Below are 133,618 nucleotides of genomic sequence, written 5' to 3' on the forward strand. Positions count from 1 at the left end.
ATTTGATCCAAAAATGACCAAATTATTGAACTTTTTTAATAAAATGAGTGTTCCGATTCATGATTAGAAAACGTCGTTTTATCCATGTTTTCAGGAAAAACTGAAACATAAACTGCAAAATATGACTCGTCCTGACATTTATTGGCAAATATATATAATGTACGCGGTTCGATTCGTGTGTATTGTATAGTGTGAAGTCCGTGTGGCTTTGTCAGTTTTGAATTACCTGTAGCTGGTGTGATATACGTATATCGTAGTTAACGAATTAAAGTACATTACCGGAACATTCAAATTGGTATCTTTGTGCAGGCCGTGTATCACATGATTTTCATTGGTTCATCAATATGAGTCAACTTTCAATAGTTGATAAAAAATTATAAATCAAGCAGTTCAGTAAATAATCAAATTATTCTTAACAACAAAGAATTCCAGGATATATTAAGTTACGAGCTATTTTTCGGATTCGATACCGATCGATTACTTTTTTTTATCAAAATGTATCGAAAGTGATTTAACTTGACATGGTTTTAGTATTATTTATGGTTGATAATTATTATTTATTGTTAAAAATACGGATTCTAAGAATTTAAATTCTATGTTAAAAAACTGAATGATTTACATATCTAGAATATTCTAAAAAATTATTAGATTATTATTCTCATTAGAAATATGTCCTCGTATTTTTTACTGTAGTAAGAGAGACGAGTGTTTGTGTTTGACTAGCTATTTTTATAAAATACAGAGCTGAATTTTCTGAAATGGCATCGGCCGAGAAAAACAAAGAACAGTGGGAGAAAGTAGGTTTGAGTACATGTACACATATAATCACTGTCGCAGAATTTCGTTAAAATAGAATTATTAAACAAATTAAAACATAATTTCAGTAATATACGGGTGCGCCATCTTCTATGTTGGTATGTCAACATTGAATAACTTTAACATTTGTCAACCATTTTACTTTTTGAAAATTTAGCTCAAAAGCTATTATCCTTCTGCTTTGCTCTGAGAGTTGAAAAAGTCGAAAAAAATTTCCCATTTATTTTCCTTGGCGAGTGGAAGGCTTTAAAGAGTGGTTTAGGGCTCTATATTAGCCCGAAAGTATTTAAATAGCTTAAGTCAAACACAACTTAGATGTTAGTTTTACATTTAAAATGGCAACTTCTGTTAACAGAGGCGAATTTTGCCCCTTGAGGTCCAGGCCTAGGGAGGCAACATTTGAGGGGCCCCAAAAATTTAAAAAGTGCAATTTAGTTTTTCATCAACTGTGAATTTGAAATTTACTATTTTTCTCTCACTATCACAAAGATTCATTAGAAAATACTAAATATTTGCAAATTAGATGTTTAATTTCAATAATGAATGGGGCCTAGCGTTGCATCGAACTTAAATCCGCCACTGTATGTTAAACCAATTTATGTATTAATAATTTTTATCTAGAATTTGTTCTTTATTTATGATTAAGCTCTCTACATAATGGCTACGTTTGGCCGAATTAAGTGTTCGGTTAATTTACTCATCTCTTGCATATATAGACAATTCATTTTTTCTTTAAGTTAGATACATAAGGATGCCGTAGAAAATTAATCGAGCGCTCAGTTCTGCCAAACACAACCAATAGTCTTGTTAAGCAATACTACTCGGTTTGTAGCGCGTTTGCTTTTATGCGCACAATAATAATTTTAATAACGCGCTTAGACTCCCTATTTCTGCTCAACAAGCCCAATATTTTTATAATATTATGGCCAAATATGAAGGTGAAAACCAAACAACGAAAGGAGGCAAATTACTGTTAGTATAATTATTTAGGTAGTTAATTAATTTTACTTATATACAGGGTGCATTTATCGAAAGTATTCAGATTGGTGGCCATTGTGGTCCAGACACAGGTAATAACGCTGAACTATGAAATTCAAAATTTTCCTAATCGTTCTAATTGGTATTTGGTTACATTCGTTTTCAATAACTGATTTTATGTTACTGATTGTAGCCTTCCTTATTCTATAAATATTGTGCTTGAAATGTCCCTACAGAAAAAAAAAAGGAATTTTCTAGACTACTAATACTTTTCGTCAAGTCCTCTTTCTTTTGTGGAGTCGGTAAATCATCAGAATACTCTTTGTACATCTCGTTGAAACTTCACCAGTGTACACATTTTTTTGGGCCACTCTGTATTTATATATTCCTATTTATACTATTTTTTGGATTCAAAATGACTTTTAAAGGAGAATGAATGGTTTTTTTTTTTTTTTGGTGGAGTAAATTTTTTTGTGAGAAAAAATTATTAATCGATGAAACATGACTCTGAATTTCTGAATTTAAAAGAAAACAAGTTTTTCCCATATAAAGGTCGAATTTCTCGAAAACGTGACGTTCTGAACCAATTTTGCACTCAGATTCGTATTCAGCACGTCAAAAACCTTTCAAAAAATAAACTTATTCCTCTGTGACAAATTTTGTGTTGATCAAAGAACACAAAATCTTCACTCTTCAATGACGATTCAGCTGAGTGTATGAAATAATGTATATGAAATACTTAAGAAAACTATATAATAGTATCTTTCTTATACACATTGCTTAATGTATATGTATTGTACATATGTACTCTCTCACATACTGTACGTACGTACTGTAACGAACGGATTATATATAAAATTCGTCAGGTGTTGTGAGAGTACGAGCCCCGAAAATCATTTTTAAAACTTAGTAACCTACAACTTATTTCAGAATTTAAGTACCCAAATGGTCGAATTGGCTTGGAGTGATTAATATTTGATATTTACCTATTTTCGTTGTTATTTGGTGTTCGCCTTCGTGTCTGGGCACATATAAAAAAGTTCTGTGATATGTCAAACACATAATATTCTTAACACTTTCTAATAACTCTGTGATAAAAGAAAATTGTTTTGGTATTACTAAATAAACATTTTTACAAAAAAATTAAATTTTTTAAAGGTTGTATTACAAAGAAATCGAAAAGTTTTTAAGCTTTTCTTTTCAAAAGAGAAAGTTTTTTTCAGAAAGTCTGAGCTGCATTAATAAGATATAATAAGCTGATAGTCCAATTAACCTACGGAAGCGCCATGTTAAATTTATCAGAAAACAAAAAGTGTGTTGATGTAGATGAATACAATACAAAAAAGCTAGCGTTTTTTGTTTTCGGTTTGACAAGTTTCCCAAGCCTTCCTTTCCCAAACTCAAAAAACCTAACAAAAAAATAAGTGTTTTTCGAGGACCATTTTTGGCATTAAAAATTGACAAATTTTACTTTCAATTACATTCACATTGTAGTACAAGTAAAGACAAAGAGCTTGAGCTTTGAAAAGTTGCTCTATAATATTTTCCAGACTAAGAGAATGATTTTACATTTTTCACTAATTCACTTCTAAAATAGTGTAAAGTATCATGGCGTCTTGAATTACATCATAAATTGCCAAACAATCATTTTTGTGTATAAAAATTGTAGGCAATTGTAAGAAAACCTGCTTCTTTCTATTAAAATTTAAACATTAAAAGCGTTTGGCTTGGCGTGACGTGCATTTTTTGATTGGTGTTTGGTGTCACGTGAATGCCTAATTTTACTGGATTTATTTTCTAAAAATTATAATCATCCTTATTTTTTATAAAAAATAATTTGTGTTTGTTTACCTTCATATCATGATTAATCATTAGAAACTCTTATCCATACGATTTATTCTTAGTGGACTCATACGGGTCATTAGCTAATAATTACCTTAAATTAAAATAGGCCTTTTTCACTTTTTTTTTTTAAATGAAAGTAAAAGTCTTGATAAATGGGCTAATTTTTTCCCCGTTTTTTTTTTGGAACCATATGACCGAAAAAACACAATGAAAATCATTAAAATTCAAATTGACGAAAACGATACGGAAACACACGAAGTTACACGAAGGTTGGTTTGACGTCATTTAAAGTTGATAATAATGATATATTAATACGACTGTTGACACTGTTTTATTCTCATTGTTTGCCGGAGCCAAAAAAAACCTTTTAAATTATTTCAAATATTGTGACTTTTTAACAATTTTTTTGACAGTGTTTTTATTGTTAACAATGCGTAATTTTCGAGTTACAGGCTCTACTCAACCTATATTTTCATAAAAAATTAACAAAAAGCATTTCTGTTTTTCATGAAAAAGGTCTATTGATTAAAAAATGAAGAAGTTATTAAGTATTCAAAGACTGTTGCCCGTCTCTTTTTTGAAAAACACAATTCTAAATGCAATCTCATATCAAAATCATATCTCAATCAAAGTGATCCACGGGTTGGTCATGCCTTAAATGGGGTCAAGTTAGCACGGGTCTGCGGTTTTTTGGATAAACCTTTGATTACGTTCCTTCATTCACCCACATAATCAGAAAAGCTCTAACTTCTAATAATATAATATATAATATTCAATTCACGCTAATTATCTACTCCAAATTATGAAAACGTCACCAAAAAATATAAGAATAGCATTTTTTATCATCAAATGATGATAGGTAGCAAGAAATAGCTCCATTTTTTTTGGAATAGATACGTCAAAAATACGAGTGTGAACCAGCCCTTGATGAGTGTGAACCAACCTTTTCAATGCCTATCGACGCTTCTAAATAAAAAGTGACGTCCAATGACGCCGTAATAGAATAAAAGTTAAAAAGTTTGTCCAAAAATTGATACAAAAGGAATTAGGAAGTTTGAGAAATAGAATATATAACGAAAATGGTAAGTAATTCATTTGATGATGTAAATCATTTTTTAATCAATGAGGAAAATATTAAACTTGAAAAACAACCTAAAACAGAACTCATTATTAAAGATGAAATAGTAGAAAATAGCGGTGTTACAATGGAAAATGAACGAATTGAAGAAGTTCAAGAAGATAATTTTACAATGGAACATCGACCAATTAAAAATGAAGTTTTAGAAGACAGTTTTAGAAGACTAGATAGCAGTGATATGGAATCTGAACAAATTCATAAAAATTTGACGATAATCAACTATGAAAATATTAAGCTTGAAAAACAATTAAATACAGAATTTATAACATATCAATCGAAATTTCTCAGAGAAGTGAGTACTTTATATGCTCAATATGATTTTAAATTTCTAATGTTTTTCAGATTCATAATAATAATTTTTTTTATGTAAATAACCATTAATAAATACAAAAAAATATTTATTTATGTAAATGAATATATCTGTAGACATGGTCCTTTGTAACACCAATGCCATCTTAATTTAATGCATTTTTAGGATCACAGAGATTGTGTTCCTTTGCCTCTACAATCCATAGACACAAGCGACTCACGACAGTATCATCGTATGGCTGCCAACCAAGTATACTGTGATATGATCAAATGTTACTAAATTTTTAATTTTAATATTACAGTAGATTCTCGATAAATCGAAAATGCCATTCCCTTCCACTGAATCCCTAAATACGCGGTAACTCGAAATAATTCGAACAAATATTATTTCCCTGTGAGGTATTGATAGTGCATATTTATGCTCTGTAATTCGAATTTCAAAAAGCAGACTTTGTAAGTCGAAGTTAATAAAATATAATGACGTACTACATCTACCCTTAGTCGGGAGAATCTTATATATTTCTCTAGCCACATGGCGATATCTTTTTTATTGTTAGAGATTCGCAGGATTGGTAGGGATTTGTCGATGAAATAAATAACACATCTGTTCTATTCGACTAGTAAAAAGGAATTATGTTTATTCTGGAAAGACCAAATTACATATCCGAGTGTTAACTTTATTGAACCGACAGATGGCACGCATGAAATTTTATTTAGATCCCAACTGTAGACTATCAAATTAACACTTATGCCTTTATCAATTCCATGATTTATCCATTATTTTAAAGCTTATCGAGCTGGCTATTGACGAAAAATAGACTCACGGTCTAAAAAACAGGCTCAAAAAATTATATTAAGATTAATTGTGTTCATTATGTTATTTTTATATCATATTTGTAATGAAATTGGCTATAAATAAAAAAAAAATTACTCATTATATAGCAGTTCTCTAGCCTGTTTTCATCCACGGATAACGCACTGGAAATTTGTCAACGATATGGCAGAAATTATTTATACCACTAGCATCGTTAGTGTCCCTTTTGCACTGAAGTTCATTACACGAAATAAATACAAAAACGAGCATATGAATGAAATATTATATAAATGCGTCATATATTTTATAAATCATAAACTCGAGCCTTACACTCGCTCCATTACCCTGGTGCAAAACGAATATTACTTACATATTATTTGTGAGCCAAGAAGACCAGACAAGGGGAGAGTTAATCTCTGGGTCTCAAGCAATGTATTCGATTATCGGATATTAAAGAAAAAAATTCATTTTCTCGTAAGAACTTCATGCAATTATTATTCATTTTACATAATAACATTGATTTAAGTGCCGTGGATATTCTCTTGAGATATAATCAGCGCCGCCAAATCCAGATATTCGAACTTACAAATATCGGACGTAAATGGACCCACTCGAAACCCAGAATTAACTCTCCTCTGTTCTAGTCTTGTTAGTGTGCTTTGATGGAGTTTAGTATCCCTGTGTAGTTTCCATGTTTCTCATGGCAAAGAGTATAAGCTGCTATGCTATCTTTCAAATTTAAGTTCAATTTAATGGGTTATCACTAGAGGTGTTGAAACTCGTGTACTCTTTTTAACATTGCCAATAACGGGAGCCTCTCCTCTATCTTATACTCTTTGGTTTATGGCTAGTGCTTACCTTATGGAGTATTATCTCTACTCTACACTCCATAGCTTCACTGCTTAACATAACCTGTATTAAATTTTTAAAAGCAAAATTGAATCTTGGATAAATAAGTTTTAGAAATAATATTGAATATTAAAAAGATGGCAAATAATTCATTTTTACTAAAAATAACCATTTATTTATTACTGAAGAAAATGTTACGATAGAAGATGGACGAATTATAAATGGAATACCAGACGAAGGCAGCAATGATAGTGTTGTAAGTGTAAAACATGAACTTTTTGATGAAAATAAACAATTGTACACAAATAATTACGAAAATATTAAACTTGAAAAAGAATTACATACAGAATTAATTATTGAAAATGGAACATTCGATGAAAATGTTGTAATGGAAGTTGGGCGAATTAAAAATGAAATACTAGAAGTAGACAGCAGTGTGAAACATGAACCTGTTCATGAAAATGATAAACATTTGCACCCAATTAATTGTGAAAATATTAAGTGTGAAAAAGAATTACATACAGAACTAATTATTAAAACTGAAATATTGAGTGAAAGTGATTTAGAATTACAACAAGATCATAACGAAAAAAAACCGTTTTCGTGTGATATTTGTAATAGAACATTTAGTCGTGGTCCTCATTTAGTTCAACATAAACGTGTTCACACTGGAGAAAAACCATTTTCTTGTTATATTTGTAATAAAAAATTTAGTCAAAAAGGTTCTTTAATTACACATAAACGGATGCATAGTGAAGCAAAATCATTTTCATGTGATATTTGTAATAGAACATTTAGTCGTGGTCCTCATTTAGTTCAACATAAACGTGTACACACTGGAGAAAAACCATTTTCATGTGATGTTTGTAATAAAAAATTTAGTCAAAAAGGTTCTTTAGTTACACATAAACGGATCCATAGTGATGAAAAACCATTTTCATGTGATATTTGTAATAAAACGTTTAAATATAAGCAAGCTTTAGTTACACACAAACTAATTCATAGAGGAGACAAAACATTTTCATGTAACATCTGTAATAAAACATTTAGTCTTCGTAATAATTTAATTAAACATAAACTAATTCATAGTGGAGAGAAACCATTTTCGTGTGATATTTGTAATAAAACATTTAATCAGAAAAGTAATTTAATTAAACATAAACGGATACATACTGGAGAAAAACCATTTTCATGTGATGTTTGTAATAAAAAATTTAATCAACAAAGTAATTTATTTCAACATAAATGGATTCATCGTCGATAAAAAACATTTTTGTTTGATATTTGTAATAAAAGTATTTCTGTCAAAAAGAATTAATGTAATTTATTTTGATATGAAAACTACGGAAGCCTGAATGACTCACAATCAATTTATGAGAAAGGGGCGCTACACTAGTTTATTTTTTAAATGTGTACTACCCACAAGTATAAAACCAACTTTTAGAAAGCCACTAGTTCACTTTCAAAAAGTGCACTTGTGACTTGTGGTATTATGGAAACGAACCTTGTTGAAGATGTTGGTATTTTTTCATGTGCAGATTTCTAATTAAACGTCATAATAAACACTTAATAATACTTTTAAAGGTTAGAAATTAGAAATGTGCAGATGCAAAAGAAAAACATCAACAATTAAAGCTTTATATTTTTTTAAATAATACTAAGGAACATTTTAAACTAACTGCATAAGACAAATTATAAACATTATCATATTATTATTAAATCCGGGCAAATAATTATTAATAATTCCAGACAGTTTCGGTAGTATCTAATTAAAGGATAATCATCACCTACTGACATCTTCAAAAAAGTTCGTTTCCATAATACCACAAGTCACAAGTGCATTTTTTGAAAGTGAACTAGTGGATTTAAAAAGTTGGTTTTATACTTGTGGGTAGTACACATTTAAAAATAAGCTAATGTAGCGCCACTTCTCATAAATTGATTGTGAGCCATTCAAGCTTCCGTAGAAAGCATATTTGTATAAAAAATGAAAAAAAAAGCCTCCCTTCAGGGACACAACTTTTGGTTGCAAACCATGTTTTTTTATTTCATTATTCAATTTTCAAATTAAAATGAGATTTTTGCAAATAACCGCAAGTTGTATCCATGAGGGGAGACCTTAAATCAACTTTGATAGCAATAGTAATACTGCAACAACATTATGGTGGCTAGTTTATAATTTAAAAGAATGTAACAAAATAAATAAATTTTAATTACGTAAAAGAAAAATTTCCATATTTTTGAATTCCTAAACGAATCTTTTCACTTAACAATAACTTTACATAGTTATTGAAATAAATACCATAATAAATAAAATTTCGAGTATCAGTTTTTATTTCGAGTATCGTGGTATTTATTTCAATAATTATGTTTTAACTCGAAGTCAACAAAAATTCTATAATAATTCTACTCTTTTAAATAAAATCTAGGTTTAGACTCAGCTCTCTATGTGGAATAATTAATCGGTGGGTGCTCAGATAGTAATGTTAATAATGTAGGGAGTGATAGGTTACACCGAGGTAAGGAATTTGGTATAAAGAACATAGGTTCGGCAATATTCGTCTTTGAAGATATTTTCGTAAAAAATTTTGCGGTATCTCACAAGATAGAGCAAAATTTTATATAAAAAAAAATTTTTCAAATCCATAACATGGCTAGCCCAACTTGAATTTGGTGAAAATTAGAAGCTTTTTAGGTGCGTAAACAATAAATTAGGTGCACAAACGATTTAAAAAAAAAAGGTTTGCCAGGAGTTAATAAGCTAGTTCACCCTGTTATTGTGTCCACCCTGTGATCCGACGTTGGAAGTGCTTTTAATGTGGTCGAATTAGTCTGCGGGACTTTTGTCTTTTGCGTTTGTCCTGTGATGGAGTCTACTCTGTTATTCACGGCTTGGTCAAGTCTTTAATGGGGTCGAGTAGTTAGAAAGAGTTTCAGCGTTTTTTGGCCCTTGCGTTCACTCTGTGATGGCATCCACTGATAATGTCATGCAAAAACACAAAAAATGTACATTATTCTTTTGATTTTTGAAACACTCTTTTCTTTTTTTACTTTCTTTTTTTTTTCTGGTTTTGGTGTACCTTATCAATCCTTAAATGATGGACCATTTAATCTGATACACCTTGTATAAAGTATAATTAAATATAAATAAGTAATCACTAACACTAATCAGTATAATAAATAAAATACAATAATTTAATGGTAACGAATTTATAACATTACTTTATTTAATTATAATTGAAACAGTCAGTCCTTCAGCTACCGTGGAAGGTGGATCATACGTCATGGTCCCCCACGCCCACCCTTGAGTCCAGTAGAAGGCCTAATTTTGTCCCTATATATATGAAACGTATCAAGGAATAATGAAATAAGGTTAAGATCCTTAGTGATTGTATTGGAATGAATGTAGGATGATTGAGAATCAAATAAAAATTATTTGTATGGACACTACCCAACCATACTCATGTAACCAGATATCTGCAAAAAAAAAATTGCAGTCAGTAGTGTTTCTTTTGCACCGTGATAGAGATTCAAATCAATTTTGAAGATTATTGAATCAGTAATTAAATTAATTTTTTTATTTATAGCTCCTTTTACTCCTATTTATTAGACTATATACGTTCACTTCGGTGAAAAAGAAACACCAGCGACGCTACAATTTCTGCCATTTCCTTGACAAATTTTGTCAATTCTCTCGTTTAAAAGTCCTTGTGTTGTGTCCATGATGATTTCGTTGATAAGAAAATTTTTATTTCACTCTACATTTCGTGCTATATTAGCACTTCATCGAGCGATCTACAACAAAAATATCAAATATAATATTTAAAAAAATTGTTAAAATTAATTTCTTAACACTATTAAAGATCACATTTGAATTAGGCGCTCATTGATTGAAAATAAAAAAAATAGGCAGCTGCTAACTGCTTCTTTGAATGAAGTGAGGTAGCAAGGAGTCCCAATCTATATGTTTATGGTCAATGATATTTTATTTATTTTTAATATTAAAAAAACATGCTAGATGTCCGTACTCTACGATGTTATTATTATTCCACGAGTTGTAATTCTAATTGAGTTGTATTTTTTCATGTAACCAAGATATGTCAATTTTGTACAGGTGATTTACAAAATATTTTCAATTAAATATTAATAATACTTCCATTTAATTAAAAAATTAATAAACAGTTAATTAATTTACTTATTTAAAATCATTTATAATTTAATAATTATTTTATTTAAAGAAAGTAAACAAAAAAAATAAATTTTGGTTAATGATGTGGCCTTAACAGATTGTTCAATAAATTTCGTTTGTTTTTTAGTTTTTGAACATTTAAGTGTGAAAAAGGTGTGACAAGATGGTTTTAGCCGATTTGGGCAGAAAAATAACCACTGCTTTGCAGTCTTTGAGCAAAGCAACGGTTATTAATGAAGAGGTAACTAATAATTTGTGTACTTAAAATTTATTTTCGTCTTTGAATTTCTTAATAAATTATTACAAAAGCTGTAATTGACTAATGAAATCTATTGTTTTAATTTTAATAATCTGTCAATAAATTCTTCCTGGACGTTTTTGTATCAAACTGCGAAATCTCAATGATAATGAGCTCTTAGACTCTCGGAAAAGAGGAAAATAAATAGATACCAGGTGAAATTTTGGTAGATGTTTGGAAATGTTAATAAAAATAAAATGGAAGTATTTAGGATGATGATATTTACATTCGTATAAGCCGATCTTTAGTAAAAATTCACATATATGGTAAAAAAACATTTATTAATTCGATCCAATTACCTCAATTTGAGATACAGTTTGGCTTCAAAACACAAAATTTTAAATTACTCTGTTAATTTTAGTAAAATTTGAAATTTTTATCATAAATATTTAGGAAATTATTGACATGTATGTCGATTGGGTTTTCTTTGCGTTAAGTTAGTTCCTATTCGCCATAAAAGTTTTAATAAAAGTATTTTTTTATTAAAATTATTGACAATGGCGATTTTTTAAGGGTTTCGACGAAATGATTGTGATTTGTGTCATTCAAATAATGTATCTAAAGTCGAAATCGGTTTAACGACGAAATGTAACAGTCTTACCCGATTTACTATAATAATAATAATAATAATGGGGATAAACCTCCGTTCCTGAGACATACATCTATAATAGAGGCCATCCAAATCATTATTTTTAATCTTTATTTATTTAAACTACATCCGAAAACATACAATTAAATTTTTATGATATGAGGGGAGTTGGTTACTTGGATCTTATCCAAGCGACGAGAGTGTGGTCAATTTACCGATCCATTAATTATAATTGATCAGATATATATATCGAATTTCTTTTTAAGTCGAAAATTCATTAACACGAAATTTTTTGCATTTCTTTTGCGAGTTATCGAGGTTCCACTGTATAAATTTGAATATCGCTTATAACGACCATATTTACTAGTCCCTTCAATGTCATTTTAGCCGGTTTTAAATGTATTTCTAAACATATATCAAATTTTTATATTTCGAAAAATTTCATTCTTTACATATAATTTATTTACATATTATTAATCTAAAAGAACTCATCAAAAGAGCTTCAGAAAATTGTAATGTGGCAAATTTGCTACAATTTTGTTTTTCTAATAAAAATTTTTTTCTTCTAATTGTAACGATTTTCTAGGTTCTAAATGGAATGCTAAAAGAGATATGTTCCGCTTTATTGGAGGCTGATGTAAATATACGTCTTGTGAAAAAATTACGAGAAAATGTTCGATCTGTTATTGATTTCGAGGATATGGCTGGTGGACTCAATAAACGGCGAATGATCCAAAGTGCTGTGTTCAAGGAACTCATTAAAGTATGCATGGCAAATTATTTTAAAATTAAATCATACTTAGTGTTCTGTAACAGAACTTAGGGTGACAATCGACCTGGAAATGTCAGGGAATTTTAAATTCTGAAAAATTCAAGGGATTGGGCATAGGTCAGGGAAAATCATAAAAAATACTGAGTCTCTAGAATTAAATTCCGTAGAGCTAATTCTTCATCGATATATTGGAATGTAGTATACAGTACAGTATACAGTGTGTCGCATTTAAGATGAAGACATCTTCATATTTTCGTTAATTATAGAAATATTGATTTGAAATTCTGCACACTCATACAGGATGAAAGGTCACATTTTTTAAGATACTTTAGGCCACTAATTTTTTAAGATACTTTACCGAAATATGATCTACAACTTTTTCAATTTTGTTTTCTATTTTAGTTAGTTGATCCAGGTGTGAAACCATATCAACCAGTAAAAGGTCGACCAAACGTAATCATGTTTGTTGGTCTACAAGGTTCAGGAAAAACAACAACCTGTACAAAATTAGCATATTATTATCAAAAGAAAAATTGGAAAGCATGTTTAGTTTGTGCTGATACATTTCGTGCTGGCGCTTACGATCAAGTCAAACAGAATTGTACAAAAGCACGTATACCATTTTATGGTAGTTACACGGAAGTAGATCCAGTTGTTATCGCTCAAGATGGTGTTGATATGTTTAAAAAAGAGGGCTTTGAATTTATTATTGTTGATACAAGTGGTCGTCACAAACAAGAGGAATCTTTATTCGAGGAGATGTTGGCAGTTTCTAATGCAATTGTAAGTATCCATACTGTTATAATACTGTCAGTGTTCACTTTATAAAAAGTCAAGGAGTGATGAGGAAGTTAAAACTGCTCGCAGAAAAATTCAGTGAAATTGACGAGCCACTTGGGAAATAATAATAATAATACATAAGATGGATACCGCAAATGAGTCTCTAGCACCTAGACCAAGGAGTCCTCTGTGCCCGCCTTCAGAACAACCTTTCACCCTATAGAATTGTAGCGAAGCCAGACCCTACGAAAAAGCCCACAGCTTCTTGACCGGGATTTCTTCCAGGATTTATGTATCAATCATAGAAAAAAATCAGAAATTTTATACACTTTTTGACGTTGCAGAAAGGTGATCGATCTGTACTCCAAGCAAAAAGGCATTTACTTAAATTCTGAAACGATCAGTTTCTCAACATATTAATTTTTATACCATGTATATATTAAATATATCAAGGTATAATAAATTTAGTCCCAAGTTTGTAACGCTTAAAAATATTGATACTAATATTAATTGAAACTAATATTGTTATTGAAATAAATATCACGATACTCGAAGTAAAAACGAGTATCGTGGTATTTATTTCAATAACTATGTCTCTACTCAAAATCAACAAAAATTCATACTTATATGAAACTAATATTGATTTTGTTTTATTTGTTTAGAAACCTGATAATATTATTTTCGTAATGGACGCAACGATTGGTCAAGCTTGTGAAGCGCAAGCCTTAGCTTTTAAAGATAAAGTAGATATTGGTTCTGTAATTATCACAAAATTGGATGGACATGCAAAAGGTGGTGGTGCTCTCAGTGCGTAAGTATACTTTTAAATGTTTTTCGCCAACAGTTTGCAATTTGAATGCTCGGAAAAATACATTTGTAAAGATATACATACTCGCATTTCCCGTCATTCTCGCTTTACCAACAAAATTAGAGGGGAAACAAAAAAATACAGGCTTTACTTGATTCAGGTACTGGAATAATTTAAAAATATATGTCTAAGAATGCTTTAAGGAATGAACAGTCTGGTACTGTATATGATATTCAGGTTGATTTGGGTACTGAGTTGCTCTAGCGTAAAAAGGGACGAGAAAATTGACGCGCTTGTACGGAAAGAGTCGTTTCAAACAATTTTCTCAGCTGAGAATGTCATTATTACAGCAAGACCACTTGTGACAAGCCCACCTTGTTAAGCTATTTTTATTTTTAGGTGAATAGGTTCTAGGTTAAGGTAGTACGAGCAGCAAGGCAATTTTAGATTTAGAGTTGAAATGATTTGCCTTAAATAGTGCTCAACTTTATTTTTTCAAATGGAATCCTATATTTTTTGCAGGCGGTTCGTATTTTATAGGGGGAAAAAGATAGCTTATATCTAAAAAAAAATTACTACAAATATTTTCCTTGCTTTCTTATGCGAGAACTGTTGTTTTCAAGACGAAATCAGAGAATTTTTTCAAATTTCTTTGTCAATGTATGGTATGCAATATACAACATTTCCGTTGAATATTATTTATCTATGCGATCTAACACCTATAGTACTTTTTTCTATCACTAGATAGAGTCTTTCTTTGCATTAAAGTCGTATAAAGACGTTCTGTATAAAACATTGAGAACTCTGTTTTAAAATAAGTTTACTTTTGTTTTCAGTGTGGCAGCGACACAAAGTCCAATCATCTTTATCGGTACCGGTGAACACATTGACGATTTAGAACCATTCAAAACAAAACCGTTCGTTAGTAAATTGTTAGGTATGGGTGATATTGAAGGTTTAATTGACAAAGTAAATGAATTAAATTTAGATGATAACGAGGAATTATTAGAGAAAATAAAACATGGACAATTTACATTAGGTGATATGTACGAACAATTTCAGAATATTATGAAAATGGGACCTTTCTCACAAATTATGGTTAGTATACATTCTATTTTGTCAATAAAAATACACTTTTGAGCAATATAGCTCCATTAATTAGGTCATATTTCCCTATATTTCTTATGCAATATTTATTGATGTATAGTGTAACCTGGTTAAGTCAGACATCAAGGGACCTGCTTTGCCTCACTTGTAGAGATATTTCACTTACAGTGTTTCAGATATCCAGGTATAAATAAATATCTGTCTCATTTACAGAGGATACCTTCCATTAATAGAAGTCAGAATACAGGTTATTTTAGTTATAGAGGTGCGATTATTAAATAAAATAACGTATTATCAATATCATTGCTGTATAAAAATTATGAATACCGAGCCGTCGGGTGAAATTTTATGCCTTTTCATTAATCATCGGTCCATTTACCCTAACGTTTTTGTTACGAAGTTGCAAAACCCATGTTAGCAAACATTGTTCAAGTTCAGGATATTTTGATAAATGTACACGTTTTAGTTTTCCTTGTCCATCAAAACATTGTGATTGAATTTTATCTTTGTTCTGAATTATTCTACAAAGCGTAGATTTTGGCTCATTAAATTCGACACAGACTTCATCACGTGTCTTCCCACTTTCATAAGCGATATTAACTTACAACTTGATAACAATTTGAGCCTCCGTTTCGGTATTTTTCAAATAACCATCCTTATGATAGCAAAGCAAAACTAAAATTGAAGATCATTAAGGCTCAAGTGCGGAATTTGCAGGTTAATTTTACTTATATTGCTTGTCAATCTTTCTGTTTGTTTCAATAAATATTTGAATCCATATTGAACTAGATCGGAAATCAATCAGTTCCATTTCAAATTCTTCAATTTTCAACCCGTCGAATTAGTACAAGTTCATTTTATCAAATAGAATCACATCGGGGTACATAATAAACTTGACTATTCCCGATAATTCTTTGAACTGAGAAAATCTCCCTGAAAATGTGATAAACTATGCATCATTAGCAATTATGGTCCACGATGTAACTACAATAACAAACGAGCGCACGTTCGTAAGATCACTCGCGTTCGTTCGTTATATAATTCTTCATAGTGAATTTTGTGATCAATGAATTTTCTAAAATATTTGAAATTATCAGTGAATTATAAAGTTATTTTTCCGTGGCCAACCTGAAGAAAATGTATTATATGCTATATTATAATATTAATATTTTTTAGGGTATGATTCCTGGTTTTAGTCAAGATTTTATGACAAAAGGAAGTGAACAAGCTTCCATGGCTGGTTTAAAGAAATTAATGACAATTATGGATAGTATGAATGAAGGTGAATTGAATAATAGAGACGGAGCGAAATTATTTGGTAAACAACCAGGACGTGTGACACGAGTAGCTCAAGGTGCTGGTGTATCTGAAAAAGAAGTCAAAGATCTAGTTACACAGTATACTAAGTTTGCTGCAGTTGTCAAGAAAATGGGTGGAATTAAAGGTAAATAATACTTCAAATTACATACTACTTGTCTGGCATGTGTAAGCGGGAACCATATCGAAACCATGATTTTAAGCGTTGAATAAGTTAACAGTACCCTGTTTATAAGCGCTTTTCAGCTGATATAAACTACAAAACTGTTTTGGAGTGTATTGGATCACTAAAAAATCTGAGTAAACATAACAAAATCATTATTAGTTGAGTGTCCGGACACTCAAAACTTAATGAGATCGTAGAACCTAACAAATTATCCAAAATGAGTGCATGGACTCCGTTAAACGATCTAAAAAATGTCGTGGAGCACCGAAAAACATAATAAAAAGTAAAATAAAGGAATGGGTTATACCGCTCCAACTTCTCTTGGGCCAACATAGCCAAGATCATGGAAAAACAAAAGGTTTATCATGGAAAATGGTTTTTGAGCATTTACAACTGGGGAAGAATGATTGAGGATGCTTATTGGGCATTGTAAACTCAATAAGCATATGTACAAAACCAAACTCACAGGAATATACATTCTGTGTGAATGTGAAAGCCTCTATGTAAAACGACATCATCACTTGGGATGGACTGATTGGGATCACTCCACCCAAGTAAAATAAATGAAGCTTTGAAATACCCTAAAGTTTATGAAAATTGCAGAGCTTTTGGAGCACTTACAATAGATAAAACTGGTACAATCGCACTGTAAAATACGCAGTACAATCTTGTGTACAAATCGTTCAGTTTACATCTAGGCATAGGCGTCTATCACGAGTATGACAGAGTACGTACGTTAAGCAATGCATCTAAGTAAGAGGTATTATAGACGTTATATGAAATTGCAAAGTACAACTCCAAGCGTCTTACAACTAACTTAACGCTTATTGAAGCTTCAACACATGTCTATAACACCTCTTTCTTAGATGCATTGCTTAACGTATGTTTTCTGTCATACTCGTGGTAGGCCTATGCCTAGATGTAAATTGGACACTAGGTATGTAAAATATATATCAAGGTATACTAAGTTTAGACCCAATAGTTTATAACGGTTAAAAACATTGGTGCTAAAAACAAATTTTTGGTATAGGTGTGTATAAAATCACCTAATTATTCCATTTCCGGTTGTCTGCCCGTCTGTCTGCCAACACGATAACTCAAAAATGAAAAGAGATATCAAGCTGAAATTTTTATTGCGTACTCAGCATCAAAAAAGTGAGGTCGAGTTCGTAAATGATCAACATAGGTCAATTGGGTCTTGGGTCCGTAAACCGTTAGAGATTGAACAAAAGTTTAAATATGAAAAATGTTTCTTAAATAAACAAATTTTGTTTGAAATATTTTTTTGTAAACATCACTGTTTAGCCGTGAGGGCGCAAATTAGATCACAACTTTGATGTCCTTGATTTTTTTTTTATATGAAGTTGGATTTAGTCTAAATCCATTCTGTAAATTTGAGAAGGGGTTGCCCAATTAATTAAATGAAAAAATTACTTCCGGCTAGTAGCTAGTCGTGGTCTGAGAAACGGAGGTTAAATTATTATTAGTAAATGACTTCAAAAGTAAGCATATTTAACATTGGTCTTATGCGACAACGGTAGATGGATGATATGTTTTCATAGATTTCTTCAAAACTAGTCGGCGGAAGTTTAAAAAAAAACTATTTAAATTAAAGTTAAAACCTTAATAAATTATTGAAAATAATAAAAATCCCGTTGTGCCCGACTAAGTAAGGGTGTATGAGCACGGCAGTGGGTACACAAATTTAAAAAAAATATATTTCAATTTTGATGGTGAATTATGTTATAACTTGACAACATAAGATGAAAAGTAAGAATAAAACTTCTCGATATTTGGAGTAATTTCAAAATATCGAAAATTGAAAATTTTGTTTAATTATTTAGCTTGCGACATTTCGAAAAGGCAGATATCGAAAAATTTTATTCTTATTTTTCGTCTACATACGTTATAACAAAATTCAACATCAAAGTTGAAAATAAGTTACAAACAAAGTTGAAAAGTTATTATTTTGACCGTTTGTTATGTAATTATCAAAAGATTTTTATTGGGTTTATAATGATTTCCTTCAAATTATTTATTCTAATGATTTTCTTCAAACTGTTCTTAATTTTTATTATCATTGTTTGTAGGTTTATTCAAAGGTGGCGATATGACAAAGAACGTAAACTCTACACAAATGGCAAAATTAAATCAACAAATGGCTAAAATGATGGACCCACGTGTATTACAACAGATGGGCGGTATGTCTGGATTACAAAATATGATGCGACAATTACAAGCTGGCAGTACGGGTGGTTTAGGAAATTTATTAAGTGGATTTAGTGGCAAATAATATTTATATAAATTATACATACTTTGTGTGTTTTAGTTTTTCTTAAAATTGTAAATTTTCCGTGAAATTGTATGTATTAGATGAGAATCACTCTATAAATTATTACGTGATTTTTTAAAACAAAATATTTTCATATTCCTGTTTTCTATTCGTTTCAAATTCAAGATAAATTTTTTTTTATAAATCAATTGTAATTTTCAAATTTTCATCATTTATTTAATATATTGTTAAAAATAAATACAAAACTTTTTTTAAAATATCAAATTTTGTATTTGAATTGATTAATTTTCAGGCATGAAAAAGATATGCAGTGCGATTTCGTATAGTACAGCGACCGAAACAGCGGTTCATGCCGTATTCATTATTCAATGTTAGACAAACACTGACACACTAAAATGGCTGTAACATACGTTATTTTATACAAATCAAGAAATTGCGAAAAGCTTGGTGCTCCTTATTACAAATTCTATCTACGCATGTTAAAAATTTTCCAAATAAGGATAACTAGCTCGACTCGAGAGAAATTCCGTAGTGCGGTACTCGTGGCTAAAATCAAGGTATAGAAATAATACATAAGTGATTCTTTTTATTTATATCTACCCTGTTTTTTCTTAGGCGGTACATTTTTAAACCGTGAGTTATTTTTTCGACATTAGCCAGCACGATAAGGTTTAATATGAGGGGTAAATCATTGAATTTGATAAAGGAATAAGGAAGATTTCGCGAGGACAAGAAACAACAGGCTAGAAAAATAATATAGGATATCAAAAGTTTCGTTTTGCAATAACTTTGAATTTAATAGAGATTTTTGGAAAATTCAAAATACGTTTGGTTCGTAATTAATGTATCTATCCATATTTTTTTTTGAACCTCTAAAATTATGATAACAAAAAATTGTTTAAAAAAAATTGATGCTACGACTTTTGAAAGTGTGGCATTCAAATTCGGAGTCAACGTGTCAAAATACTAACAATAACGCTTGAACAATAAAAGGCACAACATCTCTTTTTTAAATAAAAAATTTTGTTCTATTTCTAACGGTTTACAAGAAGACCTATGTTGCTCATTTACGAACTCGGACCGAACTTTTTACGTCTTGAGCACGCTATAAAAATTTCAGTATGACATCTTTTTACGTTTTTGAGTTATCGTGGCGACAGACAGACAGACAACCGGAAATGGAATCTTTAGATGATTTTATGAACACCTATACCAAAATTTTGTTCTTAGCATCAATATTTTTAAGCATTATAAACTTGGGACTAAACTTAGTATATCTTAATATATTTCATATATTCATGGTAAATCCGCCCGAAATGGAAGAGAAGTTGTTATGTACATGCGTTAGAAGTTATATTTCTTCGGTAATAACAAATATAATAATTTCTAAATAATCTAAACAAATAACTGTAGGAAACTGTAATTTCGATTATATAAGCTTAACTATTGTGCTCATAGATAAAACCTAATCGGTTATCTACTATCCTTGTCCGTTTGTGAATGATATTACGTTGATCGACTAACTTCATGGTGTTAAAAAATTGAAACTAACTTCAACATATAGTTTGCACGTCACCCTGTGTGCGAGCATCACAAAAATTAATTCTCATCATTTTTTTATAACGCTCTAAAAGGAGTACCTATAATTTCAAAAAAATATAACAGCCATCAATAACACGGCTTATCCAGGGTAAAATAGACGTTATTACAATTATGCATTAATGAAAAAATTAAAGAGTTCAAGGGTTATCAACTTTTAAAAAAATCAGTCGAATTTTTCATATAAATTTTCACCTGGACACCAATTCTAATTTAATTAATTACCCATCTAGGATATACTCAATTATTTGACAATATTTTTATGAAAATTGCTTACTTTAAAAATTAAAACATAAAAATTTCTATTTTTGAAAAATTGCGCCGAAAAAATAATTTTAATATTGAATCGAAGTAGGTGTTTAAATTCTAGAAAATTAAAAACAAATGAAAAATGATAACTATTTATTTCCTAACAGTGATAAACGTTTAGTAGATTTTTACATTAAAAAATACTGAATTATATACATTTTAAAATATACATTTATTTTTTTTAATTGTTTTATACATTTTTCCAAGAATATTATAGAAAAGGTAATTAATTTATTTTTTTTTCATAAATTCATATACAGTTAGGGATGTTGTCGGAGAAATTATTAAACCTCGAACAAAAAGCTCTAAAACAGCAAATTTCGTAATTATTAATCGAACATTTTCCTAATAATTAAGTTTTATTAGTAACAAAAATGACAAATCTACAATTAAAGTTGCCACCTCTCCAGATTTGACCTGGAGAGGTGGATTACCAAAATTTGATATCAACATAAATCCTCCAAAGATTTTTTTTGGATTATTTATTTCATATTCAAGTAAATTGAATAGTTCTTTATTTTTAATTATTTGACGAATATTTATTTATATTTTTAATGATATGTACAATAAAATTATTTCAAAAATCATGGTAATATGGAAAAAAGTGTTGCATCTTTGAAATTTGGTACAGTTGTTTTTTTTTTTGTTGTAACAACTTCGTGCTGAAAAATCAACTACTCATAGAGGGGGGTGGGTGGCTTAAACTTTCTTTTTGGGGGGTTAAAAAAACAGGTTTTTACAAATTACAAAAAAACTACGCAGCAAATTTAAAAAAAATTCAAATAGTTGTCAAATATGCCCTAGGGGCCGTTCATAAAATACGTTCGCACAAGGGGGGGGGGGGCAGGAGGTCTAAGACAATGTGACGTTCGCGGCTTATAAAAAAATTTTATTGGAGAATTTCTTTCAGCTATTTTTTTTTCTCATTTTTTGTCATGATAAAAAGCATTCATTTCGAATAAGTAATTTACTTATGTTTATTTTCCATTATAAGCGCTAGCTTTGCAGTGCGACTCTATTATACTGTATCGTTTTGACTTGTTTTTAATGGCGTTGCCAAAGAATACAGATACATAAATAGAATCCCAGTTCTATACACATTTTTCGAACTCGCCATTTGAGTTTGACGATGAAGTGGATGGTAGCTTCGAAGATATAGAAGAAGATGTTACAATACCAATAATAGACATATCGGAATATTTACAGAATCATTGGACTTCTGATAAATAGAAAACACTATTTATTTTTATTATAAAAGAGTTTTGTTAATTTATTTAAATTTTATTTGAAAAAAAAAATTTTTTTTAATATAAAAATTTGTGTACTATTATTCAAAATTTGCTATTTTTAGGGGGAGGGGGGTACTTAGTTTTTGTGACGTAATATTTATAGGAGGGTCACAGAAAGTGTGACGTATTTTATGAACGGCCCCCTAGTAAAAGTTGCCCCGTTTTGGCGCTATACGCTCTTGAAGTTGGAACTTTGAAATCGTATTTCTTCCATAACTATAGAACGGATAACGCAATTTTGAAAAAATTTGGAGTGTTGACACTGTTTTTCATACAAAACAACTTAAGTAATATCAATTCACAGGCGTAAAATGTGGGGTTTTTGGTACCTAAAACCTCTCAAATTTGTACCCCCATGGAGATAAAGGATTTTAAGTACGGAAAACCACACATTTTACGCCTATGAATTGATAGTACTTATAAGGTTGATGTAAGCTGTTTTGTATGAAAAACAGTGTCAACACACCAAATTTTATCAAAATTGATCCAACTTCAAGAGCGTATAGCGCCAAAATGTAGTAACTTACTACGTTTAGCTATATCGACTTATTTTGAGTTAAGCTGTGTGTGGTAAAGCGTTGTAAAGACCTTTTAGTGCACCCTGTATACACACTTAGGCATAATCGAAATCCAGACCATTAGCATTTATTTCTCCTTCATCTTCTGATGTTCTTATATATTTTATTACTATTTCAAAATCATTGATTTTATTTAAGCAATGCGAATTTGAATTTGAATGACTCCTTTCAAACATGGACGGATCTTATACAACGAATAAACTCAGCCGTTCAGGAAGCGGAGAACCTTCTTCAAGTCTTGATGAATATTTTGAAGAAGAAAGCGAAAGTGAATTTTTTGAAGAACAAAGTTCCGAAAGTTTTGGCGAATATTTTCTTGAAGAAGAAGAACAAAGACCAGAGACTGAAGAATTTGAATATCATCCAAGTGAAAATAGTTCCAAAATTTTAGACGAATGTCCAAGTTTTCAAGGACAAATTACTGATTTACATGAAGTTGTCGCTGAATATGATCGAACACATCCTTATAAATTTGTGGTAATTAAACCTCCACCCCCAACTTCGTATTTGGTAGAATTAGCTAAGAAAAATAAAGCACGTATAGATAAATTACCTCCAGAAAAAGAGCGTGACGTTGTACCCCATATGAATACATCACATAGAGATATACGTAGCTTTTCTCGCAAAGCACCGATCAGCCGTTTGCCACGAGAATGGCGTAAAACAATGACCCGACTTCTACCACAATCCTTAACACAAGCTTATCCACAAACCGCATATCTTCTCTATATGGAAATTGATAAACAATATTGGCAAGCAAATGCCCAAATTGCAATTGACCATAAAACTCTGGCATTACCGGGTGAAGTTGTTGCGAAAAAGACAAAAGATTATAGGTTTGAAGGACGTACGGAGAAATATCCTGAATTTGTAAAAATACGTGCCTATATCGAAAGAGAATTGGTTATTTTACGTCCATTATTTCGTAAAGTATTTAAAATGATGTCCGAAAATGTACCAGAATCGCTGGTTGATTTCTCCGAATTTAAAACGAATACAAGATTTACCTTAGAGGATTTATCATTAAGAATTGCAACCACATTATGGATAGAAAAAAACCGTGTAATGAGACCTTATTTAATGGAGGTAAAAAAAGATATCTTACGAACAATTTACAAAGAATTTAAACCAATCACTGCCGAATATATCCGCTATATTCACGTTACCCGAAAATTTATCGAGTTACGTGCAATGGAATTACTGGAACGTACAAACCAAAATTGTCTTGCAGTTTTAAGCAATAAACATCTGATGCCCTATATTAGCTTTTCCTTGAAGTATGATGGAAAATTACATTTGAATCCAAGTCTTTCAGAGGTCACACATTTTTTTCGAAAAATTCTAAAAACAACAGAATCAATATCAATTAGATATCTACCAGAAAATCTCTCAACAAGTTCGAAAAAATTACCAAAACAAACGATACCATCAAGATTTGAGTTAAATTTACCACAATTTATGATTGATTCCGCAAAAGAAAAAGTTGATCAGAATGTTCGAAATATGTTCGAGCCGGTTGTCCAACACATGCAACAGATCGAAACAAACTTTAAAGTATTATTCGATGAAGAAATGGCAAATGAAATGGAAGAATTTCTTAATGAAGATCATACGTTCGAGGAAATTAATGGGAAGATCGAATTTTTTCAAGAATATAAATCGAAAATTAATGAAATGGATTATAATGTATTTTTCGATCTTGGAATTGTCTATCAATATGGTACTATCCAAACATTGCATAAAGCTGTTGATGGTTATTTAAAGAACCTGGTGAAAGTTTTGATTGAGAAAAACGCCGAAATGAATCGACAAATTTATAATGAATATGAGAGTATAAACAAACGTGCGTTAAAAGTTCCGGAAAGTACCGCAGAATTAGTTGAGCTTGGCAAATATATGACCTGGGTCAAACAAGTCTATTTAGCTGAGCTACAAACTCAGATCAAGGACTCTCTACAGCGTATGATCAGGTTAGCTGATCTCACAGAAATCACTCGGGATGAAATTGAATCGTGTTCCGAAACGCTAACTTGGATACGAAAAATTAAACCAATATTAGAGGCACACAATTCGATGTTCGAACAACGAAAAGCTGAACTAGAAGATATATTACATGATACAATCGCTCAATTAGAAAAAAATTTATTTGGATTGACACCATATTTGAAGTTACTTGATGATATGTCGGATGGGAAACGTGCACGACAATATTGTGATACGTTACGTCAGATAACGGTTAAAATACAAGATTATGAGAGGACGGTGAAATGGATCAATCAGGAGGAGGATTTGTTTAACGTGGCACAATCTACTTTCCCTGATTTGGAGGCATTTAAAAATATTATTTATCCATTTTATGATCTGGTATTTTTGATTGCGAAATGGTATCGTAATACTTCGGTATGGTTGGACGGGCCATGGGATAATCTTGTGATTGAGGATGTTGACGAGAAAGTGGAGGATGCATACAAAGGTAAGCTCCAAAAATAATTAAAATCAGAGAAAAGAATTGTTCGATTTTCAGGTCATTAATTTTGAAATAGGATGGGGGGGGGGTATGATTATAAAGTTAAAAAATATTTAACGCGCGTAATATTTGACGCATGTGCAAAACGCGTGAGCAAATCTCTCATTTCGTGACTATAGTTTACGGAACGGTTGCGCGAGCGCTGGCGGGTTAAACGACGAGAACAGAAGTCCGAAAATCTCAGATTTGTTAACATTAAGATAGGTTTTTTTTAAATTTTAGATTTATTTTCACAATATCGTCTGTTGTTTTAAATGGAAGCTACAGACCTTTTGTATTCACAGGGCTCTGGGCTGCAGCCCAAGAAGCCCTTGAGTAGATCCGCACCTGAGGATATGGTTAGTTAAGGTCGTAAAATACAAGTTTTAGACTTCTGTAAATCTCATAAAAATCGAAACTCTTATAGGACACTCCTTGGTCCTGTCTATAGGCTTGTCATAGCTAATTTTCTCTGAATATATTGAACGAACAAAAAAAAGTAAAGTTTGGTACACATACAGCGTGTCACAGTCTCTCTTGGGAAACCGGGAAAACCTGGAATTATTATATCTCGATCAATAATTATTTTGGAAATATAAGGGAAATTGAAGAAGTATGAAGACATATCAGGTAAGGGGCTGTACTTAAATTACTCCCCTAGGCAACAGATTGTAACAAAATATTGAACCACCCTCCCCCTGTTTTGTTACGTAACTTTGTTCTTCTTTGAATTTAAGAGTATTATGGTTAAAAATCTTTAACCATTTAACCAATTTGTGTGTGCTGAGTAATCTTTTAATACTAAAAACGGTCGCAACGCGCTACTTTCAAAATATTAAAAGTTAGCTACTGTCAAGCTAAGCGCGCGAAGTTTAATTGAAAAATTTTTTTTAAAAGCATTTATGAGAAAATTCATCGTAAAATTGTAAAAATAGTTCGAAATTCATCCCTGTTGGGTAAAATTTTCTAATGAGCCATCCAGAAAAACGAATTTTGAATTTTTTAAATTTCTATAGGTTTTCAAAATTTTCAAAAAACATTTCGAACGAAAATTCGCCAACAAATTGTTGAAAAGAATCCACGACGTTTCAAAGGATCTTTGGAAGATAAAGATATTAATAAACAACCGGCCCCATTAAAATTAACACAAACAATGCTGCAAGAATATAAGAATTTTCGCTCAATACAAAATATTATAACAATTATGCGTAATCCAGCATTGTTGCAACGTCATTGGGACCAAATGAGTGAATTGGCTGGACAAGATATGACACCAAACGCTGGTACCACGCTACGGAAAATTGTGGATATGCACCTTGATGAGTTTATGGAAAACTTTGAGATAATCAGTATAGCAGCCACAAAAGAATTAGCTTTGGTTAGGCTATTGGCGAAAATGAAAGCTGAATGGGTTGATGTGTGTTTTAAGACAAATTATTATAAAGACAGTGGTGTTAAAATTTTGACACAATTGGACGATGTACAAGCAATTCTTGATGATCATATCCAAAAAACGTTATCAATGCGTGGTTCCGCATTTGTTAAGCCAATTGAACAAGAGGTTAAAGATTGGTATACAAAAATCGATCGTACGAATAAGGCATTAGATGTTTGGGGTAAAACTCAAATACAATGGTTAGTATTTTTAAGCTATATTTTTTATGGTAAAAGAATTTTGATAAATCTTTTGTTTCGTTTCTTACATCATATAAATAGGGCTGTCTCACTCGTGTAGGTATATGTTAAGAACCGGGGGGAGGGGGTGCAGAAAAATATAGGTACCAATATTGCTTTGGTAACTTTGCCTTTATTTTAATGCCTTAAATTTAATGTCTGCGTTTCCTAATGTTCAAATTAGTAAGTTCTTATGTTCAGTCGTTTCCTTTTGAAGTAGCAGAAGGCGAAAGGTTTTTTTCAAAATTGACCCAAGGCAGATTAAGATGTTTTTGATCATATTAAGCATCTAATTGAAACTAGATTTCAAAACAATTGATTGAGTTAATTGTTGAAATACCCTGTATAGAAAGTGAAAAAATTTTTTTTCATCTTTCCATTTAAACGAAAAATAACCTTTAAAAATTTTAGGATTATCGAGTTGTGCAATACTTGGACCTGTATATGATTTTAGAAAGGCAACAATATTAAAATTTATCCAAATTCATTTACTATAGCCAGGTTTCGAGTTTTTTTCATTTTTATGTATAAATAATCTTTCAACTAGGTGTTATTTGTTACCAATTTTCTCGTCCAAGGATATTGTCAGCCAAATGCCTGAAGAAGGTGCATTATTCAAGGAAGTCGATAGAACATATAAACGATACATGCAAGCGGTTGAACGAGATCCACATGTTTTGGAAATTGCAAGTAGTCCTGGATTATTAGAAGCATTTACCGAATGTCTAAAAATGTTGGATAAAATTAATGAAGGTGTTACTGTTTACTTGGAAAAGAAACGATTATATTTTCCACGATTTTTCTTTTTATCTAATGATGAAATGTTGGAAATATTATCGGAAACAAAAGATCCTACGCGTGTTCAACCACATTTACGTAAATGTTTTGAAGGTAAATAATTTTGTTTTTAAACATTAACGAATTCCAGTATCCTTCTCTGGAGTCCAACTTTTTTGAGGTACACACTTGGCGACCATGGGATGGGTTATTAATGTTATCTAAAACAAAAATCTAAAAAAGTTGCATACAAGTTTGCCCTAAAACAATCTTTTTTGCGGCTTTTTTGAAAAATTTCGAATAAAGGCTGTTTTTTGGAAAAACTATTGATTTCCGCTGACAACTTTAATTAAATGAGAAAGTTAAAGATAATTCAAAAATACGTATTTTGAGCTAAGACTCGACCCTGGATCTTTATCCGTTCTCTAGTTATAAGCAATTGAAGTTTTGAAAGGGGGGGGGGTGATGATAATAATAGTATGAGAAGGTATCACTTTTTATGTGTTATTTATGATTTTATTTACTCAAATTTGTTTTAATTATAGAAACGGGTCTATACCTGTTTATTTTTTAAAATTGATGGACCGCCGCTGACAATTGAGGGCGACCAAAATGAGCCACCTTAGATCAAAGTATGGCTAAATACCTACAGATAAAGATGCAGGGACGAGTCTTAGCTCAAAATACGTATTTTTTAATTATTTTCAAAAACCGATTTTTTTTTTAATTTTCCAAAAACCAGCCAAAAATAATCGTTCCAGGATAAACTTTTGTGCAACTTTTTTAGATTTTTGTTTTTAATAACATTACGGATCCATTATCCATGGTCGAAAAGTGTTTACGTCAAAAAAGCTAATCTCGTTTTTTGGCTGATAGAGAAAAAAGCGATACACAATCATTTCGAGCTATTCATAATTTTTTTCAAGTAGCCTCAGACATTATAGAAAAAAAACATGAAAAATGTATTTTTCATGAAAAATTAGACAAATTTTCAAAATTTCTTTCCAACAACATGGTAATTGTTTGTAAAATTAAGAAAAAAATATAAATAAATTCATTTCTCGTGATAAAACGACTACACACATACCACACACGATAGTCATATACTATAACTATAATAGGTATATGTGTTACTTTGATGGCCCGTAGCTTGAAAACTACTCGTTAAAAAAATTTGTGGCCGAGAGAGTTTTTGATCAGAACGATCCGAAGAACATTGTAGGCGCGGTTTTAAAAAGTTTCACAGAAAGCCATTTTCTTCTATAATCGTGCGGGGTCCTATCCGGTCTCTTGACTTGAACTCTTGCCTATTTAGATTCGATCGCATACTTTTATTTCTATTTATTTTGTAAAAGCAATTTTGTGTTTTAAAGGTATTTATCGATTATTTTTCGATGAAAATCGTGTCATCCATTCAATGTTCAGTCAAGAAGGTGAAAATGTTAAACTTTTGGATCAAATCGATACAGATGCCACAAATGGGGCTGTGGAAAAATGGTTAATCCAAGTTGAATCACAAATGTTACGAAGTATACGAGAGGAAATCCACCGATCCAAAGTTGATTACGAAACAAAATCACGTCCAAAATGGGTAACTAGTTGGGAAGGGCAAGTTGTTTTATGTGTATCACAAATATTTTGGGCCAAAGAAACTGAATATTATTTACGTGCACAAAGTGTTTCCGATTTAGCAGAATATTACGAGGATTTAGTCAAAGCTTTGAACGATATTGTTCGTTTGGTTCGATCACCAGAAATGTCGAATTTAGCTCGAATCACAGTCAAAGCGTTAATTGTTATAGATGTCCATGCGAAAGATGTTATTTATAATATGGTCCAAATGGAAATTGATAATATTATGGATTTCCAATGGTTATCCCAGTTGCGTTACTACTGGGAGAATGATCAAGCTATCGTGAAAGTTGTTAACGCATCTGTTCCATACGCATACGAATATCTAGGTAACAGTGACCGTTTGGTGATAACTCCGTTAACAGATCGTTGCTATCGAACATTAGTATGCGCTTATCAATTACATTTAAATGGAGCACCCGAAGGACCTGCAGGAACTGGTAAAACTGAAACCACAAAAGATTTAGCGAAAGCCCTAGCCGTACAATGTGTGGTGTTTAATTGTTCCGATGGCTTAGATTATAAAGCTATGGGAAAATTCTTTAAAGGTTTAGCATCCTGTGGAGCTTGGGCCTGCTTTGATGAATTTAATCGAATTGAGTTAGAAGTACTCAGTGTTGTTGCTCAACAGATTTTATGTATTATTGTAGCCGTTCGTGCAAATGTGGAAACATTTTTATTCGAAGGTACCGTACTAAAATTAGTGCCCTCGTGCTACGTATGCATTACAATGAACCCAGGTTATGCTGGAAGATCTGAGTTGCCAGATAACTTGAAAGTATTGTTTCGAACAGTCGCTATGATGGTACCAGATTATGCGTTAATTGGGGAAATCTCGTTGTATTCATATGGTTTTGTGGATGCTCGGAAATTATCTGTAAAAATTGTACAAACTTATCGATTATGTTCAGAGCAGTTATCCTCGCAAAATCATTACGATTATGGTATGCGAGCTGTAAAGACAGTTTTATCAGCTGCTGGTAATAACAAATTAGCTTCTCCGGATGAAAATGAAGATATAATTTTACTACGATCAATTACGGATGTCAACCTTCCAAAATTTCTCTCATTCGATGTACCGTTATTCGAAGGTATTATCTCTGACTTGTTCCCTGGTATTGTGCTACCAAAACCTGATTACTCGAAACTAATGACTGCATTCCTAGAAATTTGTGCAAAGAAACATATTCAACCTGTACCAGCATTTTTGGAAAAAATTATCCAAACGTACGAAATGATGATTGTTCGACACGGATTTATGTTAGTTGGGGAACCATTCGGGGGTAAAACAACCTGTTTGCAAGTTTTAGCGGAATCGTTGTCGTGGATGTTTGAAACCGGTTTGGGGGAAAGCATTGTTGAGTACCAAATCATTAACCCCAAATCAATAACCATGGGTCAATTGTATGGACAATTTGATGCGGTCTCATATGAATGGTCTGATGGCGTTGTTGCAACTTGTTATCGAAATTTTGCAATGGATCCAAGTCCCAATCGTAAATGGGTAATTTTTGATGGCCCAGTAGATGCTGTTTGGATCGAAAATATGAATACGGTTTTGGATGATAATAAAAAACTGTGTTTAATGTCAGGTGAAGTAATTGCCATGACAAATGTTATGTCAATGATTTTCGAAGTTATGGACTTAGCACAAGCATCACCGGCCACTGTTTCTCGTTGTGGAATGATTTATTCAGAAGCAGTTAACGTTGGCTGGGAAGCTATCGCACAATCATGGACCGAAACGACCAACCCAATTTGGATCAAAAGTCGTGAAGAATATATAATGACCTGGTTAAGATTTTGGATCCCACCAACGCTTTACTTTGTTCAGAAATATTGTGTAATGTTATCTTTCGCTGGTGAAATAAATTTAGTAAGATCCACGTTGAATTTAATAGAAATGTTGATGAATACAGCAGTTGAACAATTTCCAGAGGGGAATAAGCATTTCAATGGTTGGATTCAGGCGAGCTTAATTACATCGATTTCATGGGGAATTGCTGGAACACTTGATGGACAATCTCGAATTAAATTTGATGAATTTTTTCGAAGTATTTGGACGGGACAACATGAAACACTCAAATTACCGCTTGATGTAAGCATTTCACTTCCTGGAGATGGGTATTATTTAGATTACTTTTACGTGTATCGCATGAAAGGATCTTGGAAGTATTGGCCAGAGGAAGTTAAATCAATGCCAGTCCAAGAATCCAAAAGTTTACAGCAAACTTTAGTTCCAACCCTTGATGTTGCTCGATATTTATTCTTATTGAAATTGCATGTTAAATGGAAAAAGAGACTGTTATTAATCGGTCCAACTGGTACTGGGAAAACATTCTACGTACAAAATTTCATGATGAAAAAACTCAAAATGGATTTATATGAACCTTCCTTTATAACTTTTACCGTACAAATAAGTGCGAATCAAGCTCAAGCACTAGTTATTAGCAAATTAAATAAGTGGAAACGAGGAATATATGGACCGGATAAGGAGAAAGAAGCAGTCATTTTTGTGGATGATATCAACTTGCCGATTAAGGAAATTTATGGGGCACAACCTCCTATCGAATTATTACGTCAATACTTCGATCACGAACACTGGTACGATTTAAAGGATACAACAAAAATATTTTTGCACCAGTTATTGTTTTTGGCTGCAATGGGTCCTGTTGGGGGGAGTCGACAAGATATTTACCATCGATTTTTACGACATTTTAATATTTATTCCATAAATGAGTTCTCGGATGAGAGTTTGTTTAAAATATTTACAAATACACTAATGCAAGGTTTGCGAAAGAACGGATTTGCAACAGATGTCATGATGAGTGTCATGTATATCGTTAACTCTACCGTGGATATCTATAAACAATCGATAGCAACGCTTCGACCTACGCCAGCGAAATCGCATTATATTTTTAATTTAAGAGATTTTGCGCGTGTTATTCAAGGCTGTGCAATGATGCGTAAAGAAACTGCTGGTGATGAGAAATCAGTCTTTGTACGATTATGGGTCCATGAAGTATTACGGGTGTTCTACGATTGTTTGGTGGAAGAAGAGGATCGTAAATGGTTTTTCGAGAGGATTAAGTATAATGTGCGGGAAAATTTTAAAGCAAGCTTCGATGCTATTTTTGAAGCACACGTACCGAAATTCGATAATCAAGTTACGGAGGAGAGCTTAAAAGATTTAATATTTGGTAGGTTGAGTAAACAGAGATTTTGGTCGAGTGCAAATTAAGACATAGCTTAGTGACGTGACGTGTAGCAGTTTTTGTAGATGGCGAACAGCAGGTAACGCAAGTTTATGTGACGCAGATGACGCAGTTTGTACATCATGCCTTTTTATGCAGTAACGACCACGGTGTACACACTTTATCAAATCAGGTATTTTTGTTTTTTTGATATGTTTACAATGTAAAGGCATTGTTAAATCCAAGTTTTCGACCTCATTTCGATCGATGTAATATTGATTTATAAAGAAGATTAAATTTTCAACAATTTGAAGTAAAATCGGTTTTTATAGAACCAATAGTTTTCGCAAATTTCATTTTGTAAACCGTTAGAGGTGAAACAAGTTTAAATATAAAAAATGTTACTTATAAAAAAATAAACAACTTTTTTTTGAAAGATTTTTTCGTAAACATCACTGTTTACCAGCGAAGGCGTCAAAAATTTTCTAGAATTTTTGTTCGTTTTTCCAGAATGTTTCACAGCACCACTAGTTGAAGCTACCTTCAAATTTTCAACACTTATCTTTTATAGTTTTATAGTAAATGGACAGCAAAATTTTATCTAATTTGCGCCTTCACGAGTAAACGAAAAAATGTTTCAAACAAAAGTTGTTTATTTTTTTATAAGGAACTTTTTTTATATTTAAATTTTTGTTCTATCTCTAATAGTTTACAAGATGAACTTTGGCGTAAAATCGTGTAAAATGAAAAAATAGACAATCTTTGAAAAGCTGTATCTCCGAAACTATTGGTTGGTCCTATAAAAACCGGATTTATCTCAAATTGTTGAAAAATTTCCACAATTTATGAGAAAAAAACTGAAATAACCTCGGAGCTTTTCTTATTTTTCGGCATGATCCGATCGTTTGCCGAGGTCGAAAATTTGGATTTAACGTTGCTTTTACATTGCAAACAACATGTTAAAAAGATAAAAATACCTGATTTCATGCAAAGCTCAATGTTTAATTTAATTGACCTACTATCACTATACAGAAAAATATACACAGGCACCATTAATATACTCGGATTACACAGTGGCCGCCATCTACGTAAAACTGCGTTACGTCACTTCACCAAGCTGCCTCTCAATCTGCTGAGCTCGGCCTTAAAATTTCATTTATTTAGGGCGAAATCATTTTTAGGTTATTAGGTTAGGTTAGGTTAGGTTATATTGGCTGTCCACGAAGGACACACTTAGGCTATAGAGCCCTAGGTTATTAGTTGAGGAAATAAAGCATTTGGGATGGGAACATAATAATAAAATTCATATTTTTACGGGACCGGGCGCGTCTTATTTCCTCAATTAAATTAAGTATAAACATGTTTCCATAAAACGAACCCAAACGTACTCGAAAAATGTTTTCGCTCCAAATAATTGTAATTTACTTCATCGTATTACAACTAGAATTACTGAATTAGGTGTATTCTTGGATTTGGATTCACCGCCAGAAGAACGGCGTTACGAGGAAATGCCAGATGTTAAAACATTCTTAAACGTTGCCGAAAACTGTTTAGACGATTATAATAGTTCGCATAAAACGAAAATGATTGTGGTAATATTTCGATATGTGTTGGAACATTTATCGAAAGTATGTCGAATTTTATCATTACCATCTGGAAGCGGATTACTTGTTGGAGTTGGTGGTTCTGGTCGGCAATCAATTACACGTTTGGCAGCGACGATTTGTGGTTTTGGTATATTCCAACCAGAAATTACAAAAAATTATAACTTAAATGAATGGCGTGAGGATATTAAACGAATTTTAAAAACAAGTGGAGGTAATTATTAGAATTTTGTTTAAATCATAAATAGAGGACACTTGGTTAAAAACGAAAAAATGATTTTCACCCAAGGAACGGATGATATAATATAATCCAAGAGCTGGTAACACATTTAGAGCATGGATTTGATCCATCTAGTTATTAAGCTTAAAAGTATCGTCTATGATAGTGAAATAATTAGTCTCACTAGCATCGACAGGTGGCATCAAATTCGTGCTCTAAATATGTCACCAGCTCTTGGAATAGTAATGTAGATAGTACGTTAAAATGGATCTTATTTATTCGAACTAGCTGTGAACTACCCACTTCGCTGGGTAACTTTAATTTTAAATCAGAGATTATTGAGTTATAACGTTCACTTCATATGCCGTAACGTATCCTCCTTTTGTTCACAATTTCGTCCATTTTATTATTTTGAATCGGAACCCTAAGTTTGGGGCAAAAGCCCTAGCTGTATTCTGCCACGCTTCGATGAGGTACAATATGGTTTATATTTTATAAAATTTGATAAACCCCCGATAAAAGATCACTGCCGTGCCTTCGCCCTTTGGCCTGATCTTAGACTTTCGGCCTTTTGTCTGACCTTCGGCCTTTGGGTTTCCATAGTAACGACCCACTACTATATATTAATATAATTATTATATTGTACTAGTTTGATACCGCTAAAAAAAACCGCTTTATAGCCTCTACATCTCTTGATCTCAGTTATCCCCCTTCCATAATACTTGAAGGGATTGTTTTAGGCAGCTAAAATATATGCATAGTTTTCAATTTTTTTAATTGTAAATATGTTGTCATAACTCATTGAGTATATTAGAAAAGGTGCCTCTGAATTGTTTGAAATTTATTATTTTAAATTTTTACAGAAATCTTTAATTTATGGTTCAAAATTATGATCATAGAGCTGCTCCATCTATAATCACCATTTTGAACCATAAATTAAAGATTTCTGTAAAAATTTAAAATAGTAAATGCCAGATTAAATTTAACAAACATCCTTACTTTCATTCCCTTTTTCAACCCCTTACAGCCGTTTTTGTTAGTATTAAAAGTGGCCAGCGTCCTTCTTCAGACTCTAGACTATATCTGCACCAAGTTTCATTTAAATCGGTTAAGTAGTTTAGGCGTGATTCCGTAACAGACAGACAATGTTATTTTCACATTTATAATATTAGTAAGGATTATTGGGTCAAAAATTATATTAAAACACAAAATATTAGTTAAATGTTTTGTTAAAAAATTTATTTTGTTAGGTTTGGGTAAAGATTTAGTCTTTTTGTTCAATGAAGGCCAAATAAAGGAAGAAGCCTTCTTACAAGATATTGACGGCTTATTGAATTCTGGTGAAGTGCCCAATATATATGCCATCGATGAAAAACAGGAAATATTAGAATTAACACGACTTGCAGCTCAAGGTGGTAACCGATCTTTAGATATTAGTGCCCTAGAAGTCTTCTCATTCTTTGCGAACCGTTGCAAAGAAAAATTACATATCATATTATGCTTCAGTCCAATTGGTTCAGCGTTACGAACGCGTCTTCGGTTGTATCCAGCCTTGGTGAATTGTTGCACAATTGATTGGTTCGAAGGATGGCCAGAAGATGCCTTAGAAATGGTTGCAGAACGATATATGACTGGTGTCAATTTACCAGACGATGTTAAACATAATGCCGTTATTATATGCAAAATGTTTCATGTGGATGCTAGAGATTATTCGGATGAATTTTATTTGAATTTTGGACGTAAAACTTATATAACATCGGCATCGTATTTGGATTTAATAAAATCATTTACGACTTTATGTAATTTAAAACAGGAGGAACTTTTATCAAATCGAAATCGTTACATAATTGGTTTAGAACAACTAGCGTTTGCCGCTGAACAGGTAATAATTATAGTACAATAAACGAACCTAGAATTTGTTGATTCTTACGAAAATATTGTTTGCTGGGTGTATTGATTTTTTGCATTGACTTCAGAAAACTATCCTAAAAAAAATCTAACGGAAAGCGGAACATAAGTGGAAGTTTTTAGATTTAATCGCTGCACCATTGGGGGTGCGACGGTTTTAAAAGTTATCTGATTTACTTTACGATATAAACCACTTTCACCCCAATGGCGCGGGGGTTAAAACTAAAAACTTCCGCTTTAAACCAAATAGACCTTTTTTAGGATAATTTTCTGAAGCTAATGCAAAAAAACCGCAAATCAAAACAGCCAGCAAACATTTTCGTCGAAGGTAAAAGTTTCGCGTATTAGGTTAGGTTATATTGGCTGTACACGAAGGACAAACTTAGGCTAAAGAGCCCATTGTGATACCATATATGTATTTTACCAAGTTTCCACTGATAATTTCATTTATCAGCTTCAGAGGCTGAGTGCACCTCCTTCGTGCATCTACCATGCGCTACACCAGCCCATCACAACTATTCCGCTACCCTAAGCATACCGCGGACGGATAATATTTCAATTTATATAAAATTTCAAAATTGCTCCATTGTCTAGATCACATAAATTTGCCCCGGAACGATCTTTTTTGGTGGGTTTTTATGAAAAAAGACGTTTTTTTGGGAAAACTATTGATTTTTTTTTATAACATTAAATGGGAAAGTTGAAGATACGTATTTTGAGCTAAGACTCGACCCATTATCTTTATCAGTTCTCTAGTCATAAGCAATCGATTTTTTGCAATTGACAAGATTTTTTCTCGGAAACGGCAGGGGTGGGGGGATGTATAATAATAGTGTGAGAAGGTAACACCTTTCATGTAGGTACTATTTATGATATTTTTTTCGAATTTGAAAATTGATGGACCACCGCTGAAAATTGAGGGAGTTAGGGACCAAAATGAACCTCCTCAGGCCGAAGTATGACTAAATATCTATAAAATATCAAAAAATCAAATTTTTTATTATCTTGCCTGGCAGTAATTGCAGAATTAACATTTGGGACATTTTTCAAAAATTAATTACAAAAATTAATTGAAATTTCATTTTTAGTTAATAATTCATTTTTTATAAATGCCCAAATTTTGAAAAATGCCCAAATGTTAATTCTGCAATTACTGTCAGGCAAGTAAATAACAAAATTTGAATTTTTGATATTTTGTAAACATTTTGTCTTACTTTGATCTGAGAGGGCTCACTTTTGTCGCAACTTCAAAGTGGCTTAAAATTTCGAAATAATTTTTAGAAATCTTATTCCTTCGATTAATACTTGGGGGAAATATCTGAGAAGATTGTGAAAATATTCGAAACCGATCAGTCAAGCCGTTTCAGAGAAATCTTTCTCACCGACTTTGAAAATGCTGTTTCGAGAAAAACGCGTTTAAAGTTCCAAAGGACGTTTACACTTAGTTAATTTTTGATTTTCGTGCGTTTCTCTTCGTTAATATTTATCGGATCAACTTGAAATTTTCAGAGAATATACTTAAATTTATGTACATTCCAAAAATTGATTCTTTGAAAATCCTAACTGGATATAGCCCCTTACGAAAATCGAATAGCTTTTGCAAGGTATTTAAACAACGAAGTTATTGTTAATACCAAAATTAATCTAGCCATTGGGACGGTTTTAAAATTTGATTTCAGATAACTAGAGTCTAGAGTTCTCATAAAGTATTTTTGATAATTTAATAGGTATTAATCATGCAAAAAGATTTGGAGGAATTCAGGCCAAAATTAGTAGAAATGGCTGCCAATTGTACCGAAATGATGAAAATAATTGAAACTGAAACAGCTCAGGTTGAACAAGCAGGTGCTTTAGTTAAAAAAGATGAAGCGATTGCAAATATTCAAGCGGCAGAAGCTACAGAGCTAAAAAATGAATGTCAAGCTGATTTAGATACAGCTATGCCAATTATGCAGGAGGCTACCGCAGCCTTGGATGTGTTGAATCCGAGTGACATAACAATGTTAAAATCTATGAAAAATCCACCTGAAGTAATAAAAGTCGTTATGGCTGCTATATGCGTGTTAAAAGGTATTCCGCCAGAGAAAATTCCTGATCGATCAACGGGACGAAGAATCTTAGATTATTGGGGTCCAAGTAAACGAATGCTCGGTGATATTCGATTTTTAAATTCAATTAAATATGAATTCGATAAAGATAATATACCTCCAGCAATTATGCAAAAAATTCGAAGTGAATACTTAACGCATCCTCTGCTTACCGAAAAAAATGTGGAAAAAGCTTCACTGGCTGCTGCCACTCTATTTAAATGGATGCTTGCCATTAATCAATATGATATAGTAGCAAAAATAGTTGCTCCAAAAAAGGAGAAATTACAAGAGGCCGAAGAACAATTAAACGCAACAATGGAAATTTTAGTCCAAAAACAAACAATGCTTAAGAATTTAGAGGAGAGATTAGCCGATTTAAATGATCAATTAACAAAAGGTACAGCGGAAATGAAACGGCTAACTGAGGAAGTTCAACATTGTACAAAGAAATTATTTCGAGCTGAGAAACTAATCGGTGGATTAGGTGGAGAAAAAACACGATGGGAACAGGCAGCTGAACAATTATTACAAACTTATAATTCATTGGCAGGTGATATTTTGGTATCATGTGGTATAATCGCATATCTTGCACCATTCACTCTCAATATTCGACAAAAGGCAATCGAAACTTGGTTCGGTTACGTTAAGCAATACAAGCTACCATGCTCTAACAAATTTAGTATACGGGAAGCTTTAGGATCGGATATTAAAATCCAATCGTGGTATATACACGGACTACCAAACGATAGTTTCTCAACAGACAACGCGATTATTATGGATTCCTCGAAACGATGTTCTTTACTAATCGATCCACAACGTCAAGCAAATCGTTGGATCCGTACAATGGAGAAGAAAAATCGGTTATTATGTGTTAAATTCACCGATGGTAATTATATGAAAATAATTGAGCACTGTATCGAATTTGGATTACCGGTTCTAATCGAAAATATTTTAGAGACGTTAGACGCCCCAATTGAACCGATTATAGAACGTAAAACATACTTTCAACATGGTAGCGAATTTATTGCATTGGGAGAACAAGTTTTAAAAGTGCATAAAATGTTTAAATTATATTTAACAACAACATTACGTAATCCTCATTATTTACCCGAAGTTTTTAACATGGTAACGATTATTAATTTTGCGTTAACAATTGAAGGTCTTGAAGATCAATTGTTAGGTATTGTTGTTGCAAAAGAACGTCCTGACTTACAAGAATTACGAGAAAAATTGATTATCGAGAGTGCGGAAAATAAGTCGAAATTAAAAGAGGTTGAAACAAAAATCTTACGTACAATGAGTGAAACCGAAGGGAATATTCTAGACGATCAAACAGCGATTGATATCTTGGATTCATCGAAAAAATTATCTGAGGATATTATTAAAAAACAAATATCCGCTAAAGATACAGAAGAGAAAATCGAATTATCTCGAGCAAATTATAAACCTATGGCGAAACATTCAGCTGTCTTGTATTATACAATCTCTGAACTCCCAAACGTTGATCCCATGTACCAATATTCTTTGGCTTGGTTCATTAATTTATACATGATGTCGATCGCGAATGCTAGCAGATCGAATGATCTAGATAAAAGATTAAAGTTCTTGATAAATACATTTAACTATGATCTCTACCAAAATGTCTGTCGATCGCTATTCGAGAAAGATAAATTATTATATTCATTTATTCTGTACAGTAAAATTATGATCTCGAAAAATAAGATCGATGCAAGATTGTACATGTGGTTCCTTACAGGTGGTTCGAGTTTAAAGGTTGATTACGAGAATCCAGCATCCGAGTGGTTAAATGATACGTCGTGGACTCAATTATGTCAAATAGATGAATTCAGTAGTAGTTTTACAGGATTACGGGAATCATTTCTTCAAAATATTTCAGCATGGCATGACTATTATGATCTAACAAATCCGCAAGATGTGAAATTCCCAGCACCATGGAATGAAAAATTAAATTCATTTGAAAAATTAATATTAATTCGTATTATTCGACCGGATAAAACAATGGTCAGTGTATCGAAATTAGTTGCAATGGAAATGGGAGAAAAATTTGTTACTCCACCTCCGTTCGATATCGCTAAATCGTATGGTGATTCAAGTTCTCAATACCCGTTAATATTTATTTTATCTCCAGGAGTTGATCCAATGTCTTCGTTACAAAATTTCGCGGAAAAAATGGGTTTTGAAAACAAGTTTAAATCAATATCCTTGGGACAAGGACAAGGACCAATTGCTACACAAATGATTGCCGAGGCTCAACGTGAAGAACATTGGGTGTGTTTACAAAATTGTCATTTAGCAGTGTCATGGATGCCAAAGTTAGAAAAAATCGTTGAGAATTTCGATGATTTGAATACACGGGCAGGATTCCGGTTATGGTTAACCAGTTATCCATCGGATAAATTCCCGATTCCTGTTTTACAGTCTGGAGTGAAAATGACAAATGAACCACCACAAGGCTTAACGCAAAATATTCTTAAATCGTTTACAACGGAACCGTTAAAAGAGGAAGAATTTTATGATGGTTGTCCAGAAAACAGTAGAACCTTTCATAAATTACTTTATGGTCTCGCATTTTTTCACGCAATTGTACAAGAAAGACGAACTTATGGATCGATTGGATGGAATATTGCTTATGGATTTAATGAATCTGATTTCCAAATATCTGTCTTACAATTACAGATTTTTATTAATGAGTACCCGGAAGTGCCATATGTGGCGATATCGTATTTGGTTGGGGAATGTAATTATGGTGGACGAGTCACAGATGATTGGGACCGACGATGTTTAAATACAATATTAATTGATTTCCTAAATCCAAAGATTGTTGATGATCCACGATATATGTTTGTAAATGATTTTGGACCGGCATATGGTGTCCCAAAACACACAGAATATTCCAAGATCATTGAGTTTATCGAACAGCTTCCATCTGTACATCCTCCAGAAGTGTTAGGTTTACACATGAATGCTGGTATTCGACGTGATTATAAGGATTCAATGATGTTAATTGATTCGGCAGTTATGGTCCAAGGAAAAGGTGGATCTGAAGGTGGGGGTGGAGAATTTGATATATTAGGGACGATCGTCTTGGATATTTTAAATAAAATACCAAAACCTTTTGATATGGAAATAGCTTATCAGAAATATCCTACACTTTATACGCAATCTATGAACACAGTTCTTTGCCAGGAACTGTTGCGATTTAACAAGTTATTAAATGTAATGCACAAGTCTTTGGTCAATATAAACAAGGCAAATCAAGGTCTAATGGTAATGTCACCTGATTTGGAAGTACTAGCGCATACGCTAGTTTTAGGAAAAATTCCAGCAGCATGGGCTAAAGTATCGTATCCAAGTTTAAAATCATTATCCGGCTATGTAACGGATTTTTGTGAACGTATACAATTCTTACAAAAATGGATTGATAATGGTAAACCAGATAGTTTCTGGTTATCTGGTTTTTATTTTACCCAAGCGTTTTTAACGAGCTCAAAACAGAATTATGCACGAAAGTATAAGATTGCAATAGATCAATTAGTTTACGATTTTGAGGTGTTGGATTCGGATGTTGGTGGAAATCCACCGCCAGATGATGGTGTTCATTGCTATGGATTATTTTTGGAAGGTGCTCGATGGAATACAAATCGTTATTTGGATGAACAAAAACCAAAAGTTTTATATGAGCCGTTACCAGCAGTGTGGCTGTTTCCGATTATGTTAAAAGATTATGATGAGAAGGGCAGATATGTTGCGCCATTGTACAAGACATCTGAACGAAAAGGTGTTTTATCTACGACAGGTCATTCTACCAATTATGTGTTACCATTTTTGTTGGAAACGAAAAAACCAACCACACATTGGGTTAAGCGAAGTGTTGCCTTATTATGCCAATTGGATTAATGTGTAAAGCAAATTTTCGACTTTATTTTTTTGTAATTAATTTATAATTTTGGCTAATGTTTTTTTGACATGCAAAATTCAATTTAGTCTTTAAATATGTAAAACTGTTTTTGAAATATAATTTTTTTATAAGCAATTTTTTTTCTTTATTCTTGTCAAAATATCTTTAGCACAATGAAACTAAATATCTCACGGGAAAAAATTCATGCATCTTTGAAATTTTCCACAGTCGTGTATTAGGATTGTAAAAACTTCGTAAAAAAAATTCGACCTCTCAAGGGAGCGTCTAACCTGTTTGGGCGGGGGGGGGGTGTAGTTGCGGGGGGGGTTAATCATTTTCTTACAAATAAATTTCGATCTCCAATTTCCTAGATCAATTTTTTGTATTTTATAAATACGTATTTCGACTACCAAGTAGTCATCATCAGTATGAATTAGATAATCGTAATTACTCTCTTATTGTGTATATTACTCGTTGCTAATTTGGTGGCGGGCTGTACTTCTGCTAATTTGGTGGTGCTGTCCGCCACCAAATTAGCAACGAGTAACATACACTTGGGGATTTTAATCAGTTTTTTTTACTTTAATATTCGGCATTCACGCAATGCGGTATATTTCCGCTATCATTTGGTTATATTATAGTTGTGTTGGCCAGTTTTTATACCATGGTATATAAAATATTTTAGGTAGGTATACTAAGTTTAGTCCCAAGTATGTAACGCTTAAAAATTTTGATGCTTTGAACAAAATTTTGGTATAGGTGTTCGTAAAATCACCTAATTAGTCCATTTTCGGTTGTCTGTCTGTCTGTCTGTCGTCTGTCATCACGATAATTCAAAAACGAATAGAGATATCAATTAGTTAATTTTTATATCGAGCTCTGGACGTAAAAAGTGTGGTCGAGTTCGTAAATGAGCAACATAGGTGAACTGGGACTGGTATCCGTAGGACCCATTTTGTTAACCATAACCAATTGTTTGTTTTTACTTCTTTTTATTTGAATTTGAATTAGAATCCATCTTATAAGCCGTTAGAGATAGAACAAAAGTTTAAATGTAAAAAATGTTCCTTATACAAAAATAAATAACTTTTGTTTGAAACATTTTTTCGTAAACATCACTGTTTACCCGTGAGATCACAAATTTTTGTCTGTGTAATTTAAGTAAACAACACTCTATTTATGGTATTTCAACAATTAACTCTGTAAATAGTTTATAAAGAATACTTCTTAGATTTAAACTTTTGTTCTATCTCTAACGGTTTACAAGATGTGTCCTACGGACCCAAGACCCAATGTTGCTCATTTACGAACACAACCTCTCCTTTTACGGCCTGAGCCCGCAGTAAAAGTTTAAACTTAATATACATACGGCAGACAGACCGAAAATGGACTAATTAGGTGATTTTATGAACACCTATACCAAAATTTTGTTCGTAGCATCAATATTTTTAAGCATTACAAACTTGGGACTAAACTTAGTATACCTTCATATATTTTATATACATAGTATAAAAACGCAAAATATATATATATATATACGATTTAAAGATGATCCTTAAAAATCCTGATTTTTCGGGAACGTCCTTAAACATACTAACATAAGTTAATTAGACAAGAAAATGTGGGTTTGTTCGAAAGGAATTTGATATGGTTCAAATTTACAAAAAATTTTCAGGAAAATTTAATTTTTATTCATATTTCTTAATTTTGTAAATATACATTTTTGAAATTATAAGTTAAGTAATATACATGACTAGATTATAATTGTGTAATTTTTAATAAACAAATTTCATTTTTATAATTCCATAAATTATTTAGCTTCACAGTTGAGTAATTTTTGCGCTTCCATCTGTAATCAAAAATAAATTTATTAAAATATTAATTGAATTTATATTAGGTTTTTGGTAGTACATACTTATTACAATACATAATTAAAATAATAAAAAATAATTTTATTATTGGTGTATGGCTACAAGTTTTTTTATTTGATCTCAAAATTTGTCGAAAATTTTAAATAGGAGTTCGTAACACATCCTTTTTATCGTTACACGTTGTTTTTGAATTTTTCCAAATTTCTAACCCTTCTAAAACGTTCATAAGCTTCCCTTTCTTACATGTGTGTAAAATTTCATCTTCAAATTTATGGTCATTTAGAATGCAATGGTCTGAAAAAGCTGTTGCATCAATGTTTTTTAGTCGAATAGATGCACTATGTTCCTCTATTCTTTCTTTGAATGCGCGGCCCGATTGCCCCACATCATAACGGGACATTCTGCACTATTAATTTCGTAAATATCTGATTTTTCTTTATCTAAAGTTTTTTGTTTATTATTTACTAATAATTTTGGTAACGTTGTAATAATTTTGCTAGCTTGTTTTTTAAAGTTCCGTATTGATGAAAAAATGGATCCGTTAAAGAATTAATTTAGTGTTTGTCTGATTTTCAATATGCCTATCAAAAGTTGAAATTTGAGACAAATTATATAGTACTTATAGTGTAAATAAACGAATTATGATTAGAGGGAAGGGGGATTGGTACTGTAAATTAGAAATCAATAAAAAACTTTTTTCAATTTACATTAAGGGACATATTAAACGAAAAACTTCGTTATGAGCAATACTAAATAGATTACATCCCTCCTAAATTATTTTTTAAAATTGGGGAAAAATCTAAAGTATATGACCTAGAGCACAGTTTATAGGAAAAATCTAAGCAAAAACTTTAGTTTGTTTTTAACAAATTGTCGTAGCTTCAGACGTCTGTACAATCGAAAGTATTGTTCCTCTGTTAAACTTTTTGAAAATGTAACTTAAAAGTAACTTATTATTTTTATGATCTTAAAAAAGAGCAACAAACGTTAACACCGAGTGTAAGCGTTAGTTTCCATGAAAACCGTCATTACCATTAGTAAATTTTTTTATTTTCTCTAGAAAAAGTGCTATTTAGCGTTTTGAGCGAATTAATAACTGTCAAAGAGAAATTTACACTGACTACAAATTACTGTATCTGCTAATATAATGATCGCGCAGAAGTCTAGCGAGCATTATTCGAAAGCTGAAAAAGTATTCTGTAACGTTCTTATTCCCTCTCTTAGAAAAATGATGGTAGATTTTCTTCAAAAAACAGTAGAGGAGTATGAAGTAATTGGGCACGCATGTAATGGAAGCGTTCACAAAATGAACTTCTTTAATGCTCGTCGTACGAGCTATTTTGAGCGAGTTAATAACTATGTCAAAGAGAACATATACATTTTCACTTAACTACAAATTACTGCATCTGCTGATATAAAGATCGCACAGAGTTCTAACGAGCATCATTCGAAACTAAACGACTAAAACAGTCTTCTCTAATACAAAGGGTACAGATATCTGAAATTACGACAATTTTTTTCTTAAAATTCTATTTTAAAAGTCTGTACCCGATAATTAAAAAATGTTTAAACTTACTTGAATCAACTTGTATATTTGCATTAAGGAATCAACCGAAACTTTACATTTGGCACCATCGTTTACATCGACGTCTAGGCTTAAACCAGAGTTTCGACTTCGTTTACCCCATCCTGTTGAGAAATTTAATTGAGCTTCTGATTCAATGATTAATGTTACCAATATTGTGCAGATGACTACGAATACAATTGTTGAACGAACCATTGTTGCTGTAACAATTAAAAAAGATTCATCAAATTACTCCCTAGAAAAATAAAACCGAGAATCAAAAAAAAATAAACATAGAATTCACAAGTAAAAACAAACACTTGACTGAGTTAATTGATGAAATACCATGTATAGATAGTGTTGATTACGGAATCGTTTGTTTTTTTTACGTTGTTTGGGTGGAAATATAGCCACTCTTAGATAGTCACAGTTGTGTATACAGTTTGACAACCATCTCGTTAGCCATTTAAAATAAATGAAGTAAGAAGAGTTTTTATGGACGTTCCTATGTATAGAATAAAGAGGAAATGTACTGTGTGTGATGCGCATTGTACCGATGTGTACAACTTCAAGTGATAAATAACGTCTATAAAAACTCTTCTTACCTCTTATATTTTAAATGGCTAACGAGGATTAATACTCTAACATTTTTCATTACCGTGAATCGAAAAAAAATAACTTTTTTTAACATGAAGAATCTGACACTAAAAATTTGGATTTCCATTTAAGAGATTAAAGCTGACCTCTGTCAACATCCAGGGGATTAAGGGAGGGGAGTCGATTTTCACTGTAATAGGTAGATTTTTTTTAATCAGGTAAGTAACTCTCGAATTTTTCGGCTGTTTCCATACTCTTTGATTCTGATATATATGTCGCCGTAATATTGTAAACTAACTAATAAAATTCTAAGTTTGACTTCAAAAAAAAGGGGCTAAATCCACCCCAACCCGTGGTAACACGACCCAGGCCAACTAATCATAAAGCAATGAGTTGATTTTCGTTAATAGATGTTGAGTTAACAGTAGTTGGAGTGATTTTTACTCCCTTTATTTTAACTCGTGATCTCTGCTTGTTTGCCGAAAAAACTTTATGGTAACGATCAAGGAAGAAAAAAAAAGTATTAACTAATTAATTAATAATAATAATAAACTTGAAAAATTAATGATGCTATATTTAAATTACTAGCTTGATACCCGCCCGCTTAACTGGGCTCTTGATTTCAGTTATCCTCCTTCCATAACACTTGAAGGAATTGTTTTACGCAGATAAAAGATATGCACAGTTTTCAATTTTTTAAATTGTTAAATAGTCATAATTCATTGAGTACATCAGAAAAGGTGGCCATGAATCCCTTGGAATTTACTGTTTAAGGTTTTTACAGAAATCTTTAATTTATGGTTCAAAATGATGATCATTCTGCTCCATTTGTGATAATTATTTTGTACCATAAATTACACATTTTTGTAAAAATTTAAAATAGTAAATGTCAGATTAAATTTAATTTTTAAAATTTTTTTTATTAAATATCTATGTCTTTGCAATTTATAGTTCATGTGTTATTCTGTTGTATGAGCTAACTATATTGCTGTACATTTTCATTAAAAACCATTCGCTAGTTTTGGTGTGAAAGCGTAACAATCAAACGAACAAACAAACAAACAAACATCCTTATTTTTACATTTATTATATAAGGGATTTAGAAAATAGATGGAATTTCTTTAAACATGCAAAATATTTTTTAACGAAATATGATAAGTAACTCATTGTGCCAAATAATATATTTTTACAATTGTAGTTTATAGCCTAGGAGCCCAGTCATCTTGAGTAGCCTATTTATGTATTTTTATTATCTAAATTCAGTTTTTGAATGGTAGGTAGTGATTTTTTCGTAAGCACCTTTTCCAAGTTATAGGTAGATACTGTTTAGTTTGTAAAAAATCAAGAATGGTCAATTTTAAGGCTGAAAAAAAAAGCTAAATAATGGAATTTTTTAGCTTACCTCTAAAATAAATAAATTTAAACTCTTTTTGCTAGGAGTTTTATTCCCTATATACAGGGTGTCCCCCCCGTCAGTCAATGGGCATAGCTTAAGGTAAGGAAATTTTTTTACAAAAATATGTTAAAAGTAGACTAAAAATATTAAAAGTTTTCAACTTTTTAGAAATCTATATAAGCTACAATAAGGGCTTAAAAGCCTTACTAGCATTTTGTGGTTAAAATAATATCCATGTCCTTTTCTGATATATAAGCTAAAATATTGTTAATAATCAAACCCTAACTTGAGAAATAATTCTTTCCTTACTCAAACTTTTATCACCTATTTCACACCCTTCAAGTTTTATTTTCTCTACAAAAAACCAAAATAAGTCGAAAATCATCAAAATTACTATAGTGGTTTAGGTGTGAAAACGTAACAAATAGACAAAGCTACTTTCACATTTATAATATTAGTTCGGCTTCGGATAATTGTTAACAATCGTACCTTATATTTCAAAATACAGTATATTTGAAAATATATTAAACAAGTGAAAAGAAACAATTGGCTGAGTTAATTGTTGAAATACCATGCATAGTCAGTGTTGATTTCTTTATCACATGACACATACAAACATGTGACACATACATAACTGATAATCAAGTATAGTATATATTATAAAATTTCCGCCTAATTGGCGCCCTCACGGGTAAACAGTGATGTTTACGAAAAAATGTTTCAAACAAAAGTTGTTTAATTTTTGATAAGGAACATTTTTTATATTTAAACTTTTGTTCTATCTCTAACGGTTTACAAGATGGGTCCTACGGACCCAAGACCCAACTAACCTATGATGCTCATTTACGAACTTGACCTCACTTTTAACGTCCTGAGTACGCTGTAAAAATTTCAGCTCGATATCTTTTTTCGTTTTTGAGTTATCGTGTCCACAGACGGACGGACGGACAACCGGAAATGGACTAATTAGGTGATTTTATGAACACCTATGACAAAAATTTTTTCCTAGCATCATTATTTTTAAGCGTTACAAACTTGGGACTAAACTTAATATACTATGTATATTTCATATATGCATGGTATAAAAATATACAGGGTTTTTCAGCATAGCTAATCTAAGGCGTTTTTTTAAGGAGGAGTGTGTTACATTGGAATGTGTAAAAAACTAATTTCATGTTTATACAAGCTCATAATTTTGTTGTCAATGAAATTATTGTATAATTAATGAAATTATTTGTATCTTATTTTCAACTAAGATGATGAAATTATTATAACTTCCTATGCCTATAGGCAGGCTTTTACTCAAAGAATATGTGGAATGCAAATTTTGTAAATTTTTAAGAAAAATATCATTGAAAATCGATATAAAATACATTGCTCCTATGGAGAAATCTCAAAAAACGACATATTTTGAAAGTTTTTGATAAATTTCACTTGGAACGAATTAAACAAATTTAAAAAAAAAAAAAAAACTTTTTACTAGAAAGTAAACATATCAGCAATGGCATAGAAAAGAAAAGTCTCCATCCATATAAGGGATGTACGAGTAGGGTAAATTATTTTTATCTTATTTTCAATTTTGATGATGAATTTTAGTATATCTTTATGAATATAGGCGAAAAATAAGAATAAAATTTTTCGATGTCTGTCGGTTTACCAAATATCGAAAGCTGAATAACTAAACAAAATTTTCAATTTTCGATATTTTGATAAATACGCCGGATATCGAAAAATTGTATTCTTACTTTTCGTCTTATATCGTCAAGTTATAACATAATTCACAATCAAAATTGAAAATCCTTGAACATCCCTAAAGCTCAATATAAAATTAATTTTTTTTTAAATTTCAAAAAAATTAATAAATTAATAATAAAAAAAAAACTGACTTACCAATTGATCAAAGAATTTGATTGTTATAACGAATAATAATTAAAATCACTGAAGACCAACAATAGACTGATGCACTGAAGTACAATTGAGATGATATTTGTAATTAATGAGTGATGAGTTCGAAATACATTGTCTTTATAAATTGTAATATTTAAGGGAGGGTGGGTATCAGATGATATGTTTGTACGCCAATCAAAACCCTTTAGGAGAAATCCCATCTTATCATTCTCTTCACAATTAAATCAAATATGATTGAAAAAGGAATAGCCGTTGGTCAATAATACATGAGGTTTCTTTTCTAATTCTTATTCTTAAGTGGGTGTGCGGCGAATGTCTTATTTTCAACATCCGGAATCAACTCGCAGGTCTTCTTTTAAAAATGACGTAAATCGAAGAAATCATACCATCAATTTTTTTTTTTTGTTTACTTATTTCGAAAACATAAAAAAATTATTAATTTAATAAAAATAAAAAATTGTTTTACAAAAAAATTTCTATAAACCAAATGAAAACACACAATTGATTGAGCTAATTGTTGAAATACCCTGTATAGAAAGTGTTGAATGTCAGTGCTTCCATTTTTTTAATAAATTAGTATAGATGAAAAAACCAACAGTTTTTCAAAAATGTTTCACAAGACCAATAGTTGAAACCATTTGCAATTTTTCAACTGCCTATCTATTATAAGTTTGGAAAAATGGACTGCAAAGTTTTATCATAATTTTAGGTACTCACGATTTTGTTTTAACACAGGAGGGGTTGAAGAGAAATGTTTGCCTTCCATTCTTATGATAGGCTAATTTTTTTGTCGCGTATTTCTTTAAAATTGTTGGGAAGGTCTATAAAAGTGCACCTGTTATAATCCTATAGTGATAATAAGAGCAATAGGGCTAAATACTTACATAAAATACGTAATTTTATTCTATATATATAGGGTAGCGTGGGGTATTTGGCACCATCTAAGAAATATTGTAAAAAAAACTCATAATTTCTATAAATTTAATTTGTATTTAGCATGAACGTAAGTTGTACTTATCTAGTTACCAGAAAATCATAGAAAAATCTTAAGACTAAGTAACATTTGTCGAAAATTAAAAAAATTCTGGATTGTGTCTTCAATTACCCGAACGTTTTGGAAATAGGAGCCAATAAATGTTCCATAAGTCGAATAGGAGCCATTAACATTTTAATCAGTCTAGTCTCATCTTTGATTTCAGGCAGTGTCAAATAAATATAATCTTATATATAAAAGAATTAAATAACAAAAGGAACATTTGGTGACAAAATGGTCTCGGTTGTCCAAGCATTATGTTAGGAGGTGTAGATAGCTCCCGGTGGTCCATCTTTTTCAAGCTGAGGCGAATGGCGTTGGCTTGGAAAAATAAAAGAAAGTGGGATGAATATTCCTGGAGCACTCATGGCCTATATTTCCGTCATATTTTTTCCTATTTCCCACGAAACTTCCAATTATTATAGGTACGAGGAATAAAAAATCCTGTGATGGGGTAATGAGAGCCATACAGCTCTCATTACACCGAACGTGTGCAACTAAGTCCTAAGTGCTTTAGGCTAGCTCTATCAAACATAAACAAAGACACTCGAACTTCATGTACGTAATTACTGGCATTAGGGAAGTCCATTTTGGCCTTGTTCCCATTACCCGCGAGCTCTCATTGCCCCATGTTCCCCTACTTTTTTTTCAAATAAAAGTATAAAAAATTCCATATTAATACTACACTACGTCCATGTAAAAATAACAATTAAATATCTCCCCGTTTAATTAGAGTAGTATTTCTCAAATTAACCACCTTAAAAGCGCATAAGACTTTGAAGAGCGTGGTGAAAAACTCTTGAAATAAGTTAATTCAACTTATAGAGCCTCCTTGCGGACGCTAGAAACGTTTAAAAAGATAATAAATCCTTGTGGGTGCTGGAGATTTTGAAGGGGAGCAGTTAAAAAAAGAAGCCTTTATTTAAATTTTATTTCAACTTCAAAAAAATTATTTTAATATGTACTTAAATCGGTTGGCCTAAAATGGTTGTAGCCTTAACGTCCCTGTGTCACTGGGTGGTTGCGTATAATTGTTTGTAGGGGTGTAAAATACGAGGGTTGAAAATGTATTTTCGATAATATGTTGCTATTAATTATTCATCTACATTATTCTTGACTGATCTAGAACGTTCTCAATTAGTCTAGACATTTCTAGAAAAATCTGAAATATTCCGGATTGATCTAAAAACTTCGAGAAAAATTTGGAAAGCTCCAAAATTTATTACATTGTTTTGATTTAATCTAGAATGATAGACGATTTTAGAAATTTTGATATGGCATAGAACGTTCCGAATTGTCTCAAAATTTTTTAATAACTTTGTAAAATCTGCTTTTATTTGTATACCATGCATATATGAAATCCTAGTCCCAAGTTTATAAATTTTGGTATACGTGTTCATAAAATTACCTAAATGGCCCATTTTCGGTTGTCCGCCTGTCTGTCGCAACGATAACTTAAAACCGGAAAAGAGATATCAAGCTGAAATTTTTATAGCGTGCATAGGACGTAAAAAGTGAGGTGGAGTTTGTAAATGAGCAACAAAAATTGATTGGGTCTTGGGTCCGAAGGACCTATCTTGTAAATCGTTAGAGATAGAACAAAAGTTCAAATGTAAAAAATGATCCTTATCAAAAAAACACACAACTTTGGAGCCAAACATTTTTTGGTGAACATCACTGTTTACCCGTGAGGGCCCAAATTGGATTAGAACATTTAGTATACATACAGGTATTGTATATATTTTAAATTTATACGTTACATATGTTATATTTGTGTTTGTTTGTTTTAAGCATATGGTATATCCACTGAAAAAGTGAGAGGAAAGATATTCTTATTACTTTGTATGTAAGAGTGCCTATCTTTCTTTAACATGACATGACAACAATTAACTTGTCAATTGTTTGTTTTTACTTCTTTTTATTTAAATTTGAATTAGAATCCATCTTATAAACCGTTAGAGATAGAACAAAAGTTTAAATGAAAAAATCTTCCTTATCAAAAAATAAACAACTTTTGTTTGAAACATTTTTTCGTAAACATCACTGTTTACCCGTGAGGACGCAAGTTAGGACAAAACTTTATTTTCTCCATTTTCTCCAAGACTATAAAAAATAGAGAATTGAAAACTTGCGGGTCCCGTCAACTAGTGGTTTTGTGAAACATGCTCGAAAAACGAAACAATATTCTAGAAAATACTTTCGAAATCTTCGAATTGTATTTTTAAACTCTTCTAATTTATAAAAAATAATGCAAGCTTATTACTACACAGGATATTTCAACAATTTCCTCAGTCAATTCTTTGTTTTCACTTGTTCTTTAAATAATATTCGCGTAAAATTTAAAAATGCAGTAGAAAACAGTAAATTTTTTAGTCAAACGAAAATAATTGATAATGAATTTAGAATTTAACATTAATTGATAATGTAAAATCAATAATTGTATAATTAGAAGAAAAAAAAAAGTAAAAAATACCCAAGTACTTGTGGTAAAAAGTAAGTACTTGTCGTATCTCAACCAATTTTGATGCGAGAAAGTCGAATAAAAAACAAAAATGTGCAAAATGTCTGTCAGCTTCAACTTTTGTATAAAACTTTATTAGACATTTTATCAACTACTTATATTCTATTGTCTGTACTATTTTTACTTGATTATATTATAAATATAATAAAGTATTGCGATCGAAAAGGCCCACATCCTAGGGAAAACGTTTCCAAATACAGGAAAATGGGATTTTCTAGGGAGAGGCTGAGGGGACAGCAGTGAAACTTCGTATCAGGGTTTATATCAACAAGTTTATATCAAGTCCTGGGTTTGATATAACTCCCCTCTGGAACCATTCCCCCGGGAGCCGTGGAGCTGGAGGGGATGAAATCGTCAAAAGTGGTCAAATCAACCCTACCCAAAATTGATCAAATATTATTTAAAATGTCTCTTTAAGTAACTTTTGTAACTTGGTAATCTTTGCTTAACCTCACCCTTACCAAACTACATCCTTCTAAATATTATATTAAATCCAATAAATACCTAAGCCTGTTCCTCATTACCGTGTGATTCCAAATACCGCTATGCTTGTATCTATAACTGATGAAAAAATCGAGAAGGGCCACACCCAAGGAAAAACCTTTCCAAATACAGGAAAATGGAATATTCTAGGGAGAGTCTTAAAGAACAACAATGAAACTTCGCATTAAGGTATATATCAACAAGGTCCTTGGTTTGATATAACTTCCCTCTGGAATCCCTCACTCTATTACTAAGACCGTAAGAAACTGAAGCTTTTCCTTGTTTTTAAATAATTCTTATAATTGGCTGCTTTCAATAAAAATATTACAAGAATAATATATCAATTTTATAATATAATAAAGTCTTGTCCGATGTTTCGGACCGTTTATTCATACTTTGTTCCTAGTGCCTCGGTGGGTTAAAAAAATTAAATGCACTAAACGCTACAATGGTTAAATGTTACTTTGTAATCTGTATTACCTGCTGTACATAGAGGTAAATAAGGGTAAATTAAAGGATATGTTTATATAAATATCCGCTAGTTGGCAGCTCTGTTCTGTTGTTGTATACTTGTCGTGTATTACAATACCTGTAGGCAGTTCAAGAATCACGTATACGTATTGTTTATTTTTAATATTTACAAATAATACTAAATAAATAATAAAGAATATATATTTTTCTCTTCCATAAAAATTGATTTTATAAAACTATGAATATACATTGTGATTATTATTTAACCAAAGGAATAATAATACTTATGATATAATATTACATATTGTAATCGCCCCCTTCTTTTTAGAAAATCAATGTTTTCAAATCCACATTTTTATTCTATAAAAAATTTCTGTAAAAAATACATTTCAAAGTAGAAACGTTTTATTGTACTAGAAAGAAAAAACTAAAGTTTTCATCTGAGTAACCTCATCGACAAGTGTGAATTCACCAAATTTTTTTGGTGGGAGCATATTAATTTTTCATAAGCATTTTTTGAGTTAGTTATATATTACTGTTTTTCATTGCCACTGAAACTGGCCCATTAGTTGACTTGAGAAAAACACGAAAATTGAATTAAAACACGAAAATTGAATTCACCGTCAAATGAACCCGATTTTTGGGTCAAACACAGAGTGAAAAAGTAGGTAAAAACTCAAAATAATTTTTGTTTCGGAATTTGGTAAAAGTTGGTATATAGAAGGTAATTTTAGGTTAGGTTAGGTTATATTGGCTGTCCACGAAGGACTACAGAGCCCATTGTGATACCATATACGTATTTTACCACTTTTCCGCTGATAATTTCATTTATCAGCTCCTCAATTTCAGAGGCTGCGTGCACCTCCTTCATGCATATACTATCCACTACACCAGGCCATCACAACTATTAATTAAATTATTTTTGTTGCGCGGACGGCGGGAATCGAACCCGCTACCCTAAACATACCGCGGACGGAATTGGTTACGCCTTAACCAACTGAGCTAATAGGGCGACATAGTAATTTTGAACCAAAAAATACGAAAATTGGGTTCATTTAACAGTGAAATGAGTAGATTTTGAAATATCGCCCTAAATCTTGTACGAAAAATTGTTTTCGAAGAATAAATACCGTCAAGTGATTCAAATATTAAGGTTTATGTTTATCCCAATTACTCTAATCAAAATTATCAAAAGTTTCTATCAAATTAATTCATTTTCCTGGTTTTTTACCATCTAAATTTTATTACCTGCAAAATCTACCAATCCTGATCGAGTAGGTAAGACCCATATGAAAATTTTACAACAGCGAATCAATTAAAGGCAAGGAATAAAGTTCTGAAATTCAATTTTAAGTTTTCTATAACTTTTGAAAAGATCCTCTTGACTCTGTGCACATTCATGGTAGGCAAAATCAGATCAACACCCGCGCTACCAGTGGATAATTTTGGCGTTAAGCGAGGCAGTTAAGACTAATTTTCAATTGTTTACCTATATTTAGTTATATATATGTATTCTTTGATTTAGTATAGTAAACGTAAAATTAAAATTATTGAAAATAAGTGACAATTGACTTAGTTAATTGTTGAAATACCAAGTATAGACAGTGATGATTAAGGAATCGTTTGTTTTTTCACGGCATATAAGTAAAGAGAGGCAGCTACTTAGATAGCCACTCTTTCAACTTTCCATCTTTTAAAGTTGCAAAGGAAAAGCTCTGAAAACTCTTTTGCGTTAAGCGTGCAGAAAATTTCTTTACGCTTTTGAAATCTATGTACTCTGAAACGTAAGGTCTCAAAATTTAAGGAAATTTTTTCTTGGCTCGATTATATAACCTATTTTTTTTTTTTTTTTTTTCAAAAATAGTAATAGAAGTTAGAAACGGCTATAATGATATTACAAGATTTTTCTCGGTATTTTTACATCCAATAATTAAATTTATGAGCGAATCTATGCGCGAGTCATCTCTAGCTATATAATCTATACATATAACATAGTAAAAACATATACAAATAACATAGTAAAAAACTCGTGAGTAGCAAAGCTTCATCACTAAAGTCATATTTCCCCCTCATTTAATGTTTTTTTTTATTAGATGATTTGTCGCCCTATTAGCTCAGTTGGTTAAGACGTAACCAATTCCGTCCGCGGTATGTTTAGGGTAGCGGGTTCGATTCCCGCCGTCGCAACAAGATTAATTTAATTAATAGTCGTGATGGCCTGGTGTGGTGCATGGTATATGCTTGATGGAGCTGGACTCAGTCTCTGAAATTGAGGAGCTGATAAATGAAATTATCAGCGGAAAGGTGGTAAAACACATGTATGGTATCACAATGGGCTCTATAGCCTAAGTGTCCTTCGTGGACAGCCAATAGAACCTAACCTACTAGAAGCTTTTGATTGAAATTTTATTTTAGTTTTTACATGTTTTTTTAACAAAAAGAGTTCCGTTAAGGATGTTAGTTTTGGAAATTCCGTCATTTAGGTATTTTTTACTAGAATCAAACATTCCGGTTAAGGTATGTTGCGAACTATAGTCTCAACATCTGTAATTTATACGAAGATATCATTAATCTTAGTCGGTAAATTAAGTAAAAAAGAAATTTTTTATGTATAGATAGACAAATTTACCGAATGAATGTTACAACTTGTCTGGCTAACAATTTTTTAAAAATTTATCCGGCTTAATTTTGAATGCACAGAAAGGATTGAGGTAATTCGAGTGTTTAAGCAAGTACGGTGAATGATAGTCCAAAGTCCCTTGATCACACAGTTTTGGGGCCTCTTGAGGCTCTTGCGGGGCAAATTTTTGAATTATTTCATTTTAAACTTGTGATTTTTAACACAGTACCTTATAGAAGAACTCTAGAAGTTAATTAATAATTAATAGAAGTTAATTGTAAGAACTGGATGTTAATTGTACAAAAATTAATCGATGATTGAGCTTCAAAAAAGTTTTCGTCATGAAGAATATTTCACAGATTCTGTTTATGCTAAAAAAAACGTTACCTTATACGGCGCTTTCCAAAAAGAAAACATAAAAAAACTTTGGTTTTTGACGCTTTTACGATATTTTTAGAATATTTTATTACATTTACGTCATACAAATTGCCTAGTAATTTTTTTCTAGAATTAAAAAACTTCCGAACGAATTATTCGAACTTATTATCTCGAGTTAGAGACGGTCAAGCGACTTCAAATTTTTATGGTAATTGTATTATTATATTCTTAATAAGTAGTATTTCAAATTTTCTGTGACTATGACCATAGCGAGACAATAATTATACAGCCTTAAGATAGAAACATCAAAAGTCTAAAAATTCAGTGAAAATCAATATATCAACTTTTAATTAATTGAGAAACTGCTAGTTTCAGAAAATCGACTAATAATAATCAACTAATTTGCTCGGTCTAGGTTTTAAACCGGATTTATAAGAAATCCCCACGCTTTCCCGTTAACCTTCGATACAGTACATAACTCTATATTTTCGTGGTAAATATGACTAAAAATATTGTATAATAAAAATAAACTTTAGTCACATTTAGTCATAATTTAGATGTTGTAGTGTCAAATGATATAATCCATAAGCTGTCCGCTCCGTTTGTTGCTTGCTGCTTCGTGCCTTCGTTGAATTCTGTTTTGTTCAGTTTAGAATGAAATGTCCTTCAATGTATAAAAAAAAGTAGATTGTAACATATAAAATATACACTCTCTCGAGTTGGCGTCCAGTATAAAAATTTCAAGAGATAAATTCTAGCACGTATATTTATTTTACATATTCATGCTTGTTGAAAAAAAATTTTTCCCTCTGACATGTAAAAAAAAGTACACATTCGTTTTGTCATATTTTTTTCTGAAAATATAAACTTATTGCACAGTATCGAAAGGCAACGGGAAAAGTTGTCGTGTGTTATAAATCTGTTTTATGACCTCTAGAACACATTTTATGTAGTTTTTTTTTAACTAAAGCAGGACGTGCTCAATTACGCTGAAATTCAGTAAATCGTTTTAAAAGCGAGGTCTGTTTTCCAAATTCGAAATCGCCTTTTTCGACGTTTTTATGGCTTAAATCTTCAATGCAGCCTTCCCAAATTGCGCTAATGGATTGAAAACTAGTATTTTGTTTGGATTAGTGGCAAGATGCTTCTTATAAGGGTTAATGTCAATCCCAGACCTAATTTACTCTTTTTTATATTGAAATATTATGTTTTTCAGGCATTTCTTTTCTTCAATTTTAACAATTTTTAAATGAATCGAGCCTCGATAAACCGATTCAAGATCGATCCAAGAATCGATTTTTTTGAATGAGTCACCCATCCTTATTTGTATATGTCAACTTTCTAGACCCCCTACCGGTATTTTATGTAGATATTGCATATTTTCAAAAATTGGGATTCACATAAATCTCATTTCAATAAAATGAATCTTTTAATAAAAAATATAAAATGAGGGGGCAATATGACTTCAGTGATGGAGATCTGTCCGAGTTTTTTTTTCTTTATTCTATGATGATGTTTATATTAAAAACAGTTAAAAATCGATATAACCAGTGACGGATTTATAATATGCTTTTGGATATTTTGAAACTATATGAACCATATTGTCCTTCTCCTCTTTCTATAAACTATGACGTTTCGAATTTAATTTTGAAATTCGAATTGAAATCTAGAGAATTTTATTATTTTTATAATCCATGACGTGTTTATATTTTTAAACAATTGAAAATCGATATGAACAGTGTCGGATTTCTCATAGTTTTGAACCCTCTGTTTTCAAGCCATATCGTTAGCCATTTATAATATATGAAGTAAGAAGAGTTTCTATGGACGTTCTTATGTATACAACAAAGAAGGAATATGTACTGTGTGACAAAGAGGGAATGTGTACAATTTCCAAATATAAGTCTGACCGGCTGTGTTCATGTATACACACATACAACCCCTCTTTGTTTTATACATAAGAACGTCCATAGAAACTCTTCTTACTGCATATAATATAAATGGCTTACAATATGGTTCCAAACAATTAAAGCAATACTGGCTTCCATGCATTGCGTAGATATAGAATTTATCTAGCGTTGGCAGTCGGCTACCTGCCACCAAAAATTTCCATGCCATAGAAAATTAAATTTTTTGATATTTTGATCGTATTGTTTTCTTGATATTTTAAACTCAAAATGACTTAACACATATAATTACTGAAATATTGAATCTATAAGTAGAAACGCGTATTTCCGAAAATAAAATTGAATATCTAAAAAATTGAATTTTCAAAATAACCATAATTTGTTTTGAAGTAAAATTTCAAAACTATTAGATTGATTTTTCAACTTTTCATAGAAAATGAATGAAAGAAAAAAACGAACTGTAGCTTTTCTGAAGCTCAATATTTTATCTTCTGAGAAATAAAATTTTTCTATTATTCGAATATTTATAAGTAATTAAATCAAGAGCTTCCTACTGTTTTTACTGATATCTTAAACTATGTATCCGGTTGGGTAACTTAACTATTTCATTATATATTCATTTAATAAAATGACATTTGCTTGTATTTATATAACTTTATTAAATTCCTTCTTAAGATTTTTCTAGAGTGGGTACAGCCCACCCTAACTACACCATAGCCTTCATGAAGTTTCATATGGGTATAGTTATACAAAGTAAGAAATTTTTGGCGTCTCAGTCTCAGCAGGATTTTATTCCCGAAAATGGAAGCCTTCACTACGATATATTATTTTTCGTTTAGGATTTCCAGCAATATACCAGAAATTACTCGTCATATGATTCGAATTTTTGTTCAAATTTACTTCTTATTAATTTTATAAAAATTTTTCGAACGATTCAATTCTTTCTTTACTAAACATCGAGAATTATTGGAGGGACTATATCCTCCCTCTATGACAATTTATGGTAAAAAAATACAAACATCTTATCCAGTTGACAACTGACCCGAATCCACTCCCCTCTCTCTCTCTCTCTCAAATTCAAACTTTGTGTACCACTGTAGAATGGAATAAACAGCTTCAAAAAAAAAATCTGTTTAGATTACATAAACAAAAAATGTAAATATAAATAATTTTAAAATGTATACAATTTAGCAAATTTTCAACAGTATATTGGCATACGGGGTCAATTTAACATTAATATTTGAATAAATACGCCCCTGTCTATTGGAAAATCTGCCATCGTCGATATGAGAAAAATAAAATAATTAAAATCACTTTTTTTTTCTACGATAATTTCCTTTTGAATAAATAAACAATCTTATTATCAATTATTAAAATAATTCAATATTGAATCAATTGGGATTTACATAAATGATAATTTTTTATTTAGGTTACACATTATGAATAATTTCAAATTTCGTGCATTTATAAAAAAAAAATGATCTCTATAGTATATAGAGTTCATTTGTTTTGTATATGTTATCTATGGTTAGTGAGTGGTAAGACAGTTTTGCCAACACTGCATAAGATTGACTGATATTATGATATTTATATATGTATATATATATGTTTTATGGCGTTCGTTTTCTACAAAAGAATATCCAAAACTTACGATTCAAACCAAACAATATTAATTAATAAAAAATGTTTCTTCATCATAATTGATGAGCTTAAAACAAAACAATTGTATATAACTGAAGTGTTTGAAACAAAATGTATATTATATTGATCTCATGACAGATTGTTAGCACAAAAAATCAGTGATTGAAAACAACTATTTTTCAAGAAGTTAGGAAAATGGCACCCGGCATTTTGTATGTTTTTCGATAATTATTAAATGTGATCTATATAAAATAACAATTGTATAATAATAATCGTAATATTAAATTGTTTATCGATATTGTGCATTTTAAATAAAAGTGTTTTTTTGTGAGATTCAAGAGATGTGATTTCGAAATAACAAGTGATGTAAATTAAAGTGCGCTATTTATCTATAGCCAGCCATATAATTATTAATCTTCACTCATAACCTGTTCTAAATATTATTTTGAGTCGATTTTCCACATAATTTCGGTTGTTTTTAGAGTTTTTATTTAATTTTTTTTTGTGTTTTGAGTGAAATTTTTTTTAAATGACTTGATATTGAATTTGTATATATAAAAAAAAAAATTTTTCCAAATGACTTGGTTAGTAGTGAGCAATTTAAAGACAACGAATAAATTTAAACAATTTTATAAAGAATTCAATGTACAGAAAAAACAAGCAGTGCCACAATGGCCACAGCTGTATCTGAACAAAATAATGTTCAACAAACGTCCGGTGATGCAAAAATCACACCATCACAAGTAATGCATAACGGTACTGATTTAAAACAAGGTAGTAATGTGAAAATTGAATCAAATACTGGCTCCACACAGCGTTTATTTGGTATGAGTCATCATCAATATATACCGACATCATCGTCAGAAGTTACTACAACACCAGGTCAATTACCGAGTGATCCAGGTAGTGGTGTACATACATCTAGTCCAAAACAATCACCGGGTAATGAAAATAGTGGACCTAATAAACAGAGTTCGTCGCCGTCATCAAATACAGAATTTATGCATGGTAATGATGAATCAGGAGGGCCACGACCTAACAATCCGCCTGGGGGTTATCCACCAATGAATGCATCTAAAATGCAGTTACCATTAAATGTAAGACCTGGTGGACCTGGACCTGGAATGGTCATGTATACATCACCTCAAGGGCCATCACAACAATATTTATCTGGACATCGAATATCTCAACAAAGTGGCCCGACTCCAACATTAAATCATTTGTTACAGACGTCAAATACAATGCAGCGTATGCAAAATTGTTACGGACCACCTCAAGGTCCACCAACATCGAATGTGGGTAGTGGGGGTAATAGTGGACCAAATGATTCAATGCCATATTCACCTCAAAGTTGGCAACATCCTCAAGGACCCCCTCAACAATCACAGAATACGTTGTATCCACCACATCAAGGAAATATGCCACCAATACCACCTAGCCCGAATGCCTCAATGCCTCCCACATCAACGCCCCAAATTTATGGAAATCCATCATCTGTAAGTGTTGCGGTTTATGATTTGATTATTATAACAAGGTGTTCGGAAAAGTGTATGCAAAATAAAACCCTGCACACTCGATTAAATCAAAGAAATTTGTTCCATTCTCAAGGTTACTACGTTGTAGAAGATTAAAATTTCTTGGACGACAAATTTCGATAATGGATTTTAGTTTATGTAAAAAAAAGTCGAAAAGTTTATGTATAATTGAATTTTGTATTGTATTTTTTCAAGGGAAGTAGAAAATGAAAATTTGGTTATTAAATATTATAAAACTTGGCATGGGCGGATATAAGTTTCATCCGGATGCAATCTTGAGCTATTCAAAACGTTGTAGTCCAGCATTTGGTTTTCAACTTGGACTTACTTATTAAAGAGGAACTGTTAAGCTTTTTTAGATCATTGCTACCATTACTTCTTAAAAATTATCGAGAAATTTGTTCGTGATCTACGTTTCCCTCTCAAAGATTCGTCTCGTTTCTCAAGAAACTCCCCTTGTTTGGATTGAGTTCGGGATGTCGTAATAAATAATTTCTAAATTTTGATAAAAATTATCAAAAAAATGTCGTCTAATTTTACCCAGTGCTGTTAACATTAGTAACAGGTGTCATTAGTAACAATTATCGCTTATTCCCTACAAAATGGAAATGTTTCTTTCGGGAAGAATACTAAGGGCGCTTTAATACCAGATAATACTAATTACGTTATAACTCGGGACATACTAACTTCTGGACTTTTTATTAGCGAGCCTAAATATTTTTAGGTTAACGACGTAATTATAATCGGAAAAAATATTAAATTTGTGATAGGTTCTGGCCCAGAAAGTTTCGATTCCTTTGTGGTCTATAAATAATTAATTTTTTACTGTATTACAATCCTGATCATAGTAATTTTGGGGCGCTTATACGTCGATTTTTTATGCTTGTAAGCTAAATCAAATTGAGCTAGGTTTTAGTCAAATGAGCTTAATTTTTTTCGTGGACAAAAATATCAAGGAACAATATATTCAAAGCAATTCGAACTCAATTGTACTATTTTGAAGACCGAATATAAATTCAGCTTATTCGACTGAAACTCCGATCGTGTAAGCTAAATAATTTTTTGCTCATACATTTGGAACATAAAATCAGTATGTTCCAAGTTTTGGCATAATTAACTAACTTTAAGTTTAGGTGATTTGATCAAAATTTCGATCAATTCAGCTAAATTTATGGTTTTTTTCTAGTTTATCAAATCCAGAACTCAATAATGTCGATGAATGGTTCACATCGAGTGGAATCACGAAATACTGATTTCTGAGCTTTTTGGAGCAACAAAGACATTGGATCACTTAGATAAAATTTAGAATTAACCATAAGTTTATTTAATTTGATCAAAGCTCACTTCAAATTAGTTGCTTTTAATACCCTGTATATATGTAATATATAACTACGTGTACTAAGTTTAGTCCCAAGTTTGTAACGCAAATATTGATGCTATGAACAAAATATAAAATCACCTAATTAGTCCATTTCCGTCCGCCTCTCCGTCTGTTGACACGATAACTCAAAAATGAAAAGAGATATCAAGCTTAAGTTTTTATAGCGTGCTCAGGACGTAAAAAGTGAGGCTAAGATCGTAAATGAGCAACATTGGTAAATTGGGTTTTAGGTCCGTTAGAGATAGAACTAAATATCTTAAACCGTTAAACCAAAAAATAGACAACTTTTGTGTGAAACATTTTTCCGTAAACGTCACTGTAGGGTGCAAATTAGGGCAAAACTTTGGTGTCCATTTTCTCCAAAACTATAAAAGATAGAGATTCGAAAATTTGCTGGTAGCTTCAACTAGCGGCCTTGTGAAATATTCTAGAAAGTACTTTCGAAAATCAAATAAATGGCGGCCGAAAGGTCGCTTTTACAGGGTCCACACAGGGAACACTTTCTATACAGAGTATTTATTTCAACAATTAACTCAGTCAATTGTTTGTTTTTATATGTTATGAACCTTGTCTCCTAATAATCCTCCATTAATCTCTAATCGCAGAAATAAGTAGTTTCGGGATGCTAGATATTATGAACTGTATTTCTGAGTATGGAAGCTGAGGGACTTTTTCATACGTGCCACAATATTTAAGACATGGAGACATGAAGCCTTAAAAAAGTAATAAAATTTAAATGATATAAACAATTTATTTGATCATGAACCAGGTCTTTACTTCCGAGATAGATTACGATAGACTTTCGAAATAGTTAATTAACTTCGATAAACCTTTTTTAAACATAAAGCTATCTTGTTCATGTATCTCCTATTTCGCGAATGCAGCATTTCCAAATCTTTATCCACACAAGTATGAAAATAACCATTATTATCACTTTTCCAAGTTCAACATTTCTTGAGAAACTGCGCAATGAATATTATTTTTTTCCGAACACCACTTTTTATTTATAAATTTTTTATATTCTAAAAATCAATGACCTATTTTTTAATGTTACAGCCTTTTGTACATCGACCGCCTCAATCGTCAACGCCTAATACAAATTTGCCAGATTCAGTGGTAAGTTTTTGAGCGTCTTTGTTTTTTAACGCGTCTTTTGATTCAGATATAAAATTAAGATGCATATAAAGATTGATCAGTCCAGATTTTGGATTCGAGAGATTACATTTTGAGGTTTAATAAGAGAAAATATGAATGTTACTTTGAATTAAGCAATATAAGGGATCGAATTTTTGGCTAGTGGGAAAAGTGATTCTAAAACTAAGATATGGGGACATATCTATTCCAAAGCCTCCGAAAAAGCTTTATACTGTAAGAATTAAAGCCAGAAAAAGTCATAAGATTGCAATTCTATGGAACAATATGACTTTTTTCGGGACCCATCTTAAAATGTTCGTATAAGTGTATAGAACAAAGTCATATTGATTATAAAGTGTGCTGTTACTATATGCTCACGCGCGCTCGCTTACAAGTTCTTCCAAGCTAATTCTGCTGAAAAATCATGTAATTTGAGAAATAAACCTTATATTTTGGGATAGTAAGGATTTTTCCTAAAACTGACTGTTCTTGAGATACCAATGATTGAAAAAAAACAAATTTTAATTTTGATGAAATTAACAATTATTGTGTGGTTTCGGTCAAATATTTGACTTGAAACTTGTTGTATTTCATATTTTGAATGATTTTAAACAATTTCTGTTTCTTGACTCTTTCCACCTCCCCTCACCGTTTTTAAATATAAGCGTTATAAAAAAAAATTCGCATTTTTAAGCTATAATTTTCTTATAAGCAAACTTGACGATTGTCGTATGATTGTGATGAAATATTTGATTTAAAAACGATTGAAATTATATTTTGGACTTTTTGTGTCCTGTCATTTTTCACCTTACCTCACCACTTTCAAGATATAAACGTTAAAAAAAGCCGTAAAATGTTTAAAACTAGAAAAAAGCGCGGAAACGGTTAGGTAAGTTGAAAAATTGAAAAAATTATAAGGTACAAAAAGTTCTTAGAATAGTCCAAAATTTACATTTCAATCGTTTTTGAATCAAATGTTTCAATCATACGATAATGGTCACTTTTGTTGATGGCAAAATTTTAACTTAAAAATGCGAATTTTTTTTGTAACGTTTTATATTTTAAAAGTGGTTAGAAGAGGTAAAAAGAGCCAAGAGTCAAAAATTGATTAAAATCATTCAAAATATGAGACGCAACAAGTTTTAAGTTAAATATTTGATCGAAACCACAGAATAATTTCGACAATAAAAAATTTTCATCAAAATTAAGTTTGTTTTTCTTTCAATCACTTGTATCTCAAAAACGGTGAGTTTTAGGATAACATGTCAGACAAAAAATGCTAAGAATAGTCCAAAATATAAATTCCAATGACTCTTCTCAAATTTCATGATTTTTCAGCAGAATTAGCTTGGATGAACTTATAAGCACGCGAGCGCCTAGTAAAAGCATACTTTCTAACCAATATGACTTTGTTCTACACACTCATACGAACATTTTGTGCCGGGTCTCATAAAAAGTCATATTGTTCCATAGAATTGCAACCTTAAATGCTTCATGTCCTAAAGTATGTGTGTCTATGACAACATTGTCCTAAAACAATGACTTTGAGCTGATGCGTAAAACATTTAATCTATCCGAAGGATTTTTTGTTAGCCATTCCAAGAATCCCTCAATATTCTCTGAAACTTTTTCTTACACACCCTAAAATGTTATTTGGATCATTTGTATCAAAAGCTCTCATGGCTACAAAACTTTAACGATTAGTTTTCGAAATAGGGGCGATCGAAGCTGCGAATATATTATAGTTCTAGTATATGACTAGGGAAATGTTTTTATGTGAAAATTTTCAAACTGCCCCAAAATGTTTTTCCAATCGTTTTGAACAAAAATTCTCACGGCCACAAAACTTTTTAACGAATAGTTTTCTAGTTGCGGGGGATCAAAGCTATACGTATATTTATATTTATAGTATCTATATGAATAGCAAAATGACTTTCTGTGAAATTTTTTCATACCGCCTTCAAAATGTACTTCGGGTTGTTCTGATCAAAAGCTCTCACAGCCACAAAATTTTTCAACGGCTAGTTTTCGAGTTACGGGCAATCAAACCTACATATACATTATAGTTATATAGCCCGTAGCTCGAAAATTACTCGTTAAAAGATTTTGTTGTTGTGAGAGCTTTTGATCAGAACGACCCAAAGAACATTTTGACGGCTTTTTGAAAAAGTTTCACAGAAAGTCATTTTCCTAATCACATAGGTAATATAAAAATATAAGTGTAGCTTTAATCGATCGTAGCTCGAAAACTACTCGTTAAAAAGTTTTGTGTCCGTGAGAGTTTTTGAACAGAACAATTTGAAGAGAACATTTTGGGGGCGGTTTGAAAAAGCTTCATAGAAAGCCATTTTCTAGGCATATACTAATACTGTAATATATTCGTAGCTTTGACCGTCATTAGAATATTCGAATGATTCTACCCTCTGTTTCTACAAAATCTTAAGTTCAACTACCGTTTTCGTAATAGGTTATTGAGAATGTGGATTTTAAAGCAGTTACTAGACTGCTATCAAAAATAACTAGACTTTCTGGATAAAGCAGTTTTATCAAACTATATAAGGTAACATGGGTACTTTTAATTTATTTTAAGTTGTTTTCCATTGTTTTAACCGTTAAAGACAATGGCTGCATCTGATTAGCTAAGTTATCATACTGATGTGAGACTGCGGCTTTCAAAAGCATCTAATTTTCTCGATAAATCAAGCTACCTACCTAAAAAGGAAAGATAAAATTAAGCTCTAGATCTCAGTAATTAAAAGTCTTCTGATCGCAATAGTTAGAAGTTTTTACAATTTACTATAAAATAGCAAAACCGTAATATACCTAATAAAGGAATGGCTGCGACAAGCCTTTATTGGTTACTGGGATTTTGCGCTATTCATCCGATCGGATAGCTAAGCTGGACCTCATAAGAACACAGATGAGAAAGGTGGTGGGATTCTTGACAGGGCACTGATAGAATTACCACCTTCATATGAGAATTTCTCATAATCCCAATTGTAGGGTCGATAGAGGACGATGAACCCGATGATAGAGTCGATAGAAGACGATGAATCCATGCATGCTATTTGCACCTGCAGGGTGTCAAGTATAGAATGTACGGGTTCAAAACCTTGGATCCATCAATCCTTGGAGCAATCTCAGCCGAAAAGCTGTGGACTTTCTGTGTGGCGTCTGGCCTTATCAGAATTCTATTGCTTCATCTACTTGAAATAGTACCTATTAACCGAAGACGTCTTCCGGATGTTGTTCTCAAAAAGAATAGAGGGGACTCCTTGGTCTTAGTCTTCTTCTTCTTCTGGTCTTGGTGCTAAAAATTTATTTAAAATAGAAAAAACTTTGGGATTCAGTTGTTTCGATTGTTCTTTTGGAAGGAATCTAATTAGGAACTAATTATTGATAAAATACGAACCAGAGATGCCATAAAAATTGGAATGGATCGTGGCTACTTTCTATTTGTGATCTTTAAATGTGATATATTAAATTCTTTACGTAGAATTATTACCAAAATTAATTAGTTATGCCCGGTCGTGTGTGCGAAGCTTCAGGGGGGTGGCGAACCTTATGTATGAACGTGTCATTTTTCTTAAGAAATGTTTAATGACTTCGTAATTATTGTGATTCACAATTAATTCTTTCTTAATGACGTTTCCTATGCAATATCGATTGCAGATTTAGTGACGTCATTGCTTTGATCTATTACATTTCCGACCAGTTTTAAAATATTCTCTTTTATGTATTATGTTTCTAGATAGAGGAGTATCTTTGATGCGTTCAATTATATTTTATTTCTTATGGAAATCATCAAAAAGTTAGTAGTCTAGTCAACAAGTTCAAATTGACGACGTATAGAAATACTGGCCGTAGAAATACGAGTGATAGATCGTTGAATTCGGAATGATGTCTAAAAAAAAGTTCCAGGAGCGTATTTCAGCTCAAAAGTTATAAACAATTAAAAATGAAGAAAGGAAGAAAGAAAAGGTATATTAATAATGGACCAAGACTTTCGAGAGTGGGAGTTTTTTATTGAAAATTTCCTCCTCTTTAAGAATCTTTTTTTCTTAAATTTCATAAATATTTTATGAAACATTGGCGAAAAACGAAATACCTTTGTTTTTCGTCTTTAATAGTTTATAATTTTTGCAATTTTCTATGTGCTGAAAAACGCTTCTAGTACATTTTTCTAGACATCATTTCGAATCCAACGAGCTACCACACGTATTTTTACTATCACTATTTCTATATTTCTGGCTGCCCGCCTGGCCGTCTATGGTCAATTGTTAGTTTTCATTTGTTATTAGTATATTCATAAAATCTTCGCGCTGCTGAGAGGTGCTCAGATCTGTAACTCGAAAGGTTACAGTGGGGCAAATATCAGCATCTTCTCAGATAATCGTCCGCTCTTCGGACTCTTGATGCGTCGAGATTCCAATCAAGAATAGTCTATGAATGATTCGAGGAGCTGGATGATTTGGCACTGAATAATACAGTCAGGCTGATCTGGGTTTCGGGTCACTCTGGAATGAAGCAGCAGACTCATTGGCACGAGAGGGGTTGTCTCAAATGCCCATTTCACTTGAATCTGTCATTCTCATAGCAAGATGCTCTGTAATTTACCGAATCAATGAATGGTTACGATAATCCCATCTTGATTAATGGTACTTTACGCAGGGCCTTCGATATGCCAACCTGTGTATAACCATAGCTAGGCCATTCGACTGTGAACTAAGCCTGAAACTTATTAGAGCATAGTTAAGAAGGGTGGTGGGTTTCTTAGGAGGATGACGAAACCTCCATACATGTTATTTGCACCTGCAGAAATCTGCAGGGCGTTAGATTCAGAATGTTCGAGTCTGAAACCTTGAATCCATCAATCCTGGGAGAGATCTCGATGAAGAAGCTTTTGCGTGGCGCCTGGCCTCGATAAAATCCTTTAGCTTCATCCGATTTTAATAGCGCCTCCTATCCGAAGACGTCTCATCTTCGGGTAACAGATCGTTCTCAAGGAAAGCACAAAGGACTCTTGGTCTAGGTGCTAGGTACTCACTTATTATTAGTACATTCATAGCTCAAGTTTAGTCGAAACCGCTTAATGGTACCTGTCTTTAGGATAATAAAAACGATGCCTTTTTTACTTGTTTTGTATCTCCAAAAATTTTCTTCTTTAATTCCAATAAAACTTAAAACTTCTATCCCTTCTCAATGTAACTCTTGACCAATGCTAAGTGATCGTACTACCTTAATTGAAGAATTATGTTTGGTTTTACAAGAATATAATTTTTGTTGTGTTAATTAAAACGAATATTTTTAATATCGTTGCACATTCTTTTGTTTAAATAATTAATAAAACTTATTAGAAAATGTTTACAAAAACATTTCATTTTAAAATGAATATGTTTGAGTTTTAAAATATAATTTGTGGAAATCGTTAATTATATTTTATTTTAAATTATGCATAACAATAACAATATTTATTAATGGAATTTCGCAAATTCACTTATAGTTCAGGCAAGTTAGGAATTTGGTTCGTTAAATTTTGAAGCAAGTATTTTCTCAACGTAAAATGTAGACTTTTAATTTATTTAAGAACTAGCTTGATACCCGTCTGCTTCATTGGGCTTAAAAGTAAAAACCACCGCTTTATAGCCTCCACCTCTTTTGATCTGACTTAATAACGTTCCAACACTTGAAGGGATTATTTTACGCAGCTAAAAGATATGCATAGTTTTCAATTTTTAAAATTGTAAAATAGTCATAATTCATTGTGTATATTAGAAAAGGTGGCTCTGAATTGTTTGACATTTACTATTTTAAATTTTTACAGAAACCTTTAATTTATGGTTCAAAATGATGGTCATAGATCTGCTCCAATTTATAATCATCATTTTTAACCATAAATTGAAGATTTCTGTAAAAATTTAAAATAGTAAATGTTAGATTAAATTTAATTTTGTTTTCTTTTTTTATATATCTTTATAAATTATAGTTCATGTGTTATTCTGATATATCAGCTATATTGCTGTACAGTTTCATTTAAAACCGTTCACTAGTTTTTGCGTGAACAAACAAACAAACATCCTTGCTTTCATATTTATAATATATAGGGATTTTCGACCAGTCATCAAATGCACCCGATTATTGTACTTTTTGGGTTAAAATTACTCTTAACACTGAGTTTTATCGAAATTGGAGATAAAAAAATTCTCGATTTTTTGCAATTTTTTTAAGGGGTACGTACCCCTTTAAAAAATCGAGAAAAACGCAAAAAAAAATTTAGTTTTGGAATTTGATGAAACTCGGTGGATGGAGTAATTTTGATCCAAAAAGTATAAAAATCAGGTTAATTTAATAATTGGATGCAAAATTTCTGAAATATCGTAATATTTGGATCGATTTTAGTCCGTATCTCAAAAACTATTCGACCAGTCATCAAATGCATTTGCCCGATTGCGAGGTTTGATAGAATCAATTTTCCCTCTGCGAGGTGTCTAAAATACTTTTACCACCTTTTTCAATTTTCTTTAGTCTTTAATTTCTGAGATCTGATACAATTGCGATTCTTTTTGAAAACCCTGTATATTCTTTAATCAACATTTTTTGGCCAGTTCACTATTTTATTATTGAGCTTCACTTAAAACAGACATAAAAAAAGCCATTTTAACAAAATTAACTTTTATGGTAGCTATTAACAAATTGGATATTTTGTTTTCCCAAAAAGTATCCAACTAGTTTTAAATATTTATTATGATTCAAAGATCCTGGCCAAATAGACAAAAGACTTTTCAAATAAATTGTCTGCAATTTGGTAAACGGTCTTAACATATTGATCAAAACTATCAAGGGGTCAGCCCTAAGTTTCAAATAATCGTTTTTGAGAGATATTGTAAGTCAAAGTTGAACCATAGGGTATAAGGTTGCCACCTTTGAAAACTTACAAAACTGGAAATTAGCAAAATCTCCGGTTTAACAAAAATTTTAAATCGGAGACTATAATTTATATTTTTCCGTTGTATTAAAATGAAAGTTGTTGCCAGATATACGTTTCCAAAGGCGTGCACATACTACTGTCTATTTTTAAAATTGATCCTTGATTTATGATCGAAAGGCTAATTTGCGAACTTGGTGGTTGTTGAGATATTAAAACTGTTTTAACATCTTTTTTACTGTACTAATAGATCTTTGTTTAATTAAATTTATTTAAGGTTGATTACAGTAACTTTACGGGCAGGACCCTCAATTCTAAATGAAAAAAATTTCTAAAAACTCGAATATTCATATTTTAAAAAAAATTTATTTAAAAAAAAACCATAATAAAAAAAATTTTTCCAAGAAAAATTGAATTAATTTTTAAAATATGCATTTTTTGTTATATTTTAAATAAATACATTATAGAGCCATCTATTGACTTAAATAAAAAAGTTTAAACGTTGTAAGCATTTTATATATGTTATGTCGGAGTTATTCTTATTGAATATCATTAACGGTAAAAAAGCGTACTGCATACGTTTGAACTAAGCCCTTAATAGAATTAAAATACTTTTTTTTTATTCATATGTTATATTTCAATACAAAAAAAGATTATTACATTAATCTCTCATTTACAAATTCCTAGAATCATTATTTGACAACTACAAAAAAAGCTACAATTACATGAAAACTTATAAAAAAAAAGCTCTAAATAAAATGATGCTTTTTTGTTTTGTTTTGAGTTTTTGTTTTTAAGAGGGAAATATAAAATGATTATGAAAATAAATAGTAAATAATATTGAATATATACTTCGAAGGCATGGTTCAATCGATAACAGTTTGGTATACATGTATGAATGTATGTTTAGTTACATAGGAGAATAACGCTTGGTCGACCGTACATGGGCTGTGGATATAGCTTGTCGAACCCCCAAATATTTGCGCTGTGGTTCCCTCTCTTATGCTCCTCGCATATGGCCGATAATAAAACTATACGCTTTAAATACAAACCATTACAAATTTTCAAATAAAAATCATACCAAATTCCATAAAAATAGTGTTTAATAAATTTATATTTATTCCAAAGAATAATACAAAACATTTTTAACGTATTTTGTGTGATTTTGTTCTGATTTTAATACAGTTTTGTTACATTAAATCCAGGTGGCCATTACTTTTTAACTATTAAGACTTTTTATTTTTTTTAAGTACTTTTTACAGTTAGTTTCAATTTTCTCCCTGTTAAATAAAAATTTTAATATTTTTATTCAAAAGTTTTATATTATACCCATTTTTGTGTGAATTTTCTAGTGTGTGTTTTCTCTAATAAAAAAGTGATTGATGATATTTTTGTAAGGAAAATTCTGTTATGTCAACATGAAAATTTTTTTTATAATTGCATTACTACACCTAAATTGAAACAATTTTTTTTTAGTTTAATGTGATTTGTGAAATAATATTGAAAATTTTGTGATTTTTCATCGAATTTTTCTTCATTTGTTTTGATTTTATTTTAATGCAATAAAATTCATAGTTTCAAGGTACAGTAAAACCTTTTAAAATTATCAATCTTTGTATGTCAATTTTGTTTTTAGAGTTCAGTTTCGTGGAATTTTATAAGCTTTCGAAATGCTAAACCAATCCCTCATTTTTTTAGGTATCTGATTAATTATTTAAGTTAATTAAGGTCTTAATCGATTTTCGATGGAATTTTTTCGAGGAAACTCGACTAAAATCTATAAATACCGGTGAAATAAATTAAATTTTTGACATATGATAACAAATTTGAATTGCTCGATTTTTTATTAATTTAGGCGGGTGTAGAGAAATTTATCCGATTGATTTCTTAATTGAATTTTGGGTTATTTTTTCAATTGTTTCATGTAGGGAATATTTGAAGTACATCTTAAAGCATTTAATTAATGACCAAATCACCTTAGTTTCGATTATCTGCTTTGAATATTAAGCCAAAGGTAGTGAATTTGTCAATTCATTAATCACACGAGGCGTTGATTAAAATGCCATTCATTTCCATATTAGAATGCTCGGTATCGTTTTTGACATGCTTTAGTAAATCTATGGAAATTACGAAGGGAAAACTATGTAAGTTTGATTTTGTTTCCGTTTCAAAAAAACTGGAACCATGAGAAAATCTGAACTGATCTTACCACGGCCTTAATTCGTGGATATTAATTAATTTTCTCAATTTAGGAATTTCCCATTTGTATATCAAGGCTAGAGAATGACGTAATTACTTTTTATGTGCCTGTAGAAGTCTAAAAGCCCCCACATATTTGGTATAGCTTGGACAGTCAAGCGAAATTGTTGTTCGAAAAGTCGCGGAGATTATCAGATTTTTCCTGGTTGCCGAGCAAGCATGTAGCATGCAGTTAATTTCTTAGTGAAGACCCTAAAATATACCAAGTAAACTTAGAATGTTTGGGTTCATGATTTAAGGCTAAAAAAATCTCGCCTCTGATGTATTCTTTAATACTAAAGTAACCTCATTTTTTGATAAATCTTAGTTAAAACAGGTTCCGATTAATTGAGGAATATATTTTCCCAAGAAAAGTAAGGGCTGAATGCCTGAGACGGCCGATATCATAGAAGCTGGGTTGGTCGATCATATTCATATAAGGCGCGAAATTCAGTGATACTTCATTGAATTAATCGTAGAATTATCGTGATTTCATTGGAACTATCAAAACATTTAAAAAATATAACGACAATCCAATGAAATTCCTAGTAATTTGAATCAAATTAATGAATATTTAAAAAAATCTGTAGATATAAAAATTTTCACGAAAAACAATAACGTAAAAATGTGTGGAATTGATTAAATATTAAAAATTTTTTTTATAGGATCTGGCTGGCCAAAATAGTAATGACAGCTTTACTGGTGGCGTCAATAGTGCTGGAGGCACTAACGCTGGAGGGGGTGGAGCCCCAGGTACACCGAATTCACAGGGGATGAGGCCAAGTCCCTCGCCCACAGGATCAACTGGCTCACGATCTATGTCGCCGGCCGTCGGTCAACAGAATATTCAGATGCCTCCTCGACCATCTAGTAGCCAATCGGATGGAAGCGGACCCACTCGTATGAGTCACTCTCCAATGGCAACTCAAGGTATAAATATCATTGTTATAAAGATTGTCCTAAAATTAACGCAAGAATTAACTTTGAAAGAAAACTCAAAAACGTAAACTTACAAAAATTTTCCTTGGCTATTTTGTATAAATATAACATTTCATTGACACAGTTTGAAGGCGTGGGTAGTAAAGAAGTTTTTAACATAAGCCCCAAACTTCGTAAAATCTCTAAAGATACAAATTCTACGGTTTTTTTTTCTCAAATATACCTTTTCACATTTGATGAAGTTAAATTTTTATTCCGACCTTAGTTTGTTCGAAAATTGGTTCCTACTTAGTTATTGAAATAAGTACCACGGTACTCGAAATATAATTGCATATTAAGAAATTTCATTTAAAAAACAAACAACAGACTTGCATTTCGCTAAATATCGATATTTCGATAGCGTAACCATGGCCAGTAGCTAAATTTATTCATATAACACAGTACAAACATTCTTTCTCATTACTTATCGAAAATTTACAAATCATCGAATAAATAATAGTAGAATCAATCGGACAATTAATAGTAGACCAATAGTTTCTAGCATTAACGCTCTTTCCTTTAAAATTGCTAAATGGTTTGTTTCGGAATTTAATAATCTGCTCACTAAAAAGTTTCTCAATTAAAAACAATTTGGAATGAGATAGACAAAGTCTAGATGCTGTTTTAAACCCCTAAGATTTCATTTAACGCCACTGCTCTATATCCCAGTGTCCCAGTTGAAATGACTTTAAATCTACTTGAAAATTGGCCCTTAGAAAGTGATGTCAACATCATACAGAATGTTCGAATGTCAAGATATCGATATTTAGCGAAATTTGTATATTTTTTAATTATATTTTTAAAATATAAAAATTCGAGTATCGTGGTATTTATTTCAAAAACTTTATTTTGGATACTTCGTAATCAGAAAAAATAGGCCAAAAATTTTATAAACCCGGAGTATTGTTGTAATTACGAGTTGGGGTTGGTTGGGTTGAGTTTGTCGACTATAGAGGAGTTTTTTGGGGTCTGAAGTTTTAGACCTTGCGGTTAAAAATGGAACACTATTACAGAAATTTTATTTTGTCTATTTTTTCCTAAATCCGGTTACTGTCATTTTCGAGAAATCCTTTATTTTAAAAAACCAGTAACTATTAGTTGCCACACTGACTTTGTTTTTTCATTGTCAACATTTTATCGCACGAATGTGCAGTAAAATTGAAATCTTGCATTAATTTTGTGACAGTCTTTATATATATATACATTTTCATAAAGTCAAAATTATATTCAAAAATTCAGCGGTTTGAGTCTAATTAATAATTTTTTTGGTATTGATTCCCGCGCTTCTTTGAAATTTGATATGTTGTTAATTTTTAATTAATTTTCACAGAAGTTCTATTGTTTTATTAAATAATTTAGAAAAGTAATGTTTTTAATGGCACATCCACCTCTATATGAAGCGCTTTTCATTGAAATGTCCAAACTTTAAAATTAAACTAGTTGTATACAAGATATTTTAAACTTAAACAAGATTGTTACTTTTTCATGCCATTTTGTGTGACACATAATAGCGAATGACAACTATAGCTTGAGTAGCGCGATTTTATAATTAGGTAGTTTTTTTTTTGCAATTTCATATAGAAGGGATTTTTTTGTTGGATTATTTTCAGGGACATTCCTCAAATGTGTCTTGGAAAACACGTTTTATCAAATATCTTTTTTCGTTTTTCTGTTCGCTAAACCAAATTTGAGATATTTGATAAAACGTGTTTTCCAAGTTGACGACTGAAGGTTGCGCCTCCCACCGTCCCGCCAACTTGGTTTTACATTCGGGGGATACTCCTGAACATATTTCAACAAGAAAATCCCTTCGGTAAAAAATTGCAATATGAACCTATTTTTTTGCTCTTGCTATTGGGGTAGCAAATCGTTGAACAACGCAGACAAATTATTCGAGTATTTTTATCTAAATGAATGCGTAGTTCGATCTATTTATGGTGCGATTACGTGATTTTCATTGGTACATATCGTTACATTGAGTCAATTTGTAAAAATCTTAAATTACCTGGTTGTGTAAATCAGAAAACATGCGAATGTCATCGAAAAATGAGGGCTGATCAAGTTCGGAAAAAATAGACCGAAAATTTTATAGATCCGGACTATTCATTTTTAATTCCGAGTTGGTTGGATTGAGTTGATCAACTATAAAAACTAGGACACTATTACAGAAATTTTTTCGGGTAGTTATTCAAGAATTGTATTTTTCGCATAAACGCTTGCTGCCTAGCGATGTCGAAACTGCGATTGCTATTTGGTTGACACAAAATGGCATAAAAAATCTTTCAAATCAAAATAATATCATATATTATTTAAGCTTTAAAATTCGGACATTCTTAATGTAAAACCTTTCATTAGAATACATTATTGGATAATAGTTAGACATAATTTGTATTCGTTTAGTCCATCGTAGCTTTTGCTATTGTGATTGCTGTTTTTAACCTTTTATCCAAAAGTTACGAAAGAAGAAGAAAAAAAATTTTAATACTTTTTGTAAACTTGTATTCGTCTATCCATTGTTAGTAAAGTTGCTTACAAGGATATGTTATATTAAGAAGAATTATTATGTTTACGGGTATCACATAGCTGTTACAATTTTAGATTCAAAAACTAAAACAAATCGGGCAGTGCTGTGAAATTAACTTTTTTGATCGAAAGTATTTGTCGCGTTTTTTGCCCTAAGGTTATTGTCTCGCTATGGGCATAGTGTCGGAAATTTCTAATTTTTTTTATACCTATTGAGGATATCATAGTACAATTACCATAAAAATTTGAATTCGATTGACTTTTCTAACTCGAGATAAATTTAATTAAAGTTCGGATAATTCTGAATTTAAAAAAAACCAAAAGTATTGCCCGTTTCATTATTGAGATATAATAACGGAGAGTTAATCAGTTTTATTGTTTAAAAGAAATGGCCATAGTTAGAGTATAGGTAGTTGAAGAGAGATATTTATATTAACAAAATTATAAACAGCAAGTTTCCACACAGGCAAATAGTATTTTCAACGTAAACGAAACGAATTAAATTACAAATATTAAATGATCATAGATCTTTCGACTTTTTTCTTGAACGATTCACACTAGTCGTGATTTGGATAAAATGGATTTTCATGGGCATTTTCTAGTATTATTAATTTTAGTGAGCAAAATCTGTTTTCAATCATTGTATCTCTTCGAAAATAATAAAATGTGTAGGTACTTTTACTAAGAATGTATGGTTAAGCGTAAAGTTTACAAAAAATAATTTCGATTTTCGGAATCCAATAATTTTTGGAATCACGTATACAAACTCAATTTGAAATTGGATAACTGTGTAATCAATTTTCTTGCGATAAACGGAATAAGGATAATTTTTCGGCCTATTTTTTACATGTATATATTCATTTTAGAACATGTGGATGCCGAAAACTAAACTATATATAAATCTTTTTAGTTAAAATAATTACTTTATTTAAGGAAGGATCGTTTCAGTTTTTTTGACAAAAAATCGACGTTTTTTTAAACTTTTATTATTTATAAAAGCGTGTATATAACAATTAAAAAAAAAAAAAAAAATCGTTATAAAAATACAAAAAATAATGAGTTTATTCAAAAAATTTTATATGATACTAATTATTAATATTTAAAAATTTAGGGGGATATCAAGGGCCACCACAATCATCTCATATAACAGGCTATAAAATGCCTGGTGGGGTCGGCGGGCAATCAACAGGTTCGAGCGGTCCACCTGGTGGACCTCCATATAGTGGAGGTGGTCCTCAACATACAAGTGGGCCTCCACAATCTCATAACCAATTTCCACCATCGACTCAAGGTAAATTATTGATTTGATATTATTTTTTGAATGAATGTTAATTGTACAAAATTTTTGTTGTAGGAAATTACGGAGCAGCTCGAGCACCAGGAAATATGCAGTACAGTCCAAATCAAGTTTATGGTGGGCCAAATAATCCTGGTGGACAAGGTCCTAATCCAAATGTTAACAATATTAATTCCGCACAATATTCAGGTCGCCCAATGCCAAATCATGTAAGAATCAATTTATTTTTATTATTTAGCTCGAAAATACGGGCCGTTATAAACTGTTACATCAAAAAGGGAAAGCTTTTTTTTTTATAAAACAAAGATGTTCAGAAATGCTCAAGAATCTGTAATTAGTACGGAATTGATCAATCAAATAGGTCGTCTTTAGTAGGTCCCCTAAACACAGAATTAAATATAAAAAAAAAATTTATGTGGTCTATTAGACCTTTTTCTTTTATGAATTAATATAAATTTTGCACTTGGGTGAATGGAATAAAGCATCTTGTCACACGAAAGTACAAGATATTTACGAGAAATCGGATTAGTATCTTCGTGAAAACAAGGTCTGTGAGTTTTCTTCTGAACCATATATCTAGATATAACTCTGAAAATGATCGAAACACTTGGATCTTAAGAGAAAATTGCTAGATCTAATTCTTACCTTTTATTTCCTATTTGTATCGAAATAATTTCGAATCTTTTTATCTTACACAATTTTAATCTTCGTTCACGTAGCAAAAATTTGTTCGTATACTGAATAAAACTTGGCAAGACTTTTGAAGTCTCATTCGTTGTCTTGGGATATTATAGTTCCATCTTGATTATGGGAAGTGTCTTGTTATTTGAGGGTTAACGAAAATTTGACAAAAATATGTGGTTAGCATGATGTGTGCAACGGAAGAGTTCGTAGTCGAGGACACCAAACGGTCAATGGACTTGCTCGTAAAGAGACATTCTCGTGTCAGCGGGTTTTGAAATTACTAGAAGACAGATTACCTAAAAATAGGAAATAGAAAGATACAATTTCATTGGCAAAAACCGAAAAGACATAAAATTCATAATTGGAGGGCTTACCGATCAATGTACGCATCTATTCCTCATGCAGCTGGATAAGAGTGGCAACTCTTCCATAATATGATAAGAAAGGTGATCGCCTTCCTGCCTTTTAACAAACTGCCCTCTCATAGATAAAATGAGCTGACTAATATTTGAATCCACTGCAGCAACTAAATTCTAACGCTGCCCTATCATTCGAAAAAAAGATAAATCAATTCGACAGTGACTAGTGAAAAGAAATTAGGTATGGTGGAGGGTAGAAGAGGCTTAATAAGGGGTTGATAAAAAAGGCTTGGAAAGGTTTTATTTTTCATGCTTCTCGGTCACTACTACTTCTTCAAGTTACTACTAAGTTTCTTTTACACTTTTCCCTACACTAGATGTAACAGTTAAAAAAATTAATCCTTTATTTGTCGAGTAACTTTGATTTTTATATTTTTAGTTTCCTGGTTACCAATCGCAACCATGGAATCCACCTGGAAGTGGTGGAGCACCTCCGTTATCACCAAACATGGCCGGTAAAGGTGGTAACATACCAGTAAGCCAACAAAGTGGTCCACCCGGTCAAGGAGGCCCACCCGCATCATCTCCACTACTTCATGCACCAAATTCCCAATCACCCAGACCGCCACCTCATTATTTAAAGCAACATTTAACACACAAGTTCGGCGGTGGTGGTGGAGGAAGTATTAGTGTGGTAACCAGTCATAGTCCACCACAAGGATATCCTGGAATGGGTCCACCCAATGTTGGTATGCATCATCATGTGGGTGCAACAATGGGACCACCTTCAATGGGCGGCCATATGGGTCATAATATAAGTATGGGTCCGCCAAATATTGGCCAATCAAATAGCCATGATGGTGGTCCAATGCCACCGCCAAGTAGTACTCCAAATTCTCATATGCCAATATCGATTGGTGGTGATGTAGGACCATCCGGATCGGGATCTGAAACCAGTTCCGTGGATAATGGAATCACTACAACGGCAGCTAGTAATGTGGGAACACATGTTACACCGTCTGTTGGTGGGAATACGGTTACGTCTGTCGTTACAACTGGTCCTGATGGAACATCACTTGACGAAGGATCACAGCAATCCACCTTGTCCAATGCTTCAATTGGTATGTATAATTATTATAAAAGCATAAAAGCTCTTTTTTTGGAGATAGTTAAAAGCAAAAGCGTGGTTCATGTCATATAGTGTCGTAAGGTAGATTTAATTTTAATACAATCAAAAGTATTCTGGAAAGTACACCTTGACTATATGGCAACAATTGCCAAAAGTATATGAATGCATTATTTTAAGGTGTACGAGCGCCAGGGCAATTTTGCATAAAAGGCTTGATTTTTTTTAATATGAAGTTGGACTCAGACTAAATCAATTCTGAAAATTTTAGGGGGAGAGGGTTCCAATTTAAGTGATTTGGATAACATACTACCTTAAGGTTTTTGTATATTCTTCAATTGAATTGCCAAGAATGTTCTTAAAATCTTCAAAGTTAACTTCTTTTTACGATTTTTTCCTGAGCATTCTAGGCAGATATGTTTGTTTCTTTGATATGTTGCAATGATATGCAATGTAAAGGCAATGTTAATTCAAGTTTTCGACCTCGGCAAACGACCGAATCATGTTGAAAAATAAGAAAAACCTCGAAAATTTTGATCTTAATTCAGATTTTGACCTGGAAAGACTGGTTTTTCATAAAAACTTGTAGTATTTTTTTTAAAGAAGGTTAAATTTGCAACAATTTGAGGTCAAGTCGGTTTTTTGTAGGACCAATAGTTTCGGAGATACATCTTTTCAAAATTTTTCTATTTTTCCAAGTGTTTTTTCTTTAAATTTCATCTTGTAGTCCGTTAGAGATAGAACAAAAATTTAAACATAAAAAGTGTACCTTATCAAATAATAAATAACTTTTGTAAATATTGCAAAATAGGACAAAATTTTGGTGTCCATTTTCTCCAAAACTATAAAAGATAGGGAGTTGAATAATTGCAAGTAGCTTTAACTAGTCATCTTGTGAAACATTGTTAAGGAAAAAATGTTCCAAGCAAAAGTTGTTTATTTTTTTGCAAGAAACATTTTTTACATTTAAACTTTTTTCTATCTCTAACTGTTTACAAGAAGGAATTTTGCGTAAAATCGTGTAGCTTAAAAAATAGTCAAACCTTGAAAAGCTGTATCTCCGAAACTGTTGGCCTTATAAAAACCGGTTTTATCAAATTGTTGAAAATTTCCTTCTTTAAAAATAAATACTACAATTTTTGAGGAAAAACCAGTCCTTCCGGGTCTAAACCTTTTCGAGTTTTTTTCTATTTTTCGGCATGATTCGGTCGTTGGCCGAGGTCGAAAACTTGTATTTAACATTACCTTTACATGGCAAACAACATTACCTGATTTGATTCAAGGTCCAATGTTTAATTTGATTGTATTACTAGTAATATGGTATCAAACTCGAAAGATTCGAATCCTTTATTTTTAATTATTTCGAATAATATTAAATAAATTTGTTATTTTAAAATAGCGTCTGGAGAAGATCCACAATGCAGTACACCAAAATCTCGTAAGAATGATTTAAGCTCCAGTGGCGGCCATTATAGTCATCCAACAACACCACAAAGCACGGTACCGTCACCTGGTGCAGCAAGTATGAATTCAATGCACGCCGACGAATACGATATAAGTAGCCCTAGTTGGCCACGAACTCCTGCCAGTCCGGTAATTATTACTTTTATTATTTAAATTTTATTGTTTTGATTTAATTTTTTTTTGTAAATATTTAAAAAAAAAACTTTGTAGTGTTTTATTTTGAGACACGGGTGAAGGTTTTTTTTGTTAGTGTGTTTTCTCACACGATTTTTTGGGAAAAGTTTTATGGGATTTTAAAATTAGATATTTAAATCGAATTTTTAACTCACTTAAACGATTTTATTATACGAAAATTCGACGCACAAAGTTTCTCACATTTAAAAATTAAAATTAATCAACAAATTTCGAAACTTTAAAAAAAATGAAAATAGATATCTTGAGAAAATGCTTTAAAATTACTAGACATGAATTCTGGATTGAATTGTTCCTTATTAAAAAGATGGACCAACCAAAACTTATTAATCGAATTTATTTCAATAAGAGTGTTTTTAACACGGGAAAATTGTGAATTATCCGTGAATATAATTGAGACCAGGATTAGAGTTAGGAGTTGAGCAGGAATTATTATGGAAATTAGGGAAATGTAAAATTAGTAGTTGGGGGCAGCTAGTTCTCTTTAAATATCACATGATATGACTGTGGACATTCACCACAACTTAACCTAAACAAAGCACTCATACGTTTTAACGTTCAAAGCTGCGCCTAGAATAGAATATTTGCGTTGAAACGAATTTGAAATGCAATTTTTAAGTTTTACCGTCGACCTAGCGGCCTGGTCTGACTTCGCACGAAGAATTTTCGCAATCTTCAAGTATGCACCTGGTTTACTCTTATGCAGAGCCCGATTTATAGGGGGGGGGATAACTTTTATCGATAAAAATGCTTCAAGCAAAAAATGTTAAGTGTGTAGGCGCACATCTTACGCAGACATTAAATTTGACCTGTTTTCAAGCTCAATAAAAAGCTCATTCTACTCCATAACTGGTAATCGATAGATGAACACTTTAATTTAGAAAATTGTTTTTGATTAAAAAAGTAACATTTTTGTTCGAAAAATTTTTCCGAAAATCGTACAGTTTAGACAAAAACGGAAAGTTTTATCAAAAAAATGTTTTTTCGTATCAGAATTGTTATTCCGGATAATTGTTTCTGTGGAGAGTACTTAGCCTACGAAAAATTTTCCAATAAAAGTAGTGCGTTTTTTTTTTTATAAAAATCATTTTAGTTCAAATTGAATGAACAAACTCACAAAAACCTGAATTTTTACTATCAATTACTGGTTAAGGTAGTATAGGTCGTCAACAGACCATCTTTTTTTTTTCAAAATTTGAAATAGCGTACAAAATTTATAATACACACATTAACATAATTTATCATAATATTTAAACTGATTTTATAACAGTTTGATACCACATAAAATTCTATTTAAAAAAATAAATAGTATTTTGATCATTCATTTGATAAGCTATTGTAGTTATAATTCCTATATTATCGACATGTTATACTCTAGAAATCTTTTGTATCGTAATGAAAATAATAGATTGGCAATGTTACAACGGTTTAAAGCGCCGAGTTATGGTTCTTTAAAATTTTCGGAGTCGATTGTCTATTTTATAAAAACAATTTTTGTGACCTATTAATTAAACTTGTCAACCGATGTCAACGACATCTGTTATAGATTTTTAAATTTATCATACTCATAATGCAACATACGGAAACTACAAAGTGAATTATGATTAACGTTAATATTTTTTGATAATGATCGATAACATGTATTTTTTTATATATATAAATTGTTTAAACTTAAAGGTTTTTTTTGGTGCATTATTATGTGAACACAGTTTTTTTGGAAATATGAGAATTTTAGTCTTATATAAAGAATAACGCACGGGATCCCATTAAGTCAATGTAAAAACTACGATTTTTAATTTTCAATATTTCATTAAAAAGTCGATAAGGCATCCTCAAACTTGAATAAAAGAATTCATTATTTATAGAGCAAGAGCTCGCTGCAAAAAACCTGGCCTATCGAGTTACCGGATGAAGTATTTCTTAAATGATACTACTCACTGTAACTATTAAAAAAATCATTTAGTGCCAGGGCAAATATGGTGCATAACCTTGCTATATTTTTTCTAAGGTACATTTTTTGGACATAAACTGTACCAATCGAGTAACCGCTTGAAATTGATTTTAAAATGTAGTTTCGAGTGAGTAGAAAATAATTATGAACAACTGCCTCGGTCAATCTGGTGCTAACCCCATGGCACGACACATTTTTTAATTTTTTTCTGGTTGTGTTACCGTACCTATCGAGTAACCGCTTCAAACTGTAATTAAATTGAAGTTTAAACATTTCTTATTAAGAAAATATATTAGTGCCACTTCTATTTTGGTGACAAATGCCCGGCACGATACTTTATATTCCTTCAAGTCCCATACTATTGCTCATATAATCTATAACAGATACATTGGGGAATAAATGAATAATCTGATGGATAACAATTACAGTAATTTTTAAGTGATTTTTTACAATGAAAGTTCTCTCATATATTATACCATGTATATATGAAATATACATAGTATATTAAGTTTCGTCCCAAGTTTGTAACGCTTAAAAATATTGATGCTACGAAAAAAATTTTGGTATAGGTGTTCATAGAATCACCGTCCGTCTGTGGACACGATAACTCAAAAACGAAAAAAGATATCGAGCTGAAATTTTTACAGCGTACTCAGGACGTAAAAAGTGAGGTCAAGTTCGTAAATGAGCATCATAGGTCAATTGGGTCTTGGGTCCGTAGGACTCATCTTGTAAACCGTTAGAGATAGAACAAAAGTTTAAATGTAAAAAATGTTGCTTATAAAAAAATAAAAAACTTTTGATTGAAACATTTTTTTGTAAACATCACTGTTTACCCACGAGGGCGTTAATTAGGTGCAAATTTTATAGTATGTATTAATATAGGAATATCAGTTGAGTGTGTGTGTGTATTTAAAAGTGAATATCTTTTGTTATTTACGTGACGTCAAAAAAACAAACAATTGCGCATCAACACTATGTATTATAGTACCTATGTATTAGTATGGGATTATCAGTTATATATGTGTGACATGTATGTTTGTGTAATGTGACAGAGTAATCAACACTGTCTATACATGGTATTTCAACAATTAACTCAGTCAATTGTTTCCAATTAAAAAATCCACAAGTTCAACAAGTATTCGCTAGTTTAAATAATATAGACGAAATTGATAATTTAAGAAGTATGGAAATATTGTAAGAATATACTTGTAAAATTTATGGAATAAGTTGTAACAATGTAAATGATGCGAGATTATTAATGTTTCAAAATTGATTTACGTCAACGTCTGTAGCAGAATATTTAATGAAAAATGTAAAAAGATTTGATTCAACTGAACTTCCACCATGTTGGAAGTCACTGAAACAAAAAATTTTACGAACTATCTATGTATCTTCAATGTGGCAGAATGCTACTGAAGCTAACTGCATCAATTTCTCACCAGAACAATGCGGATGGACAGTAAAAGACAATAAAATTGAACCGCTTTGGTTCGAAGGTGATCCAACACCTCTCTTAGTTGAAGACATTGTTATGGTAGAATTTGATGAAGTAGAGCTTGATGAAATTGATAATTGTGACGATGATTATTATGATAATGATGATTACAACAAAAAAAAATGACAGTGACCATGACGATAATAACGATGATAATCATGAAAATAAAGGTGACCATGATGATAATTATGATAAAAGTGACGATGATCATGGCAGTAGTGACAATGATCATGACGATAGTGATGATGATGATCATGATGACATTTAATAATAATTCTATATATATAGTTCAATGTATATTTTTAGATATTTAAGTTTTTTAATTAATTTTATAGTAAAATATATGAGAGAACTTTCATTGTATTTTATGTTGATACTTTATAAAATACTCGTATAAATAAAAAAAATCACTTAAAAATTACTGTAATTGTTATCCATCAGATGTTTATTCATTTATTCCCCAATGTATCTGTTATAGATTATATGAGCAATAGTATGGGACTTGAAGGAATATAAAGTATCGTGCCGGGCATTTGTCACCAAAATAGAAGTGGCACTAATATATTTTCTTAATAAGAAATGTTTAAACTTCAATTTAATTACAGTTTGAAGCGGTTACTCGATAGGTACGGTAACACAACCAGAAAAAAATTAAAAAATGTGTCGTGCCATGGGGTTAGCACCAGATTGACCGAGGCAGTTGTTCATAATTATTTTCTACTCACTCGAAACTACATTTTAAAATCAGTTTCAAGCGGTTACTCGATTGGTACAGTTTATGTCCAAAAAATGTACCTTAGAAAAAATATAGCAAGGTTATGCACCATATTTGCCCTGGCACTAAATGATTTTTTTAATAGTTACAGTGAGTAGTATCATTTAAGAAATACTTCATCCGGTAACTCGATAGGCCAGGTTTTTTGCAGCGAGCTCTTGGACCATTAGATGCTTATCTTTAAGAAAATAAAAGGCTAACTGTTCTGAGTTTATTTTTATATTTTACCCATACTACCTTAAATTAAAGTTAAGTTTGTTTAATTATTCAGCTTTCGATATTTCGAAAATTAAGGCAGATATCGAAAAATTGTATTCTTATTTTTCGTCTACCTTCATGAAGTTATAACAAAATTCTTCATCAAAGTTGAAAATAATGTACAAATAATTTCAATCACAAGTCTAAAATTGCCTTGGCGCTCGTACTACCTCAGGAACAAATTTTTTTAAACGTTTTAATAGTCAAGAAGCAGAGTAAGCTTTTCATTGAATCAGAAACAACTCAATACAACTTATTTTTCGATTTTCGAGCATATGCCAAGTTTAAAAAAAACAGCATGTCTATGATCATAATTAAATATTAAATTACAATATATAATGTATCCCCGGATAGAGGTAACTACCCTTTCTTTTTATAAGTTGACAAAAAGTTACTTAGAAAAGTTGCTCGCAATTAAAAATTATGATTCAAAATTCAAATTCATGACTGAATTTCAAGAAGATCTTTCCAACTCGGACAATTCCATTCTTAGTGAATGTTTATCAGAAAAAATAAATTGTTTTTTTAATTTTCTAACCTAGTCCACAAAAAAAAAAAAAAAATAAAAATACACTCTCGAATAGTACATGTTAATTGATTTATTATTATTTTCTTTGTTACGTTTTTTTGTAATTACAACTTTTATTCAAATAAAAAATGATGCTATAATTAAAGTACACGGATCTTCTTGATATTTTGTATAGAGTCATAATTATTAATTTCGAGCAACTTTTCTGAATAATATTTTGCCAACTTATAAAAAAGAACGGTAGTTTTCCAGAAAACAGTGATTTCAATTTTTTGGGTACCCTGTCCATTATTTAGAAGTTTTAAATATTCCTACATACTTTTCAGAATAAGCAAAATTTTTTATAAAGAATGACTTTTTGTCTTAAAATGAAAAATAAGAAAATTTACGGGGGACACACTATATATACATTGTCGAAACGTTAGATTTGTTCTAGTTATCTTAAATGTAAGCACAAATAATATCGAATCGAATCTGCGTTTGAATAATCGAAATATTATATTTTTCGCATACGTGCTTTAGCAAAGCTCTGGACTACATTTGGTCAGTATTATACGTCACAAAAATTGCCCTAAAAATACAAATTAAATGAATCATTTAAGTTGAAAGTTCTATCATTTTTAATGAGAAACCCTTCATAAAAATAGTTTATTATTAAATATATGATTTATTATTAATAATAGTTTATTATTAAATAATCAATTTTGTTCAAATTAATAAACAATAAATATTTGATAACAGAACTATTTAAATATCCGATTTCCTTTCTCTGATTTGTCTGGTATTCGATTGTTTAGTATTTTCGATTGTTTATATTATATTTGTTTATATTAATAAAATATTATCAAAAATAATTCAAAATGTTGATAGATTAGAAGTAGTCCAGCACTTATTGGCAGCACTAATTTGAAAAATATTTGTTCAAGTGGCCACAAACCGGAAAATTATCATTAAATATCATATGAAAATTTTCCAAATAAACCATGGGTGGGAGAATGCGCAAAGTACAAAATTTTTGTATTTTTTGATCACTTTTAAACAAATAAATACTCTTGCGATTTTTTCTTTAAACGCTTAGTTTTTGAAATAAAAATTCTTGAAAAATTAAAAATGCAATATTCGATTTTAAGAAAAATTGTATTATTTTTTCCAATCTCTGGGGGAATTCGCTTAGCTAACGCAGCTCCTGCGCTACGGATTTTTTTTTGTGAACATAGGAATGACATCGTTTCAATCAATCTTTGAATTTTTTAATCAATCTTTGATTTTATCAAACATTTTGCTACAAAAATAGCAGATTTCAGAGAGCAATTCCTCATTTCCCATTACGGCAATAGAGAATCGGAAAAATAGAACGAAAATTTTATAGACCCGGAGTATTGTTGTAATTACTAATTGGAGTTGGTTGGATTGATTTTGTCGACTATAGAGGAATTGGTTTGCGTTCTATTTATTAAAATTTGATGAAGCGGTACAGTTTTAGATCGTGAATCTATTTTCCGTCGTTAGCCAAGTATCGTAAGCTTGAAAATGATGGTTAAATCATGGAATTTGATGGGGGGGGGGAGGGTAAGGAAGATATCTCAATGTGACAGAAAAACAGGCTAGAGAAATAGTATATAAAGAAATGAGCTATTATAAAAGCGAGCAGGTATCTTGAGCAGGTTGTTAAATTTTTAGAATTAACGAGTAATTATAGTCCAGTGCATTTACGAACTGACCCAAAAGTATGTGCCACTAGATGTTTTTATTCATTCGTTCGATAGGAGGTTGTTTGGAGACTTTAAATCTGATTTTACGTCTTCGCAAAATTAACCCTTTCGTCGCCATCTTTCAAAATAACTTATTTTGCGTTTTGGTCCATAGCTTGCGTTCTATTTATTAAAATTTGATGATTTTGGTGTCGTTGAACTTGTTTGCGTTTTATCTTCAAACCGATTTATGTCAAAGTAGACGCAACGGTTGATAGAAAAGATGCACTATTAAAAAACAATTTGCAAAAAACCGTTATAAAAAAAACTCACGAAAAAATTTTTGAAATTCTTTGACATAAATTTGAAGGTAAAACGCAGACAAGTCACGTAAAAAAAAATTATTTTCCAAGATGGTGACAAAAGAATTAATTTCGCGAATACGCAAAATCAAGTTTAAGTTCTCCAAATAACATCCTTATTGAATGAATTAATAAACAGATATAGTGTCACAAACTTTTGGATCACCTTTCTTCGATTTGCGTAAACGCACTGGACTATTTAACGACATATGCCGAAGTGTCACATGCTATTCATAATTCGTAAAACAGTTGTCAGTAGTTTCTACAATATCTATTGACTACAATCGAAAATCAATTGATCTATATAAAAGTGTAATTTTAATATTTTTCTGTGTATTTTTTCACACAGTTTTAAATATTTATGACGATTTATATTTTATTAAACAATCTATGATTTAATACAAAGTCTGTGAATCAATCTTATTTTATCCGCCAAATTTAAAAAAAGTTTACAACAATGCAAACTTGGATGGAAAGTCGCGGATATTTTCAGCTACAATGGAATAATGTAATTATTTTTTTAAGTTAAATATTTTTAAATAGATTTTACTGTGATTTTCAAAAATAATCGTTTAAGTGAGTTTAAAAATTGATTTTTTGTATTCACAAGTTTTTAATTTTTTTATTTTTATTAATTTGTGTTAATTTAGCCATATTTTTTTTTAATTGATCACAATTTTAGTGTTTTTTTTCGTGTATTTTTACAGGTATTTAACAGTCATGTCCCTCAAGCTGAAACCTACAGATCCAAGGTTTTTATTTGTTATACATTCAGATAGCTTGCTCTCTTTCTAATCAACCATCCAAAAATTAACAAAATAATCCCTTTTTTATTTTACAAATAATATGTTGCATGATTTTTTAATGTTTAAATGTGGCTTGCTTGTTAATGCTTAATTCGTACTAGGAAAAATTGGTTAAAAATCAAGGACGATATTTTTTAACGGTGCTTTTTTTCAGCCCAAGTTTTTGTAGCTATTATACATTGTATTAAATAGAGCTTTTTACATGGTAATCAATTTTAATGCAGCTCAAAAATATGCGTTCCAAAAACGTTTACTAAAACCGCCAAAGTATGAAAGCGATTCCTAATTTTATAAGTAAAAGATTTTGTATAAAGTTTATGGATAAATACTTTCTCTGTGGATTCGAATTTAACCCCGCTAAATTGGTATAAAACGATAATCAAAATTTCTAATTGGCCATCAAATTTGAAAATTCGTTTCTGATCACTGGTGAAAGTTCAAAAATAGGCAATCATAATAGTCTTTGGGATTTGATATCTTTTTTAAAATTTTGAAATAACTATGAACGTTAGATTTTATATATTCTAGTTTTCATTAAAACAAATTTCATTCCAATTATTATATCTCGAAATTAAATATTTAATTTTAAATGTCCTGGGACAACAAAGCTAACCGTAGGTCCATCTATGTTGTATTATTGGAACTATAGTTAATTATGATTTATAAATTATTTTGTTTTATTTTTGTTATAAAATGTGATTAAAAATCTACTTTGAGGTTACGTTAATGTTTAAGAAATTATCTTTGAATAATTATATTTAAAGTTTTCTACTTTTTAAACGAGATTTTTTAAAAATTAAAACAAATTTATCACTTTAAATTTTAATAAGTTAATTTGCAATCTTCCACGATTTATTTTAAATTAAAAAACCAATTTTTTCACTTTTTCATCAGACAATTTAAACTTTCAAAAAATTGCATAAGTATTAAAATTATTCGATAAAAATACATAATCAATAAAAAGAAAAAAAAAGAAAAGACTTTATAGCAAAATTTTATCATACGATTTTAATTTGTTTTTATTGATTTTGTATCTGTGTTGTTTTTGCCTAATTATTTTAATATTTATGCCCTTTTTTGAAAGTTTAAATGACGTATCTTTAGTATAAATATCTGTGATTAGAATTTAATTCTTTTATCTGATGATGCTTTTAAAAAGTGCAACAATTTAACAATCGATTTTTATACCATGTATATATGAAATATATCATAGTATATTAAGTTTAGTCCCAAGTTTAAAATCACCTAATTGGTCCATTTCCGGTTGTCTGTCTGCCCGTCTGTGAAAACGATAACTCAAAAACGAAAAAAGATATCAAGCTGAAATTTTTACAGCGAGTTCAGGACATAAATAGTGAGATCGAGTTCGTAAATGAGCAACAAAGGTAAATTTTTACCATCGTTTGAAGTATGTATTTATCGGAGTTATCTTCCAATTCATCGAAAGTATTTTCCATAGTTTGTGTGCGAGCGATTTCTTGGAAACCTTTTTTATTATATTTTTTTTCTTCCACGTATTTTAATATCGTATCATTTGAAATGATAACCGCCCACTTTCAGAATCAAAACTCTAGCGTCCACAAGGGAGCATTATCGTCCACTTTGAAGTATCGCAAACTTCCCCAATTCAACCGTAACTAGTTTCTAGGTTAAAAGATCAGTTTAGGATTGATTCGTACGTTAAAATACAATTTGTATAATAAAGGGACACCCATAAATTACGTGAGAATTTCTTGAATCACTCCCCCCCTCAAAGGAAGGACTTTAAATTACAGTGCAACCTCGATAACTTGAACCTCGTTAAGTCGTAATCCTCAGTAAGTTGAAAAAAACTGTCATCACCTTCCGCTGAACTCCTAAATACAACTTTGTTACTCGAACAAAATGTTATTTCCCTGTAACCCGAATTTCAAAAATTAGACTTCGTAAGTCAGTAAAATATAATCACTTGAAAATCGCGCCTTTCTAAGTCAAATTTTTAGCAATTAAATCCTCAGTATTTCGAACTTCTTGTAAAGTCGAAAACTCATTAACTTATTGTTGCATATCCGTTGTTGTTCAAGTTATTGAGGTCCCACTGTACTTTAAAGAACCTCGCACAAATTATATTATGTAGTGTGCATTTCGGTCAAACTTTTTAAAATTTTGGCATATGATAGTTTAAGTCATTCTAAAGTAAAGTTCCCATGGTCACAAGTCATGAAAATGACAGGATTTCATGTTATAGCTAAATGTAAGTTGAAAAATGTATTTATTTGTATAATATATGCCTATGTGTGTATAGGCAAATACATATACAGATATGTATACCTACATGCATACGTATGTTTTTTAATGTCAGGGTGTTGTTTTTTAACTATTGTTTTTTTTTTTGAATAATATGTTACGAAATTCAAAGAAGAAGCAGTGTTAAATGTTCAGTGGATCAATAGAATTGTTTAGATCAATATTTTCTGCTTCATATATACGTACATGATTTTTGACAATTAAATTACAAAAATTTTTTTTATATAAATGAGTACGTTTTCCAATTTTAATTTAGCGATAACTTGAAATTCTGTCATTTTCATGACTTGTGACCATGGGAACTTTTATTTAGAATGACTTAAACTATCATTCCCCAAAATTTGAAAAAGTTTGAACGAAATGCAGATTACATATAATTTGTGCGAGGTCCTTTAATTTTTGCACTCCACGTTCATTTTTAAGATCATAAAAGTAATTGGAATAATTTTTTCCTTCATTTTCAAAAAGTTGAAAGTGTATGTATGCTTTTGATTAAACTGAGATATTCGAAATTACGAAATATTTTTTGATAATTCTATTCAGACGAGTAAATGAATTTGTCAAACAGTTTTCCTAGAATTTTGTCTATCAATAACAAATTGTAATAAAATCTTTTTGATTAGTTAATTAAATTGAAATAGACATAATAATTCTGCAATTATCTTAATGTATGAATACTGGAAAAGCTTTATGTAACAAGTTTTCATCCTATTATTCCTGGAAAATAGTGTCATCAATAAATACAAAGTGTTTAAAAAAATGTATACAATCTTTTAGTACTTGTAACACTTAGAAATTTTATTATAAGTAAAAAATTTGAAAATTCAAAATAATGTGGGCAATTGTATGAGCTTAGTTATTTTCCAAATTCGTTCAGATTAGGGACTAGGCATAACTGATAAAACTGATGATGAAATCTGCTGAAATCTTTTTGTTTTCCTCTTCTTGCGGTGAACGATTATGGTTTTCCGAAACCCGATTTTTAAAGAAATTCTATACAGTTTATTCTTCAACAAACTTAGTTCGCAAACAAGTAATTGTGAGTCACGTTGATTCATCTCATTAAAACATCATCAGTGTATACATTTTTAGGAACACCCTGTATTTACTGTTACTCTCTTGATATTGGATTACATTATGTGTTTCACACGATGTTACAAGCTTCATCCAATTTTAAATAGAATCAAATAATCCGATTTTAAATACGCATATCAATTTTAATGTGTTTCGAAATATAATATATTAGTTGGTCCGAAAATTGTTCAAGTTAAGTCCGATTTACATTGTGTCTCACCTTGAGTGTAACCACTCTCATAGAATGTATCAGTAGAGGTGAATGTGGTAATGTATCAGTAGAGGTGAAGTTATCATTCCATAATCTTCTGTGATTTAAAATAATTCTCGGGCCACGGGTTTTATGGATGCCTCCTTTCGAATTAAAGCACAGCATATTTTCGAGTTATTCACTATAACTCAAAATATTCAGGGAAAAATAAATGTAGCCAATTCTACTTACTTAAGAAAGAAAAGTACTTTTTTCTACAATTTTGTACAGAAGGGATTTTCTTGTTGGCATATGTTCAGGGGTGCCCTGCGAATGTAAACTCAAGTTCGCGAGATTCAGCTGCCATCTTGAAAGCACGTTTTATCAAACATCTCATGAATCGTGCATCGTACGAGATAAATAGTAGGGATCATTTTCATAGATAAGAAAATTTTCTATAACTTTTATTTAAAACTTTTTCTGTATAATACATAGGTTTTTTATTTATAGCGCTACAAACTTAATACTTAAATGCATATGCATTTAGCAATAACCATATTTAAAAAAGTTTGGAGCGCTATAAATAAAAACCTATGCATTATACAGAAAAAAGTTTTAAATAAAAGATAAGAAAAATTTTAGTATCTACGAAAATGAACGCTACTATTTTTTTTGTACGGTGAACGATTCACGAGATGTTTGATAAAACATGTTTTCCAAGATGGCGGTTGAAGCTCACGGCTCTCTTCTGTCCCGCCAACTTGTGTTTACATTCGTGGGATACCCCTGAACATATTTCAACAAGATAATTCCTTCTATGGAAAATTGCATTTTGAAGCTACCTTCTTTTTCGCTCTGGCTATTTTTGGAATGAAAATAAACTTCCACTATTTTGAATACTTAGGTTAGGTTAGAGTGGCTGTCCTGGGATGGGACACACTTAGACCATAGGGTCCGTTGTGATACAGAAAAAGGGTTGGCCCATCCCCGGCCACTACTCCATGAACCATTTGGAGCGGTTTAACAACAGTAGGAGTGCTTTGATGTCGACGGCCTTAGGTCGGAGAGGTCGTCAAAGAGAGGCTGGCTCAAGTAAGTCCATCTCCTCATGTCAAGAGCTAGGCAGTGACAGAAAATGAGACATTATCTCCCCCCCCTCACCACTGTGACAGCTCCTGCAGTAGTCGTGATACACTACCAGGTCCAGGCGTTTAGCTTGCCTGCCGCCCAACCAGTGTCCTGTAATAGCCGCAACAACTTTACTAATATAGACCCTTGGAAGTGATATAAGAAAATTAGAAAATGTTTCACAAAGTTTAAGCCTCCAAACTATACGATTTTAAATGTTATGATATATATTAAAATACATGCAATAGAAAATAACTAAAAAAGGGCTGAAACAACATTGTGTAGGTGTAACGAGCCTTAGGAGGTCTTCATATTCTTACTGTCTCGTCCTTAGTCTGGAAAATATCGTGAATTACATGAAAATTTATTACGATTTTATATTTTAGTTAATATTAGAATTATAAAGTTTTTAGAATTAAAATATCTTCAAATTTTCATTGTTGAAAGATATTATCAATTTTGAAAATTCCTTATCGAAGAAAAAAGCGTTTTACGTTTTATCAACATCAGAAGTGTAATTAAAATGTGGCGGTTTTTCGTGAGTTTTTTTTTTTAAATATTATTATATTTAAACTTTTTAAAATTCATAAATTCTGACACGTGAGATTTTTCTCTAAAACTAAACCAAAAGAATTTTTTTAACGTACAATATTTGTCGAGATTTGATTAGTAAGTTCCTAAAATTTACGAGATAACATAAATAATTTTCTTTATTTATTACGCATTATTTTTAGAGTTGTATTCGAAATGGTTTCGTGTTGATTGATCGATTTGAATTTAGTCTTGAAATATTTGTAAATATAAATTAATTAGGAATGAATATGTATGGACGGTTGTCATAAGAAAATTTCTATATTTAAAGGCAATAAACAAAAAAAGTAGTCCAAAATTACCAATATAAACTTTTCAATGTGGAATATTCTGTGGCGAATCCAATATGGCTGTCTGTTTAACGAAAATGGCTTTTTTTAGCGAAAATAAGTTATTTGGTATTTGTCGTACATGAGACAAATACCAAATAAAATTTATTCGGATACACCCCCACGGTCAAACAGAGCCAAGTACCTCCCAACAAGACCTCCTCCGATTCCTCCGATAGGGCAGGTCAGTGGGGTACGCCCAGTTGACGCGCCAAAACTTCTAGCGTGTCTTCTGCCTTGGCTATCAAAGTCCCTAGCAGGTCAGGACCGTTACCTTGGTTGACGTTCGCGCCCTATCTAATAGCACTTGTAGCTGTGCGTTGCTGAGTTGACTTTAGATGCAACCACACACACCGAAGAAGTGTGCAGAACTACGCTGAATTAAAGCTACTCTTCGCTATTAAAGGACTTGAACCCATAAACGATAAGCTAGGGAAGAATAAACTTCTCAGCCACTCTTGCCACTTCGCTAACCCATGATATTGGGATTACCGCTGCCACTACGAAATCGCCATACTGCTTGAAACTTGCGAAGGATATACCTGTGTGGGGTTATCCAAGCTAAGCCGATCCTGGATTCAAGCCACCCGTAGTTCTCATTCTGTCTTGGGTAGAGACCGGTCCCTAAGTATGCACAGATATACAGACTCATTTACTTTAAAGAGAATAATCGTAGAAGTTGTCTTGGAGTAAACTAATAAAAAAAAATTTTATTTTAGGTAAAAGGGCTTTAATAATATGTAAATATTCCTGCATGCGTTTTTGGTAAATAGCTTGTTCCATCCTATTTCTTTTTCCCTGCTATAAATGGTGGTTATAGTATTCCTGATTTCCTGAAAATTTTTGCTTCTCATTAGTATGTCCAATAGTATATTTTTTAATTTAATTTAGATTTTTTTCACTTTTATGTCACAGTATATGCCCAATTGTATTCGGCCCAAATTAAGAGTTTCACGTCATCAATCATTAAATTTTAAAACTTGGGGAATATATATACATTATACAAGCTGGATCATTTTAAGCTATACACCTAAATATCTCGTTTTGTAATTAACCAATAAAAAATAACTTAAAGAAAAGTTGCAGAGTTTGATGGGGGACATTATGTTCGGCCATTAGATTGGACCTAGTTCTTCGGGTTTTTTTTTAATAATCAATTTAGATCCTAAACGGGAAGAATTATTAGAAAGTTGATCCTCACAAAAAATTTGCAATTTTTGGTTAAAACACTTTTTCGAAAAACATTAGCTTTCGGAGGAAATGCTACTTAAATATATGTCTTTATGGCATTTAATTGAAAGAAAATACGAAAGTGTTTCTAATTTAAAGTGTTATTCTATCTCTTACCGTTTTGGATCTAAATTGGCTATTAAACGAATCCGAAGAACTAGGTCCAATCAAATGTCAGAAAATGATGCCCCCTCATCAAACTCTACAACTTTTGTTGAAGTTAATTTTTAATTCGTTACCTACAAAACGAAATATTTAGGTGTATAGATCAAAATGGCCCACCCTGTATATATAATTTCATTTTTCATTGTTATGCAACTATTATATCCCCATAGCATGTTTGTAGAAAAATTGAATTATGTGACAGATGAAAAATTTTTGAGTACTTTTTTCCATTGTAGGAACTAATTATTACAGAATGTGATGTACATTTTATGAAGTATACAGACCGTGTTCAAAACTATTTCTAATAGAGAATTAATGTTAAATAAATAAATTTAATATTTACTGTAAAACTATACATAGAGTTAATTTCATTTATGTTGCACCACCTTGCCTTTTATACAGAGAGAATAAATAATATTACATATGTACTTCCTTTCTACATAATTTCTTTTTTAAATTTAATTTGTAAATCTTATCATAAATATTTTATCATTTTCCTGTAAATAATAAAATGATGCGCCAAGGTACAACATAAATTGAGTTATGTACTTTTATAGTAAATATTATTTATTTATTTAAAATTATCGATTCTCTATTAGATATTCGACTTGGTTCGGCGACAATAAAAAAAACTTATGATATCTAAATCCTTTTATAGAAAAATTTGAAAATTTAAAAATCAAAGATGTGTGTCAATATCTTGACAAGTTTCGCTATCGTTAAGTATATTTTTTCTTTTTTTGTCAAAAAGGCGATAAATTTATGAAAATAATTTTACGCTTATGCCTAGTCAGAAATACTGTCAACATTTTATTAACAAAGAATTTAAAATCGAGAGAGTTTTTGAGCTATATCGATGTCACAGGATTGGAAAATGTAATTTTGAGATCAACGCGGTTAAAGCTTTCATTGTCCTATCCAACCGGGCCACTTGGTCTCATTGAAATGTTGTAGTTTTTTATTGTGAAAGAATTTTCAAAATCGGTCAAGTAGCTTCTGAGTTTATACATTACAAACACAAAAACAAAAAGTCAAAAGTTTCCTCTTTATAATATTAGTTTAGATGACGTAAACTCATTTTTAGGGAGACTTCAATAATTTTTCGTTAGTAAAAATCTATTGAGTACAATTGAATGCGAAAAATATGAACCCGTAATTCAATAAGACTGCGCTCTATTGGTTCATTTTTTTTACATTCGAGTGTACGTAAATAGTTTAAGGGCGGGCATTTTCATCCATTAAGTAAGCACAAGAAAACAAATTTACATTATTTAAAGCAAAATCGATTTATGAGAAGTAATTTTTTTTTTTAATCGAATTTTAAACTTTAGAAGCTTATAGACTTCAAGCTTTAAAGCATGCTGACAAAATTAATAGATGAAAGATGCTCAAAGTTGTCCAAACGCCTCTTAAAATTGTGCATGTATTTATTTTAAAATTTCCTTGGTAATAAAGTATAATATGAGAGCGAGAATACATTTGCTAATTAGTAGCACGCTACTTTTAAAGGAATGCATATTATTAATATGCCATATGTCCATAAATTGAACAGTCTTTCATGAACATTGCTGTAATATTTCTTTTTAAACTTTTATAAACGTTAAAACTAACAAAAGCATGCAGTTTGATATTCATCGAAAGTGTTCTTCGATAAGATTTTTACCGACTCGTTTATTAAGATAGTATTGTGAATAGCAAATGTATTATCGACCTGATAGAAGAGAAAGCATGAATTTAGAATTAAATTAAAATAAAAGTTGTTTATGATATTTCAAATTATCGCATTAAAAGAGCAGATTGATTTAGAAGACCAAATTGTATAGAACTTCGTTAATTATCGTTTATAATTTAAGGACTTCGTTAATTATCGTTTGTAATTTTAAGAATATCTCGAATAATATTAAATTAAATTGAATTTTTACAATAAGCAAAGTTGTAGAAAATAAAATTTGCTACAATTTATCCTGTTAGCAATATATATATAAACAAATTGAATCACAGGGAAATTAGATTAGGAATATCATTACATTTGATTTAGTTGGATGTTTCGTCTCTTTATTGAAACTTCTTCAGCAACTCTAAATTGTAATAATCCAAATTACAATATAACCTCAAATACATAATTACTTAACAAAAATATACAAATAAAAATTCAGAACTTATTTGTTTAGTTTGAGGTTATATTGTAATTTTGATAATTATTATTTGTAATTGCTGAATAAGTCTCAACAAAGAGACGAAACGTCCAACTGAATCAAATGTAATGTTCTTGTTTGGTATTCCCTGTGATTCCATTTCTTTATTTAATTTTCATTTTGGTCGTGAAAAAAATTTTTTTAATGAATCGAAATATTTTCAAAACTGCATAACGTATTTATTACAGTCCTTCTGCTTAGAATTTTTTCTTTAATCACTATGCTCTTCTAATTCAATAGATTTGAAACTCCCTGTATTTTATGTACAATTGCAATTTTTAATCAAATATTTTTTATTCCAAAATGTCTGTTCCAGAAAAGTGATAGTTTATCAAAATTATATGAAATGGATGATAGTCCTGATCGACGTGCCTGGCTGGATAAATTACTGGCATTCATGGAAGAACGACGTACACCAATAACAACATGTCCTACCATCTCCAAGAACCCCCTCGATCTGTTTCGTTTATATTTATATGTTAAAGACAGAGGGGGTTTTATGGAGGTATGCAAGGTGCAGTGTAGTTCCGTCCCATTAATTAAGTTTCTTTTATATGTACTGACTTATTCGTAATTAACTACTAAGTATACTTAAGTATTTTATTCACGTTTATAACGTTGTTTATTATTATATAATACAGTAAAAATAATGTTTATTTCAAAACGTTATCGTTTGAAAAATTAGTCCAGATACCAAGAATCTTGAAGGAAAAACGTATTTTGATTGCAGACAAAGATATCAAAATTTAATTTTTACGATTTTAAATCGAATTTAAAATTTTCCCAAAATAGTTTTAGCAAAAAATTGGAAATCGTTGAGAAAAAATCATTCACCTCAAATGGAATTGATCAGCAAGTGAGTTCCTTCCGTCTCCGAGTATAGAGATACCCAAAAATGAACACTCCAAGTTTAATATGTATCAACTAGCTCGATTCGTGCGTAATTTCGCATTGCGATACCCATGGCTAAAACAGGCTACAGAAATAATATATAAGTGATAAATATCAACAGTAATTTATTTTCTTTTTTTTATAGGCAATTTTATTACAGATATGATATACAAATTGCATACTGAACAAAATTCAATCTTAATATTATTTCTCTTGCCTGTTTATTCCTAAGTGGTACGTTTTTAAACCGTGAGTCTATTTTTCATCTTTAAAATGAGGGGTAAATCATGAAAATGTATAAAGGAATAAGAAAGATCTCGCTATGTGGCAGAAAAAATATATAAATTGCGAAAAAAATATATAAGGAGCATCACCTTTTAATTCTCGTTCCTGCTGTGATTCGGGTGACGTGTCTGAATAACAACTAGAGTCCTTTGGAAAGAATCGAACAGCGATACTTCTCATATTAAAATTCAGGCCACCTTTTGATTTGAACTCTCGCGGAGAATCTTGCTATGGAAATAATTGGCTTCGGCAAGAAAATTTTAGGAGCGATTGTCTACTTGACCAGCAAGTAGACGCTACATCCCTTTCACGTTAACAATACTTGATATCCATATCATTCGCGCGATCCGAACTATCAAATTGGGTCCATCGAATCCCTTCTCTGCTTTAATAACATGTTATATTGATCTCTTAGTCGAGAATAACTCAGTATCGAGAATAATGCCAGATGACTCAGTTTTTTCTTTTTGGAAGCATTGTAATAATGCTTAAATTTTCAATAATTGTCTCTCGGAAAGTGTGCAAAGCATCGCCGGATAAAACCCAATATTTTGTACATTTGAAAATAATTTAACTTCCGTAATACGAACAAAAATATCTCAAAAAGACTCAAAATCTTTATTTTTTACAAACTTCGACATCCCTAAATACGTTTTTTTCGCAGGGTCTAAAATTTGGGGCTAATTTTTCTAATAAAAGAATATTATTTTTACTGTATTTATATTGCATTTTTTTTAATGAAATGAACACAGTGAAATTTCTATTTAAGGGTGTTTTTCTCTCTATTTTTTAATTTTTTTTGGTTTTTCATTTTCTTTTTTTTTTTTTTTTAATTTTCAATTTGGTGTTTGCAAAATTCTTTCTAGAATATTTGTTTTTGAATTCTTTTGAAATGAATATAAATAGGTGAAGTGAGAAATGAGACAGGCAGACCATAACTGGCATTTCAAAAAATGGTGCCTGTTTTTTTTTTATTTTTTATTTTTTTTTAAATAATAATTTTGAAGCCCTTCACCTAGAAAATTCCACTGTTCCAATCAGCTAGAATTTTGCTTTTACATAATATGAATATAGATACTCAGTAAATGGTAGATTTTTCGAGAATTTAAAGACGCGGTTTGAAACGTAAAAAATACACAAGAATTCAAGTAAATTAGAAAAAAAAAATGTTCGAATAATTACTTGATTATACTACTGCTATGTGTCTGTCGTGTTTTAATTGTGCATACTCAAAAAAATCAAGCTCAAAATTGGCATTTTTATGTTGGGGTTTCATAAATTCTATGTAAGATGAATATTTTTTTTATTATTTCAAGTGATTCGATTTAAAATGAAACAAATTACTCTAACTTTCAAAATGTTTCCTGCATATGAAGTTTTCCCGCTAAAAAATGTTTAGAAGCATTGTTGTTGATCAACTGAAGCATTGTCCATGATTTTATAGAAGAAAAAATGTAGCACCAAGCCTATGAGATTTCAGCGCCAAGACTAAAAAAACTGGTAAATCCTACATGTTAGACTCAGCTTTCATTGAATGAAAAGACAAAAGATACATACTGTATTATACATTTTAATGTACTGTGCCTTATTTGCTCCTCTACTCTTTTATAGAAATACACGTCTATAACAGAGGCCACTCACATCATTATTTTTAATATTTATTTATTAATTTTATTTACATCCGAATACATGCAATTTTATGGTGTGAGTGGAGTCGGCTACCGCTCCGCTGCCTGGATTCGAACTCGCAACCTCCGAGGCTAAGATCAAACGGTTAGAGGCGATTACGGCTTTACTCGCTCGACCACTTAGCTGGTTATTTAGATACTATAAAAAGTTTTATTAAAGCCAGGTCCAAACTTAAACAAACGCAGTATTTTGTTTGGAGCTCCACAAATTCTCTAGAAATTCGTGAAAAATGAGTGTGCTTTCCTTCGCCTTTTCATATAGGAAACGTATTCGTGTATGGCTAACTAATTTTTATCGTCTAAGCCACATCAAAGTCTGAATAACCGTATTATTTAAATAGATGATCTAAAAAACAGTCCTTGCCTGCCTGAATCTAGGAAAACTCGACAGGGCATTTCGCCGAAGAGCAAACCACCAAGATGTGCAAATCGAAATGCTTAGAAGCTATAGATAGTTCTTTTTTTCGACAATATTTAATCTGTCAAAAGTAAATGCCTCTCTGGTGTATTTTTTTTTTTAGATTTCTCATTAAAAATTTTAGAATTTACTTTTACGAATCCAATCTTCAATCGTGGCGTTGTATCCACTAAAGTTTTTGTTTCACGCAAGCACTATTTTAATCGTTCTGATCACCGCTTCTTAGACCACTGACGTTGTATGTCCATAAAAATGTAGTTTTAAAAAAAATTTACCATGACAGTGACTACTATAAACTGTCCAACGAAGCATGCGACTACCAGGTATTGATTAATTATGAATTGCTATTTACAAATAGACGTTACGATCTGAGAAATTATAGAAACAAAATGCCCTAGCAAAAATTAAGTTTCATTTTGATTGAATCCCCGCCGTTGGTTATTAAAAGTTCATCCTACATAGAATTTATTATTTATTTTACTACTGTCATCTGTTGTGTTTTTCATTATGTGTGTACAAATTTTTAATGTATTAACCTTTAAAAAATAACTGCTTTTTCTGTGTTTTAATGTTGTACTGTCACGATGTTCGAAAAAATGTGTAGCATTTGTTTTTTTTTATATTATTTTTTTGGAAAATTGGAAGAGATAAAAATTGCATTTATATGTGGTATCTCTTTATTGAAATGTTTCTGTTGCTTAACTCAGACAAAATTGTATATGAATTCAGTAGTTCGCAACTGGATTTGTACCATCGTCAAAGTATGTTTTTGTTGAATCTGATTTGCCGAAAAATTTGAGCACGACGCTCATTGAAGACTGAAGGCAGCCAAGAATCCTTGCCTGTGCCAGCCTTTGCACGGTAATCAGCTGGATCGTTCGTCATTAAATGTTAACGAATCAGCCAAACATTTACCGTTCCAAAAACTCAAATTTTTTTCTTTCCATGACTGATCGTCGGAATCTAAAAATCATTAGAGAAGCACTGCAGGGTAAATATTTTCGGCTTGGAGGATAAAAATCGCAACAACACGACACATTTGCCTGCAATGAAGTGAATTTTTTTGTATTCAACCCGGAATTATATTTCAAATTAATGAGAAAACCGATTTCATTCGAATTCCTTGATGATTTACAAGAACCGTGATAAAATTTAGAAAAATGCCGTTTTGTTTTTATCCGAGAGCTTCTCAGGAGACTTCTTTCGTAGAACTAACGTAGAAATAGAAAAAAAGTTTAAAACGAGTCGGAAAACAACTTCTCCGTCATTACATAGGCAATTCTTAGACAATACTGAGACAAATTGAGAAATTAAAGGCTCTCAAACTTTCTTATACCGAAAGAGGAGATGGAAATATAATCCATTTTCGCTACGATTATATAACCAAATGTTTAAACCTGGTCGGTCCTGGATTTAATGTAATTGCTACTTCTGTGCGTAGGGAAATCCAATTCTTCTCGAAATGGAGGAAGTTTATGCTCTTAAAATTCCCCCTTTCCCTTTTTTTGCCTATCGAAAACTATTTTTTATTGTTACATGAAATATATCTTAGTATTTGGATTTTTAAAATATTACCGGTGGATTTCGTAAACTTTTAGTAATTCGAAATCAGTAGACCTCACTTCGTGGCATATTTTTATATGATTTTATATTGCTTTAAATAATTATTTTCTCGTTCTGGTTGATTTAGTGAAAGCACTGCACTCTTCTATCTTCACTTTCACTTCACTAAATTTTAATAAATTTGTAATTTCATTTTTGTTTTACATATAATGAACTCTACCAAAATTATGGAATAGTCCATAAATTCGTATAAAATTTTGTCTGATTATTTTAAAGCTATTCCCTATAATTTTAGATTTTTTGCATTAAAAAAAATTGAATTGTCTTTTGATTCAGAAAAATTTTTGATACTTTCTAATTTCCAGAAACATTTTTAGTTACGTGGAAAGAAACATCTTTTTTCGTGATGGTACAATTTTAAAACAAGCAAAAAATGCAAAATTTAGTAAATCAAATAACAAAACTTTTGCAAAGTTTAAAATTTCGATGCTTTGTTATTTGATAAGCTTAATATTCGCTCGATTTCAACAAAATTTATTTTGTGAAATGCAAAACTTAGTACAGTCAAACTTGCTTAAATGATATTATATTCACATCAAGAAAATTTTGATAAGTCGTAATTTTAAAATCAAATGGCATTGTAGGAAATTTCCATAAAAGCAAAGATGAAATAAATTTTATTTAACCAGGTTTGACTGTATTAAATTTTGTAAAAGTAAATTATATAATAGATGACAATAGTAATGGGTTATTTATATAGAGTAAGGCATTTATCTTAATCCTGGCGTTTTTCTGCAATCATCGAAATGTAATTACAATTTTATACATGATTCTAATATCCTTATTCCTTTTTCCCCCAACCTCAAAATATTATTTCGAAAATCATCCAACATTTAAAGAAAAGTAGCAACGGATTAAATGAAAAATTCAGTTAAGTTGTCTAAATTTTAGATCATTCTAAATGTGTTTTCATTGAAATTCGTGATTTCAGATTAAATGAAAGGTTAGCGTTATAGGATTCTTGTCTGTGCATCACGCAAAAAACTCATAAAATTGAAATAAACACCACGATACTCGACATAAAATTGTATTTTAAGAAATTATATAATTAAAAAACATACAACCCACTAACATTTCGCTAAATATCGATATTTCGATTGCAACGCAACAATCGTCAGCTAAATTTATTCGTATAACATAATAGAAGGAAGAATGTTGGTAATGTGTTATATGAATAAATTTAGCTACTGGCGATGGTTGCGTTGCAATCGAAATATATAGAATTTCTTAATATACAATTTAAATTTTTTTTTTTTTCGTAAAAGTTAAACGATCATTTTATTCCGAATCGAAATACAATATCAGGTAGAGAAGAAATATTTTCTGAATCAAACAACCTCCTCAAATAGGCGGACTCAATCATAATGCGCGTCAATTCAAGAAAATTTGTATAAAAGTTTCGTTTAATTAAATATAAGATCATTATGATGAATAAAATATAAAAAAGTACATAGTACATAAAACATAGAGTGCTATGATCGTGACGTAGAAATATTAAAATAAAAAGCCTATGTATAAATATATACATATATAATTAAAATGATTACGTCACACGATATTTTACGAACAGTTTTTCTTCGGGTGTTATCGTTTCTCTTTCGAAACAGTTTTTTAACATTGTAACTTTCAAATTATTACTTATTTTTCATCTTTGCTCAACAACTCAAATGTTTCCCGTGTTCTAATATAAAATTGAAGCACGAAATTAACGTTCGTTGAAAACGTGCTAATTTTCATGTTCGTGCTATTCTAGGATCTATTTTTAGAGATATCCTCAATGTCTTATAGGTTTTGTTTAGAATGATCAAAATTTAGTGAAATTTTTCGAAATAATGTTTTTGAACTTTGGGAAATAACTTGAAATGAACAAGAGAACGACAGAAAAGCATATAATAGTGACCCCCTTCATATCAATATCATGCGACAACGAAGCAACGTGAGAAGGTTTTTGTGAATACGAAGCGATCAGATGGCTGGTTGCTTTACACTAGCTGCTCAATATTTCCCCAGCCGCAATAATACCACCTTATGAGCGTAACTGGACACACACAATAACAAGTTTATACAATTTTCCACAGTATGGGGGGGAGGTGTCTTTTTATATGCTTATCGTTCCTCGTCTTATATCTTGGATGTTTCGAATATCTTTAAAAGAAATACGCCGGGATGAAGAAATGTTTTACTCTTTGTATTCTTTTACTAACAAAATTTAATAAAGGCTAAGATACTGTTAAAACTTGTAAATTTTGTAAATATAAATAGCCTGAATTAAAAATACAGGTTGCTTAATCTTTTAAAAGAAAAGTGTCTTAGTTGGAATAATTTTGGGAAAACAGGCATATTCTCTTTCACAACTTCGAATCTTTTTACTGTGTATCTCTTTTACTGATTTTTGCTAACAATACTAACGCGGCAACATTTTTTCGCAAACAAATTTTCATTTACAAACAAAAAATCAGTATCTTTATTTATATTGTGTATAATATCATAGACATAAATTTTCCTTTTTCAGATTTCCCCATCATCCAACAATATCCGTCCTACTGTCCCATATTCCAAGGTATTTTTGAAAATTTTTATTTTATTTTTTTATTTTTAAAAAAACATTAAAAAAACAAACAAACTGAAATTAAAAATCTAAAAATTCGCAAATCTCGTGATTTTTCACTGAAATTAAATATTATTTTCATTCATTTCAAAATTTTGAAAAATAAATATTTTTATTTTTACTAAATTTTTTTATTGAATTTTAAAGGTCGAAAGTTTTTTCATGAAGTTAAGGTCGTTTGATATATTTTGTTCAGGATAAATTTCACGTTTTTAATTTGATTCTCGGTTTGCCAAATATATGTTTTATTTACATTTTTAACTGAATTTTCATTTGATATCGAAATTAATTTTATATTTGTGGATACTTTTAAAATCTATGCTGAATCATTGCTTTTGCAAATTTTTAATTCATTTTATTGAATTAAATCACGAAAGACAATTGACAAAAATACACTCGCACCAAGACTCATCCCGAACCTCTTGGATTCATGCCAAGCGCCTTGGACAGTTCAAATCATACGAGCTGTAGACACAAAATGTAGTTTTTTTCAACTCAACTCATCAATTCTTTCAAACACCTCCATAATTAACTTGCTTTGCATAAACTTTTCTTCAATCAATTCTCGTGTCAATCCCATATAAGGTCTAAAATTGTACATGGTCTCAACAATTTGCCTCACGAAATAATAAATCGAAAAATCGAAATTTCGCAAAATGTCGAAATTTCGATTGCAACGCAACTATTGTCAGTAGCTAAATTTACTCATTATGTAATGTGTAAATTTAGCTACTGACGATGATTGCGTTGTAATCAAAATATCGATATTAAGCGAAGTTGTATGTTTTTTAATTAAATTTTTTTTAATAGAATTTATTAATATACAATTTTATTTTGAGTATCGTGGTATTTATTTCAATTCAATTCGAAGTCAACAAAAATTAATTTTTATAAATTTAAGTTGGTAGAGGCAATGTTAAAGCATAGAAATTTCGTACCCCATTTCGTCTCTTAAACTTTATCAAACGACTTTATACATAAATGGAATTTGGGTGAAAGGTTATTCGATCCATGTTTATTTTTTAAAATTTCATAATTGAAAAAATCATATCAATGATTGAAAGCTTTCGAAAAAAGTTTTAAATATGCATCGAATTCATCGAATTTGAATGTAGTAGTAAGGTTAAACTCTTCATCAAGAATAAGAACATTGCAATAAAAATTACCTTGCAATTTTTATGATTATTTGTGTTGTATCGAATAACCTTTAAAATTTTTATTCAGTATTTTTTCATGAAAAACTTACGAGCCTTTCAAAAATTTATTATTTTAGAATTGGCTGATTATTAATTGAATTTGCACTTATAGCACAAAAAATAGAGAAATTTATTTACTCTAACCTCAAAAAGTTTATAAACTCGTTGAAAATTTGGTTCTAAACAGTTGAAACGATTTAAAATAACATGTCACGTAGAACTTTTGGAAAATTGAAAGTTGAAAAAACATTTTTCCTTCAACAACTTAACTATACATTAACTGAAAAAAGTTAAATTTAAACGATCTATTTTAAACGATATGCACTTTCTTTGTGTTATTATTAGAGATCTGACCACTACGACTTTGGCCTACTAATCGATTAGTCGGTTGTAAAAAATCGACTAGTAGGCCGATCAAGTCGCTCACGGTATCGGAAATATACAGAAATTCCCGTGACACTTGCAAGCTGCAACCACCGCTTGTGAGTTTTTCGGAATTTGGTTTACTTCCCATTGTTTCTTGAATTTTGCTTTTTCACGGGCCAGAGCAATGTTTTTGTGTAAAAGAATAAAGACACTACTGTTATTAAAGTGAAAGAGCTCAATTAAAATTTACTCATAGCAAAAAGAAAGGCTTAATAAAATGATAAGAAATCGGATAATCGGCGCTCCTTGCCGACTAGTCACCGAATACGAAAGTTGCCGACTACCCGGAATATCACTAGTTATTATATAAGCTGATATGCGCGGAACCCTAAACTTTGACATCTATGAGCTATGACGCAAATAAAATTACTTACTTTTTCAGAGACAAAAAGATATTTCAATGACTCATACCTCAGAAAGACCAATTTTTTACAGGAACGAAAAACAATCTAATATCTTTGTTATTTCATGATTTTATAGTGGTGTCACACTTTTTCGATTGAAAAATTGGTAAAATTTGGTATTTCGCGCATATCAGCATATATAATAACATGAACGAAAGTATTTTGCGTAAAAAGTAGCACATCTTGGCCAATTTTGTTATCGTTTTAAAGTTGTTGGAGGAAAACTATTTTTTAATTAAATTTCCCAAAACCACCACGTATCAGCAACTTTGACATTTGATTTTAAATTGTTTCAACTAACTTCAACAAAAGTTTTTAACGAGTTCCTAAAATTTTTGAGCTATTTCTTGTACTATTATTTATTATTTTTAAATTAAATTTTTTACTCAGTAGAATCACAAAAATTTTAATTAGATTTTTATTTAAAATTTCCATAAAAATTTTCTCGTATCATATTTACAATAAATATACTTACGAAGTTTTTTTCTTAGATGAGAATAAAAAGGCGAACATAATTTGGAAATTTCCTTTGAAATTTTCTGATATCATATTTATCAAAAATTGTTTAAAGTTATTTCATAAAGTAATTATTTTTCTCAAAAAATTTGTAGGTAATTAATATTCGGTCGGTTCATTTTTTGTTCCAATAAAAATCTAATTAAAAGAATTGTTAACGAAATTTTTCAACTAAATTTTATTTGCATGCGAATGTAATTTGGAATTTTTAGCAAATATTGGCATACTCAATTTTATTCGGATTTTTTGATTAATCGTATATTTTTTTTTATATATTTTTTTTATTTTTTTGAAAATGTTTACAATTTTTTTTTTTTTTTAAATCGTGAAAATTTTATGTTATTTTTGTCGTCACAAATTTAATGGATTTGATTTAACTTTATTTATCATCTCAATAAATTTCAGTGGATGAAGATAATCATCGTGTACTACTTTCCATTAAGGGGGATTTCTCCAAAACGTGAGGATACGTCGGGTTAATCTAATAATATTAAAATTTGTACCATGCAATTGTTTAGGAAGTATTTTATTTTCTGACAACCGGTTTCTGAAAAAATGTATCTTATCAACTGCATTCTTTTTAAGTTATTAATAATAATAAGATGGGTACAGCACATGAGTTCCCAGCAGATAGACTAAGGTGTTCTTTGTGCCTTCCTTGGAAACTACTCGCCACCCGGAAGCGAATTGTTTCGCAGGGAAAGGTGCTATTTTAAGCAAATGAGGCTACAGGATTCTGTCGATGTCAGAGCCAACGCAGAATCCCACAACTTCTATATCTGAATCTATCTGCTAGGATCGATAGGTCGAAAGCTTCGGACCCAAACATCCCTCAAGCTATGAAGATGGTAGTTCAACCGACAAGTCCTGTCAGGAGAGTTACTATCCTTCGCAACTGTATTCTAGTCAGTTTCAATTAAACACAGTCTACTACTAATGCTCTAGCTGTGCATAATCACAATCTCTCGCATGCCCTGCTCAAATTCTCAGTAATCACAAGATGGGATTGTAATAGCCACTCCTTGATTTGGTAAATTACGGAGCATATTTCTTTGGGAATAACAATCTCAGGAACTCTAAAGCACCAAACCACCAAAAAATAGTAACAGATGTGTCTATATAATTAATTTGCATACATATCCGAGCTCTCAAAGTCATTTGTTCAAAGCTCTCGCCACTCATAATTTTAAACAAGCACCTGTTTTTTACTTTACGATTACAATACTGTTCGTCGCTCCAAAGCAATAATTAGGTCTACAACTACAGATTTTTATTGAGATGATGAAGTCGAAAACAAACACAGGAAAATTCGTATCCCACCAAGAAACGATAAGAGAGGCGCTAGTCTCTTTTATTTAAGTTTCACAATTTTATCTTTTTTAAGTGAATCGTACATATATCTTCCACGAGTTTTCACTGTTTATTTATTTAACGAGACACACCATGTGACGAAGACTTAAGTCGGGATTTCACTGTAATAAAAAAAGTGATTATTTACTATAGCATTTTCAAGAAAAACGTTATTTAGATGGCACAAGTTACTTTTATTTTATAAAAAAAAAGGCGTGGATATAAAAAAATACAATTTTGATAATTTTCATTAAAATAGAATCAATCAAATTTTAACGAAAGCTAGTAACGTTAAAGACCATAAGTAGCACATTTCGTAATTCGCTTATAAAGACTATAAGGATTACTCGATTTCTGACGAAAATCTATACAGCTAGAAAGAAATTCGTGGATGATGCTTTTTCATCGTAAGAATTTACAAATCCATAACACTCGTAGGGCATTATGAATTATGCTAGTTTTCGTAACATCTCAACAAATTTCGGAATTTTTCGTAAGAAATTAGCTGATTATATGCTCTGTAAGAATCCACAAGTCGAAATAACTCTTCATACGAGAAAACGAATTGTTCCAGTCCACTCCAAAAAAATCAACCGACTATAAAAGTCTCGTTAGACAATCACAACTCGTACTAGTTTTCAAAGCAATTTACGAATTACGTGTTACTCTTAATAGGCCAATAACCGGGTACTTTTTTTCTGCAATTTTCTACAGAAAGGATTTTCTTGTTGTTCAAGAGTATTTCCCGAATGTAAACCCGAGTTGGTGGGATTGGGGGGGGGGGTTGAATTTCAGCCACCATCTTGGAAAACGTGTTGAAACGGACGATTAGAACTCGCGCCAACTTGAGTTTACATTCGAGGAAGATACCCCTGAACATAATCCAGCAAGAATATTGCATTATGAAGTCATTTTTTTCGCTCTGGCTAGTATGAGGAGTGTCGACACAACCTATCCATTATTTTTTTTCTAATTAAAATGACATTTTTTATGAAATAAAAGTAATTCGAGTCGTCTAGTTAGCACATTTCTTGAAGGTGCTATAGTAAATATTACCAAAAAAAAGTGTCTTTCATCGTAGAAATTGTATAATTTGTTCATATTCGATTTCAACAGTTGTATTTCACTCAAATTCACTCATTTAGAAAACGTAACAAGCTTTAAATCAAACAACGCGCGTACGTCAAATTTTTATTTTATTTGTTGTGTTTAATAAAAGAAGCTTCAATTAAAAAAAAAAATGAAAAAAAATATATAGTTTAGTCACCTTTTCCTGTTAGTAAAATTGCTTTTGTGGAATTATTAAATATTGCATGATCGACGAATTACAAGGGGAAGGTTATTAATTCAAAATATTGTGTTGTCTAATTTAGGTAACCAAAAATAAAACTTGGAAAGATATTGCTGGTATGTTGGGTATTGGGGCATCGTCAAGTGCGGCATACACATTAAGAAAACATTATACTAAAAATTTATTGGCATTCGAGTGTAAATTTGATAGGGGTGGTATTGATCCACAACCGATTATTAATCAAGTTGAGGCCACATCTAAAAAGAAGGGTGCTAAATCAGCGTCAATACCTTCACCAGGTACTTACTATCATTTTTCTTTTCTTAAATAGGCTTAATTTTCTTTGTTTTGAATATTTAAAAAGTGAAAGAATTAACAGAAATAATCGAGCGTACAACTTTGTAAGAAGTTGTACCTTAAAAATGTTTTCCCTTATTCAGTAATCTTCGCTCATTTATGTTATGCAATCAATGAGCAATGAGCATCAGTTTATGTTATGCAATTTCATGAAGAAATTGCAATTGTTCTTGAAGAAACAATCCTAGACTTTCCGAAGATCTTATATCGTTTTCAAGAGGCCCTCTATTAGCAAAATTGTTGCGGCTATTACAGGGCTAGGCGGAAGGTGCGCTGAACTTCAGCGCCTATCACTGTATCACGACGACACTGTTCAAATTTTGGCATGAGACGATAGACTCGTTTGAGTATGATTTTATTCGACGTTAATTCAGTTGACGTCAAAACACTCTTGTTATTCTTAAACAGCTCCATGGTTTATGGAGTAATGGCCGGGGATGCGCACACCCTTTTTCGATGTTACAACGGACCCTATGGTCTAAGTGTGCCCTACCCCTGGACAGCCAATCAATAAAGCTTTTGTTTATTGATTCGCTTAAGTTTCGCGATCTAAACCTCGATTTTCGAAATAAATTTGTACAATATGTAAACGATAACAATACAACTGAAAAGATCAAATAATAAAAATTTATGTCATGACTGGGTTGTCTTTATTAGTCTCATGTAAACTCATATTCTTTCACTTTTAAAATAGTTTTAAACACTTTTAATATTAAAGTTCTTTGATAACACCTGTATATGGAAGTCGTGTGAGAATGGTATCACATCAGATTTATATATATTCTTTGAATAATAAAACCGCATGTCTAATATCTAAGTGTGAATATCTATGAAAATATGTATTTTGCTAATGTCTAGGTTCATCTAACTCACAAGATTCATTTCCAACACCTGGTTCAAGTGGGGCATCCATGGATGGTTATGGTGGCTACGGTTATCCACCAGGTAGTCAACCGGATTACAATTCACCACAAATGCAACAACGTCCATCGTCACAAACAAACGCACCAAGTCCACATCCAAATGCGAATGTTATGAATCATCAAGGGAATAATCAAACTGGCGACAATATCAGTGTATCGAATCCATTTGATGATGGTGCTTCAGGAGGTCAAGGTCCACCACGGTATGGTAGTGGTGCTCCACCTGGCTCACATCAATTTGGTCCTGGTCCAGGTGCAGGTGGTTCACCACGACCTCAAGGAGGAATGCCTGGACAAGGGTATACTGGACAAACTGGTTATAATCAGTATCAAGGTACTGGAACTAGTCCAGATCCATATCAAAATTATCCAAATAATTCGAATTATCCACAAACGACACGAGCATTATCCAATTATCCACCATATAGTCCAGATACTGAAAGGTAAGATTCTCTTTTACGATCTTTTTTTTTTTAGATTGATTCCATTAACTTTCTACGTTTTCCTTACGCTTCTATGTTCGCATACTGGGACAAGAAAGGTTTAAATATGCTTGGTATTAAACCTCATTTATTCCTAAAGCTAACTTTGTGTAATCAGGGTGACTTTATAGTATCGATCAGAGAAAATGATAAAAAAAAGACTTGAGTATTCACCGAAAAAGGGCCAACTCGACCCAGACCAACTGAACATAATGCAATGAGTAGATTTTTCTTAAGAGATGTTGAGTTATCGCTAGTCTATACACTACATCAGAGGTGGCATTAAATAATTTTGACTTCGTGATTATTGGGATTCGCAATTATTATTTTTTTAATACTTCACAATCAATTATAAGCTTTATAATACTTTAAAGCGTACTTTGTGATCGGCGGCGTACCCAAAATATTGGTTCTTCATTCCGGCTCAATATACCTGAGTGAATATTTTTTTATCAGAAAATGAAGTAATTTTAAGAATTTCAAATTATAATTTCCAAAAATTAACCTTCAATTGATCATACGATCCAAATAAATAAATTGAAAATGACCCAAAATAGTTATTAATGAAACTCTTTAGTCTCGCTTGGGAATTATGATTAATTTTATATTTATTTTTTTAGCAGGGGAGGTTATCCACCGGCCAGTAGTATAAGTAGTACAAGTATGGCATCAAGTAATAGTAATCCAGCTGTTACTGGAAGTGTCCCAGCGCCTGATCCTTATAATAGATATAATATGAATACAACGGGTCCAGGTGGTACATTTACGCCACGACAAGGTTATGGTATAAATACAAATCCGTCAACAAGTCAACCTAGTGCACAATCTCAATCGACCGGCTATACAGGACAACCGGAATACGCCAGGAATGATTATACTGTAAGTATTGTTAATTTTAACTAGAAATTATCTTAGAATAGGAATCTCCTTCATAGTCAAATTTTGAAAAGCTTCTTGCAGTAGTTTAAATCAATTAAATAGACAGTACCCACAGGGCGTAGACGATGACTGGTTTCTTCGATAAGTGCTAAATGGCATCCAGGTTCAATTATTACGTGAGCCGACATATCATTGAAAAATTAAACGCTGGAAGACCTTAAGTTTACTCACAGTATTTTGTTTTAATTAACATTCAAGACTAACATGAATTTAATGTTCTATAGAATTATCCTGGTGGTACGCCCGGTCAAACTTCACCAGTTAGCGGTAGTAATCAAGTATTTGGTAATGGTAAAGCCATGCCTCCACCTACAACTCAACCTCGTAGACATCCAGATTTTGCAAAAGATCAACAACCACAGTATCCCCCTTACAATCCACAAAAACCTCAGATGTATGGTAAGTATCTCACATTAAATATTCAATAAAATATCCTAAAAAATATTTGTAAATAAATAATTTTTAAATTATAGGTTGGCCCAATAATCAATATCGAGGTACGTACAGTGGACAACCTCAAGGTATTCCTACAGGACAAACTGGTCAATGGCCACAAGCGAATGTACCGCCACGGGGTGGTCCACCTCCACCTGGAGGACCAGCTGGTGCTAATGTACCACCTGCAACAAATTCTGCAACATGGGGTCCTGAACATAGGTATCCACCTGGCGCACCTGGTGCAGCGGGCGCAACTGGGACATATCCAGCACCGCAACCAGGACAACCTCAATGGAATCAAATTCCACCAAATCCGGTTGGACAAAATACTGGAATGCGTCCAACAATGGTTGCAAGACCACCTTACCGTGCTGAAGGAAAACCACCTTTCAGTATGCCTCCACCTCAAGTACTTAATAAGGTAAAATTATATTTGATATCATTATTATTTTTTTACAGACATTTCAAAGTAAATCAAGCTCTTTTAATTACCTTCAGAGTACAATAAAATTTTGAAAACTTTGTATCTTTTAATACCCCCCTATCGAGGTATTTATTTCTATAAATCATTACCAAGATTCGATATAACCGTCTTTCAATATATACTGAACCGCAGTGGATAATTTTTCAAACATTCATCTTTATTATTAATTTATTTTACGAATTTTCAAAGAGGGTTAAAAGAATTTGTTATTTTTTATTGTTACAGTCATCCCCAACAAGTGGCGGTATGACGACATCATCGTACACACAACAACCATTACCAAAACGTGAAATAACATTCCCTCCGGACAGTGTTGAAGCTGCCACCGCAATGTTCTATCGACGAAAACGTTTAACACGTATGGATGTAGCCCCCTTAGATGCATGGCGAATAATGATGAGTTTACGCTCTGGTCTACTATGCGAAACAACATGGGCACTAGATGTATTAAATATATTGTTATTCGATGATACAGCTGTCGCATATTTTGGTCTTGCACATTTACCAGGCCTCTTAGATACATTACTCGAACATTTTCAACGTAGTCTAACCGATATGTTCGAACTAGCTGAATTAACGGACTCGGATAAACCATGGTATGAACTACCGAAAAAGAAATATGAGGAAGTGGATTTAGGTAAGTTATAAAATTCATTCATTCATTGAAAACCTTCCATAATTTTATTCTAATATAAAAAAATCAATGCAAAAGGGTGTCGTTTTTCATTGCTACACTTTTTTCCATCTAGCCCCTCAGCTCGCAAACAAATCAGAACGATAACGTGCCATAAGGAACTCCGTTCCAATAATTAAAATTTCCATTTCTGAACTGCCCTTTTATGTAATAATATAACAGACATTAGTGCTTGCTGACTATACCTTAACTTCCGCATTGTTTCACATATTTATTTCTTACATTTTCCCAAATTTATGACATTTCTTTTACATGATCCTTATTAAATCATAATTAGTTTTGGATATTCTAAAATTTTTTTTGTTTAATTTAGGTGCTGTTACCACACCGATTGATTCCAACGATCATGTGGTATTTTTAGCAAATACACCAAATTATAGTATGACGACAAGGAAAAACGCACCGGTTAAAATTGTACCCAAAGATGATGAAATATTTATTTTGGATAATCATCGAAGTTGGGATTCCGAGCCTGATCCAAACGAACGTTGTGTTATGGCACAAATAACATTTGAACCATGGCAATTAACAAGTTCTGGCGTTGAAATGAATCCAACCGATCACATATTAACATGTTTTCAAGCTGAATTTGGTAATGTACCTTTTGCACGATTATTAAAACCATCTAAAAAACAAAAATTGGAAGAAAATGTTAAAATTGAGGAGGATAAAGATGATAATACGACCGTAGATATTAAGGAAGAACCTCAAAGCGATAACGAAGACAATACCGATAAACGTAAAAAAGTTAGTGAAGTGATAGAAAAAGATAGTGTTGTTACAAAAAGTGATAAAGAAAGTGATGAAACACTTAATAAAAAGCGTACAAAAACATTAAATAGTGATGTAATCGAATCAAATGATGATTCAACGCCAAACCTCACGACGACGGCCACCACCACCACGACCACGACGCAGCAGCAGCAGGGAGAGAAAGAGAAGGTTAAGACTGAACAGCAAATAACAAAAGTACCAGTTGACATTGAAGATGATGGATTGACTCGAGGTGCCACAAATGAATGTAGTATGGATCCATCGGACGTTAAAATAAAAACACCGAGTTTACCGTGTAAACAGACCAAATTAATAACAACACTTGGTTCGATCAAGTATAAAGTGAATATTCAAGATGAAGCGGGTGTTTTGAAACGACGTCGTATGAGCGATTATGAAGATGAACCATTCTCACGAGACGAACCATCATTATGTTTAATAACCGAAACACAAGAATCTCTTGGTCGACGCTGTATTTGCATATCTACAATATTACGTAATCTAACATTTATACCTGGCAATGAGTTAGAATTTGCTAGAAATTCAACCTTTCTTGGTTTACTAGGTAAGTTATCAAAAGTATTCATATAAATTCTGTATTTTATGTTACATTCCAGTAATTTTTTTTTATAGAAATATAATCTTTTAGTAACTCATATCTCACGGGGAGAAAAAAATTCGAGCTATCGAGTTTTTCGACTTATCAAGATTTTTCACTTAAAGAATTTATTTATATCATATACTCCGACTTATAAAGGTTTTTTTTTTTCTTCTAAAAACAAATTTTTCAAATGGAAGATTCTGTTTCTAAATGTTTGCTTAATAGAGAGAATTAATGCAAATATCTTAGGACAAGGATGACGAACCAATGGCACGCGGCACAATATTTTGGGCACGCCACCGATCAAAAAATTCACTATGAAGTATTAGATTACGAACGAACGTGAGTGATCTTACGAACGCTTGTTTTTTAGTTACATCGTGGACTACAATTTTCATTATGAAACAATTCACAAGTCCGTTAGAGCAAAAGGAATTAATTGCAATTGCAATGAAAGGTAGAAATAAACAGTCGACGTCGTCGATTAAATATGTTAGCAAATATTGTCAAACGAGCGCTCTCACTTTTTGATGCTTTCATAATCAAGGTTAGATAATTTAGCGCATCAAAGATATTCCTCTTGCCTTAGATATATTTAATAATACATTTTCTTATTCTGGGTAGTGCCAATCCAGGATTTATTGCCGAATAACAAAGCAGCTTTAATCCTGGTGTAGGAAAAAATGTAGCTTTATTTCTAGGAAGAACTGAGAAAGCAAAATTACTTAATTTGTTTTAGATCATGTTAATCTATTTGAACTTTGTTGATTTTCTTGAAATTTAATGGCATGTCTTTCAAAATTTTCTGATTCATGTTATTGTATTTGCACGATAATAGTCCTAGCAAAATCGAAATCTTCCAGCTTTGATAATAATGACTACAGAATTTCTTTAGTGCAGAGGTCCTTAAACTTGTTTAGTCTATCATCCACTTCAAGAATCAATTATTTTTCAGCGCCCCTAAAACGTGTTATATCAGTCTTATCCTATTACATTTATCCTCTACAAGTTAGCCTTACCACCCTGTAGGTCTCTAGCACCCACAAGGGGGAGTTATCGTCCATTTTGAGAAAGACTGCTTTAGTGATATCGATAGTTTTTTCATAATCTCATCAATTATGATCTAAAAGTGTAGAGTCGATAATACAAATCACTGCTTAACTTAGGCTAAGAGTTAACCGTTCTGTTGAGCTTAACATTTAAAGTTGTTGTACCTTTATCATACTATTATGCCGCCAAAGGTCTTCCCAAATAAAATAAAAATACTCTCTTCAATTTGTCAAAAGCCTTCTCAAAGTCTACAAATAAAGTAGCATACACCTTTTCTACTTATTAATTGCACTCAGGTTAATATGGTTTTGTGGGTTTCTTAGGAAATATTTCGCTAATTTTTTTTCACTGAATTTTTTTTTAATGGATTTGTAGCCCCATAAACCTATTATTTTGTTTTTATTAATAATTAATTTTTCTTTTACTAGGTAAATTGTTAATATTGCATCATGAACATCCGGTTCGTACACAGAAAACACGAAATTATGATCGCGAAGAAGATGCTGATTTTGCGGATTCATGTAGCAGTTTACAGGGTGAAACTTACTGGTGGTGGGATTATCTAATGCAAGTTCGAGAAAATGTACTCGTTGCGACTGCAAATATATCTGGACACATTGATTTGGAACCGTATCCAGAGGAAATAGCACGACCTATCTTGGATGGTTTACTGCATTGGGCGGTATGTCCATCAGCACATGGCCAAGATCCATTCTTAAGTGTGGGCCCATTCTCAATGCTCTCGCCACAACGTTTAGCATTGGAATCGCTATGTAAATTATGTGTAACAGATGCAAATGTTGATCTAGTGATTGCGACACCCCCGTTTTCTCGCTTAGAACGATTATGTAGTGTGCTTACAAAATTATTATGTCGTAGTGAGGAACAAGTATTACGTGAATTTGCTGTGAATTTATTACATTATTTAAGCGCAGCATCTTCAGCAATGGCTCGAGTTATTGCGTTACAATCGCCATGTGTCTCGTTGTTAGTGAGTTTTATTGAACAAGCTGAACAAAGTGCACTTGGTATTGCAAATCAACATGGTATTGGTGCGCTCCGGGAGAATCCCGATGCAATGGGAACGAGTTTAGATATGTTACGCCGTGCTGCGCACACGCTTTTACATTTAGCACGACATCCGGATAATAGACCGTTATTTATACAACAGGAGCAACGTTTACTTAGCTTAGCAATGAGTCAAATATTGGATCAACAGGTTGCAAATATTATTTCAAGTGTGCTATATGAGTGCTCAGCGCCGTTTTCATCGCGACGTCGAAGTATGGTGCATATACATCATGATACAGCGTCCTCTTGTTCATAGTTCGAAAAAGTTTTTTTCAATTCATCATCATCATAAATAAACTCCCCCTCTCTGCCCCCATTCTTTATACGTTTCCCATCCCCCCCCCAATCATGTTTTAGATCATCCAGAAAGTAAAACTTTGTGATTTAAGTGAAACTCTTGTGGAAAAAAGTAAATTGTATATATATTTTGAATTGTGTGGAAAAAAGACCATATTTAAAAAGAAAAACATTAGTGCGCATGTTATGCACATGCGTACATGCGTATTTTCATCCAAGAAAAAAATAAAACAACTTGATGACATTCAGTAATATCGTTATTATATATAAAATTAGTTAAAACTGTAGAAAAAAATCATGATGAAAATTTTTAGGAAAATGATTGTACTAAAATCATAATTTTACAAAATTTAAATAAAATATATTCTTTTTAAACAAAAAATAAAAAATGCGCCGCCATTGTCGCTACATTATGTATATTTAAAAACAAAAGAAAAATCATTGTGCAAAAAAGAGCATCAAATTAGATGCAAACTAAAATGATTTTTAGTCGATTTTCATTTTTTGTTTGTTTTAGGACTAAATTTCTTTGACGAAAAATCCATGCTCTTTTTGTAATTTTACTCATCTTTTAAATTTGATAGTACAGTGAAAATTTTCAATGAAAAAAATTCACGTGTGAAAATTTAGTGAGATGTTAAAGAAACTTGATTCGTATTTTAATCAGAAATCATTAAATTTATCGTAGAAGAGGGGATATATGGTATTATTTAAAAATATCTCTAAATGACGAAATGCTAAATATTTTTAATATTCCCATTCAAGTATTCTGCTCTGACACAGGATGTGGTTTATGAAAAATCACGCCTTCATGTCTAGAAGTGATAGAGAAAAGATCGCAATGGGCGGTGTATCGAAACAATTGACTTCTAAGAAAACAGAATATATCTCAAAATAGGAAAAATTCATTTTCTTTAAAATTTTCTCTAAAGTCACTCGAAGGTGAATTTCCAATATCTACAAAAATAGAAAATTTCTTTTAAATCATTTAAAATAATTCGAACATATTAATGCGAAAATTCTGTTAATTTAGGCAAAATCAAACTTAATTGTATCAGAAGTCAGATGAAAAAAACAAGAAAGAATTTTGAACTTTAGAAAAGCTAGGAAATCTTGATTTGGTTCTTTAAAACTTAAAAATTTTGATCAAGCATACGAAAAACTTAAAAAATAAGTAAAATTTAGGTTAAAATTGAAGATTCGGAATAACCGGCTAGCCTGGCAAAGAGCACCTAAGTTGATGCTTGAATCTGACCGACCAATATTTTGTCTATTTTTATATTGTTTTCGAAGGTTTTAAGGAGAATGTGAGATGGTTAGGGAACTTACGAGCCTGAAAATCAATTGAAATTTTTAAAAAAACGCTCTGATTAGAAAATAAAAAAATATGATACCATATTCTGTAAATTTAAGAAGATCAACTTAGAGGAAAATCAAATCATCGCGGAGAAATCAATTCTAGTACAGAAAAGGAGGAATTTAAAATCTTGATAAGTTAGGAAAATTCCTCAACATGATTAGAAAAACATCAAAAAATTTTCATTAATGGTGCTCGTCGGGAAAATATGATAATTATTATAAAATGACCAAAAAAATTATATTACTTCGTCAAATCATCGTGGAAAAATCAACTCGAGGCTTTAAATGGAGAATACTAAAATCTTGATGTTTAAAATTTCTCAACATGGTTAGGGAAAAATTTTTATTATTGCTGCTCGTCGGAAAAATACGATAACTTTAATAAAACGATCTAAAAAATTATACTTAACAAAGAATTTTCGATGATTTCTGATAAATATTCGAATTTCATCAACGTTTCATCTCCGATATTAATTTTAAAATAAAATTTTCCTGTACTTAGATAAAAACATTTTTTATATAATTTATTCGTATTATTTTAATTTTTCATTTTTCTTTGAAAGTGAGGAAATGATAAATGATGAGACTTAAAAAGAAAAACACAAAGTGATGAAAATACATTTAAAGTGTGAAAAATAGTTGCGGAAACGTTTTAAACAAAAAATTGAAAAAAAATAAAAAATAAATCTACTGACTTAGAAGAAAATAGACATGTAATTTTGTACAGATAAAAAAAAGAAAAACCTAAAAATTTTATGTTGTTAATTGATAAAGAAAAATAAAATTACTTTTAATCAATTATTCCATTGAGTGTGAAGGAAAAACCCAAAAAATAATAAGTTTTCCTTGTGTATTATAAATATACTCATTATATATTTATGTAAAGACATTTTTTCTAGAACTTTGTCACTAAACAAAAACAAAAAAAATCAAAAAAAAAAAAAAAAAAATGGAAATACATTCAAAACCGGTTATAACGACATTAAAGGTACCGCAGAAACATGGTTGTTATATACGACATGTACATATTATCTGGAATAATTAGAAAAATGTTGGTTGGATTGAATTTGGTGATTTTCACTGAAAAAAAACATCCTGCTCCAAGGAAAAATGAAAGCTCGATTATCAAAAGACAAGCTGGAATATCAAAAGATCGGGTTAAGATGCACCAAGCTCATGTGGAATAGTTAAAGTAATTAATGGGTTAAATTAGGTTAGAGTGGCTGTCCTTAGGTAGGACACACTTAGACCATAGAGTCTGTTGTGATATCGAAAAAGGTTTAGCCCATCCCTTTCGTGATTATAATTAAATCTCTAAGGCGCGCGTCAATCCAATCTTTTTTGTTATAGTTTGTTTTTTTCACAATCAGGCTAGCATTTTTTTTAATTAAATTAAATTTATGTTGACTAAAACTGTGACCTTTTTGTTATAAAACTCAAAATTAAAGTGAATACAACTCAGTTGTGTTCAAAAAAATTTTTAATTGTAAATTATAGCTGGTCACTGTAAACGATATGTCGTTTTATCCGATGTTGTTATAGGCGGTATGTTCACATAATATGTATATTTGGAATCAGTTTCTTTTTGGAACCTTGTCAATTTGTCGTAATTAATCGATTCGCGATGACGCTATGACCGATTTTGACTGTATCATCTCTTTTAGCCGAGAGATTTATTTAATATATATAACAACTCATTTTAAAATAAATTTTACGTCATCAAATTGTAAATAACTATTATATGAAAATTGCGCCACATTTTCATTAATTTTCTTTTTTTTTTTACTTGTAAGATTTACATACACAACGCGCATGCGCAACATTTTTTTTTTTCAGTTGGTTTTAATTATATGATAATTTAGTAAGTTAAGTTACCAACCAATTTTTTTTGTATAAAAGAAAACAAAAAAATTTATTTTTTCATTTTTTGTTTTTCATCCCCCCTCTTCCCCTGTAATTTTTTTTTGTTTTTATTTTGTACTTATTTGATGCTTCTAAATAAAAAAATGGCGTATAGAGCAATTATTAAAAAGTAATTTAAAAAAAAACCAGATACGATTTTTATGGCATAATCTGAAACTGAGGTTTCTTATTGCTACGTAAAATTAAGTATCTTAATTTTGTAAAAATAGTACGAAAAATAGAAATTTTAAGCACAAGAATTTTAAGGACTCGCTGAAAATTTGTTTTCAGATAGTTGTTGAAAGGATATATAATACTTTTTCAAAGTTGCTTTCACGTGGAGTTTTAAAGTAATTGGGAAAATAAAAGTTAAAAACACAGTTTTCTTCCAAAAACTTGAAAAATGTACTAAAAAAAGTTAAATAGAAAAGTTGTAGCTAATGTAGTTCTGTGTTTCTCGAGTTATCAGGGTTTCTAGATTGTTTGGGTTATCAGCGAAAAATTGCTAAAATTTGGAGTTTTGTGCATATCAGCGCAACTTATAGAAAACATTATTTAACGTTAAAAGTAGCATATTGATCCCTCTTGTAGGCTTGAATGTTCGAGTCCGAAATCTTAAATTCATCAACCTTGCGAGAAATGCGCCGAAAAAGCTGTGAGTTTTCTGCGTGCAATTCTTGTATATGTACATATATATTTGGAATATCGGAAACGGCTTCAACGATTTTCATAAAATTTGGTATGCAGGGGGTTTTTGGGGCGAAAAATCGATCTAGCTAGATTACATTTTTAGAAAACGTTGTTTTACCGTGTTTTCAGGAAAAAGTTAAACATAGACTGCAAAATATGACTCTTCCAAACATCTATTGGCGATTATATACATTGTACGTAAAAAAATGTAAATCTACCGAAAAACGCCAGCTGCAACTTCTATTTTTAGCTTTTATTTAGTTAATATGTATTTTTCAAGCGATTGGAGGACTACTGTTTTTTTTTTCACTTTCCATTTCCCAATTTTTCAAAACGTCCCACGTAACATCAACTTTGATATATTATTTTACATCCATTCAAAACTACCCATAACCAAATTATGTAGCGAATTCCTAAAATTTGTTCAGCTTAAAATCTTTATTTCTTATACTAAAATGTTTTCAAGTGGAAATTTATTATATAATCAAGAAAAATGTACTGTTTTTTTTTTTTTTTTAAACTTTTGTGCTTTTGGAACGATCCTTTTGGAACGAAAATGTGTAAAATATATTTTTATTATTTCTAAGAAGGTATTTAAGTATTACGTAAGCAAACTTTTTTTGGTAATTTTAGAATCCCCTCCGTGTATAAGTGAAAATTGTGAATCCCCCACAACTTAAAAAAATTTTTAAACAATGCAAGTAAAAACAAAAAAAAAAAAAATATATATTCAACCACGCCACTTTTTAATACACGTTTTTTTTTCACGTTTTAGAAATTAAGGTGAAAAAATATGACAATGTCATAACAGATGAACAGTATTGTCTGTTTTGCTCCCCGAATTAACCATGTGTACATTTAAAAAATAATACTTAGTGGTGTTAGGGCTACGTCGAATTCTCGACGCATTCTCAAAAATTCGATATGACCATAGTAAAAATATTTTTATTGTATTTAATTAATAAATATTTACTTTAAAACATTCTAAATTTTTTTTGTAATTTTTTTTTAAATCTTAAGATTTATAAACAAACCCCTTTCCCACCAATCGAGGAAATAAAACCGTACTCAACAAAATCATATTCGTGCAAAATTGTGTTTATTCGATTTACGTCCATAAAGTGGGAGAGAAGTATCCTACTTCCGGACAACAAATTTTCTTTATTTGATATTTTTAAAAACCTCGCCGTTTTCGAGATACAAGCATTTGAAAAAAATGTTGATTTTTGACGAAAATAAAGATTATTTTGAGGTTCCGAAAAAAAATTTAATTTAAAAGCCATTAGATATATTGATTATATTTTGACCGACCCTAAGCATTTTTTTACTTTTGAAAATTATTACGTAACTTCGACGTTTTCGATACATCCGAAAATTCGTTACTGACGAAAACAAAGATTATTTTGTGATTCTGGTCAAAATTTTGATTTGAAAACCATGTGATATATTTTGGGCCATTTAAAACCCTTTTTGACTCTTGATATTTTTTACTTTACCTCACCGCTTTCGATATATAAGCGTTTGAAAATTACAGTATGAATTTTTGCCGAAAATTTGTTCTTGGCGAAAATAAATATTATTTTGTGGTTCTGGTCAAAATTTTGATTTGAAAATCATATGGTTTTATATTTTGGATGATTTCAAACACTTTATGACTTGACATTTTTTACTTGACTTCACCGATTTCGGTATAAGCGTTTAGAAAAAATACAAAAGTAAGATTTGGTAAAAAATTTATAAATTTTCAAAAAACTCTTAAGAAACTTAAAACACTTTATAAATTAAATGTTAAAATCCATAATTAATGCCAAAAATATAAGCCCCGAAATATAAATTTTTTATCTATAGCTAGAATTGAGACTAAAAGTGTTTTGAATGTTAAAATACTTTTAGGCTTAAAGTGCTTAGAATGGTCTAAAATATAAAATCTAACAGTTTTTTAAAATGTTAAAGATAATGTGCTAACTGAAAGTAGGGTACTTTTACCATTCGATGGGCGTAAATCGAAAAAGTGTCCTGTCGGTCGTTGCGTACTTTGAACTGCGCATCAGCCTCTCTTTTGTTTTCAATTTTTTGTCTTTTTCAATTAATTGAAAGTGATTGAAAACGATTTCAATCACTTAGACAGCCTGATGCGCAGTACTGATGCCCAGATAGACACCTTATTATATCCTTCTTGCGAAAAAGTTCAAGTTCGCATGAATATGATTTTGTGATTTTGTTAAGTACACTCAGACAAACATTTTCTACCGGCATTCATAAAAATCTACTGGAGTGAAGTCGATTCTTGAGTCAAATGCCTTATTACCTCGATTAGACGGTCCTTTTGTCAGCAAAAGTGAAGAATTAATCGAGTCCTGCTTTCCATAAAATGGCTTACATAATGCTTGAACGCCCTTTTATAAAAATAACATACATTTCAAGTGATTTCAAGCTGGAAATTGGACAAAATTTCCGCTCAGTGTGAGCGTTAGGTATTATTTCATGTTGTCAAAGCTTAATTGATTAAACTGAACGCGTTCTTGTCAATTATTTAACGAGAGATCGAGAGAACTCATCCACACTGACAACAAATTTCAGTACTGTACCTAAAAAGTATCAAATAATTGAAAACTTCTGTAGAGAAAGACCCTTATCAGAGCTTGGGCAGGAAATGAGGTCGCCATATTTAATCAAAATTTTATTAAAGAAAATAGAAATTTCCAAATATAAATTGCTTTAATTTTCTTGATTTATTTGACCAAATATGGTGTACTAATTTCAGTTTCCAGTATGTCTAAATAGCCAAGTAAGGAGCGAAGATTTAAAACGCGTTGTAAACCTGACTATATCGGGAAATTGTAAAAATCTGTGAAAATTGAGTCGTTAAGAACGTATTCTAAAAGTCTTATTCTTTGCCTGTGAAGACCTGACTCTTGTGAGACTTAAAATGGTCGAGGAATTTTTACTATCATGGAATAGTCCGATAACTTCCAATGAAATCACTAGCCTGAGTTTATAGTTTTTGTTCGAAATTGTTAACTGCTCGATTTCTAGAAATAGTGCTGTCGGAATCTATTCGAAACTATTGACATGGTTTATGATTTAGAAAATAATAGGTCGGAAAAAGTAGACCGAAAAATATTTCTGTAATAGTGTCCCATTTCTGAGCGAGAGGGGTAAAAACTTCAGAACCTAACCAACGCTTCTACAGTCGAAAAACTCAACCCAACTTACTCGTTATTATAACAATACTCCGATCCTATAAAATTTACGGTCTATTTTTTCCGATTACCGCGATATTCATGAGGGTTAAAAACTCAAAAAAGGATATATCGGTCTATTGACCTTCTTTTTTACATTATAACTATCTAAATTTTGATTTTCCTGAACAGAGGTAACGGAACGCCAATGCGAGCACTAGTTACAAAGAATTGTACAAATAAACTATAACAATTAACCACGTTAGAATTTTAAAATTTTGGTAATTTCGGCTCAGTTTGCATCTAATGTTCAGTCCCCTCTATATTCTTAAGTGACACCTACTACGTCTAATGAGTTTGATTGGTCTGTGAATGCAAAAAATTTTTCTATTTTTTTCATAGCCACACCTCCCGAATTAGGCCTCAGATCGAAATTTGGTAAAGAGCTTTTCCATTTGACTTGATAAGCTTAATTTGTTGGTATAATTTTCTGCTATCAATAATTGAACACTCTGTATATATATGTATATATAAATATAAATATATATACATATATATATATATATATATATATATATATATATATATATATATATATATATATATATATATATATATATATATATATATATATATATATATATATATATATATATATATACATATTTATGTATGTATGTATGTATATATGTGTATCTATGTGCCTGTAAACTTTCTAGCGGTCGCAAATAAAGTCCGATTTGAATTAAAGTTGGTTTCAAGAAGGTTTTATGTATTTGAAAGGTCAAGTTCGTTAATGAGAAAACTCGACAGATAAACAAGGGATGGAGAGGTGCGTAAAATACAAAATTTTGAAAAATTGAAAAGTCAATATTCGTTTTTAAGAAAAATAAGTTATTTTTTTTAAGAAAAATATGTTATTTTTTCCATCTCTGAGAGAATTCGCTTGACTAACGCAGCTCCTGCGTTAATTTTCTCTAGACAGATTAAACATCTACTTAGAAAAAATTGTTAAAAACGGAAGAATATCTGAACACGATAAATATTTTTATTCCAAATGGATCGATTCAAAAATTAAAAAAATCTAAAAATATTTTAAAAAATATGAATGTATTCTTGATTTCCTAATCTATTAAATTCGACCTCAGTTTCAAGTCTTGCTTTTATTTTAATAACTGCTCTAATAATAATTTATTTTAAAATTCTAATTAATAAAACAAACAAAAAAATTTATTTTGAGTGACGTTTTTTAAATGTGAAAAAAAAAAATGAAATTTAACAACAATTGTGGTGATAGTTTTATTGCAAATTTTAATTTTCTTTCAGCCAATATTTTGTTTGTGTGTTGTGCAAACTTTTTAGAATGAAGAATTTAAAAACTCAAAAAAAAAAAATTATTAAAATAAAACAAAAAAAAAAAAATTAAAAAAAATTATGTATTACCCTCTCTGATGTGACGACTAAATTTTACTGTGAGAAGAAGAATGATTGTGGGATGATGTAAGAAAAATTAATAGCACAAGCAATAGATCAAACATTTTTCACGTTGATTTCAACAATTTTGTGGGGACTTGCTGAAAATTTGGTTATAAGTTAATTGACAGAATGTGGAATATATATCAAAAGTTATTGTCATGGGAAAACATGTGGAAAAAAGGGGAAAATTTAAAATGAAAATTAAAAAACCATTTTTCGACAATCATCTTGGAAGCTATACATTAAATATTACAAATGTTGTCCCTGACGTGATTTTGCACATTTTCTGAAATTTCGTCGCCATAGTTTGTATCTGAAACTGAAACTCTTGCCCTGAAAATTAGTTTTTAATAGTACCATATTGGGTTCTAACTTTTTGTCACTTCAATCTTCTAGTTTTTTCTTATTGTATTTTTTTTGTTGCGTAAACGCAAACAAACTGTGATAAACAAAAACAATATTGTTAATTGCTAACGCCATATTGACAGTGTGTGGGGGTTTGAGCGCCAGGTGGCAGAAAGTGAAACTTAATTAAATAATTTCTAGGCTAGAAAAGTTATACGTTATGGATCCAAGTCATTTGACTAGCTGTTTGATTGAATTTAACTGAATATATAGTTCAGGACGCTAATTGAACGGCGACGTGAAGTTAAAATATTGTTCAGGCCCGGCTGTTAATTAAACGGCTAATTAAGCTTGTTGGCTAAAGGTCGTACAGATACATGGATCAAACTCATCGTAGTATAAATGATCTTCTAAAATTTACTCGTAACGCAAATTTGATCTAATCTAGTCTTTCACTTTTTTTAATGATTTGTGGAAAATAAATTTTTTAAATTTTCGCTTTCCATTTTCCAAAATTCTGCATGTTCTACGTCACAGCAACTTAAAAATGTAATTGCATATCCTTTCATCTTATCTATAATCAAATTTTCAGCGAATCTCTAAAATTTTTAACCTCAAAAACCTCTATTGCTCGGGCTAAAAAAAAAACAAATTTTTTGAGTATTCAACAAAAAAAAAAACACTTTTAGCTAGTATTTTATTTAAAATTCGATAATTTGTATTTCTGATTGAAAATCATAGTTTATGTAAAAATAATATATATTACAAAACGGATAAAATTTCATATTATATCTCAATTCATTTAAAAAACAAAACAAAAAACTTTCTCGATCGTAATATTTTTCGTTGTTTTTTTGTTGCGCATATCATAAAGAGATTATCCAAAACAAATGTATACGGTTAGACAATAAAATTATTGCAACTTTCGACTTTTTATATATTTTGTATCCAAAAAGAGTGCTGGTCTATTTTTAGTTTTAAAAAAATATACGACGCATGCTTAATGTTATTTTTATATGTGGGGCTGTACTTCGCTTACTGAATAAGAGCAAAATAAAAAGAAAATGTTCTTTAACAAATTTGGATTAATCAATTAATAATACTCTTATAGGTCACTCCTTCACACTATGATAAAACACATTCTCTGTTTAAGTAGTCTTTTATTGAATGAATTTTATTTTGATGAACTATTTTTTATTAATTGATTAATATAAGAGTAGGTTAATTATCTCGTAAATTAGGCCTCAGATCCAAATTTGGTAAAGAAAATTTTCTTTTTCTTTTTTTTCTCCGCTTATTCAAAAAGCGAAAGTTCTGCAGTCAATTATAGAACACCCTGTATATTATATTATGCATTTACTATACGTTCCATGAACGATCTATGATATAAACATACTTGTGTTCATTTTGTTTTTTCTATAATTATTGAGTTGGAAAAGCTTTTGAAAAAACACGTATAAAGCGTTCTAAACTTAAAAATTACGTAGTAAGTGACTTGTTTTGCTATGCTCACTTAAGGATTTTGGCCTTGTTGCGTAAATACAGTCAATTTCGACGACTACAAATAGACTTGAACTCGCAAACTATGAAGTCGCTGTACAATAAGATTTATTTATGCTGATGTAATCTATGGTATGTGCAAAAAAGAAAACGAAAGAAAATTCCAAATTCCAAATTTCCATTCCTACTTCTCCCATTTAACGCTCAACATATCCCATAATTATCCCCACTGTGTATATCGCATCATTGAAATGGAAGAAACAGTTTATGTATAGTGGAGGAAATAAAGCATTTGATGTAGGAATCGACACCTTGCCAGTTAATTTTTATGGGAACCGGTTGAAAATATTTGTCTGATTTACGTCCATAAAAAGGGACAGAAGTATCCTTCTGGACAATATATTATATTTATTTAACATTAAAAAAAAACTAATGGATTTTATATTTTGAACAATTTTAAGCATTTTTTGAGCTTTGAAATTTTTTACCTAACCTCACTGTTTTCGATATAAAGGCATTTGAAAACAAAAAATGTGGATTTTCGCTGCCAACTCGTTATTGACGAAAATAAAGATTATTTTGTGGCTACGGTCAAAAATTGAAAAAACTGTTTAATATTATATTTTGGACCATTCTAAACACTTTTTGACTCTTGACATTTTTTACCTTACCTCACCGTTTTCGATATATAAGCGTTTGAAAAAAATAAAATAAATGCTTATAAATCGAAAACGGTGAGGTTAGGTAAAAAATGTCAATAGTCAAGAATCGTTTAGAATAGTCCAAAATATAAAATTCATTAGTTTTTATGTTAAGTAAAGAGAACGATGTGCCTGGAAGTAGGGTACTTCTGTCCCACATCATGGACGTAAATCGAAAAAGCACAAGTGAATATGATTTTGCATGAATATGATTTTGTTTAGTGCACTTAGACAAAATTTGCCATCGGCTCCCATAAAACTCAAGTGGCGAGATGTCGATTCCTGGGTCAGACTAATTTTTCGGTTTTATTTCCTCAATTTGTATGTATGTTTGGATTATGTTTTTTTGATAAATATGTGTGTAAATTCTCGAATTTTTAAGTTTCTTTCATTGATCTCTATATAATTGAATCCTTATGACGTAAAATTAAAACGATTAAGGGATGGCTTTAAAAAAGGATTCTACAGATGTTCTATAATTGACTGCAGAACTCCGGAATTCCGAAATAAGCTTATCAAAACAAAAAAAAAATCTTTATCTTTCGCCGTAGCAATTATGTTTTGTGTAGGGAGGCAAAGAAATTATTGAAAATTTAATGGCTACTTTTAAATTCTGATTTGCGTACCATAATTTTATCATCGTGGTAAAAATATCGTTTATATAAGTGTAAGCTGTATAAATTAGGAAAAAATTGAAAATTTCTCGCATTTATGTGGGCAAAACAAACGTGTAAGGGGGCAAAGCCCCCCCTAGCTCTTGGGTTGTTACGAGGCTGGATCTAAGGCTTAATTTTCGAGATATTGCTATGGGAAAAATTAAAAAATCTCTACCCATCGAGCCACTCTCTTCCCTTTCACAGAGCGACGAAATACTTGGTTAGTGTGCACTTAATCTTATACATACAGTTTAGTACATCAGTCTATCCAAAATTTCTAAGGAATTTTCTATTTCAAATTTTCGAAAATGATAATTGGAAGGTATACTATATAATTTATTATTCAAATTTGCAAGCAATGGTTGGTATCCTATTTATAAAGATCAATGGTTTCTTTTATTTAATTTTTAGAGTATAAATGAAAATTATGAGAAAATAGAAAAAAACGGCCAAAAAAGGTTTATTTTTAAAATAATGTTATTTTATTTTAATTTTGTAAAGGACTTGCAGGAAAAGAAGAGACATAGATGGTTATTATGTTTTTCTTCTATCTAAAAAACAAATAAATCATACATTTATTAATTTTCACAATTAAAAATTTTTTAGTTTAGTTTTTTTTTTTTTTAATTATTTTTAAAAAATTTTATTTTTTGAATTATTTTTATTTTATAAATACAAATATAAACAAAATAACACATTTTTTAAGTTATAATAATTGTACCTCACTTAATTGTATATAAATTATAGTAAAAAAAATATTATATGAGTAATTAATAAAAAAAAAAATGTTGGCATGATCAAAACAAAAAAAAAATTTTATTTTGTAGTTGGATTTTAAATTTATTTTTTAATTTTGGACGTGTCTCTAGTGCCACCGTAAACAACTAATATTCGTACATATGATTTTGCCGTTACAATATTAACATTCCAAAATTTTATGTAATCTATTTTAATGCAAAATTTTACATTCTATCGGAGTAAGAGAGAACGTGATATCTTAGTTAGTTAATATTGGCTGTCCACGAAGGACACACTTAGGCTATGGAGCCCATTGTGATACCGTATGTGTTTTACCACCTTCAGAGGCTAAGTGTACGGGAATCGAATACGCTACCCTAGGCATACCGCTAACGGAATTGGTTACACCTTTACCAACTGAGCTACCAGGGTTAAAAGAAAGAGAAAAAATATAGCTCTCTAAATGGTATTTGTATTGGCGTATTAAATTTGCCAACGCTACAACTAGACTCTCTTATATTGCTCATCTGTGTACACAATGTATCAAGCAAAACATACCATATTGAACTACGTCGTCGCTTGTACAATTCACTTCGGGCATATTCGTCAAAA

General features: G+C 31.1%; 4 protein-coding genes across 8 annotated transcripts; 3 read left to right on the top strand and 1 right to left on the bottom strand.

The window, feature by feature from the left end:
* The first annotated feature begins 10,805 nt into the window (after positions 1-10,805).
* On the top strand, positions 10,806-19,240 carry LOC123302701 (signal recognition particle 54 kDa protein). Its single transcript, XM_044885743.1, has 8 exons — positions 10,806-10,863; positions 11,066-11,179; positions 12,412-12,588; positions 13,000-13,380; positions 14,040-14,188; positions 15,022-15,283; positions 16,469-16,736; positions 18,866-19,240. The coding sequence occupies exons 2-8, from the start codon at positions 11,102-11,104 to the stop codon at positions 19,066-19,068; spliced, it is 1,518 nt and encodes a 505-aa protein (XP_044741678.1). The 5' UTR covers positions 10,806-10,863; positions 11,066-11,101; the 3' UTR covers positions 19,069-19,240.
* Positions 19,241-23,017: 3,777 nt separating this feature from the next.
* LOC123303011 (dynein axonemal heavy chain 12) lies at positions 23,018-42,369 on the top strand. Its single transcript, XM_044886105.1, has 7 exons — positions 23,018-25,316; positions 26,366-26,984; positions 27,571-27,914; positions 29,174-32,632; positions 34,085-34,444; positions 35,701-36,332; positions 38,086-42,369. The coding sequence occupies exons 1-7, from the start codon at positions 23,018-23,020 to the stop codon at positions 42,364-42,366; spliced, it is 11,994 nt and encodes a 3,997-aa protein (XP_044742040.1). The 3' UTR covers positions 42,367-42,369.
* A 1,720-nt stretch (positions 42,370-44,089) lies between these two features.
* On the bottom strand, positions 44,090-49,792 carry LOC123302708 (hypertrehalosaemic prohormone-like). The gene is made up of 3 exons (XM_044885755.1): positions 49,686-49,792; positions 45,815-46,023; positions 44,090-44,216 (listed from the first exon to the last, which is right to left on the bottom strand). The coding sequence occupies exons 2-3, from the start codon at positions 46,016-46,018 to the stop codon at positions 44,178-44,180; spliced, it is 243 nt and encodes an 80-aa protein (XP_044741690.1). The 5' UTR covers positions 46,019-46,023; positions 49,686-49,792; the 3' UTR covers positions 44,090-44,177.
* Positions 49,793-61,328: 11,536 nt separating this feature from the next.
* LOC123302694 (trithorax group protein osa) lies at positions 61,329-120,832 on the top strand. 5 transcript variants are annotated; one of them, XM_044885730.1, is made up of 18 exons: positions 61,329-62,253; positions 64,730-64,789; positions 74,636-74,900; positions 78,583-78,762; positions 78,826-78,977; positions 80,251-80,932; positions 82,337-82,530; positions 90,365-90,409; positions 99,968-100,165; positions 107,069-107,116; positions 112,430-112,646; positions 113,563-114,070; positions 114,730-114,988; positions 115,273-115,447; positions 115,522-115,907; positions 116,196-116,607; positions 116,978-118,003; positions 119,518-120,832. In XM_044885730.1, exons 1-18 carry the CDS (start codon positions 61,429-61,431, stop codon positions 120,414-120,416), a joined length of 6,531 nt encoding a protein of 2,176 aa, XP_044741665.1. In that variant the 5' UTR covers positions 61,329-61,428; the 3' UTR covers positions 120,417-120,832. The 5 variants fall into 5 exon arrangements, with proteins under 5 accessions (XP_044741665.1, XP_044741666.1, XP_044741668.1 ...); XM_044885731.1 differs by having other exon boundaries at positions 113,581-114,070; XM_044885733.1 differs by lacking the exon at positions 107,069-107,116.
* The last annotated feature ends 12,786 nt before the right edge of the window (positions 120,833-133,618 follow it).

Source organism: Chrysoperla carnea, chromosome X (genome assembly GCF_905475395.1).
Source record: "Chrysoperla carnea chromosome X, inChrCarn1.1, whole genome shotgun sequence".
NCBI classification, from domain to species: domain Eukaryota; kingdom Metazoa; phylum Arthropoda; class Insecta; order Neuroptera; family Chrysopidae; genus Chrysoperla; species Chrysoperla carnea.

Bases quoted from the DNA above. Each gene is read 5' to 3' on its own strand.
- LOC123302701 (XM_044885743.1), top strand. From the start codon at position 11,102: ATGGTTTTAGCCGATTTGGGCAGAAAAATAACCACTGCTTTGCAGTCT. The intron at 12,589-12,999 runs GTATGCATGGCA...TTTCTATTTTAG, and splicing joins TGTTCAAGGAACTCATTAAA to TTAGTTGATCCAGGTGTGAA. The intron at 16,737-18,865 runs GTAAATAATACT...CATTGTTTGTAG, and splicing joins GAAAATGGGTGGAATTAAAG to GTTTATTCAAAGGTGGCGAT.
- LOC123303011 (XM_044886105.1), top strand. From the start codon at position 23,018: ATGGACGGATCTTATACAACGAATAAACTCAGCCGTTCAGGAAGCGGA. The intron at 27,915-29,173 runs GTAAATAATTTT...TGTGTTTTAAAG, and splicing joins TTTACGTAAATGTTTTGAAG to GTATTTATCGATTATTTTTC. The intron at 32,633-34,084 runs GTAGGTTGAGTA...TTACTGAATTAG, and splicing joins CTTAAAAGATTTAATATTTG to GTGTATTCTTGGATTTGGAT.
- LOC123302708 (XM_044885755.1), bottom strand. From the start codon at position 46,018: ATGGTTCGTTCAACAATTGTATTCGTAGTCATCTGCACAATATTGGTA. The intron at 44,217-45,814 runs GTAAGTTTAAAC...TTTTGATTACAG, and splicing joins AAATATACAAGTTGATTCAA to ATGGAAGCGCAAAAATTACT.
- LOC123302694 (XM_044885730.1), top strand. From the start codon at position 61,429: ATGGCCACAGCTGTATCTGAACAAAATAATGTTCAACAAACGTCCGGT. The intron at 82,531-90,364 runs GTAATTATTACT...GTATTTTTACAG, and splicing joins CACGAACTCCTGCCAGTCCG to GTATTTAACAGTCATGTCCC. The intron at 114,071-114,729 runs GTAAGATTCTCT...TTATTTTTTTAG, and splicing joins TATAGTCCAGATACTGAAAG to CAGGGGAGGTTATCCACCGG.